General features: G+C 38.8%; 20 protein-coding genes, 3 long non-coding RNA genes and 1 pseudogene across 38 annotated transcripts; 10 read left to right on the top strand and 14 right to left on the bottom strand.

Annotated features, from left to right (window-relative positions):
- Positions 1 to 2,194: 2,194 nt before the first annotated feature.
- Positions 2,195 to 2,603, bottom strand: LOC126614022 (uncharacterized). The gene is made up of 2 exons (XR_007620251.1): positions 2,563 to 2,603; positions 2,195 to 2,250 (listed from the first exon to the last, which is right to left on the bottom strand). It is a non-coding gene; the product is annotated as an uncharacterized LOC126614022 (long non-coding RNA).
- A 359-nt stretch (positions 2,604 to 2,962) lies between these two features.
- Positions 2,963 to 20,940, bottom strand: LOC126614015 (uncharacterized). Of its 12 annotated transcripts, XM_050281644.1 has the most exons (10): positions 20,733 to 20,940; positions 20,568 to 20,618; positions 20,320 to 20,341; positions 19,893 to 20,007; positions 19,496 to 19,528; positions 19,217 to 19,342; positions 18,869 to 18,975; positions 18,703 to 18,774; positions 18,267 to 18,480; positions 2,963 to 3,285 (listed from the first exon to the last, which is right to left on the bottom strand). In XM_050281644.1, the coding sequence occupies exons 1-10, from the start codon at positions 20,784 to 20,786 to the stop codon at positions 3,156 to 3,158; spliced, it is 924 nt and encodes a 307-aa protein (XP_050137601.1). In that variant the 5' UTR covers positions 20,787 to 20,940; the 3' UTR covers positions 2,963 to 3,155. The 12 variants fall into 12 exon arrangements, with proteins under 12 accessions (XP_050137601.1, XP_050137600.1, XP_050137605.1 ...); XM_050281643.1 differs by lacking the exons at positions 18,267 to 18,480; positions 18,703 to 18,774; positions 18,869 to 18,975; ... (1 more) ...; positions 19,496 to 19,528; positions 19,893 to 20,007 and adding exons at positions 3,722 to 3,793; positions 3,888 to 3,994; positions 4,237 to 4,362; positions 4,516 to 4,548; positions 4,909 to 5,023 and having other exon boundaries at positions 2,963 to 3,499; XM_050281648.1 differs by lacking the exons at positions 18,267 to 18,480; positions 18,703 to 18,774; positions 18,869 to 18,975; positions 19,217 to 19,342; positions 19,496 to 19,528 and adding exons at positions 3,722 to 3,793; positions 3,888 to 3,994; positions 4,237 to 4,362; positions 4,516 to 4,548 and having other exon boundaries at positions 2,963 to 3,499.
- On the top strand, positions 7,002 to 24,521 carry LOC126614012 (class V chitinase-like). Of its 2 annotated transcripts, none has more exons than XM_050281641.1 (2): positions 7,002 to 8,139; positions 24,344 to 24,521. In XM_050281641.1, the coding sequence occupies exons 1-2, from the start codon at positions 7,053 to 7,055 to the stop codon at positions 24,361 to 24,363; spliced, it is 1,107 nt and encodes a 368-aa protein (XP_050137598.1). In that variant the 5' UTR covers positions 7,002 to 7,052; the 3' UTR covers positions 24,364 to 24,521. The 2 variants fall into 2 exon arrangements, with proteins under 2 accessions (XP_050137598.1, XP_050137597.1); XM_050281640.1 differs by lacking the exon at positions 24,344 to 24,521 and adding an exon at positions 9,187 to 9,370 and having other exon boundaries at positions 7,003 to 8,139.
- LOC126614014 (class V chitinase-like) lies at positions 10,952 to 14,370 on the top strand. Its single transcript, XM_050281642.1, has 7 exons — positions 10,952 to 12,248; positions 12,374 to 12,505; positions 12,583 to 12,722; positions 12,995 to 13,205; positions 13,360 to 13,597; positions 13,675 to 13,825; positions 13,903 to 14,370. The coding sequence occupies exon 1, from the start codon at positions 11,108 to 11,110 to the stop codon at positions 12,104 to 12,106; it is 999 nt and encodes a 332-aa protein (XP_050137599.1). The 5' UTR covers positions 10,952 to 11,107; the 3' UTR covers positions 12,107 to 12,248; positions 12,374 to 12,505; positions 12,583 to 12,722; positions 12,995 to 13,205; positions 13,360 to 13,597; positions 13,675 to 13,825; positions 13,903 to 14,370.
- LOC126614011 (class V chitinase-like) lies at positions 22,882 to 24,521 on the top strand. The gene is made up of 2 exons (XM_050281639.1): positions 22,882 to 24,013; positions 24,344 to 24,521. The coding sequence occupies exons 1-2, from the start codon at positions 22,927 to 22,929 to the stop codon at positions 24,361 to 24,363; spliced, it is 1,107 nt and encodes a 368-aa protein (XP_050137596.1). The 5' UTR covers positions 22,882 to 22,926; the 3' UTR covers positions 24,364 to 24,521.
- A 1,788-nt stretch (positions 24,522 to 26,309) lies between these two features.
- LOC126614008 (G-type lectin S-receptor-like serine/threonine-protein kinase At1g11410) lies at positions 26,310 to 29,546 on the top strand. Its single transcript, XM_050281635.1, has 7 exons — positions 26,310 to 27,558; positions 27,684 to 27,815; positions 27,893 to 28,032; positions 28,171 to 28,381; positions 28,536 to 28,773; positions 28,851 to 29,001; positions 29,079 to 29,546. Exons 1-7 carry the CDS (start codon positions 26,406 to 26,408, stop codon positions 29,385 to 29,387), a joined length of 2,334 nt encoding a protein of 777 aa, XP_050137592.1. The 5' UTR covers positions 26,310 to 26,405; the 3' UTR covers positions 29,388 to 29,546.
- A 1,232-nt stretch (positions 29,547 to 30,778) lies between these two features.
- On the bottom strand, positions 30,779 to 37,092 carry LOC126587446 (class V chitinase-like; annotated as a pseudogene).
- LOC126614009 (cysteine-rich receptor-like protein kinase 4) lies at positions 37,078 to 40,426 on the bottom strand. Of its 2 annotated transcripts, none has more exons than XM_050281637.1 (7): positions 39,236 to 40,426; positions 38,978 to 39,109; positions 38,720 to 38,859; positions 38,364 to 38,553; positions 37,970 to 38,207; positions 37,742 to 37,892; positions 37,078 to 37,665 (listed from the first exon to the last, which is right to left on the bottom strand). In XM_050281637.1, exons 1-7 carry the CDS (start codon positions 40,383 to 40,385, stop codon positions 37,357 to 37,359), a joined length of 2,310 nt encoding a protein of 769 aa, XP_050137594.1. In that variant the 5' UTR covers positions 40,386 to 40,426; the 3' UTR covers positions 37,078 to 37,356. The 2 variants fall into 2 exon arrangements, with proteins under 2 accessions (XP_050137594.1, XP_050137593.1); XM_050281636.1 differs by having other exon boundaries at positions 38,364 to 38,574; positions 39,236 to 40,425.
- On the bottom strand, positions 40,407 to 46,303 carry LOC126587454 (uncharacterized). Its single transcript, XM_050252531.1, has 5 exons — positions 46,108 to 46,303; positions 45,896 to 46,014; positions 40,872 to 40,941; positions 40,537 to 40,731; positions 40,407 to 40,423 (listed from the first exon to the last, which is right to left on the bottom strand). Exons 1-5 carry the CDS (start codon positions 46,154 to 46,156, stop codon positions 40,407 to 40,409), a joined length of 450 nt encoding a protein of 149 aa, XP_050108488.1. The 5' UTR covers positions 46,157 to 46,303.
- Positions 46,304 to 46,988: 685 nt separating this feature from the next.
- LOC126614024 (60S ribosomal protein L39-1) lies at positions 46,989 to 47,705 on the top strand. The gene is made up of 3 exons (XM_050281663.1): positions 46,989 to 47,129; positions 47,215 to 47,318; positions 47,434 to 47,705. Exons 1-3 carry the CDS (start codon positions 47,127 to 47,129, stop codon positions 47,480 to 47,482), a joined length of 156 nt encoding a protein of 51 aa, XP_050137620.1. The 5' UTR covers positions 46,989 to 47,126; the 3' UTR covers positions 47,483 to 47,705.
- A 2,044-nt stretch (positions 47,706 to 49,749) lies between these two features.
- LOC126614023 (ATPase 8, plasma membrane-type) lies at positions 49,750 to 54,705 on the top strand. 2 transcript variants are annotated; one of them, XR_007620252.1, is made up of 13 exons: positions 49,750 to 50,025; positions 50,174 to 50,392; positions 50,519 to 50,971; positions 51,139 to 51,465; positions 51,622 to 51,741; positions 51,833 to 51,955; positions 52,078 to 52,182; positions 52,288 to 52,597; positions 52,690 to 53,204; positions 53,304 to 53,477; positions 53,631 to 53,813; positions 53,920 to 54,160; positions 54,303 to 54,705. XR_007620252.1 is itself a non-coding variant. In XM_050281662.1 (13 exons), exons 1-13 carry the CDS (start codon positions 49,978 to 49,980, stop codon positions 54,397 to 54,399), a joined length of 2,844 nt encoding a protein of 947 aa, XP_050137619.1. In that variant the 5' UTR covers positions 49,750 to 49,977; the 3' UTR covers positions 54,400 to 54,705. The 2 variants fall into 2 exon arrangements, 1 of the variants encoding a protein (XP_050137619.1); XM_050281662.1 differs by having other exon boundaries at positions 53,920 to 54,089.
- A 6,252-nt stretch (positions 54,706 to 60,957) lies between these two features.
- LOC126614025 (uncharacterized) lies at positions 60,958 to 63,657 on the top strand. The gene is made up of 5 exons (XM_050281664.1): positions 60,958 to 61,238; positions 61,396 to 62,104; positions 62,459 to 62,859; positions 62,995 to 63,093; positions 63,196 to 63,657. The coding sequence occupies exons 1-5, from the start codon at positions 61,108 to 61,110 to the stop codon at positions 63,407 to 63,409; spliced, it is 1,554 nt and encodes a 517-aa protein (XP_050137621.1). The 5' UTR covers positions 60,958 to 61,107; the 3' UTR covers positions 63,410 to 63,657.
- LOC126614026 (uncharacterized) lies at positions 63,627 to 66,190 on the bottom strand. The gene is made up of 6 exons (XM_050281665.1): positions 65,654 to 66,190; positions 65,056 to 65,107; positions 64,814 to 64,960; positions 64,596 to 64,707; positions 64,215 to 64,341; positions 63,627 to 64,114 (listed from the first exon to the last, which is right to left on the bottom strand). The coding sequence occupies exons 1-6, from the start codon at positions 66,031 to 66,033 to the stop codon at positions 63,658 to 63,660; spliced, it is 1,275 nt and encodes a 424-aa protein (XP_050137622.1). The 5' UTR covers positions 66,034 to 66,190; the 3' UTR covers positions 63,627 to 63,657.
- A 297-nt stretch (positions 66,191 to 66,487) lies between these two features.
- Positions 66,488 to 71,398, bottom strand: LOC126614029 (DNA replication licensing factor MCM5-like). The gene is made up of 18 exons (XM_050281667.1): positions 71,002 to 71,398; positions 70,754 to 70,897; positions 70,376 to 70,555; positions 70,174 to 70,272; positions 69,949 to 70,085; positions 69,746 to 69,851; positions 69,324 to 69,455; positions 69,174 to 69,251; positions 68,886 to 68,990; positions 68,651 to 68,742; positions 68,438 to 68,570; positions 68,250 to 68,345; positions 67,975 to 68,069; positions 67,789 to 67,879; positions 67,586 to 67,695; positions 67,342 to 67,471; positions 67,091 to 67,192; positions 66,488 to 66,815 (listed from the first exon to the last, which is right to left on the bottom strand). The coding sequence occupies exons 1-18, from the start codon at positions 71,287 to 71,289 to the stop codon at positions 66,732 to 66,734; spliced, it is 2,202 nt and encodes a 733-aa protein (XP_050137624.1). The 5' UTR covers positions 71,290 to 71,398; the 3' UTR covers positions 66,488 to 66,731.
- A 315-nt stretch (positions 71,399 to 71,713) lies between these two features.
- LOC126614028 (leucine-rich repeat receptor-like protein kinase TDR) lies at positions 71,714 to 75,443 on the bottom strand. Its single transcript, XM_050281666.1, has 2 exons — positions 72,669 to 75,443; positions 71,714 to 72,431 (listed from the first exon to the last, which is right to left on the bottom strand). Exons 1-2 carry the CDS (start codon positions 75,355 to 75,357, stop codon positions 72,097 to 72,099), a joined length of 3,024 nt encoding a protein of 1,007 aa, XP_050137623.1. The 5' UTR covers positions 75,358 to 75,443; the 3' UTR covers positions 71,714 to 72,096.
- A 5,763-nt stretch (positions 75,444 to 81,206) lies between these two features.
- LOC126587463 (uncharacterized) lies at positions 81,207 to 81,536 on the bottom strand. Its single transcript, XM_050252540.1, has one exon. It carries the CDS (start codon positions 81,534 to 81,536, stop codon positions 81,207 to 81,209), a length of 330 nt encoding a protein of 109 aa, XP_050108497.1.
- Positions 81,537 to 81,974: 438 nt separating this feature from the next.
- LOC126614030 (uncharacterized) lies at positions 81,975 to 84,331 on the bottom strand. Its single transcript, XM_050281668.1, has 3 exons — positions 84,173 to 84,331; positions 83,739 to 83,942; positions 81,975 to 82,561 (listed from the first exon to the last, which is right to left on the bottom strand). The coding sequence occupies exons 2-3, from the start codon at positions 83,919 to 83,921 to the stop codon at positions 82,295 to 82,297; spliced, it is 450 nt and encodes a 149-aa protein (XP_050137625.1). The 5' UTR covers positions 83,922 to 83,942; positions 84,173 to 84,331; the 3' UTR covers positions 81,975 to 82,294.
- A 2,582-nt stretch (positions 84,332 to 86,913) lies between these two features.
- On the top strand, positions 86,914 to 88,028 carry LOC126614032 (uncharacterized). Its single transcript, XM_050281671.1, has one exon. It carries the CDS (start codon positions 87,025 to 87,027, stop codon positions 87,646 to 87,648), a length of 624 nt encoding a protein of 207 aa, XP_050137628.1. The 5' UTR covers positions 86,914 to 87,024; the 3' UTR covers positions 87,649 to 88,028.
- Positions 88,029 to 88,849: 821 nt separating this feature from the next.
- On the bottom strand, positions 88,850 to 91,574 carry LOC126614031 (sugar transport protein 7-like). Its single transcript, XM_050281670.1, has 4 exons — positions 91,188 to 91,574; positions 90,245 to 90,564; positions 89,533 to 90,159; positions 88,850 to 89,442 (listed from the first exon to the last, which is right to left on the bottom strand). The coding sequence occupies exons 1-4, from the start codon at positions 91,330 to 91,332 to the stop codon at positions 88,978 to 88,980; spliced, it is 1,557 nt and encodes a 518-aa protein (XP_050137627.1). The 5' UTR covers positions 91,333 to 91,574; the 3' UTR covers positions 88,850 to 88,977.
- Positions 90,573 to 91,389, top strand: LOC126614034 (uncharacterized). The gene is made up of 2 exons (XR_007620254.1): positions 90,573 to 90,831; positions 91,121 to 91,389. It is a non-coding gene; the product is annotated as an uncharacterized LOC126614034 (long non-coding RNA).
- A 3-nt stretch (positions 91,575 to 91,577) lies between the features above and the next one.
- On the top strand, positions 91,578 to 92,369 carry LOC126614033 (uncharacterized). The gene is made up of 2 exons (XR_007620253.1): positions 91,578 to 91,738; positions 91,852 to 92,369. It is a non-coding gene; the product is annotated as an uncharacterized LOC126614033 (long non-coding RNA).
- A 1,637-nt stretch (positions 92,370 to 94,006) lies between these two features.
- On the bottom strand, positions 94,007 to 98,845 carry LOC126614036 (adenylate kinase 5, chloroplastic). Of its 2 annotated transcripts, XM_050281673.1 has the most exons (19): positions 98,569 to 98,844; positions 98,362 to 98,463; positions 97,957 to 98,085; positions 97,738 to 97,872; positions 97,217 to 97,363; positions 96,999 to 97,073; positions 96,800 to 96,893; positions 96,487 to 96,524; positions 96,247 to 96,375; positions 96,111 to 96,146; positions 95,964 to 96,044; positions 95,743 to 95,881; positions 95,501 to 95,580; positions 95,310 to 95,375; positions 95,153 to 95,182; positions 94,969 to 95,078; positions 94,559 to 94,696; positions 94,428 to 94,457; positions 94,007 to 94,340 (listed from the first exon to the last, which is right to left on the bottom strand). In XM_050281673.1, the coding sequence occupies exons 1-19, from the start codon at positions 98,755 to 98,757 to the stop codon at positions 94,316 to 94,318; spliced, it is 1,773 nt and encodes a 590-aa protein (XP_050137630.1). In that variant the 5' UTR covers positions 98,758 to 98,844; the 3' UTR covers positions 94,007 to 94,315. The 2 variants fall into 2 exon arrangements, with proteins under 2 accessions (XP_050137630.1, XP_050137631.1); XM_050281674.1 differs by lacking the exon at positions 94,428 to 94,457 and having other exon boundaries at positions 98,569 to 98,845.
- Positions 98,846 to 99,529: 684 nt separating this feature from the next.
- LOC126614037 (transmembrane 9 superfamily member 11-like) lies at positions 99,530 to 102,171 on the bottom strand. The gene is made up of 2 exons (XM_050281675.1): positions 102,013 to 102,171; positions 99,530 to 101,792 (listed from the first exon to the last, which is right to left on the bottom strand). Exon 2 carries the CDS (start codon positions 101,769 to 101,771, stop codon positions 99,798 to 99,800), a length of 1,974 nt encoding a protein of 657 aa, XP_050137632.1. The 5' UTR covers positions 101,772 to 101,792; positions 102,013 to 102,171; the 3' UTR covers positions 99,530 to 99,797.
- A 1,927-nt stretch (positions 102,172 to 104,098) lies between these two features.
- On the bottom strand, positions 104,099 to 108,327 carry LOC126614038 (uncharacterized). The gene is made up of 8 exons (XM_050281676.1): positions 108,010 to 108,327; positions 107,688 to 107,818; positions 106,152 to 107,106; positions 105,632 to 105,723; positions 105,441 to 105,515; positions 105,235 to 105,296; positions 105,093 to 105,162; positions 104,099 to 104,911 (listed from the first exon to the last, which is right to left on the bottom strand). The coding sequence occupies exons 1-8, from the start codon at positions 108,197 to 108,199 to the stop codon at positions 104,192 to 104,194; spliced, it is 2,295 nt and encodes a 764-aa protein (XP_050137633.1). The 5' UTR covers positions 108,200 to 108,327; the 3' UTR covers positions 104,099 to 104,191.
- Positions 108,328 to 113,456: the final 5,129 nt, after the last annotated feature.

Below are 113,456 nucleotides of genomic sequence, written 5' to 3' on the forward strand. Positions count from 1 at the left end.
TTAAGAAAAATAAAGGGTGGTTAGATTAATAATTGAGGCACTAACTTTTGCTGGCTTTAAACTGATAAAAATGGTTGAGTTCACCACTTTCAAGATATTAAATAATTGTCATTAGCAATGGTTTAATGTTTGATAGATTTGATCACTATCAAATAGGATTAAAAGATATTCAAATGTTCTCCAATGGATATGTCAAATATGATGCGACAACCGACTCATTTGACTCTTTGCTTTCTAACTGTTTTTTTTTATTTTTTACAGCAAACAAAGAAGTCAAATATTTTTAATTTAATTTTTTAATTCATGTGTCCCATTAACAACCAATAGAATAAAAACTAAAATTAATTTTGATTATTTTTTAATAGTTAATGTAACTCTGAGTCCAATAAAATAATAAAATACATATTTGACACATTTATTGGAAAAGAAGAGGATTTAACACTTGTATTCACTTTGTCACATTAGCCATCAAATATAGTTTTGACATATTATTTTTGACATCTTCTTTGGAGGTGCTCTAAGCAGATTTTGTCAACGATTTTATAATGATAGTACGAGAATTAATATTAAACTATGAAATGTCAAACTTTCTACAAAGAATCTCACTTTAAAAGAGTCTTCTTAGCATTTCTTTTATAACTTAGTGATACTTCAGTTGCAAAAGAAGATTGGTAATTACTAATTACTCATACATGACCATGAAGCTACTAATTATCGTAGGGAGTAGTGCAGTAAAACGAAGTTTAGTAATTACTAATTACTAATTATTGCAGGAAATAGTTCAATAATTCAGAAAAAAAAAAGCAGTGGAAAGCAATCGGTTGAATATGAAGCTATATATAATAAAAAATATCATCTTAAACGGTCTTAAAACATGCGGCATCGCGGTCATTTTTATTAGTTAATACTTAATATCATATAACCAAAAGAGGAAGGGAGCAATAAAAAAAAAGGGCAAAAAAGTGGATGGACTAATGGACGGACGAGATTCAGTCAAAGACCATGGGAGGATCTTGGAAGAAAGGGAGAAGAGCGGCAGAGACGTCAGAGTCAGACCTCCCTCATTCTTTTGGATTTGAATCTGATCCGGATTTAAATTGTAGAATCCTAGAAATTTTTACATGTGAGTCATTCATTGCGTATTGTGTGGTTAAAAATTATTTGATTTTTTTATTTAAAATTAAACACAAATAGCACATAATAAAAATTAATCGTATAATATACAATGAACAATTAGAAAGTAGGAATCCCTAAGATTAAGAGGTTTGCCTGCCAATGACTTTCCTCCTTGAGTCAGTGCTTTGACCAAAATTACGTACTTACTTAACCCCCAATTTTGATAACTCCAAAAAAAAAAAAAAGATAAAATAAACAAAGGGCCCTTTTTGATAAAATTTATTGAGAAATGTTTAGTTCTTCGAGTTTCACTTTAATTCACTTAATGGTGAATTTACATAATTTCGTGTTTATGATCGAAATTGTTCATACTATAAATCATTTTGAAATTTTTACAAAAAAATTAAAATTAAGAGTGTTTCGCCAATTAATTGTAGTAAATAAATAAATAGTTCATAATTAATTTATTATATCATTCGATGACAAAATGGTTTCATATTTAACTGATTTTTTGTAAAAATGATCTTTAGATAATTATTTATGATATAAACAATTCTGATTATAAGTATGAAATTTCATGAACCAGCTACATAAAGAAGCCAAGTTAATTCCAAACTTATTAGTTCACAGATCCAAATCATCTAGTTTTCATTAAGGAATTATGATAAAAAGCTAAACAAAGTGATGTTTGCATAATTATATAAAAAAAAAGTAGCATATGTCACATCTGTCATTTTATTATGCAAAAAAAATAGAGTGAGGATCTTTATGAGGATTTCATGAATTCTCAAATCAAATCCGTTCATGGTAAATCATACGATCATAAATCATTGTAATTTTTTTATTTAAAATTAAATATAAACGGTACTTGACAAAAACTGTTCTAATCACATCACATGCTATTCAACAAAAAAGATAAGGATGTCATCAACAATGAAATTAATTGAGTAGGCTTTAGGACTAGAGTAGGGGACCTTTGTGCTTTAAGATGGGGACCAAATCAATGAACATGAAAGCTCAATAGAATAAAGATGATGATATTCATCATGTGTTTGATGAAATATGTATGTTGTCACGCAATGGTATGGACTCCTTCGTACAAATTTGGGCTGCAATCATAACTATGGAGAGATTCTTCGTTGTCCCGGAAATACAAACACATAAGTTATATGTCAATATACAAGTAGAGGGACATTTAAAAAAATAAATTTTACTTGTATAATAACATAAGGCGTACTGCTATATACTCTAAACACATTAAAAATCTACCATGATCATAATCTCATTCAATTAAACCTCTATGATTAGTGTACTATATTAATGCACAAATCGTGTTTCTGGCACATTAAAATTTTGTTATGATTTGGAGTACCAATAGGTGACTAGATCGACATTTCATAAGTCATTAAGGAGAGGGTAGGTATTTAGATAATTTTGTGCACTAACCAAGGAAAAGAATAGAGTCAAATAGGCCATAGACTTCCTTGGAATCTGTGGGGGAAACAAAAGGAAAGAAAAAGAAGAGAGATGCTGGGGTAACTCGCACTGAGTCTATCCACCGTCACCTCATGTTTTTGTAATTTTGTGAGTATATCTGTCTTTGTCATCTCATGTTTTTGTATAATTTTTGTGTCAACATTATAATATTGTGTTCAAAATATGAGACGGAGTGTCCACGAAAAATTCTACTTTGAGGGAGTCTCCTTAACATTCTCGAAAAGAAAGGTTGACATAATTGCAAAGTGAGAAAACTTGTGAAATGCAAACGTGAATTAAGTCTATTGGCCAGTCCAGAGTAGTCGAAACCTTCTTTATACACTGAGTTTAAACATCGTCTAAAAGATCATTACTCAAGCAAATAGATTATTTGGTTAAATAAGAGTTTACTCATACAAACATGATTTGTTTTGGAAACCCTAATAGCATATACATTCAGCAGGTTAAACAACTATGTTCCTTTTGCATAGGAGTCGATATCTCATAACACAATCGTGGATACATACAATATGGCTCAAACTAACATCTAATTTCGGAGAATTCTAATCGCCACTTTTGAACAAAATGTGCTCCTCTTCCAATGTGATCCTATCGCCGGCAACTGAAACCCAACTTTCAACGATTTTATCAACTGTTCCGTCCAAGATCTCCACTAAAGTGAAGGCGCGCATGGTGCCGCAGGACTCCGGTGTTCCTTGCTCAACGTTCAGTCTCTTTACTCTAGGAAAAATAGCCCCGTTGAGGTATATAGTGTTGTCGGCTCCAACCACAATCATTTTCCGAAGACCATTTCCATGCGCTAGCTCTTTATGCATGTGACCAAACACCACCAGTGGAGCACAGATTGTTGCAGTCTCTTTTAAGAGGGACAGGGCTTGTGCAAGATCTGTACCGAAAAAACAAAGTGTTTATGTTAGTACATCTTAGGTTAGATCAACCTGCTTCCTTTCCACGACCAGCCTCTTAAATTCATCAGGACACAAGCAACACGCAGCAACCCAAAAGGCTGTGTAGGAGAGTGACATTGATTCAACGGGTAACACTAAGTTTAAAAGGATAACAAAAGGCCATCTCAGTGCTTCAGTGAAGAGGTTCAAATGGTTATTACCTGGGTCACCATAATCTCCACCTTCAAACACCCAATCTTTTCCACAAATGTCATCCACGTTAGACCCAAGACCTGCACAAGGAGTGAACTCAGAAATCTGCGTTCAAATGAAGTGAAGTTTGGCTCAAAATGCCTGATTATTATTTGCTTCAGCAGATTGACAAACCTGTGGGTCCATTATGTGCAAGAAATATGATCAAATGGTCCTCAGGAGCACCCGAAGTTGCTTCGCATATTCTTTTAGCACTTCCTTCCATGTCTTGGACCCCAAACCTAAGAGGCAGTTGTTTCAGCACATTCAGTCAGTATTTAAGCTACCATTGTGGAAAACACTTTCTCCGAAGAATTTGCATGATAAATGTGATTCATGCATAGTTTTATAAAAAGCGGTTGCACATTCTTGGATGCTACTTTGTATCGGGGCCAACTATTTTTTATTTTTGAATAAGAAAGCAAACAAATTGATAAAATTCTAGTTTCGTGTTTCATCAAGAGCTGCTAGAAACATTACACACCTTGCAGACAGAAGCTTTTGTCGAAAAAACTCATTTCCCCCACAAGAAAAAGGTCGCCCACCAACAACGCTCAGCTTCATAGCAGGATAGTCCAAACGCCGATAACCCACATGCTCCTCACCGAGACTGAATATTACAAGTATTTTATGTAAGAATGACATCTAGAACAGCAAAGATATCATATTTCAATGGAACGTTAAGTAATAATTGGTACACCAAAACGCGACAGATGTGGCAATTTCAGCATCTTTGACAATCAATAAGATAAGACAAACTCACCATTCTAGCTGAAGTTGAACGCCGTCTTTTTTCCTGATATTAGAAACTATTAAATTAACCAGATTACCTTGGATTAAGAGTCAGAATTACATCAACACACTTGATGCAAGGGCGTGTATGCATGTGCACAATTTGGGTGTGTGTTGGGGTGTGGGGGGGGGGGGGGGACACAGCCAGTTGAATTACATTCTAAACTAACCACATTGATAGTTACATATTGAACTGGATACTATGCAGCGTTTCTAACGAAGACTTCATTTTAATCATATGGAAATACATAAGAAAAATACAAATAGAAGCAAAACAACTTACCTTCCAGAAAACTGTGTTGTATGCCAGGCATCATGGTTTCCTAAAATAATTTCTTTAGCAATATCGAGAAAAACAACTTACTTTCGAGAAAACTGTGTTGTATGCCAGGCGTCATGGTTTCCTAAAATAATTGCCTTAGTAATATCGAGATCTGCAACGCTCTTAACGAGTTCAACGTTCTCTTCACCAAAATCACCTGAACGTTCTCTTCGGAAATTCACAGAGAGGGAGAGAGAGGGACTTACGACGTCGCCGACAACGGCTATACGAGCTGAGCTCCGAGCTATGGAGGAAGCCATGGAAGAGCGCGCGGTGATGTGGTCGGAGCGAGGGTAGGGGGAGGCGAACCGGAGATGAAACACGGGGTGGGTGACCTACTCTGTTGTCACTCTATCTCGCTCGCGCGCGCTGCTCTACTGGTTGGTGAAGAGTCGGCAGGATCCTCTCTCGGAGGGATTTTTCAGTGCGATCGTAATAAATGATGTGATATATGTGTTAAAAAATTAATAACTTAAAAAATTAATATTTTCATCATTTACATAAAGCACATGGTGTATCACTGTGTTTCCGTCACAAATTTTTTTTTTCTCCGGTTCTTTTTAGTGAGAATGTTGACGATCTGAATCCGATCTGTTTATCATACATCGTACTTTTTATTTAATAATATTTATATTTAATTTTAAATAAAAATATTTAAAATAATTTTTTATTGCACGCATCAGGTGTGGCTTTTCCCACCGTTTGATTTAATTATGGGTCCTACCGATTTGGAGCATGTATTGCCCGTCCTCCCATGGAAAATTTTTCTAGTGCGTCGGTATCATGGTCAGAAACGTTATCAGAACAATACCGAAACCAAGTCCACTTTCATTCGACGAGCCATCAATGATCCTCAAAATGTCATAATCCAAAATTGATTGAATTTTTTTAATTAATTATATTATTACATTTGGTGTATCTGACATCTCCTCCCCTTGTTATAATGCCTCTTTTTTTTACTCAGATTTTCTTCAAATTTGACCTTTGATCTTACAAGTTTTATTTTTTTATTCAAAACCGACAAGGTTGATTACTTATGATGTTTTGGTTTAATAATTTATTGTTGTATATAAATATTTTTCCAATCAACGATGCAGTATTGAACCAAAATGCAAAAATATCGATAAATTTGTTTCATGTGAATTTCTCTCCAATTTGAGACGAGAAATCTAAGCTCTAAATGAAAATTGTACATCTTTTTATTTTTCACATTTGGTTGGTTTCTTAATCACCATCAATTTGATCAATATAATACATTCAAGAATAATCTATTATGTCAATTAAAAAGTTCCAAGAATATTGAAAATGAAGGTTTATCAATTCGATAATGCTAAGGAGACCATATTTTCACATCTAAAATCTCTCGCTAATAAAGGTAAAGTCCATAAAACAAGTAAATTTTACCTTTATTAGAGAGATGATTTAGATGTGGTTTATAAAACAAGTAGGTAAAGTCCTAAAATATTAATGTGTTATAATATTAAAGTCTAATAGTAAGTATAAGGGTAAGCACTCTACCACTAGGATTATAAAGTCTTATACTAAATAGGACCATGTATTCAGTTTCTGGACCTCCCTAACGAGAAGGGATGCCACTTGCTCATCTAAAGTCCAACTTAGCTATGCTAGTTTTGCAACTTCTGAAATAGCTGACTTTCGTTCATTCCCCTTGTGTTTACACAGCTTTCAAATAATTCATGAATCAAGGAAATCAAGATTAGGAGAGGGAATAAATAGTTGTGAGATCAACTAGCCTCTTCTCCCAATACATCTTATCTCGAATTTTCGAGTATTGGGTAACAGATTCTTATATGAAACCAACTTTTTTACTCCACATGGATTTGTAAACGCATGAATCATGTGAAGAGAAATAATTTTAGTACTCATGTGTTAGTAATACGAAGAAAATACAGAACTTACATGCCATAAATTAGATAACAAGATGTCAACTATCTAAAGATATCTATCCGTAGACATTAATTTTGATATGGTCCACTATATGCCAATAGACCGCGCACAGCACAAGTGTCTCTAAGAGTCTATGCAAAGTCCCAATCCTAACACAATATCTTAAACGCAAATTCGGTCGTCATATCTACATGCAGGAAAAAGTCATTGGATCAAAACGCTATAAATATATAGACATACGAGACGAACAAGCAAGCAAGAACTAATAACTTGCTGCAATGTCTTCCAAGCTAACACTTCCGTTTATCTTTTCCGCTCTCATCTTCCTCATCCACCTCAACTTCTCTTCCGGCCAAACCGTCGTTAAAGCCGCTTACTGGTTTCCCGACAGTGGCTTCCCGGCCGCCAGCATAAACTCCAGCCTTTTCACTCATCTCTTTTGTGCATTTGCCGATCTCAATGCCACCACCTACCAAGTCACAGTTTCGTCCTCCAACTCCGCCCCGTTCTCAAGCTTTACACAAACAGTCCAGCAAAAAAACCCTTCTGTAAAAACCCTGTTGTCCATCGGTGGCGGAAATTCCAACCCCGCCACCTTTGCCGCAATGGCTAGCCAGGCTACCCGGCGTAAAGCGTTCATTAACTCCTCCATCACGTTAGCGCGGAGTTACAACTTCCATGGCCTTGACCTTGACTGGGAATACCCATCCTCCACCACGGAGATGACTAACTTCGGTACCCTTCTCACGGAGTGGCGAACTGCCGTGGCAAATGAGTCAAAAACCACGGGCAAGACCGCTTTACTTTTAGCCGCTGCTGTTTTGCGCTCTGCGGATTACTACAGCATAAACTACCCCTTCCAGTCCATATCAAACAGTTTGGACTGGACCAACGTAATGGCTTACGACTTCTACGGCCCCGGTTGGTTCCCAAACAACACTGCGCCACCCGCGGTGTTGTCTGCGAGTTCCGTTAACGGGGTTGCCGGAATCACGTCGTGGATTAAGGCAGGATTGGCTCCCAAAAAGATAGTGCTAGGTCTTCCATTTTACGGATATGCGTGGCGTTTGTTGGACGCGAATAACCACGGCATTTTTGCCCCTGCTAATGGATCCGGTATAGGAACGTATGGTGACCAAGGTTACAGCCAAATAAAGGATTTCATAAGCCAGAACGCAGCTCGGACGGTGTACAACGCCACCTTTGTTACGAACTATTGCTACTCCGGGAAGACGTGGATTGGTTACGACGATACGCAGAGTATCTCCGCCAAGGTTTCGTATGCCAAGACGACGAAAGGACTTCTTGGCTACTTTGCATGGCATGTCGGCGCTGACAGCAGTAATTGGGCTCTTTCTCAAGCAGGTATTTTGTTGAATCATGTTGCAAAAAATTTACATTATATTGGATATTGAACGATTTCATTGTTAGTTGCATCCATCGAAACTTTTATCTAAAATGATACACTAATTGGATCATACAAGTGATTAAATTTGAGAAAATTTTGACGTTTATTAGTAGTGGACCGTTAAGACTGTTTCTCTGATAATAACCAATATTTTTTGGATTAATTTCTATTGCATATATGAAATATTAGTTCTTCTAAATTAAAGAATACAATATGTAGTTGTTTAGTTTTGTTTAGGATTCAATTACTGTTGATTATTCAACTCTATAATTTCATTTGGAGTAATTAGGTTTTCATCCTTATTTTTACTACTCTATTGATTAAAACCTTATTACTTTTCAATTTTTGATCAAGGTCCTTTGTATTAATAATATCATTAATTATGTCAATAATAAAATATTTTTTATTTCTAAATTTATTCATTTAATATTAAAAATGTTACAATTAGTATATTTATATTTATGGCTAAATTTTTTATCATATATTTTTATTTTTAGTTTGTACCCATTTTTAATTTGCAACCCTTTTTTAATTTGTACCAATTTTCCTTTCAGTTTTAATTTGTACCCATATATTAATTTCTTTTTGTGCCCATATTTTTTAAAGTTTTATTTGTATTGTACCCATATTTATTTATTTATTTGTACCCATTTTTATTTTTGCTAAATGTACCCATTTTGAAGAATGTACCCATGTTTTGATACAATAATTTTTTGGTTATTTTTATGAATGTACCCATGTTTACACACACACACACACAATAGTATATTTATATTTTAATATTTTTAATCCCACAAATTATGGTTTTTTATTTAAAATCTCATTACTATAAACAACTATAAATTTTAATTTTTAATTTAAAAAATATAGTAACGTACATAGAAATAAATTATCAATTAATTTCAGGGACTTGGATCAAAAATTGAAAACCAATAAGGTTTTAGTCAAAGATTGTTCATAACTAGGGACCGCATCCAAAGTCTCCCATTTCATTTTTCATGCAGCTGCAAGTACATGGGGATGAACATAAAGATTACATCTTAAAGTTGGTAAATTATCCAAAACAAGCCCACAATATGTAGTATAGTAGTTAACTACTTCCAATAAGGCTAAGAGCATCTCCAATAGAAATGTGAAATGTTAATTTGTGCCAGATAATAAGAAATAATATTTTCAATTTTTGTTTAATATTCAATTATTGATATGTAGCCTTCCTATTTCAAAAATGTATGCTACTAGCATATATCGTTTTACCACAGTGACGGAAAACAGTTATGCTTATGCACCATGAGTGAAAGTTTAATTCCCACCGATTCTTCTCCCCCTAACAACTAACTATTTAACCCACTAACACTGTCATTCTACTAAAAAAATATATGCCACTAAAACGTTTGAAGCAATCTTCATAATATTCAGACATGTCTAAAAGGGCATTGAGGCAAATATACGAGGTCAATTGGTAAACTTATCAACTATAGACAGATGGTCGTGGGGCGAATATATTAATAAGCGGTGATTTTCACACATTTTATTTTATTTTCTACACACATGTTCAATTTTTTAATATTTGTTTGCTAAAGGAAAATAAAGCACGAGGGCCTTAGCTAATGCGGTCTTCAGGACGCTGGGTCAAAGAAACTTTCTTTGTCGACACTCCTCATCTTGCTTGACTAACTCTGTTGCGCACCGAATGCTAACGATAAGGTCAGCAGAACTGTATTTGTTTGGCATATGTAGACCAAAAAATTGAAAATTTCGGCATCTGGCAACCGAACGCAACTAAAGTCATTTGGTTTACCATGTCCAAACGCCATCCACGATCACATCTCAAATTTTTGTTCAAACTCGAAATTTTCGCGTTATTTCAACCGCAAATGTTATGTACGTAATCAATCGAAGAAGGAACAGAGACAAAGAAATTAATCTCACTTTACGGCTTAAAATTTATTGAATTTGCGACTCGATAATATCTCAAATTTGTAACTTGATTAACCGCCCTATAGGTAATAGGGCTGTTAATCTAGTGAGTCAAGGAAAGTATCCTTAGCCATCGCTTTCATGGCATACAAACTTTCCTCGATAATTTGATTTTTCTTTCTTTTATACATTGCACAAAATGTTAGGTGGCAAAACATTTCAATGCAACGTGTTTAACTTAAATTGTTATTCCTTGTGATAGTAGAGTTGTCCACATATTTTCTGCAACGTCGCTGACGCATACGAAGGTCTTCATATTTACTATATGCAGCGGACGGGCTGTTCAATTTAAGGCAAAGGTACAAGCTTTCAGCCACCTTACGTATACGACACTCTGTAAATTATGTAGGAGAAAAACTTATGTAAGGACAATTAAATCACGCTTACTACTCTTATAAAAACACTACCTAATATATTTTGGTGATCTTATATATCCAAAGGTGATGTCCTATGCCAATAATATAAATTTGTGCTCATACAATTTGCTCGCTCTCCTTTAAAAAAGGAACGAGACTTGGCTGCTGAAAGATTCAGCATCTTTTGCTGCCAACCAATCACGGCTGGACACGTGTCCAAATTATGAATTTTTTAATTCAACTTGAACACGTGTCCAACCGTGATTGGTTGGCAGCAGAAGATGCTGTTGAATCTTTCAGCAGCCAAGTCTTTTCCTTAAAAAAGCTTCCCTACTCAATATTTTCTCGTTACGAATGTCTCAGGTAATTAAGCGTCTGTCCCACCAGCCAAAGAATTTTATTGAAGCTGTCCTTGAATCCTAAACGGTATGTGTCCACGTACTCTAGAAATATCGCCAATAGTACGTGCATTGTTGCAAGCATTGAATTATTTAGAATCGTTAACGTCACTTGAGGTGTTTTGACATTTCCATGGAATCCAGAAATATCTCCTATCTGATCCCTTTCAGAAATATATGATACGAGGTTATGTATGAGAACTGAATTAGCTATTTCCATGGAATTCAGAAGTATCTCCTATCTGATTATCCCCTTCATCTTCCTTGTTTCTTGTTCCTCTGCACAAAGTTGGATAAGAGCCGGTTACTGGTACGCCGGCAGCGAGTCTCCTATACCGGAGATAAATTCTGCCTTGTTCACTCATCTTATCTGTGGTTTTGCTGATGTGAATTCCTCCACCTACCAGCTCTCCATCCCTTCTGCTCATGTCCAATATTTTTCGAGCTTCACAGATATTGTCAAGCGAAAGAACCCGTCCACCATCACACTCCTATCCATCTGGAATGGACTGGCTGAAAGAAGACGAGCGAAGTTGGGCGGCGAGAACGCTAACTTTTCAGTCATGTCCTCAATGCTCGAAAAGCCTTCTAATAGAAAGTCTTTCATTGAGTCCTCCATCAAAATGGCAAGGCGTTATGGATTTCAGGGTATAGACTTAAACTGGCTGTGGCCTAACGAAGCCTCCGATATGATCAACATTGGTAAGCTGTTGGACGAGTGGCGAGCTGCTGTGACTTACGAGTCGAGAAACTCAAGTCAGCCACGGTTAATGCTGACAATGGCCGTTCGTTACTTGCCTGCTTTTGAATCGTTGATTTATCCAACCGAATCTATGAAGAGGAATTTGGACTGGGCGCATGTTGTGGCGTATGACTATCATCTGTCTTCGAAGGAGAATGTTACCGGTGGTCATGCTGCTTTATACGACCCTTTAAGCCATGTTAACACCGATTATGGCATAAGGCAATGGTTTAACTACTCGTTTCCTGCTAGCAAACTCGTTTTGGGTTTGCCTTACCACGGCTATGCATGGACACTTGTGAACCCCCAAGACAATAATGGCATCGGTGCACCTGCATCTGGCATTGCTGTGACACCAGATGGATCCATGAGCTATAGGTACATCAAGTGGCACACACGAAGCTACGGAGCTCCCATACTGTATAATGCTACTTATGTTGTAAATTACTGAATCATAGGATCGAGTTGGGTTGGGTTCGATGATGTGGAAGCTATCAGAGCTAAGATTGCATATGCCAAGGAGAAGAAGTTACTCGGTACCAATGTGTTTCAAGTCAACAATGACGATGAAAATTGGGCACTTTCTCGGGCAGGTACACAATACTTATCCCACGATACAGGTTAATTATCGATGCTATGTTTTGACAGAAGGCTATTTTCAGACATCAAATTGTTATCTAATGACTAACATAGATCCAACTGTTCTAATGATTCACAGCTCAAGAGGAAGGAAATGGTCATGAAAACAAGCGGCGATTATTGCTTATAATCTTGCTTCCAATTACTTCGATCGTAATTCTTATAGCCATTGTGGTGTGTTACTTGCAGAGAAAACCATTGGAGACAAGAGGTTGTTTTCCTCAATACTGAGGTTTTGTTTAGCAACTAGATGATGTATTCACTTTTTCTTTTCCCTTCCGTTTTCAGGGACAATGATTCTAGGCAATTCAAGAGCATCAGATCCTTCAAATCTGCAAGTGTTCAGCTTTTCCAAGATCAAAGCGGCAACAAATAAATTTTCAAGCGAAAACAAGCTTGGAGAGGGTGGGTTTGGTCCCGTTTACAAGGTAACATTTTGTATATTATCTACATTTGTTGTACGAACCCTGAAAGAGAGTGTTGCAATTTTTGGAATTCATCTCTCCCAGACCCTGCGTAAAGCGGGAGCCTTGTGCACTGGGTACGACCTTTATCTCTCCCAGACCCTGCGTAAAACGGGAGCCTTGTGCATTGGGTACTACCTTTTAACACAAATCCCTTGTAGCAACCTAATCTTTGTATCGGGTAAGATCTCGATTTTCATCAACCACGTTAACTCTATTTTCTTTTAAATTTCTAGGGTAAACTGCAGACAGGACAAGAAATAGCGGTGAAAAGACTTTCAAAAACATCAACTCAAGGACTTGAGGAATTTGGAAATGAGGTTACACTTACTGCAACACTACAACACGTGAATCTAGCTCGGGTTCTTGGATTCTGCAGTGAGAAGGAAGAAAAAATGCTGATCTACGAGTACATGCCAAACAAAAGCTTGGACTTCTACCTTTTCGGTCTGCAATTTTTCATGCTTTCTGCTATAAAAGAGAATGCATGCTAGAATAACACAAACTCTGCAATTTTTAAAGTTGTGAGATCTGTGATTGTAATTTTTATTTCTCTTGCTCCTTTGCATACCTCATCGGTCCTGAATTTGTTATCTCGCAGATCCTACCAGACAGTATCTCCTAGACTGGAGAAAGCGTGTGCACATCATCGAAGGCGTTACTCAAGGACTCCTATATCTTCAAGAATACTCAAACTTCACAATCATTCACCGAGATCTAAAGGCTAGCAATATTTTGCTTGACAATGAGATGAATGCTAAAATTTCAGATTTTGGAATGGCCAAACTTTTCGGAAAAGATGAACTTGAAGGAAACACAAGCCGGATTGTTGGAACATAGTAAGTAAACTGCCTCTCATCAGCTATTCTTATTCACGCATGATCATATCCTTTAGTACTTATTGAATGCAATGCAGCGGCTATGTTCCTCCTGAATACGTAAAAAAGGGCATATACTCTATGAAGTACGATGTCTACAGCTTTGGAGTTCTACTTTTGCAAATGATTAGCGGACGGAAGAGTACATGTTACTATGGTCCGAACGAAAGTCAGCACCTCTTGGAATATGTAAGCTCCATGGCTTTCTTTGACTACTGTAAATAACTACAATTTTGTCCTGAACTTCAGCATTAAAATTACTTCAGGCATACACATCGTGGAAAGAGGATAAAGGACCGGAATTTATTGATCCATCACTTGACGATTCTTCTACTTCTTTTAAACTGTTGAGGTGCTTGCAAGTAGCTCTACTATGTGTCCAGGAAAATCCCGACGATAGGCCTACAATGTTGGAAGTCTATTCCATGCTCAAAACTGACACTCAAGCCGTTCCTATTCCTACAAAGACAGCTTTCTCTGGAAAAAGTGATAGAGATAAGGAAACCGTATCTACATCACAGAAAGGAAGCTGTTCAGTCAATGACGCTCAGATTTCCGAACTGCAACCTCGATGAAAATGCAGGCTCGAATGAGAGGTGGTGTATTCTTAGGCTCAAGAATGTGGTCAGTTCTTGTTCTTCTTTCTAGCTAATTTCTGGACAAGTTTCTAGCAAATATTTTTTTCCTTCTCTATATACAACAAGCTGAAAGTAATACGCGCTGTTTAATCTAAATTCTGTGTGGATTCTGAAACTAGGCAGAAAAAAGGGTTCCAGGTAAAGTTTCTCTTGCCATTGCTTTCATGGCAGATAAATTTTTCTCAGTATAATTCGATAGTTCTTTCATACATTTCACAAAAAGTTTGGTGGCGAAAGTTTTCATTGCTACATGTTTAACTTAAGTTGTTGGCCCTGCAATTTCGTCATCGTTGACAACATAGAAAGGTCCATGTTCTTGCTATATGCAGCAAATGTAGACCAACTCCAGGCTGTCCAACTTAAGGCGAAGGTAGGTCAATCTATGGTCACCAGGCAATATAACTCTTACTTAAAGCGACCCTTCCAAAACACAATTACGTATACAACAACAACAACAACAAAGTCTTAATTTACTAAGTGCTTTTAACTGTTTTTTTTTTTTTTACAGCAAACAAAGAAGTCAAATATTTTTAATTTAATTTTTTAATTCATGTGTCCCATTAACAACCAATAGAATAAAAACTAAAATTAATTTTGATTATTTTTTAATAGTTAATGTAACTCTGAGTCCAATAAAATAATAAAATACATATTTAACACATTTATTGGAAAAGAAGAGGATTTAACACTTGTATTCACTTTGTCACATTAGCCATCAAATATAGTTTTGACATATTATTTTTGACATCTTCTTTGGAGGTGCTCTAAGCAGACTTTGTCAACGATTTTATAATGATGGTACGAGAATTAACATTAAACTATGAAATGTCAAACTTTCTACAAAGAATCTCACTTTAAAAGAGTCTTCTTATCATTTCTTTTATAACTTAGTGATACTTCAGTTGCAAAAGAAGATTGGTAATTACTAATTACTCATACATGACCATGAAGCTACTAATTATCGTAGGGAGTAGTGCAGTAAAACGAAGTTTAGTAATTACTAATTACTAATTATTGCAGGAAATAGTTCAATAATTCAGAAAAAAAAAGCAGTGGAAAGCAATCGGTTGAATATGAAGCTATATATAATAAAAAAATATGGAAAACTAATGAAAAGGGTTTGAAAACTTTGAGTTTTAATGATAAGGACAAAATAAAGGGTAAAGTGAATAGTACCAGGATTGACTTTTTAGTGTAAAAATATGGTTTTTCGTTAAAGTGAACAGTACCAGGTGCTTTTCGTTAAAGTTCCCTAAAAAATATCATCTTAAACGGTCTTAAAACATGCGGCATCGCGGTCTTTTTTATTAGTTAATATCATATAACCAAAAGAGGAAGGGAGCAATAAAAAAAAGGGCAAAAAAGTGGATGGACTAATGGACGGACGAGATTCAGTCAAAGACCATGGGAGGATCTTGGAAGAAAGGGAGAAGAGCGGCAGAGACGTCAGAGTCAGACCTCCCTCGTTCTTTTGGATTTGAATCTGATCCGGATTTAAATTGTAGAATCCTAGAAATTTTTACATCTGAGTCATTCATCGCGTATTATGTGGTTAAAAATTATTTGATTTTTTTATTTAAAATTAAACACAAATAACACATAATAAAAATTAATCGTATAATATATAATGAACAATTAGAATGTAGGAATCCCTACGATTAAGAGGTTTGCCTGCCAATGACTTTCCTCCTTGAGTCAGTGCTTTGACCAAAATTACGTACTTACTTAACCCCCAATTTTGATAACTCCAAAAAAATAAAAAGATAAAATAAACAAAGGGCCCTTTTTGATAAAATTTATTGAGAAAGGTTTAGTTCTTCGAGTTTCACTTTAATTCACTTAATGGTGGATTTACATAATTTCGTGTTTATGATCGAAATTGTTCATACTATAAATCATTTTGAAATTTTTACAAAAAAATTAAAATTAAGAGTGTTTCGCCAATTAATTGTAGTAAATAAATAAATAGTTCATAATTAATTTATTATATCATTCGATGACAAAATGGTTTCATATTTAACTGATTTTTTGTAAAAATGATCTTTAGATAATTATTTATGATATAAACAATTCTGATTATAAGTATGAAATTTCATGAAACAGCTACATAAAGAAGCCAAGTTAATTCCAAACTTATTAGTTCACATATCCAAATCATCTAGTTTTCATTAAGGAATTATGATAAAAAGCTAAACAAAGTGATGTTTGCATAATTATATAAAAAAAAAGTAGCATATGTCACATCTGTCATTTTATTATGCAAAAAAAAAATAGAGTGAGGATCTTTATGAGGATTTCATGAATTCTCAAATCAAATCCGTTCATGGTAAATCATACAGTCATAAATCATTGTAATTTTTTTATTTAAAATTAAATATAAACGGTACTTGACAAAAACTGTTCTAATCACATCACATGCTATTCAACGAAAAAGATAAGGATGTCATCAACAATGAAATTAATTGAGTAGGCTTTAGGACTAGAGTAGGGGACCTTTGTGCTTTAAGATGGGGACCAAATCAATGAACATGAAAGCTCAATAGAATAAAGATGATGATATTCATCATGTGTTTGATGAAATATGTATGTTGTCACGCGATGGTATGGACTCCTTCGTACAAATTTGGGCTGCAATCATAACTATGGAGAGATTCTTCGTTGTCCCGGAAATACAAACACATAAGTTATATGTCAATATACAAGTAGAGGGACATTTAAAAAAATAAATTTTACTTGTATAATAACATAAAGTGTACTGCTATATGCTCTAAACACATTAAAAATCTACCATGATCATAATCTCATTCAATTAAACCTCTATGATTAGTGTACTATATTAATGCACAAATCGTGTTTCTGGCACATTAAAATTTTGTTATGATTTGGACCAATAGGTGACTAGATCGACATTTCATAAGTCATTAAGGAGAGGGTAGGTATTTAGATAATTGGGAACTTTAACGAAAAGTACCCGGTACTGTTCACTTTAACGAAAAACCACATTTTTACACTGAAAAGTCAATCCTGGTACTATTCACTTTACCCTTTATTTTGTCCTTATCATTAAAACTCAAAGTTTTCAAGCCCTTTTCATTAGTTTTTTTTTAGATAATTTTGTGCACTAACCAAGGAAAAGAAGGGAACTTTAACGAAACGCACCTGGTACTGTTCACTTTAACGAAAAACCACATTTTTACACTAAAAAGTCAATCCTGATACTATTCACTTTACCCTTTTTTTTGTCCTTATCATTAAAACTCAAAGTTTTCAAGCCCTTTTCATTAGTTTTCCTGAAAAAGAATAGAGTCAAATAGGCCATAGACTTCCTTGGAATCTGTGGGGGAAACAAAAGGAAAGAAAAAGAAGAGAGATGCTGGGGTAACTCGCATTGAGTCTATCCACCGTCACCTCATGTTTTTGTAATTTTGTGAGTATATCTATCTTTGTCATCTCATGTTTTTATATAATTTTTGTGTCAACATTATAATATTGTGTTCAAAATATGAGACGGAGAGTCCACTGAAAATTCTACTTTGAGAGTCTCCTTAGCATTTTCGAAAAGAAAGGTTGACATAATTGCAAAAGTGAGAAAACTTGTGAAATGCAAACGTGAATTAAGTCTGTTGGCCAAAACAGAGTAGTCGAAACCTTCTTTATACACCGAGTTTAAATATCGTCGAAAAGATCATTACTCAAGCAAATAGATTATTTGGTTAAATAAGAGTTTACTCATACAAACATGATTAGCATGTACATTCAACAGGTTAAACAACCATGTTCCTTTTGCATAGGAGTCGATATCTCATAACACAATCGTGGATACATACAATATGGCTCAACTAACATCCAATTTTGGAGAATTCTAATCGCCACTTTTGAACAAAATATGCTCCTCTTCCAATGTGATCCTATCGCCGGCAACTGAAACCCAACTTTCAACGATTTTATCAACCGTTCCGTCCAAGATCTCCACTAAAGTGAAGGCGCGCAAGGTGCCACAGGACTCCGGCGTTCCTTGCTCAACGTTCAGTCTCTTAACTCTAGGGAAAATAGCCCCGTTGAGGTATATAGTGTTGTCGGCTCCAACCACAATCATTTTCCGAAGGCCATTTCCATGCGCTAGCTCTTTATGCATGTGACCAAACACCACCAGTGGAGCACAGATTGTTGCAGTCTCTTTTAAGAGGGACAGGGCTTGTGCAAGATCTGTACCGAAAGAACAAAGTGTTTATGTTAGTACATCTTAAGTTAGATCAACTTGCTTCCTTTCCACGACCAGCCTCTTAGATTCATCAGGACACAAGCAACACGCAGCAACCCAAAAGGCTGAGTAGGAGAGTGACATTGATTCAACGGGTAACACTAAGTTTAAAAGGATAACAAAAGGCCATCTCAGTGCTTCAGTGAAGAGGTTCAAATGGTTATTACCTGGGTCACCATAATCTCCACCTTCAAACACCCAATCTTTTCCACAAATGTCATCCACGTTAGACCCAAGACCTGCACGAGGAGTGAACTCAGAAATCTGCGTCCAAATGAAGTGAAGTTTGGCTCAAAATGCCTGATTATTATTTGTTTCAGCAGATTGATAAACCTGTGGGTCCATTATGTGCAAGAAATATGATCAAATGGTCCTCAGGAGCACCCGAAGTTGCCTCGCATATTCTCTTAGCACTTCCTTCCATGTCTTGGACCCCAAACCTAAGAGGCAGTTGTTTCAGCACATTCAGTCAGTATTTAAGCTACCATTGTGGAAAACACTTTCTCCGAAGAATTTGCATGATAAATGTGATTCATGCATAGTTTTAAAAAAAGCGGTTACACATTCTTGGTTGCTACTTTGTATCGGGGCCAACTATTTTTTATTTTTGAATAAGAAAGCAAACAAATTGATAAATTCTAGTTTCGTGTTTCATCAAGAGCTGCTAGAAACATTACACACCTTGCAGACAGAAGCTTTTGTCGAAAAAACTCATTTCCCCCACAAGAAAAAGGTCGCCCACCAACAACACTCAGCTTCATAGCAGGATAGTCCAAACGCCGATAACCCACATGCTCCTCACCGAGACTGAATATTACAAGTATTTTATGTAAGAATGACATCTAGAACAGCAAAGATATCATATTTCAATGGAACGTTAAGTAATAATTGGTACACCAAAACGCGACAGATGTGGCAATTTCAGCATCTTTGACAATCAATAAGATAAGACAAACTCACCATTCTAGCTGAAGTTGAACGCCGTCTTTTTTCCTGATATTAGAAACTATTAAATTAACCAGATTACCTTGGATTAAGAGTCAGAATTACATCAACACACTTGATGCAAGGGCGTGTATGCATGTGCACAATTTGGGGTGTATGTTGGGGTGGGGGGGGGGCGGGGGGGGGACACAGCCAGTTGAATTACATTCTAAACTAACCACATTGATAGTTACATATTGAACTGGATACTATGCAGCGTTTCTAACGAAGCCTTCATTTTAATCATATGGAAATACATAAGAAAAATACAAATAGAAGCAAAACAACTTACCTTCCAGAAAACTGTGTTGTATGCCAGGCATCATGGTTTCCTAAAATAATTTCTTTAGCAATATCGAGAAAAACAACTTACTTTCGAGAAAACTGTGTTGTATGCCAGGCGTCATGGTTTCCTAAAATAATTGCCTTAGTAATATCGAGATCTGCAACGCTCTTAACGAGTTCAACGTTCTCTTCACCGAAATCACCTGAACAAAATGGAGGAGAAGGAAAGGCCAAAAATACACAAAAGGAAGGTAAACTATCGATTTAAAAAAACAAATAAAACTCAACGGCCTCGTTAGTGCAGAGCCACAACATAAATTCAGATCACACATGGCTCTAAGTCTCTAAATTTTCTTGAGCTATATTCTGAGAACAAACTTATCTTAAAATTTACAGCAATTAGGGACATGCCATGAATTTATCAAACGTCCAAAGTTACTAGTTACTTAGATCAGCAGTCGGGAAGCACCGAAAAACATACGGTACATGAAATAGTCAGGGAGAATGGAACCTGCCTGTAAAAAGAACCAAATCCGGCTGCATGTCAATATAAAGTTACGAACTTTATTAGATTTCTTTGCAGGACATACACAAAAGTTGGAAGATTTAAAAAGAAAAAGCATTTGGACAAAAGGGTTTTTGATAATTAACTCAAATATTACTACATAATCCCAAATAATCAAAGATTTCCCAAATAATCAAAGATTTTAACTTGTTCTTTTAAGTTAAAAGAAGATAGAGAAGAGGGGGGAAATGTAAATACCTGCAGCAGTTGAAGTGCTTTCCTATCTTCTTCTAGATTCCACTGATCATGCTTCACAAACCCAAATAAAAAAATTTGATATTTAGAGGATAAAAGTACGAAATTTAATTTAATCAACCGGTCACGGTTTCGGAAATTCACAGAGAGGGAGAGAGAGGGACTTACGACATCGCCGACAACGGCTATACGAGCTGAGCTCCGAGCTATGGAGGAAGCCATGGAAGAGCGCGCGGTGATGTGGTCGGAGCGAGGGTAGGGGGAGGCGAACGGGAGATGAAACACGGGGTGGGTGACCTACTCTGTTGTCACTCTATCTCGCTCGCGCGCGCTGCTCTACTGGTTGGTGAAGAGTCAGCAGGATTCTCGGGGGAGATATTTCAGGGCGTATAAGCGAAGTTTAACGAAAAGCTAATGTACTGTTTATTTCAACGAAAAATCACATTTTTACCTCAATCTTGGTACTATTTATTTTATCATTTATTTTGTCTTTATCATTAAAACTCAAAGTTTTCAAACCCTTTTCATTAATTTTTCTTATATAGGAAAAATGATGTGACATGTATGTTAAAAAATTAATAATTTAAAAAATAAATTTTTTCATCATTTACATAAAACACATGGTGTATCGCTGTGTTTTCATCATAATAAAAAATTTCTCTCTCCGGATCTTTTTAGTGAGAATGTTGACGATCTACGAATTAAATTTGTTTATCATACATCGTACGATCATTTTTTATTTAGTATTATTTGTGTTTAATTTTAAATAAATATATTTAAAATATTTTTTTATCGCACGCATCAGGTGTGGCTTTTCCCACCGTTGGATTTAATTGTGGGTCCTACCGATTTGGAGCATGTATTGCCCGTCCTCCCATTGAAAAAAATTTCTAGTGTGTCGGTATCATGATCAGATAACGTTATCAGAACAATACCGAAACCAAGTCCACTTTCATTCGACAAGCCATCAATGATCCTCAAAATGTCATAATCCAAAATTGATTGAAATTTTTTAGTTAATTATATTATTACATTTGGTGTATCGAATAATCTGACATATCCTCCTCTTGTTATAGTGCCTCTGTTTTTTACTCAGATTTTCTTCAAATTTGACCTTTGATCTTACAAGTTTGATTTTTATATTCAAAACCGACAAGGTTGATTACTTATGATGTTTTGGTTTAATAATTTATTGTTGTATATAAATATTTTTCCACTCAATGACGCAGTATTGAACCAAAACGCAAAAATATCGATAAATTTGTTTCATGTGAATTTCTCTCCAATTTGAGACGATAAATCTAAGCTCTAAATGAAAATTGTACATCTTTTTATTTTTCACATTTGGTTGGTTTCTTAATCACCATCAATTTGATCAATATAATACATTCAAGAATAATCTATTATGTCAATTAAAAAGTTCTAAGAATATTGAAAATGAAGGTTTATCAATTCGATAATGCTAAGGAGACCATATTTTCACATCTAAAATCTCTCGCTAATAAAAGTAAAGTCCATAAAACAAGTAGGTTTTACCTCTATTCGAGAGATGATTTAGATGTGGTTTATAAAACAAGTAGGTAAAGTCCTAAAATATTAATGTGTTATAATATTAAAGTCTAATAGTAAGTATAAGGATAAGCACTCTACCACTAGGATTATAAAGTCTTATACTAAATAGGACCATGTATTCAGTTTCTGGACCTCCCTAACGAGAAGGGATGCCACTTGCTCATCTAAAGTCCAACTTAGCTATGCTAGTTTTGCAACTTCTGAAATAGCCGACTTTCGTTCATTCCCCTTGTGTTTACACAGCTTTCAAATAATTCATGAATCAAGGAAATCAAGATTAGGAGAGGGAATAAATAGTTGTGAGATCAACTAGCCTCTTCTCCCAATACATCTTATCTCGAATTTTCGAGTATTGGGTTACAGATTCTTATATGAAACCAACTTTTTTACTCCACATGGATTTGTAAACGCATGAATCATGTGAAGAGAAATAATTTTAGTACTCATGTGTTAGTAATACAAAGAAAATACAGAACTTACATGCCATAAATTAGATAACAAGATGTCAACTATCTAAAGATATCTATCCATAAATTAGATAACAAGATGCCAACTATCTAAAGATATCTATCCGTAGACATTAATTTTGATATGGTCCACTATATGCCAATAGACCGCGCACAGCACAAGTGTCTCTAAGAGTCTATGCAAAGTCCCAATCCTAACACAATATCTTAAACGCAAATTCGGTCGTCATATCTACATGCAGGAAAAAGTCATTGGATCAAAACGCTATAAATATATAGACATACGAGACGAACAAGCAAGCAAGAACTAATAACTTGCTGCAATGTCTTCCAAGCTAACACTTCCGTTTATCTTTTCCGCTCTCATCTTCCTCATCCACCTCAACTTCTCATCCGGCCAAACCGTCGTTAAAGCCGCTTACTGGTTTCCCGACAGTGGCTTCCCGGCCGCCAGCATAAACTCCAGCCTTTTCACTCATCTCTTTTGTGCATTTGCCGATCTCAATGCCACCACCTACCAAGTCACAGTTTCGTCCTCCAACTCCGCCCCGTTCTCAAGCTTTACACAAACAGTCCAGCAAAAAAACCCTTCTGTAAAAACCCTGTTGTCCATCGGTGGCGGAAATTCCAACCCCGCCACCTTTGCCGCAATGGCTAGCCAGGCTACCCGGCGTAAAGCGTTCATTAACTCCTCCATCACGTTAGCGCGGAGTTACAACTTCCATGGCCTTGACCTTGACTGGGAATACCCATCCTCCACCACGGAGATGACTAACTTCGGTACCCTTCTCACGGAGTGGCGAACTGCCGTGGCAAATGAGTCAAAAACCACGGGCAAGACCGCTTTACTTTTAGCCGCTGCTGTTTTCCGCTCTGCGGATTACTACAGCATAAACTACCCCTTCCAGTCCATATCAAACAGTTTGGACTGGATCAACGTAATGGCTTACGACTTCTACGGCCCCGGTTGGTTCCCAAACAACACTGCGCCACCCGCGGCGTTGTCTGCGAGTTCCGTTAACGGGGATGCCGGAATCACGTCGTGGATTAAGGCAGGATTGGCTCCCAAAAAGATAGTGCTAGGTCTTCCATTTTACGGATATGCGTGGCGTTTGTTGGACGCGAATAACCACGGCATTTTTGCCCCTGCTAATGGATCCGGTATAGGAACGTATGGTGACCAAGGTTACAGCCAAATAAAGGATTTCATAAGCCAAAACGCAGCTCAGACGGTGTACAACGCCACCGTTGTTACGAACTATTGCTACTCCGGGAAGACGTGGATTGGTTACGACGATACGCAGAGTATCTCCGCCAAGGTTTCGTATGCCAAGACGACGAAAGGACTTCTTGGCTACTTTGCATGGCATGTCGGCGCTGACAGCAGTAATTGGGCTCTTTCTCAAGCAGGTATTTTGTTGAATCATGTTGCAAAAATTTTACATTATATTGGATATTGAACGATTTCATTGCTAGTTGCATCCATCGAAACTTTTATCTAAAATGATACACTAATTGGATCATACAAGTGATTAAATTTGAGAAAATTTTGACGTTTATTAGTAGTGGACCGTTAAGACTGTTTCTCTGATAATAACCCATATTTTTTGGATTAATTTCTATTGCATATATGAAATATTAGTTCTTCCAAATTAAAGAATACAATATGTAGTTGTTTTGTTTTGTTTAGGATTCAATTACTGTTGATTATTCAACTCTATAATTTCATTTTTCACGCAGCTGCAAGTACATGGGGATGAACATAAAGATTACAGCTTAAAGTTGGTAAATTATCCAAAACAAGCCCACAATATGTAGTATAGTAGTTAACTACTTCCAATAAGGCCAAGAGCATCTCCAATAAAAATATCAAATGTTAATTTGCTGCCAGATAATAATATTTTCAATTTTTGTTTAATATTCAATTATTGATATGTAGCCTTCCTATTTCAAAAATGTATGCTACTAGCATATATCGTTTTACTGCAATGACAGAAAACAGTTATGCTTATGCACCATGAGTGAAAGTTTAATTCCCACCGATTCTTCTCCCCCTAACAACTAACTATTTAACTCACTAATACTGTCATTCTACTAAAAAAATATATGCCACTAAAACGTTTGAAGCAATCTTCATAATATTCAGACATGTCTAAAAGGGCATTGAGGCAAATATACGAGGTCAATCGGTAAACTTATCAACTATAGACAGATGGTCGTGGGGCGAATATATTAATGAGCGGTAATTTTCACACATTTTTTTTATCTCCTACACACATGTTCAATTTTTTAATATTTGTTTGCTAAAGGAAAATAAAGCACGAGGGCCTTAGCTAATGCGGTCTTCAGGACGCTGGGTCAAAGAAACTTTCTTTGTCGACACTCCTCATTTTGCTTGACTAACTCTGTTGCGCACCGAATGCTAACGATAAGGTCAGCAGAACTGTATTTGTTAGGCAGACGTAGACCAAAAACTTTGAAAATTCCGGCATCTGGCAACCGAACGCAACTAAAGTCATTTGGTTTGTCCAAACGCCATCCACGATCACATCTCAAATTTTTGTTCAAACTCGAAATTTTCGCGTTATTGCAACCGCAAATGTTACGTACGTAATCAATCAAAGAAAAAACAAAGACAAAGAAATTATTCTCATTTCAAGGCTAAAAAATTATTGAATTTAAGACTCGATAATATCTCAAATTTGTAGCTTGATTAACCGCCCTATAAGTTATAGGGCTGTTAATCTATGGAGTCGGGGAAAGTTTCCCTTAGAAATCGCTTTCATGGCAGACAAACTTTCCTCGATAATTTGATTTTTCTTTCTTTTATACATTTTACATAGGGATGTGATATTCACACACCTCATTTTACTTCTCACACACCTTTTTAATTTTCGACCGTCGGATCGGATGATTTGAAGAAGATCAACGGATATATCATATAAATTATCAAATGGTGTGTGAGAAGTAAAATGAGGTGTGTGGATAGCACATCCTTTTACAAAATGTTAGGTGGCAAAACATTTCAATGCAACGTGTTTAACTTAAATTGTTAATTCTTGTGATAGTAGGGTTGTCCACATATTTTCTGCAACGTCGTCGACGCATACGAAGGTCTTCATATTTACTATATGCAGCGGACGGGCTGCTCAATTTAAGGCAAAGGTACAAGCTTTCAGCCACCTTACGTATACGACACTCCATAGATTATGTAGGAGAAAAACTTGTGTAAGGATAATTAAACCACGTATACTTTTTTACTGCTCACAACCTAATAAATTTTGGTGATCTTATATATCCAAAGGTGACGTTCTATGCTAATAATATAAATTTGTGCTCATACAATTTGCTCGCTCTTCCTTTAAAAAAGAACGAGACTTGGCTGCTGAAGATTCAGCAGCACCTCCTGCTGCCAACCAATCACGGCTGGACACATGTCCAAATTGTGAATTTTTTAATCCAACTTGAACACGTGTCCAGCCGTGATTGGTTGGCAGCAAAAAGTGCTGCTGAATCTTTCAGCAGCCAAGTCTTTTCCTTTAAAAAGCTGCCCTACTCGATATTTTCTCGTTACGAATGTCTCAGGTAATTAAGCGTCTGTCCCACCAGCCAAAGAATTTTATTGAAGCTGTCCCTGAATCCTAAACGGTATGTGTCCACGTACTCTAGAACAATCGCCAACAGTACGTGCATTGTTGCAAGCATTGAATTAATTAGAAACGTAAACGTCACTTGAGGTGTTTTGACATTTCCATGGAATCCAGAAATATCTCCTATCTGATCCCTTTCAGAAACATATGATATGAGGTTATGTATGAGAACTGAATTAGCTATTTCCATGGAATTCAGAAGTATCTCCTATCTGATTATCCCCTTCATCTTCCTTGTTTCTTGTTCCTCTGCACAAACTTGGATAAGAGCCGGTTACTGGTACGCCGGCAGCGAGTCTCCTATACCGGAGATAAATTCTGCCTTGTTCACTCATCTTATCTGTGGTTTTGCTGATGTGAATTCCTCCACCTACCAGCTCTCCATCCCTTCTGCTCATGTCCAATACTTTTCGAGCTTCACAGATATTGTCAAGCGAAAGAACCCGTCCACCATCACACTCCTATCCATCTGGAATGGACTGGCTGAAAGAAGACGAGCGAAGTTGGGCGGCGAGAACGCTAACTTTTCAGTCATGTCCTCAATGCTCGAAAAGCCTTCTAATAGAAAGTCTTTCATTGAGTCTTCCATCAAAATGGCAAGGCGTTATGGATTTCAGGGTATAGACTTAAACTGGCTGTGGCCTAACGAAGCCTCCGATATGATCAACATTGGTAAGCTGTTGGACGAGTGGCGAGCTGCTGTGACTTATGAGTCGAGAAACTCAAGTCAGTCACGGTTAATGTTGATAATGGCCGTTCGTTACTTGCCTGCTTTTGAATCGTTGATTTATCCAATCGAATCTATGAAGAGGAATTTGGACTGGGCGCATGTTGTGGCGTATGACTATCATCTGTCTTCGAAGGAGAATGTTACCGGTGGTCATGCTGCTTTATACGACCCTTTAAGCCATGTTAACACCGATTATGGCATAAGGCAATGGTTTAACTACTCGTTTCCTGCTAGCAAACTCGTTTTGGGTTTGGCTTACCACGGCTATGCATGGACACTTGCGAACCCCGAAGACAATAATGGCATCGGGGCACCTGCATCTGGCATTGCTGTGACACAAGATGGATCCGTGAACTATAAGTACATCAAGTGGTACACACGAAGCTACCGAGCTCCCATAGTGTATAATGCTACTTACGTCGTTAATTACTGTGTCATAGGATCGAGTTGGGTTGGTTTCGATGATGTGGAAGCTATCAGAGCTAAGATTGCATATGCCAAGGAGAAGAAGTTACTCGGTACCAATGTGTTTCAAGTCAACAATGACGATGAAAATTGGGCACTTTCTCGGGCAGGTACACAATACTTATCCCACGATACAGGTTAATTATCGATGCTATGTTTTGACAGAAGTCTATTTTCAGACATCAAATTGTTATCTAATGACTAACATAGATCCAACTGTTTTAATGATTCACAGCTCAAGAGGAAGGAAATGGTCATGAAAACAAGCGGCGATTATTGCTTATAATCTTGCTTCCAATTACTTCGATCGTAATTCTTATAGCCATTGTGGTGTGCTACTTGCAGAGAGAACCATTGAAGACAAGAGGTTGTTTTCCTCAATATTGAGGGTTTGTTTAGCAACTAGATGATGTATTCACTTTTTCTTTTCCCTTCCGGTTTCAGGGACAATGATTCTAGGCAATTCAAGAGCATCAGATCCTCCAAATCTGCAAGCATTCAGCTTTTCCAAGATCAAAGCAGCAACAAATAAATTTTCAAGCGAAAACAAGCTTGGAGAGGGTGGGTTTGGTCCCGTTTACAAGGTAACATTTTGTATATTATCTACATATGTTGTACGAACCCTGAAAGGGAGTGTTGCAATTTTTGGAATTCATCTTTGTATCGGGTAAGATCTCGATTTTCATCAACCACGTTAACTCTATTTTCTTTTAAATTTCTAGGGTAAACTGCAGACAGGACAAAAAATAGCGGTGAAAAGACTTTCAAAAACATCAACTCAAGGACTTGAGGAATTTGGAAATGAGGTTACACTTACTGCAACACTACAACACGTGAATCTAGCTCGGGTTCTTGGATTCTGCAGTGAGAAGGAAGAAAAAATGCTGATCTACGAGTACATGCCAAACAAAAGCTTGGACTTCTACCTTTTCGGTCTGCAATTTTTCATGCTCTCTGCTATAAAAGAGAATGCATGCTAGAATAACACAAACTCTGCAATTTTTAAAGTTGTGAGATCTGTGATTGTAATTTTTGTTTCTCTTGCTCCTTTGCGTACCTCATCGGTCCTGAATTTGTTATCTCGCAGATCCTACCAGACAGTATCTCCTAGACTGGAGAAAGCGTGTGCACATCATCGAAGGCGTTACTCAAGGACTCCTATATCTTCAAGAATACTCAAACTTCACAATCATTCACCGAGATCTAAAGGCTAGCAATATTTTGCTTGACAATGAGATGAATGCTAAAATTTCAGATTTTGGAATGGCCAAACTTTTCGGAAAAGATGAACTTGAAGGAAACACAAGCCGGATTGTTGGAACATAGTAAGTAAACTGCCTCTCATCAGCTATTCTTATTCACGCATGATCATATCCTTTAGTACTTATTGAATGCAATGCAGCGGCTATGTTCCTCCTGAATACGTAAAAAAGGGCATATACTCTATGAAGTACGATGTCTACAGCTTTGGAGTTCTACTTTTGCAAATGATTAGCGGACGGAAGAGTACATGTTACTATGGTCCGAACGAAAGTCAGCACCTCTTGGAATATGTAAGCTCCATGGCTTTCTTTGACTACTGTAAATAACTACAATTTTGTCCTGAACTTCAGCATTAAAATTACTTCAGGCATACACATCGTGGAAAGAGGATAAAGGACCGGAATTTATTGATCCATCACTTGACGATTCTTCTACTTCTTTTAAACTGTTGAGGTGCTTGCAAGTAGCTCTACTATGTGTCCAGGAAAATCCCGACGATAGGCCTACAATGTTGGAAGTCTATTCCATGCTCAAAACTGACACTCAAGCCGTTCCTATTCCTACAAAGACAGCTTTCTCTGGAAAAAGTGATAGAGATAAGGAAACCGTATCTACATCACAGAAAGGAAGCTGTTCAGTCAATGACGCTCAGATTTCCGAACTGCAACCTCGATGAAAATGCAGGCTCGAATGAGAGGTGGTGTATTCTTAGGCTCAAGAATGTGGTCAGTTCTTGTTCTTCTTTCTAGCTAATTTCTGGACAAGTTTCTAGCAAATATTTTTTTCCTTCTCTATATACAACAAGCTGAAAGTAATACGCGCTGTTTAATCTAAATTCTGTGTGGATTCTGAAACTAGGCAGAAAAAAGGGTTCCAGGTAAAGTTTCTCTTGCCATTGCTTTCATGGCAGATAAATTTTTCTCAGTATAATTCGATAGTTCTTTCATACATTTCACAAAAAGTTTGGTGGCGAAAGTTTTCATTGCTACATGTTTAACTTAAGTTGTTGGCCCTGCAATTTCGTCATCGTTGACAACATAGAAAGGTCCATGTTCTTGCTATATGCAGCAAATGTAGACCAACTCCAGGCTGTCCAACTTAAGGCGAAGGTAGGTCAATCTATGGTCACCAGGCAATATAACTCTTACTTAGAGCGACCCTTCCAAAACACAATTACGTATACAACAACAACAACAAAGTCTTAATTTACTAAGTGTTTTTAGCTGTATGAATCCTAGAACATTATTGCGCTTGGTTTTGCGCCATGTCTTCCGTTAACTCCAACTACTCCATGTTTTTTCTCAAAGTCTCTTTCCAAGTCTTCCTAGGTCTTCCTCCACCCTTTTTCTCCGAGCCCAAACCACAATTAAGTATACAGAAAGTAATCATGTGGTTGAGATGAATGCTAAGATTTCCGATTTTCGAATGGCCAAACTTTTCAGAAAAGATGAACTCAAAGCGAACATAAGGCGGATTGTTGACACATAGTAAGTGATAAACTGCCTCTCATCGGTTATTCACACATGACCATATCCTTATCCTTGTTATATGCAATGCAGTAGCTAGGTACCTCCTGAATACGTACGAAAAAGCATATACACTATGAAGTACAATGTCTACAGCTTCAGAGTTCAGCTTTTGCAAATGATTAGCCGACGAAGAATACATGTTACTATATTCTGAATGAAAGTCTGCACCTATTGGAATATGTAAGTTCCATAAAATTTCCACGATTCAAATTTCTATCACGAACTATTGCTTAGACGTGAACTATATGTAGAAATCACTGAAATTGTTCAGGCAGATTACACAAGTTTTAATCCCAGTTCCCACAGCATGAAAAGTATATATAGAATATGTACCAAATCTTACGTTGTAAAAGGGATCAAACCTACCCTCTCCTTATCTTCACTTGAGAAGTTATTTGTAGCCGCTTTGAGACTGGAAAAGCGGCGTACTTACAGATTTGGAGCATCACTGTCAACAGCTGATGTACTAGTAGACATTTGCCTAGAACAATCATCCCTGAAACCAGGAGTAAAAAATTCAAATGCAAATCTGTTATCTGTTGGTGTCGACCGCTACAAGAGAATCTCTCTTCATTTAATTGCTATTAGAAAATAACCATCACAGTTGAGTATATAACCTTTTGTCTTCAATAATTCTCTCTGCGAGTAACACACCATGAAAGCGATGAGAATTACAATCACGATTGATGAAACTGGAAGCAAATTACAAACAATAACCGGGGTTTATTTTCGTGACTATTTCCTTCCTCCTGAGCTGTCAATCATGAATGAAGTTGGAAGTAAAACAATTTGATGCCTTCAAATAGCTTGCTGTCACAATTGAACTTTAGTGTGGGATAAGTAATGCCTACGTGCCCAAGAAAGCGCCCAATTTTGATTGTCATTGCTGACTTGATGAAACACATTGGCACCGAGTAGCTTCTTCTCCTTGGCATATGCAATCTTAGCTCTAATAACTTCCACATCGTCGAAACCAACCTAACTCGATCCTATCATACAGTACACAAGTAGCATTATGCATCATGGGAGATAGCTTCGAGTGTACCCCTGGATGTACTTATAGCTCATGGATCCGTCGTTTGTCACAGCAATGCCAGATGCAGGGTCTTGAGGTTTTTCGCAAGTATCCATGCATAGCCGTGGTAAGGCAAACCCAAAACAAATTTGCTAGCAGGAAACGAGTAGTTTAACCATTGCCTTATACCATATTCGGTGTTAAGATAGCTCAAAGTGTCGTATAAAGCAGCATGAGCACCGGTAACATTTTCTTCGAAGGCAGATGATAGTCATATGCCTTAACATGCCCCCAGTCCAAATTCCTCTTCATAGATTCGTTTGGATAGATCAACGATTAAAATAGGAAAATACCTAACAGCCATTGTCAATTTTAATCGTGACATGCCAGTGTTTCTTGCCTCAGAAGTCACAGCAGCTTGCCACTCGTCCAATAGCTTTTCCATATTGATCATATCCAAGGCTGTGTTAAGCCTATTGAGAGACCTAAACCAGTCACAATTTAGTTACAACAGTAAATAGTTAGTTGTGGTATTTGTGTAATTAGTTGTAGAAGATAAGGTCACTTATGTAAAGAGTCTTTGTGACTATATATATCTCTGTGTACTGTCAATTAAGATATAAATGAGAAATATCTTCTTCAACATTTTCTACATGGTTTCATCGCCAAAAGCCTTCCGGCATTCGATCCTCCATTTCTTCCGCTCTACTTCTCTGATTTCTGTTCAAATTGATCAGATTTCTTCGTTGATTTGATATTCTGATCACTGTTCTTGATCTGTCATGGTGTTTTTTGTCTACAATTTCTTTCAATTTTGAGTCGGTGATACATCTGAGTTTTCTTACAATTTCGTTGATTTGGGGATTTTTTGATCGATTTCTCTCTTTCTCGATCGATTTCTTGATCGATTTCGTGATCGATCTTGTGTTTTCTGTCTTTGATTCTTCCTTCTCTCTCGCATCTTGCGCTTGTATATCATGGCCTCCCCCTCTGACTTTTCGTCTCCGTCGCCAAACCCTAATTTCTCTACAAATCCTCAGAACTCGTATATGTCTCTTACGATCCAAAATATTGGTAGCATGGTGCCAATCAAGCTCAAACGCACTAATTACCTTCCATGGCATGCGTTATTTGCTCCGATCTTGCGCCGATACAAACTTCTTGGCCTCGTCGACGGTACTGAGCCATGTCCGGCTCCCCTTCTCCCTGATCGCTCCCTGAATCCAGCATTTGAGCAGTGGTTTGAAAAAGATCAAAACCTCTTGATTTGGCTCAACTCGACTTTATCCGAAGATCTCATTCCCTTCACGGTAGGGGTGTCCACATCTCGAGAACTTTGGCAGAAGCTTGAACAACGCTTTGGTGGTGTCTCTGAAGCTCACATTCACCAGCTTCGTTCTCGTCTTCAATCGATTCAAAAAGGCTCTCAATCGATCTCGGAATATCTACAGCACATCAAGGAAATTTCGGATTCTCTCAATGCTGCTGGCGCCACTGTATCTGATCGTGATCTCATTGCTGCAACGCTTCACGGTCTTCCTGATGAATTCGAGTCCTTTATTGACTCCATCATGCTGCGATTGTCTTCTACTTCTCTTGATGAATTGCATGGTCTGTTGCTGACCAAAGAGCTTTCCATGGCTCGTCGAAAGCACACTCTGTCCATCACTGCTACGGAGCCCTTTCAAGCATTCTCTGTTCAGTCTCAAGCACCTTTGCTCCCAACGCCTTCTTCACAGGCATTTGCTGCATATAGTCAGCCTCTTCAATCTTCTTCTCGGTACAATTCTAATAGAGGCCGAAACAATCGCAATTTTTTCAGAGGCAATCGAAATGTCAGTAATTCACGTGGCAACTCCACTGGTACTTATCGTACAAGTCAGCCTCGTGCCTTTCATCAAGGCTCCCGATCTCACAACCAAGGTTCTTCATCAAATCACAAGACCACCTGTCAAATATGTGGTTCCACCAGCCACGAAGCAATTGATTGCTTTGACAGGATGAACCCTGAGATCTTTGGACGAGTGCCACCAGCCAAACTTGCAGCTCTTTGTGCTCACTACTCATCCAAACCATCCCCATCTTGGCTATTGGATTCTGGAGCCACCTCACATATCACTAATGACATTGCAAATCTCTCTGTTGCCTCTCCTTACACTGGTGAAGACAAGGTCTATATAGGAGATGGTAAAGGTCTGCCTATTCACAATATTGGTATCTCTTCTTTAGATACATCTCATACTTCCTTTAAGTTGTGTAATGTCTTACATGTACCTGCTATGAAACACAACTTATTATCTGCCTATCAATTTTTAAAAGATAATAATTGTGCCTTGACTCTTGACCCTGATGGATCCACTGTAAAGGATCGAGTTTCGGGGAAGACACTTTTACGGGGACGAGTTGAAGATGGCTTCTATCCTCTTCAAGGCTCTAGTCATCCCACCTCCTCATCACCCTCGGCTTTAATAAGTGTCAAAGCTCCTGTACAGATTTGGCACCGAAGATTAGGTCATCCATCTTCTTCTATTTTTCGCAAGGTTCTTTCAGGAAATAAGCTTGTCGTGCAAGGCAAACCTGCTGGTGATCTTTTCTGCTCAGATTGTGCTTTAGCTAAAAGTCACAAGCTTCCTTTTGGTTCTGCCAGTTCTACAAGTACTCACAGTCTTCAACTACTACACTGTGATATTTGGGGTCCTGCCTCCATCCCTTCTCCTAGTGGCTTTAAGTACTACTTGTTGCTTGTAGATGATTACAGTAGATATAGTTGGTTATTTCCATTAAAGGCAAAATCTGATGCCTATTCTACTTTTGTTGTATTCAAACAATATGTAGAAAATCTACTTGGAAATCAAATCAAAGTTGTGCAGTCCGATTCAGGGGGTGAATTCATTGGTGCTAAGTTTGAGTCTTTTCTTCACGCTCATGGTATTCTTCATCGATTAACATGTCCTCACACTCCTGAACAAAATGGCTGTGCTGAAAGAAAACACCGCCATATTGTGGAAACTGCCCGTACATTACTTGTTGCTTCTAATGTTCCACATCTTTATTGGGTGGAAGCTTTTTCCACGGCTGTGTATCTTATTAACAGGTTGCCAATCTCTGGCCTTTCTACATCTCCTTGGGAATTACTCTTCTTCAAGCCACCAGATTACTCCAGACTCAAAGTCTTTGGCTGTCGATGTTTCCCGTGGCTCAAACCTTACACTCATTCCAAGCTGGACGCTAAGAGCAAAAGCTGTGTGTTTCTCAGGTACAGTTTACAGCACAAAGGATATAGATGCCTTGATCCAGTCACTAATCGTCTCTATATTTCCAGACATGTGCAGTTTGATGAAGCAACATATCCTTTTCAGTCTTCTCCTACCATCCCTGTTCTGTCTTCAGACTCTGTTACCGCTCCCATAGATCTGCAGTTTTCCGTTCCTCAGCATACTGGTGTTCCTCCTGGACACGTTGGCCATACTCAAGAGTCAATTCCTCCTACTGCTGCTCCAAGTACAGATTCTCTGACTAATGCATCCGTATCTTCCCCTGCAACAACTATGTCACTGCCCCCTTCCAATACTCACCCTATGATCACTCGCTCCAAAGCTGGTATCTTCAAGCCCAAAGTATATGCAGCTACCAAACATCCTCTTCCATCTGATATTGATTTTATTCCAACTACATATCTGCAAGCCTCTAAACATTCTCATTGGAGATCTGCCATGCAAGATGAGTTTAATGCATTACAATCAATAGGCACCTGGACCCTTGTTCCTCCATCTTCCTCCTACAATGTGGTTGGCTGCAAGTGGGTGTTCCGAATCAAGAAGAAACCTGATGGTACTGTTGAGCGCTTTAAAGCTCGTTTAGTTGCAAAGGGGTATCATCAGCAGGAAGGTATCGATTTTCAAGAGACCTTCAGTCATGTGGCTAAACCAGTCACAATTAGAATCCTTTTGTCCCTTGTTGTGCAGTTCAATTGGTTTCTAAATCAGTTAGACATCAGTAATGCCTTTCTTCATGGTGATTTGAAGGAAGATGTGTACATGCAGCAGCCTCCCGGTTTCTCTGATCCTATTATGCCACATCATGTCTGCAAATTAAGGAAATCCCTTTATGGTCTCAAACAAGCCCCTCGAGCTTGGTTTGACAAACTGTTTCAAGCTCTTCTTCAGCTTGGTTTTCAGCAATCTTCCTCCGATGCTTCCTTATTTGTTCTCCCTGATCCTACTCCTGTCATGGTGCTTGTGTATGTCGATGATATCTTAGTCACTGGACCTGACTCTTCCTTATGCAGTCTCTTCATTCAAAATCTCAGTGATATTTTTCCAGTCAAGGATTTGGGTCCACTGCACTACTTCCTGGGTTTAGAGATTCAACGATCTTCCACAGGTCTCTTCCTCCATCAAACAAAGTATTTACTTGATCTTCTCCGGAAAACTAATATGGCTGGTGCGAAGCCTTGCTGCACTCCCCTTGGCTCTAACAAATTGGATCACAGTGGTCCTCTTTTCTCTAATCCAACTGAGTATCGATCCATTGTTGGTGGTTTACAGTATTTGACATGGACACGTCCCGATATTTCGTTTGCTGTGAATCAAATCTGTCAGTTCATGCATGCTCCTCGAGACCAACACATGCAAGCTGCCAAACGAATTCTTCGTTATCTCAAGGGTACTGTATCTGAAGGTCTATGGTTCAGAAAGGGTGCCACTAATCTCACAGCCTTCTCCGATGCAGACTGGGCTGGCTGTCTATTTGATCGTCGTTCTACTAGTGGTTACAATGTCTTTCTCGGATCCAATCTTATCAGTTGGAGTGCCAAGAAACAGGCTACTGTGGCACGGTCATCCACAGAGGCGGAATACAGATCTCTAGCCCACACTGCAGCTGAACTGACTTGGATTTGTAAAAATTTTCGTGACCTTGGTTTTCCTCTCTCTCAGGCTCCCACTCTCTGGTGTGATAACATTTCAGCCATCTCTCTTGCTTCTAATCCGGTCTTTCATGCCCGAACTAAACACGTGGAGATTAACTATCATTATATTCGCGAGTTGGTCTTAGCTAATCTCATCAAGGTTCACTTTGTTTGTAGTCAGGATCAGCTCGCTGACATACACACCAAGTCTCTGTCCAAAGGTCGATTTGCTGCTCTAAAATCCAAGCTTCCTCTTGGTTCTTCAATTGATCCCAAGCTTAGCTTGAGGGGGTGTATTGAGAGACCTAAACCAGTCACAATTTAGTTACAACAGTAAATAGTTAGTTGTGGTATTTGTGTAATTAGTTGTAAAAGATAAGGTCACTTATGTAAAGAGTCTTTATGACTATATATATCTCTGTGTACTGTCAATTAAGATATAAATGAGAAATATCTTCTTCAACATTTTCTACAAAGCCAAGGCCAGAGCAAGTCTATACCTTGAGAGTAACATCTTGCTAATTCGATGGAAGACTCAATGAAAGACTTTCCATTCGAAGGACTTTCGAGCATTTTAGACAGGGTTGAAAAGTGAGCTCTCTGACCCAAAATTAGCTGAGAAGCTGCTGCTTCTTTGTTCCATATGGATAGGAGTGTTTTGATTGATGGGTTTTTGCTCTTGACAATATCGGTGAAGCTCAAGAAGTATTGCTCATGAGTAGAAAGGGATGGAGAGCCGGTAGGTGGACGAATTCACATTCACAAAAGCACAAATAAGATGTGTGAACAAGGCAGAGTTTATCTCCGGTATATGAGACTTTCTGCCGGCGTACCAGTGACCAGCTCGAATCCAAGTTTGTGCAGAGCACAAAAAATTACAAGAAATAAGGAAGATGACCTTTTGAGAAATGTATGAAAGAACAATATCGAATCATATTGAGAAAAGTTTATATGCCATGAAAGCAATGGCTAGAGAAACTTTACCTGGAACACTTTTTTCGACCTCGTCCAGAATCCATAGAGAGTTATAAAACAGCACGTATTAATTTCAGCTTGTTTTATATAGAGAAGGAAAAAAAAAGTTGTTACAAACTTGTCTACTACCACATTCTTCAGCCTAAGAACACAACTACCCCTAAATAAATAAATAAAGTAATATCTCGCATAAACACCTCTCTTCGAGCCTGCATTATCATCGGGGTTTCAGTTCAGAAATCTCAGCGTCATTGACTGAACAGCTTCCTTTCTGTGATGTAGACACGCTTTCCATATTTCTATCACTTTTTCCGGAGAAAGCTGTCGTTGTAGGAATTGGAATGGCTTCAGTGTCAGTTTTGAGTAGGGAATAGACTTCCAACATCGTAGGCCTATCGTCGGGATTTTCCTGGACACATAGTAGAGCTACTTGCAAGCACCTCAACAGTTTAAAAGAAGTAGAAGAATCGTCAAGTGAATGATCAATAAATTCCAGCCCTTTATCCTCTTTCCATGATGCATATGCCTGAAATAATTTTAATGCTGAAGTTCAGATCAAAATTGTAGTTGTTACAGTAGTCAAAGAAAGCTATGGAACTTACATATTCCAAGAGGTGCAAACTTTCGTTCGGACCATAGTAACATGTATTCTTCCTTCCGCTAATCAGTTGCAAAAGTAGAACGCCAAAGCTATAGACATCGTACTTCATAGAGTATATGCCCTTTTTTACATATTCAGGAGGAACATAGCCGCTGCATTGCATTCAATAAGTACTAAAGGATATGATAATGCGTGAATAAGAATAACCGATGAGAGGCAGTTTACTTACTATGTTCCAACAATCCGGCTTGTGTTTCCTTCAAGTTCATCTTTTCCGAAAAGTTTGGCCATTCCAAAATCTGAAATTTTAGCATTCATCTCATTGTCAAGCAAAATGTTGCTAGCTTTTAGATCTCGGTGAATGATAGTAACGTTTGAGTATTCTTGAAGATATAGGAGTCCCTGAGTAACCCCTTCAATGACGTGCACACGCTTTCTCCAGTCTAGGAGTTGCTTTCTGGTAGGATCTGCGAGATAACGAACTCAGGACCAATGAGGTATGCAAAGGAGCAAGAGAAAAAAAATTACGAACACAGATTTCACAACTTTAAATTAGATTGCAAAGTTTGTGTAATTCTAGCATGCATTCTCAACTTTAGCAGAAAGCATGAAAAATTGCTGACCGAAAAGGTGGAAGTCCAAGCTTCTGTTTGGCATGTACTCGTAGATCAGCATTTTTTCTTCCTTCTCACTGCAGAATCCAAGAACCCGAACTAAATTTACATGTTGTAGGTTCGCGGTAAGTGTAACCTCATTTCCAAATTCCTCAAGTCCTTGAGTTGACGTTTTCGAAAGTCTTTTCACAGCTATTTCCTGTCCTGTCCGCAGTTTACCCTAGAATTTTTTAAGAAAATATAGCTAACATGGTTGATGAAAAGAAACAGAGATCTATAACCGATCCAAAGATGAATTTAAAAGGTTGCAACACTCACTGTTCACCAGAGTTTGTACAACATGTAGATAATATACATAATCTTACCTTGTATACGGGACCAAACCCGCCCTCTCCAAGCTTATTTTCGCTTGAAAATTTATTCGTTGCCGCTTTGATCTCAGAAAAGCTGAACACTTGCGGATTTGAAGGATCTGATGCTCTTGAATTGCCTAGAATTATTCTCCCTGAAACCAGAAGGGAAAAGAAAAAGTGAAAACACAAATTCTGTTGACGTTATGGTACTAAAAGATAAATTCTCGTCATCTAGTTGTTAAACAAACCCTCAATATTGAGAAAAACAACCTCTTGTCATCAAGAGTTTTCTCTGCAAGTAACACACCACAAAGGCTGTAAGAATTACGATCGAAGTAACTGGAAGCAAAATTATAAGCAATAATCGCCGCTTGTTTTCATGACCATTTCCTTCCTCTTTTGCTGTGAATCGTTAAAACAGTTGGATCTATATTAGTCATTAGATAACAATTTGATGTCTGAAAAAAGCCTTCTGTCAAAAACATAGCATCGGGAAGTAACCTGTATCGGGGGATAAGTATTGCGTACCTGCCCGAGAAAGCGCCCAATTGTCATCGTCATTGGTGACTAGAAACACATTGGTACCGAGTAGTTTCTTCTCCTTGGCATATGCAATCTTAGCTCTGATAGCTTCCACATCATCGAAACCAACCCAACTCGATCCTATGATGCAGTAATTTACAACATAAGTAGCATTATACACTATGGGAGCTTGGTAGCTTCGTGTGTACCCCTTGATGTACTTATAGCTCATGGATCCATCTTTTGTCACAGCTGTGCCAGATGCAGGTGCCCCAATTCCATTATTTTCTTCGGGTTTCACAAGTGTCCATGCATATCCGTGGTAAGGCAAACCCAAAACCAGTTTGCCAGCCGGAAATGAGTAGTTGAACCATTGCCTTATACCGTAGTCAGTGTTAACATGGCTAAAAGGATTGTATAAAGCCGCATGAGCACCGGTAACATTCTCCTTCGAAGGCAGATGATAGTCATACGCCACAACATGTGCCCAGTCCAAATTCCTCTTCATAGAATCAATAGGGTAACTCAATGATTCAAAAGCAGGCAAGTAACGAACGGCCATTGTCAGCAATAGCTGTGACTGACTTGAATTTCTCGACGCATAAGTCACAGCAGCTCGCCACTCGTCCAACAGCTTACCCATGTTATTCATATCGGAGGCTTCGCTAGGCCACAGCCAGAATAAGTCTATACCCCGAAATCCATAACGCCTTGCCATTTTGATGGAGGACTCAATGAAAGACCTTCTATTAGAAGGGTTTTCGAGCATTGAGGACAAGACAGAAAAGTTAGCGTTCTCGCCCAAAATCGCTCGCCCTGTTTCAGCCTGTCCATTCCAGATGGATAGGACTGTGATGGTGGACGGGTTCTTTCGCTTGACAATATCGGTGAAGCTCGAAAAGTATTGGACATGAGCAGAAGGGATGGAGAGCTGGTAGGTGGAGGCATTCACATCAGCAAAACCACAGATAAGATGAGTGAACAAGGCAGAATTTATCTCCGGTATAGGAGACTCGCTGCCGGCGTACCAGTAACCGGCTCTTATCCAACTTTGTGCAGAGGAACAAGAAACAAAGAAGATGAGGGGGATGATCAGATAGGGGAGATTTCTGAATTCCATGGAAATAGCTAATTCAGTTCTCACACATATCCTCATATCATATGTTTCTGAAAGGGATCAGATAGGAGATATTTCTTTACCAAAAAGAAAACATTAATGTCAATCTCAATGGTGAAATTTGTCTCCATATAATAAAAATATTGAGTTCCCAAATCCAACTTCGATACCATGTAGTATGAAATATTACCATGTTGAAAAGTCTTTGCATTTATTATAACGAAAACTAATGAAAAGAGCTTGAAAATTTTAAGTTTTAACAATAAGGACAATATAAAAGATAAAGTGAATTGACACGCCCCAACCCTGATATTCCCCGAATACCAGAATAGACACGTGTTGGCCGACACCCGAGGGTGACGAAAATCATTAATTGATACAAAAGCTAAGAATAAGAAGTAAATAAGGGTTATGAATTTAAATACAATGAATTAACAATTTAGGAACGTGTTCAGAACATACAACTAAATCTAATCACTAAAAAGAATTAAGATAAAATTGAATGAATAAAAGAGTGGGTCCTACATCGAGAGGATTCAAAGATGCTGCTGCGGAAGTGTCTTGACGCCGAGATTAGGTGTCTTGATCCTAAGTCCTGAATGAGGACGCAAAACAAAGGTGAGTGGACCAAGTTCATATATACAATAATAATAAAACAGTTATCAAGATAATAACCTCCACAGTTTATATATAATGAAAACTACTAGCATAAAAAGTGATAGGTTTTCTGAAACTCCAGCATGCCATAAAACATCTCAAAAGGTATAACGCGGAAAAACATCATATAAATCATCGCGTAAATCATCTCGTAGATCGTCTCGTAAGCGCGGTGTGCTGCTTGTAAGATCACCGAATAAATATAACTCCCGACCCAATGCCTGCTCCGTGGTCTCTGCGTCCGTAGCCAGAGATTACCAACTCCCGGCCCAATGCCTCCTCATGTCCCTCAGCCCGTAGCTAGGGATTATTTCTCCTGGCCTAAATGCCAACACCAAATCCTCGCCCCAGGTGGCATAGTGTCTACTAGGTACACACAAATAGTTACGTCTCTCATAAATAACCACTTCATAGTATAAATGTCGTCCATCGTCTATACTATAAAGAAGGGTTTCAAAAACATGTTCTAGCATCCTATCGTCATATATCAGATAGTCTACCAGTTCATGGTTTTTATAGAAAATACTATATATTAAAATATAGCTCAATATAAGCCAACAATTTATTCCTCATCAAAAACACGAGACGAAAATCAATATATTTAATAAACATGCTTATCATAAATCAAATCATAAACTCGTAGGCATGCTAATCATTTATGCAATTAAACTATAAAATCATGTAATTTTAGAAGGGGTCCACAACAGTACTTAGTCGCTGAAAGCTGCACCACCAGCGAAGACAGAACGTCACAATAATTGTCCCTAAGTACAAAAATGTACAGTTAATTAAACTACCCACTATAGAATTTCAAGAAATGGAAATGGGTCTTGGGTTTGGATCCGGATTAGGGTTTAGGTTTAAATAAGGTTAGGATCTATTGGGTTTTTAGAATCCTGCGTTTGTTGCGCTGGACTGTCTCGGACTGGACTAGCTGCAGGGACTAAGCTGGACTGGCTTAGACTAGACTAAGCTGGACTAATTTAGTGAAGCGTTTGGTGCAGTGTCGGACTAAGAAGCAGGATAATAAAAACAGTACTGTTCACCAGATTTGTGTTTGCTTAGACTAGAACTACAAATTTTTGCCATTGTGTAATAGAGTAATGCTACAAATCTCATGATATGGGTTAATTGGAGCATATTTTTGCCATGTATATTATGAATCTTAAAAAAAGAGGAAAATTGTTTTGTTTCTATTACCTGCTAATAGAATTGGGACATACTATAGTTGGGACATACTATTTATAAATAGTTGAGTTTAATTTGCAAATGTAGCTTGATTTAAACTCTATCACCCAAAATAAGAAAAAGAATAGTGCCCAATACATGCAACTTCAACAAATACAAGTACATAAGAAGATACTTGTGACAAGTCAATATTTGCCATTGATTAACTCTTAAAACATCATTCACTAAACTTTCATCAATCCTAGCCTCTGTGGATATATTTACTATAGACAAGTTACATAATATACCAATGCTAAGGCAGAATAAAGAAATTAAAACAAGTCAACCATCTTGGTGCATAGCCTACAGCTGCTGTCTTATGTATTTGGTTGCATCTTCCAAGCACAATTTATTTGCATGGGGATCTCTATTATTCATTTGACCAACCTGCAGGCACTAAAATATTTGGAAGACTAAATTAGCTTCAAGAATTAATTCAACACTCGGGTCAACTACGTATTTCCAGCAGATTATGTTAAATAAATCACAACTACAATAAACATTCATGCCATGAGTTGAATGAACAATTGAACAAGAAGCAAACATTTAGAAACTAATGAAGATGAAATCATGATCTGTCATGCACAGATTACACACACACACACACACACACACCCAGATTACACACATTATATACACACACACACAGTGACACACACACACACAAAGTACACACGCACGCACGCACAGAGTCCACACACACACACACACAGATTACACACACACAGAGACTGTACACACACACACAGATGCACAGATCACACACACACACACAGAGAGATTACATTTCTCCTTCACAAGGGCCTTAGATTGCTCCCAGAATCTAGAAAATGGCACATTCCCACCATTTTGTTTATTAATAATGCTGCTCTCATATTTGCTAAGGTAACTCTCCATATACCATGGTGATGAAAAGGATCAACTAGAACAAAATGACTGCGCAAAATTTCATTCCATATGTGTAGCGATAAGAACACTATAGCTTCCCCAAACCATGTGCCAACATGCAAAACATTCCCATTCAACCAATTATGCATGCAATTAATATCGGTAGCAGGAACCTGATTGCCCTTCCCCAAATAGATATGATCTGATTCAAGCATATGAAAATGTGAAACCAAACAAAGAACAAGTATAAATAATGGAGGTAGAACCTGAACAGGAGGCAATGAGGTAGTAGGATCTAGAAAATACATCTCCATTAAACGAATATGAGTCGTATGAACCATAAACAAGGCTGTCATCAGGTCGATGTTGTATTTAGCATTGAAGTGGCACCAGGATACATACTCATCACCATCAAAATGCTTGCCAAAATCAGTTAGTATACCAATGTTGTCAATATAGAAGGCAAGAACCACATGGATTTGATTTGCATAAGCAAGATAGGAAGCTACCAATAGACTCATGTACTTAGAAATATTATCTATAACTTGCAAAAGCCTCTGTGACTCCGATAGAAATGCCATGTTCAGCACACCATGGTAATGCATGCCATCCAGTAAAAATCGAGCAGTAGGTTGTGTTACCCAAGTTACCAACATGTTCTCAAATGTCTCCATTTGGAATGGGTTCGAATTTATAGTGAAAAGACCATCCAATGGCTCTGTACCCACTGCTAGAGAAAAAAGCATGGAAAGAAACTTCTGAAAATAACAAGAATATTTTTCCTTGACAAGTTTTGAAGCGACGAAAATAGGTAACCCAAAACTTGTCAATGACACTGGCAGCACATATGCATTAGCATTATCGAAGAACTCAACAAGGAATATTTCATAACTGAAGGTAAACCCTTGTTTGCCGGACAGTACAAATACCTCAAATTCATCATGGTCTAACCTCATCCACTTGGAACAGAACAAGAAAACTAACGCAAAAGCTGCATAGCTTAATTTGCAAAATGCATGCCCCGGATCCCATACAAGCTGAAGTTCAAGTAGAATAGTTAAAAGGGGAGAGAAAGCTAGATGTAGACTAATAGTCAAGGTATCCAAATTGCGCAGCTTTGGTTGAGATGCAAAATTGCAACAAAGTAGTGGCTCAAATATAGTCAAGTACTTGGCACAAGCACTGCTAGCACGGCAAGGAATAAGCCATTGCAGGCGATAAAAACTACGACAACAAAGAAGCACAGTTTATAGCCATGCAGCGAATTCTTGATGAAAGGAAAGCCGAAATGTCGTCTACAAAGGCGAATGATATTAATAAAAAACGTGCTACGCAAAAGCCCCAAAAATCAGTTGGAAAAGTATCTCAACCTGCAAATCCTAGAAAGCAAAAGCAAAGCCTTCTGTTACAAAGAAGGCTTCGCCTAGAACATCACCCATGCCTGCTACACACAAGTCGTGGCCATCAACACCAACACTGAGAGCCACAGGGGCATCGCCAGCTAGAACTCCTGTTGGGGTTACCAGCACTACCCCGATCCGTCAAAAACCCAAGCCAAACAACTAGAAGGTATATATAAGCATAACAACTAGAAGGATTATACGAGGAATCAATCAAAACCCATTAATAATTTCGAACCCAAAACAACAAAATCAATCAGAACCCAATAATGATTTCACAATCTACAAAACAAAATCATAGAAATAGGTCGTCGGATTTGGAATTTACCGGATGAAGATGAGGAGGACGAGCGAGAAGGACCAGCGAGGAGGACCGGAGAGGAGGACGACCAAGAATGAGGAGCGAGCGAGCAACACTCTCGAAGACGGGCTTAGCAATCCCGTGAGAATTGGGGGTTCTCGCCAAGAACGTTTAGCGAAGGGGTTAGTCGGAGCGAGTACCGGCTAATCCCATTAAACTTAATCCCCGCGCCAAACAAACACTGGACTATAGTCTAGTCCAGTCCAATGAAACTTAGTGAGCCCAAATAAACACACCCCTAAGGTTTTTGGGTTCAAAGGGTTTTGGGTGAAAAATGGTGGTTTGGGCTTAAGCCCAAACCCACACACATACACACTACACAATACACACACATGCACATATGCACGGACACACATACACATATGCACTGCACCACACATGCACATATGCACTGCACCATACATACATACACTACACATACGCACACATATGCACGGCATGCACACTCACCATACACGCACGGACCTACACGCACAAGCACACACACTGCACATGCACACCCCCAGATAACACACACACACACTCACGTGCATACATATACACATACGCACATACACAATCATACATACACACATACGCAGCACCACACGGCCCGCAGGCCTAGAACCCAAGGCCGGGCATTAAGCCCTTAGGCCTAAGGAGGAAACTGGGCTTTAAGCCCTTAAATAAAAGGAAAGAGGCCCTAAGGCCCGGGGGACCCTTAAAACCCAAAGTAAAAAATAAAAGAAAACGGGCTGGGCTATAGGGTTTAGTACACGGGCCCAAGGCCCCTTAGGTATTTAGGTTTTAAAAAGAAAAGTAACTAAAAATAAAAAGGGAACGGGTTGGGTTTTTGGTGTCCTGGGCTGGTCCATGCACGGGCCTAAGGCCCGGGGTTGATGGGTGGCCTGAAAGGCCTGCGAAATACCGGAGGGGAAAGCCGGAGTTGCTACAGCACTGGCGGACGGTTTTCTAGCAAACTAGGGTTCCAAACAAACACTAAAATGAAGAGGGAAAAGAGTAGAGTATTTAGGTACCCTCGTTTCGCCGTGGAACTGTCGTGAGCGAACGGAAAGAGCCCTCGAAGTGCTCGGGTCCGCCGGAAGTTGGTGTGCGGAAGTTGGTGTGCTTGCTTGTGACGTCTTCGATTCCAAACCTTGGTACGAAAAGGGTTAGAACTCACCCATTTCTACCTAAGTTCGACTAACACAGCAAAAAAAAGAAGGAAGAAGGGAGATCCGTGACTTACCAGTCAAGGAGCTTGCCGGAAAGCTTTCGGGTTCACGACCTGTTGCCATAGCAGAGAGAAAGAGACAGTTCAACGATGATGATGATGACGATCTCGAGCCAAGAATGTAGTTGTAGGCGATGCTTGTGTGATCACTGTGCAGGAGAGGAAGAGACAGAGAGAGATGAGGTTGCAGAGGGAGAAAACGAAGAAGACGGAGGAGGTTACGGGGGAAGCAGATAAGAGAGAGAGACCGGGGGAAAAACAAAAATCATAAGGTGGGCCCCACGTGGCTCACCATTGAAGAACTAAAGCTATTTTTAAAATATAAAAGGGGTTGGGATGTTTAATAGTACCATGATTGATTTTTAGTGTAAAAATATGGTTTTTCGTTAAAATGAATAGTGCCATGAGCTTTTCCTTAAAGTTCTTTTTATTATATTGGGTTAGGTGCCTTAGTTTTTGTTTGGACATTACAGGTCGCATGCTGAAAAAGATAAAAGGGATATTGCTTGTGTCCTTCTATGGGGGTTTAACGAATCTTTATTGTCCGAATATTATAATCAGAATCGTTCATTCATTATCATCATCTAAAGATCATATATGAAAAATCATTAATTTTATAAATCTTTTAGCCATTTGTCTACATAAAACAAATGAACGGTTCATCATGATGATGCTACTTATTACCAAAACGGTTGATTGGTTTAACACGTATAGATGACCAAACGATCTCCAAATTGAATTATTATTATTTTTTTACATGTATTATCTGTAGTATATGATAAAGAGAATGAACAATTTTAATTATAATGTTTAAACGGATAGTGTAAGCCATTTCAAGAAATGGGCCTACAAAACTCCCACGCTTTCTCAAATACGGTCCAATAGTCCATAAACCCATAATCTTAAACAGGCCCAAATGTCCAGTAAAACCCATCACTGTAAAACTATAAATTGCAAAACTCAGGAATTAGGGTTTCCCACTGCTAGAATTTTGTCTGCAAGTCGCTCCTCCGTTCAGAGCTCCAGCAGCGAAGATGGTAAGCTCTCTCTCTGACTGCATCTTCTGCTCCTCGACTTCTTTCTTCTTGTTCTGATGTTTGATATTGGCCGTTGGATTTGCAGCCGTCGCACAAGTCCTTCATGATCAAGAAGAAGCTGGCGAAGAAGATGAGGCAGAACCGACCCATTCCTCACTGGATCCGCATGAGGACCGACAACACCATCAGGTTCGGATCTTAGAGACCCCATTTGATTTCTTTTTTAATTTTTTACACTCGATTTATCTTTTTAGCTCTTGGAAATTTCTCCCGCCTGCTCTAATACGGCGTGGTGCTGCTTCAGGTACAACGCTAAGCGCAGGCACTGGCGCCGCACCAAGCTTGGATTTTGAGGTGGATCACCCGCTACTCTATATCTATGTGTTGGTCAAGATTTTAATTCTGAGAAACAGTTGGAAGCTTTTTATGTTTAATCAAATTGGGAACTTCCATGTAGTCCCGTGGTGGAGATTTACCTTATGAAAATGTTATTTGGTTTGTAGTTTAAGTGTATTTCCAGTAATGTTGGACCAATTTTTGAATTTAGATGAGTTAATTTGAATCATGACTTCTCAATGCTCTGTTTATGCTGTTTTCGATATTTGTTGGTGATGGCATGCCGGTCTTTCTTAATTTAATTCGATTGCGGATTGCCTGTACCATCTGATTAGTGAAATACTTGTTTGGATGACTGATTTGGCATGTTGTATTTGCCTCGTAATTCTTTATGAGGTGATGGGTATGGGTAGTTCATCGTTGCTTACTGTGATTGATATAGAATTTTGAACATGGTAGCAATGATTCCGTCCAGCCCTTGTAATCCATAAAGTTTTGGTTACGCAGATTAGTGCTTTGCTAAGATGTTCTGGTCAGAATATTTCAGTGTTTTGTTGGTTTTTGGATGCATTGCATAGATAGGCATGTTGATGATGAGCCATGGAATTGCGGGAACACTATGTTCTTTCTGTTTAGGTAGCTCGTTGTTCACTCTACGTAATGAAATTTAACATATAGTTAGCGGAATTATCTTGTCAGTTTACTGAACAAGTTGAGGTGAGAAAGGAATTGCCCTTTGGAGGGATTTTTCTAGTTTCTTGTGTGGATGTCAAATTGCTTTCCAAGGTGAAATTCGGCGTTATTTTCCCGGGCTGATTGAGCAGCTCCTGTTTTAGAGGAAAGTTGCACGAAGGATTACTTGGTTTTCATGCTAGGTTCTCAACTTCTCGTGTTTGCTACTCTATGGTGCTACCGTTCATCTGATTTTCTATGTTGGTTCATGTTACAACTCTTGCTTTAACTGTCGATTTATGATTGCTTCAAGGGTGTCGTGATTTCCTAGCATGTACTGGGACAGGAAGTTTGTGTTGCTGTTGGCCTTTTATTTCCTTTGGCACATACGCTGTTTCGAGCATGCGTATATGCACATGCTAAATTTTATGTTTGCTCTGCTCATGCGTGTCGCGGATCCCAGCACTATCACTGTGATTCTAAATTTAATTACCGTACACCTATGCTTCAATGTGTACCATATGTGCATGACGAGAATGATTTATATGGAACAGGTTCACTAGTATGTATTGTCTTTTATACAATAATGCATTGCTATGTGCATGTTTTTCTCCACATGGCAATGTATATTATTGGATTGGGATGCCATGCAGCGGTGGACTCGTTCTATGTAAGTTCTAGTTGTGTAAACAGAAAAAACCAAAAATCAAAAGTTAGCGCGCATTATGTAATTGGTTTAGCTAATTTCTTACAAATATGTTTGCATTGATTTAAGTTAATCTGGTTACGGTTTAGTAATATTCTTTTTCACTTGTAAATAAGAAGTTTTACGTTTGATTCTCGTCAAGAAGAATTTGAACCATATTATTGTGGCTGAGCTATTGCGAGGCTTAGTCCACTTCTGCACTCCACAATGAACAGACTTCCATTTTAGTCCTGATTGCAAAAGAAAATAAATATTTTTTTTAATTTAAACTCAGTAATTATCTTCCATGCTCAACTTGAAACTTTTATCACACAAACTTTATATTTTAATTTCAATTAGGAAACTGAAAACGAAATTCACATTAACAAATAAACCCACTGGTTCAACAAGTCACCCGACCGGCGAACTTCGTCCACCATGTCAGCAACTGGCTCCGATTCCGGCCGTCATCCGTTGCCAGTCGCTGTGTACACTCTCTCCCCGTCAACCTTGAAGGACTTGTCAGCAAGACCAAGTCCATTCGGTCCCCTTTTTTTTTGGGATCAAATCTTTGAATGATTTTATTTCTACTAGTTTTTTTCCTTCTCCCACCCACCTCCTCCCTCCTTCCCCCGAATTTGTTGTCTCTCTCCTTATCTCTCAGTTTCTCTCTCTAGAAAGATCAGTTTTGCTATGTTGTTCCAAGTAGGAGTACCCCGCAACTTGCGATGCATGAGTAGTTGTAAATATATCTAAAAGGAGCCAAATATGGCCGTGCAGTTTGGAAAGCCACAAAAATGTCTAACAAACTTATCCGAGGAAACCGAAACGGCGAAACGAAACTCCAAAACAAGAGCAGCAATAGACGGGCAGCCCTGCGTTGCCCCCCTCCTACATCTCCTATAAATTTCGAGGCGGCTGAGGGGCACAACTTAGGCCATCAGGGGAAAAAAGGGACAGAGTTAGGCTGCTGACAAATCCTATTCGTACTTTCTTTTACTTTCGGTTTCTCTCTTCCTCGTGTCTCTTCCGACGAGGAGGCCCAGAGGTTGAGAGCACTGCTTGTGGCGCATTTCGTGGTGGGGAAGCAGAGAAACAGCGGAGCTCTTTCCGGCCTGAGAGCCTAAGAAGGCGGTGTTGTGCCGTCGGTCAATCATGGCCAACATCTCCTTAGAAGACGTCAAGAACGAGAACGTCGACCTCGTACGTATTTGAGTTTGCATGATTTTACGTGGTGTCTTCTTTTTTTTTTTTTTTTTTTTTTTTTTTTTTTTTTTTTTTTGTTTTTTGAAGTTTCATGCAATGGTATGGTAGTGGAAATGTGTTTGATTTGTTTGTGTGTTTTTCGTAGGAGCGAATCCCCGTTGAGGAAGTGTTCGAGCAGCTGAAATGCACGAAAAGTGGATTGACGGCCGAGGAAGGCCAGAAGCGGCTGGAGATCTTCGGCCCGAACAAGCTTGAGGAGAAGAAGGAGTGCAAGGTCCTTAAGTTCCTGGGATTTATGTGGAATCCTCTATCATGGGTCATGGAGTGCGCTGCTATCATGGCCCTGGTTTTGGCCAATGGAGGGGTAATATTATCGTTAATCAATTTAATCAAACGAAGATAAATGATTTCGGCACTTCCTTTTTCTTCCCATGCACAACTTTTTTCTGGTCGTCGGATTAAATAAAGAAGAATGTTATGAACAATGCAGGGCAAGCCAACTGACTGGCCAGACTTCGTCGGTATTATGGTGTTGTTGCTCATCAACTCAACCATCAGTTTCATCGAGGAAAACAACGCCGGCAATGCTGCGGCAGCTCTGATGGCTAGTCTTGCCCCCAAGACTAAGGTCTTGAGGGATGGAAAGTGGGGGGAGCAAGAGGCAGAAATCCTGGTGCCAGGAGATGTGATCAGCATCAAGTTGGGAGATATCGTCCCAGCTGATGCGCGTCTCTTGGAAGGTGATCCTCTCAAGATTGACCAGGCTGCTCTCACCGGTGAGTCCCTTCCTGTTACCAGGAACCCAGGAGATGAGGTATTCTCTGGCTCTACCTGCAAGCAGGGTGAGATCGAAGCTGTTGTCATTGCCACCGGTGTCCATACCTTCTTCGGAAAGGCTGCTCACCTTGTGGATAGCACCAACCAAGTGGGTCACTTCCAAAAGGTAAGCGCATTGACGCGTTTCTCTTCGTTGTCAGTCATCGAATTTTATATAAAGTATTGTGTGGTATCTCAATCCAATCATATAACAGTGACAATGACATCTCGGTTCCATGGAAGTTTTTCTCTTTCAGTTCGGGGTGTGTTACTAATTTTGTATTGTCTTGGAAGGTGTTGACATCCATCGGAAACTTCTGCATATGCTCCATTGCTGTGGGAATGGTAATTGAGATCCTGGTGATGTATCCAATTCAGCACAGGGCATACAGAGATGGTATTGACAACCTGCTGGTGCTTCTGATCGGAGGTATCCCCATTGCAATGCCCACGGTCTTGTCCGTGACCATGGCTATTGGGTCTCACCGCCTTTCACAGCAAGGCGCCATCACCAAGAGGATGACAGCCATTGAAGAGATGGCTGGGATGGACGTCCTTTGCAGTGATAAGACCGGTACCCTCACCCTCAACAAGCTTACCGTCGATAAGAGTCTAATTGAGGTTAGTGTAATAACCCGAATACGTGCCATATTTCAGTATAATATTGACCTTAAATTCGAAGGCGTGACAGTCAGTAACCAAGATAATAGATATGATTATTTGCCTATGATTCTCGTTATGCTATCAGTACTTATTTTGGGTGTGAATATAATTCAGGTGTTCCCGAAGAACGTGGATAAGGACGGCGTGGTGTTGCTCTCTGCTAGGGCCTCCAGGGTCGAAAACCAGGACGCCATTGATGCCTCGATTGTTAATATGTTGGCCGACCCCAAGGAGGTACACAATTCAATCCATTTTTACTTCTCCTGCAGCAGCATGCCTGATTGAAGCAGCTCATCCTTATTTTGATTTGTTGATGTTTTTGTAGGCAAGAGCAGGAATCACTGAGGTGCATTTCCTGCCCTTCAATCCCGTCGACAAGCGCACAGCAATCACCTACATCGATGCCAATGGCGACTGGCACAGATGCAGCAAGGGTGCACCTGAGCAAGTAAGCCCTTGTACCAATAATATAGAGCACATTTTATTGACCTATGCCATCAGAACTCTGTACGTGAAGATTTCGAAGGAAGAAAAAAATATTGTTAACTAACCATTTTACTTGTCTACCAGATCATTGACCTTTGCGATCTCAAGGGAGAAACAAGGAAGAAGGCCCATGCTGTCATTGACAACTACGCAGAACGCGGTCTCCGCTCATTGGGAGTTGCTCGACAGGTGAATAACGGCGACGAAATGACTCAATGGTGTTTGTTGTGTTTTTAACCCCAGAAAGATGAATTTCCTGACATAAATTCGATTCCATTCTCTATGATTTTACAGACAGTACCTGAGAAGACCAAGGAGAGCGCCGGCAGTCCATGGGAGTTTGTCGGTTTACTGCCTCTCTTTGATCCTCCCAGGCACGACAGTGCTGAGACTATCCGCCGTGCTCTTGAGCTCGGTGTCAACGTTAAGATGATCACTGGTGACCAACTTGCCATTGGGAAAGAGACCGGTCGCAGGCTCGGCATGGGAACTAACATGTATCCGTCATCCACCCTTCTAGGACAGAGCAAGGACGAGTCCATTGCCTCCATGCCTGTTGATGAGCTCATCGAAAAGGCTGATGGATTCGCCGGAGTCTTTCCTGGTAACTAAAACACTATTTTTTCGAGTGCCAATAGCAGCTCCCGTTAGTGGTTTTAAACTTAAAACTAATGCACATATATTTATGGCGTACAGAGCACAAGTATGAGATTGTAAAGAAGCTACAGGAGAGGAAGCACATCTGCGGGATGACTGGAGATGGTGTGAATGATGCCCCGGCGCTCAAGAGGGCGGACATTGGTATTGCCGTGGCAGATGCAACTGACGCAGCCAGGAGCGCGTCGGACATTGTCCTGACAGAGCCAGGGCTGAGTGTGATTGTGAGTGCCGTCTTGACAAGCAGAGCCATCTTCCAGAGGATGAAGAACTATACAATCTACGCTGTTTCCATCACAATCCGTATTGTGGTGGGATTCATGCTCGTTGCTCTCATCTGGAAGTTCGACTTCTCGCCTTTCATGGTATTGGTTATCGCTGTCCTGAACGATGGGACTATCATGACCATCTCCAAGGACAGAGTGAAGCCGTCTCCTCTCCCTGACTCATGGAAGCTCAAGGAAATCTTCGCCACTGGCGTTGTCCTTGGAACCTACATGGCTGTCATGACCGTGGTCTTCTTCTGGCTTGCAAATAGCACCAACTTCTTCGGAGTATGTAAACAAACTCTTAGAGATCAAAAATCAAATGCCAACACTCAATTGATGATTTAAGTCTAATACAAATGCTAAAAAAATCTGTACTTTTTGCAGAAACATTTTGGAGTGCACAATATTTCAGACAACCCGAAACAGCTTAACTCGGCTATCTACCTACAAGTGAGCATCATCAGCCAAGCACTAATCTTCGTGACTCGATCAAGGAGCTGGTCCTTCCTCGAACGCCCTGGTCTCATGCTTATGGTCGCCTTTCTTGCAGCTCAGTTGGTTAGTATATGATTTTACCCTTTGAAACTCCATTTCCGTCTCACTTTATGTGCCACTTAGATTCTAAAAAATAAGTACTTCCGATACAGTTGGTAGTCTTTTTCGCTTTTCACCATAACTTACCTTGCTAATTTGGGGTACCTTTTTCTTCAGGTGGCCACGCTCATCGCTGTGTACTGCAGTTGGGGCTTTGCCAGAATCGAAGGCGTTGGATGGGGATGGGCCGGTGTCATCTGGATCTACAGCATCGTCACCTACTTCCCCCTCGATATCTTCAAGTTCATTATCCGCTACGCATTGACCGGCAAGGCCTGGGATACCATTGTCCAGAACAAGGTTTGTTTTTCATCTCTAGCTCTACCATAAAAACGTTACTCCTTTTACTCTTTTGACTCGTTTCCCGACCTAATGTTGCTTGCTTATGTTTTGTTTACGCACAAAGACTGCCTTCACATCAAACAATGACTACGGAAAGGGGGCAAGAGAAGCGCAATGGGCGTCAGCTCAGCGTTCGCTCAACGGTCTCCAGCCTCCGGAAGCATTGTTCCACGGCAACCACGGGGAGCAGGCGGAGCTAGCTGAGCAGGCCAAGAGGCGCGCGGAAGTCGCTAGGTAAAATGATGCTTCCTTGTACAAAAACAAAAAAAGGGCACTCAAAAAACAGCAGGATGCTTCCTATGTTGGTTCGTTCGAGGCCTATCCTTGGTTCATATGTTTTGAACAAATCGATACACGTATATACGCGAATAAAATAATATATTTTTTTAATTTTTTAAAGTATATTATTTGAATTTTTGCATCTGATGTTTTATATTATGCATGCAGACTGAGGGAACTGCACACGTTAAAGGGGCACGTCGAATCAGTGGTTAAGCTGAAGGGGCTAGACATTGACACCATCCAACAACACTACACTGTTTAGAACACTTTCTAAAAAGGGAAAGGTGGACGCAAGGAGTGCTCAGAAGAAGCTGCAACTAAATATATATATTTACAAATATATAGTATTTATATATATTCTATGTAATGAAAGTAGAGAAGGTAAATGCTGTGAAAGCCAGCTGAGTGGATTTGCCCTTATATTAGATATTGGAAAAAACTAAACCTCTTTGGGATGGAATGAAGATTAATTATTGGGGTTTTTTTATTTTTTTTATTTTTTAAGAATGAGGGGTTGTATTGCCTAGGAATCAATAATGCAAGAAGAATTTAGTAGTTCACAGTGAAATTATTCCAAGATTAATTATCATGCATGATTAACGAAATCTCAACCGAGTTCAAATTTTCTGTATTTATTTTGTATTTGGCCTCTATCATTAATTGACACGTCATTAACTTTATGATCATAAATTTAGCACGTGTCAATCAATGATAGAGGTCACAAACAAAATAAGTACAAAATATTTGATTCCATCACAAGTGTATTATAAATCTCTTTACTATAAATCCGTACTTAGATGCTCGAGGACAGACACAATATTCTAATTGACTAACCTAACAAGTTAAATTTTTTCATGTTTTATTGAATTTGAAAGGAAATGAGAAGCAAGCGTTAACCTTGTTAAAATGACACGAGATTATGCCCAACAATTATAAAATCAAAATAGCCGTCGTGTGCATATATGATATATATTATACAAACTTTGGATTTGTTTACTAACTAGTTATTTGTTGAGTTCAAATCCTCTTCCATTGATTTAAGAAAGAAAATAGCCTTCATCTTGGAAAAACAAAAACTTGTGAACTGTGTTTCGACCACTTTATTTATATGACAACTCTCACAAAAACGTAAAAACATATTTATTTTGATTCCACTAGACTCTACACCATATTACTTGTTGTAAGAACTGTCCTCGTCATGCTATTCTTATTATATTTGTACTACATTTTTAATAGATACAGAACTCCCATGTGTTAGCAAGCCTATATATATATATATGGATGGAAGGGAAATAGTTCATATTAACATGTTGCTGCAATCTAATTTCTGACAAAATAAAATTCTTCATAGAAACACATTTCTTCACCATTTTATCAATCGATTTGTTTCCCTTTCACTTTCCAAGGTTACAAGCAATACTGGGCAGAGTTGTCAACATAGAGCCAAGTAAAACTAAAATAGGGAGATTTTATTGATCTTGTGAAGTCGGTGCTACTTGACTCCACATTTTCGTAGGAAGTGATCCACAAAGCTAGAAAAACAAAAGGGACACTTTGGATGCGGTCCCTAGCTATCAATATTATTTGATTGAAACCTTGTTAGTTTTTAGTTTTTTATTGAGGTCCCTGATATTAATGTAATAATGTAAGTTACTATATTTTTTTAATTAAAAATTAAAAATTGAAATTTGTAATTGTTTGTATTAATGAGATTTTAAATACAACCCATAATTTATGGGATTAAAAATAATAAAATATAAATTATTCTCTGTATTATATTGTGTGTGTGTGTACATATATGTATGGGTACATTAACCAAAATTAACAAAAAAAGTTATTGTACCAAAACATGGATACATTCTCAAATCAACGAAAAAGAATGTACCCATATAAGTTTAAACATGGATTAAAAAATTTGAATGGATTTTATATTAAAAAAGGGTACATTTTACATATAACAAATTGATATATTTGAGAATGGGTACATTTAAGATTAAAAAAATTGAAAAGTTATATGAATGGGTACATTTAAGATTAAAAAATTGAGAATCTTTTTATATATAAAAAAAACTAATAGGTACAAACTTAATTTAATTTAATTTTTTATTATTTTGGAAATGTTTGAATTGAAAATTAATTAGAAGTTTAATAGAGGTGTGAGTATTAAACCCTAAATTAATTACTAATTTTTATATTAAAAAAATTATATAATAAACACGTAAATTCATTATCACATTAATGCTAGGGACTTGAATCAAAATTTGAGAACTAATAAGGTGTTAGTCAATGAACAGTAAAAACTAGGGACCGGATACTAATTTTTCCAAAACAAAATAACAAAAACAAACATTTAATATTTATTGATATTAATTAGGGTGAAAACCTTTCCTAAAAAGTAAAATACCTGCCAAAACGAAAAGCAAGACAATAATGTTATTTGTACAAAATTGATACACTTGCTAAGACATTATCTAATACAGTTTAACTCGATCATTGCATGTGCATGTGGTCTTATGCAGATATGTAGCTAGTAGATTACAACTATGTTTCCCCCATCGAACGTTTTGTTTATGAGGTTTTCTCCTTGCTTGCTATAGCCTTATGGATAGTAGTGGTGACAAAGTAGTACTACAAGGCCTGAGGCCACATAGATGAGAGAGGCCGTACATTTGAACCAGACAGGAAATGGGACTGACACGGAAATGAAGAAGGCAGTGATTCCGAAGAAGATCCCGAAATAATGGAAGAGATGAACTATTATCCGTGGAGAGTTGGAGTGTTGGATAAATTTGCTAACCATGATACAAGTAAAAGCAAGTAGGATTGCGAGACCGAGAAAGCAAAAGGTTAGAGGGAGCTGGTTGGAGTGAAGTTGGATGGGAATGAGAGCCATTCCAATGGCTGTCGACAAGCAATACGCCACGATAATCTTCTCCCAGTCAAAGTTGTGCTGTCTAGTCCTAGAGCTGGCAGCGGTGGCTGGCAGCAACGGTGGTGGTGGTAGTGGTGATGGTGGTTGATCAGTCGCTGGTACTATTGTTTCTGGGTCAAGATCATTGTCCAACGTGATGAAGATCTTGTTGAGTAGTTGCTGCAAAAATGCCTGAAGGCACTGATAAGCACTAGCAATATAGTAGTTCATACTTGTACCTGATAAGTATAACTCTACACAGCTGTGGATCGAGGGAAACTGATGGTTAAATTCTTAGTTCCATGAGAGAATTCATGGTGGATTTTATACACCTTGGGCAGAGCTTTACGCGTACAAGTAGAAAAAGGTCGTTGAGGATAGAAAAGGATCGTTAGAGAGAGTGAGAGAAAAGCCAGGGCGAGTCATCATGGAAAGTTGGGTGAGTTGAGAGAAAAGCCAGGGCGAGTCAACATGGAAAGTTGGGCGAGTTGAGAGAAAAGCCAGAGCGAGTTCACAGGTGGAGTTAGCCAGCGAGTACTTAGAGAGAGAGGATAGAAAAATGGTACTTAGAGAGAGCCTAAAGATCAAATTCATTTGCTTCGGACTGTCAGGAGCCTAAACAAATTCATTCGCTTCGGACAGTCAAAGTAGGGATGGGCAACGGTTATGGCGAGTAGGTAATAGCAGTTATTTACTCATAATCATTTATGTTCATGCTCACATAACAGTTTATCCGTTAGATAATTGCATAAACGGTTATACTCATACCCATAACCGTTTATAAATGGTTAACTATACACATAACCGTGTACCCATTTAATTATAACCATTAACCCATTTAACCATAATCATTTACTCGTTTATCATTTTTTTACCCATTTATCCCTTTTTCACCCGTCTACATGTTTTTTTTAACAACTTGAAATTTAAAAAAGAAAATTTTGTCATAATTTTCATTTGTTAAAAATTAAACACTGTTATAGGTATATTTTAGCTTGTATTTCCCTATTTTAATCATTTAAGTCCTCATACAATTCCAATAATTGAAATAATAGTTTACGAACGATATTTTTCTGCTACACTCAAGCAAGTCTTTAATTATAATCCATATGATTACAAATTAAAGCTTCTAAAAACAAAAAGTAATCATCATCTTGAATACTAGATGATTCAAAGCTCCAAAATATTCTAAAACTAGACACTTTCGAACATTAATGCTTTAGCACGTTCAATCACAAAGTCTCATCGACTCGTTGTCACCAAAGAGGCATACAAAAGAAAGAAATGTATAAATCGAATTAGTATCCTATTTAGAAACACCGATACTAATTAGCATGAATCCAACAGAGATAACACAAAAAATTTACATTGTACATTCAGTTATCAGAAGGAAAAAAAAGGAAAAAAAGCAAACAAAAGTGATCCTTATTCCTTAGTCCTCCACCTCTCTAATATATATATGTGAGCGTGTGTGTGCGCGTGCGTGTGTGTCCTTGTCATGCTATTCTTATTATATTTGTACTACATTTTTAATAGAGACAAAACTCCTATGTGTTAGCAAGCTTTTAATATATATATATATATATATATATATATATATATATATGTGGATGGAAGGGAAATAGGTCATATTAACATGTTGCTGCAATCTAATTTCTGACAAAACAAAATTCTTCATAGAAACACATTTCTTCACCATTTTATCAATCGATTTGTTTCCCTTTCACTTTCCAAGACACTATTTATTATTATTTTTTAGGTTACAAGCAATACTGGGCAGAGTTGTCAACATAGAGCCAAGTAAAACTAAAATAGGGGGATTTTATTGATCTTGTGAAGTCGGTGCTACTTGACTCCACATTTTCGTAGGAAGTGATCCACAAAGCTAGAAAAACAAAATAACAAAAACAAACATTTAATATTTATTGATATTAATTAGGGTGAAAACCTTTCCTAAAAAGTAAAATACCTGCCAAAACGAAAAGCAAGACAATAATGTTATTTGTATAAAATTGATACACTTGCTAAGACATTATCTAATACAGTTTAACTCGTAGTCTTATGCAGATATGTAGCTAGTAGATTACAACTATGTTTCCCCCATCGCACGTTTTGTTTATGAGGTTTTCTCCTTGCTTGCTCTAGCCTTATGGATAGTAGTGGTGACAAAGTAGTACTACAAGGCCTGAGGCCACATAGATGAGAGAGGCCGTACATTTGAACCAGACAGGAAATGGGATTGACACGGAAATGAAGAAGGCGGTGATTCCGAAGAAGATCCCGAAATAATGGAAGAGATGAACTATTATCCGTGGAGAGTTGGAGTGTTGGATAAATTTGCTAACCATGATACAAGTAAAAGCAAGTAGGATTGCGAGACCGAGAAAGCAAAAGGTTAGAGGGAGCTGGTTGGAGTGAAGTTGGATGGGAATGAGAGCCATTCCAATGGCTGTCGACAAGCAATACGCCACGATAATCTTCGCCCAATCAAAGTTGTGCTTTCTAGTCCTAGAGCTGGCAGCGGCGGCTAGCAGCAGCGGTGGTGGTGGTAGTGGTGATGGTGGTTGATCAGTCGCTGGTACTACTGTTTCTAGGTCAAGATTATTATCCAACGTGCTGATGAAGATCTTGTTGAGTAGTTGCTGCAAAAATGCCTGAAGGCACTGATAAGCACTAGCAATGTAGTACTTCATACTTGTACCTAATAAGTATAGCCCTACACAGCTGTGGATCGAGGGAAACTGATGGTTAAATTCGTAGTTCCATGAGAGAATTCATGGTAGATTTTATACACCTGGGGCAGAGCTTTACGAGTACAAGTAGAAAAAGTATAAGATGTTGGCAAAAGTAGAAGAGAGAGAGAGTGAGATGGATTGAGTGAGATGGATTGACGAAAGTATAAGATGGATTGGCGAAAGTATAAGATGTTGGCAAAAGTAGAAGAGAGAGAGAGTGAGATGGATTGAGTGAGATGGATTGACGAAAGTATAAGATAAGGGACTTGGATTCTCTGCCCTCCCATTTCGGTGCCTCCTCATGCCCTCCTGTTTTGTGTGGTCACGGTTAATCCATGCTAACATTTTATATTGTTTTTTATAAAAATAATAAGACAAAAAAAATAGTAATATAAAATATTGACGTGACTTAACCGTGACCACACAAACAGGAGGGCACGGGAAGGGCACCGAATTGGGAGGGCAGAGAATCCAAGTCCTAAGATAAGATGTTGGCAAAAGTAGAAGAGAGAGAGAGTGAGATGGATTGAGTGAGATGGATTGGCGAAAGTATAAGATATTGGCAAAAGTAGAAGAGAGAGAGTGAGATGGATTGGCGAAAGTAGAAGATGGATTGGCCAAAGTTGGAGAGAGAGAGAGAGAGAGAGAGATGGACTGGGTGTACCAATGGAATTTGGATTCGGTTCGGACAGTCACGATCGAGCCTAAAGATTTGAGAATTTGAGCCATTGATTTGTGTAAAGTGAATCAATAGAGTAAGTTAATGCAGTTTGTCAAATTTATTTTGGATGATCCGAATTTGAGCACTTGTTTTGGGAAGCCCAAAAAAAAATATCTTTCTATACAAATATAATATAAAAAATAGAAAGTTTTAATGAAAAGCCCATGATACCGTTCACTTTAACGAAAAACTATATTTTTACACTAAAAAGTCAAACCTGGTACTATTTACTTTATCCTTTATTTTGTCCTTATCATTAAAACTCAAAATTTTCAAACTTTTTTCATTAGTTTTTCTTAAAAAATATGGTAGCATTGCTCTCTGGTTAGTGGCTCTAATAGATATTTTTCTCATAATTTAAACCTTCGGGTCTCTTAGATAAAAACCCAGACAGATGGTAGAAGCTGATGCGACCACATGTCGATTGGCCTAATCCCGTTCCCGCCAGTTTCCTTTCCCGCCACTTTGCACCAATCCGCGAATGACATGTATAACCCCCCGCCCACCGGCCCACCGCATTCACTGGCAAACCCCCTCTCTCTTCTCCTTCCCTTTCCTCTCTGAGACTCTCTCTCCCTCTCTGCTTCTAAGCATTCCCTTCTAATGGCGACTGAGAAACTCACAGAGTACGAGCGTAAGAGGCTCGAGAACATCCGCCGGAACGATGAAATGATGTCTTCCCTCAAGCTCCAATCCATCAAAGCCCAAGTCTCTGTCTCCACCAAACGCCCAAGGTTCTTTCTCTCTCTCTCTCTCTCTCTCTCTCTCTCTCTCTCTATATATATATATATATATATATATATATATGTGTGTGTGTGTGTGAGTGTGCATCTATGGTAAAATCACGATTTTCTCGAAACCCCCATTTCTAATATCTGGTTATAATTATAGGGTCGAGACCAAATCGTACAATGTTAGTCCGAAGAAACAACCCAAAACCCAGACCCCAATTGTCATGAGGCGATCTTTACGCACGCGCGGGTTACCGCCCGATGCGAAGGGCCTAAGCGACGAGGTTCTCGAATCCATGGCCGAAACCCCGAATTCTTCGAGCCCATTGAAGGGGTTGCCTCGCTATTTGGGTCCTCTTAGCATGAAAGATGCCTACAGCGGAGTGTCAGATCGAGCTTTAATAGAAACAATTCTGGATATTTCGAAGAAGCCCCAATTGGATGCTTCAGTGAAAGGTGAAATTAAGGGCGAAAATGGCAGATTTGAGGGTGGCAAAGGTGAGAGCTTTTCGATTAACGAAGAAAATGAAGTTGAAATTGGTGAGAAGACAGAACCTCTGAGTGAGGGAATTGGTGGGTTTACTTGTGGTTTGGTTAAGAAGGAAGAAAATGAAGTGTGGAGTAGTTTAAAGGTAGAGTCTTTGACTCTAAAACCGGAGAATGTAGCGAGGGTTGTGCCCGGCAGGATTATGAATGTGAAGTTTTTTCCTTGTACTAGTTCGAATATGATTGCGGTTGGAAATAAGTATGGGAATGTTGGATTTTGGCATATTGATTCTAAGGAAGATGAAGAAAGCGGAATATATTTGTATCATCCACATAGTGGTCCTATTTCGGGGATTTTGATTCAGCAACATTGCATGTCAAAGGTAATTTCTATCCAAATGGTTCTTGTATGATAACAGTGTTGAGAGAGAGAGAGAGAGAGAGAGAGAGAGAGAGAGAGAGAGAGAGAGAGACGTTTATGTTTCCGATTCAAAAATGTAGGTTTAAGTTCTGTTAAATTCTGAGTTATGTTTCACACACTGTCACTAATATACTTTGTCCTGCTCAACTTCTGAGTAGTAATATAAGAAATTGAGTTTGGTAGCAATAAGGCAGAAATTCATCTTCCCGAAAGTTGGCACTGTTTTTCCGCATGCTTTTATGTGAGCAATCACTGGAATGAGTTCGAGTAACTCTTGTGATGTATGGTAACATATGGTTGTTGAGTTAAATTGCAGATCTTTACCAGTTGTTATCATGGCTATATCCGGTTGATGGATGCCGAGAAAGAGGTGTTTGATCTAGTACAATCCTGTGAAAAGCCTATATACTCTATGTCTCAACAATCGAAGGATCCGAACTGCTTATATTTTGCTGAGGGCAATGGAGGTTTAAGTGTCTGGGATCAGAGAACTGGAAGCTTCTCAAACCAGTGGTCTTTGCATGAATACCGAATCAATAGCATTGACTTTAGCTCAGCAAACCCTAACCTCATGGCCACTAGTTCCTCAGACGGAACTGCCTGCATTTGGGATTTGAGAAGTATTCATGCAGATAAAACTTTACGAACAGTTAGCCACAATAGGGCTGTGCATTCTGCTTACTTCTCGCCTTCTGGAGGGTTTCTTGCAACGACAAGGTATCCATCTTGCGCCTTTTTTCTTCCCACTGCATTGTTGTTCTATAATAGTAACGTTCTTAAGAGGTGATTAATGAATGAATTTGCATTGATCTCGCCTGCTGCGGTGTGACTAATTTCTCTGTCTTCGTGTAGTATTGACGATACAGTTGGTATATCGAGTGGAGCTAATTTCCAGGACACATCAATGATATACCATAACAATAATACCAGCAGATGGATTTCTAAGTTCAGGTATGGTTTTTACCAGTTTGTGAAATTTTGGAATGTTTATGACTTTCCTTTGCTAGAACGGGATCGCTTTCGCTTTGCTTCTGACTTTGAAACTGGAAACAGGGGAATATGGGGGTGGGACGACGCCTACGTCTTCATAGGCAACGTGAAAAGAGGAGTAGATGTGATCTCCCCAGCTGCAAGAAGAACAGTGCTCACTTTAGAGAGCCCGCACATGACTGCGATTCCATGTCGATTTGATGCTCACCCTTACAACGTTGGGATGCTAGCAGGATCCACAGCCGGAGGCCAAGTTTATGTATGGACATTGGGCTAGGAAATTCAGCTTCTCTGCTTGCACGTAGTGAAAACATGACAACTTTTGTACCTTGGAACTTTAATTGAGTGATGACGTGTAGCGCGAGCTATTTTGTACTTTCAACAGGTTACGTGGAGGTGGATTTGAACTTCTCTGGTCAACTGGCCTAATCCACGTATATTGTGACACGAGCATGTCCATGAACACATCGAACGAGGCACCTCGGTTCAAAGAATTTGAAAAATGAACGAGAAATTATGCATTAATTATTGTTTTAATTTCTTCCAAGAGGTTAATTCATGCGGGATTAATTCTTCATTACATGAAAGCACAGCCTGTGCCATCAACTTCCCAAGCCAACCATGGTACAACAATCCCCGTGAACCAAGCCCTCCAAATAACCAGTAGTTGGAGCTGCGGTTTTCGCCTATGATGTCATCGACACAGCCCAAAAGGGGGAGCGAGCCGTGAGGAGTGAGCGGCGGCATTGCCCTCAGGCCAGCCCTGGCTCCGGCAAACTTCCAATCTTTTAGGACAGGATAAACGGCTCGTGCCTTTGGCAGAAGCTCTTTAAGGGCTTCCCCAGATTCTTCTGCGGAAACATCTGGTGATGAATTTCTTGATTTCCATTCCCATGTCGAGCCCATGTATAAACTCCGAGGGCCTTGGACAGCAAGCCAAGCATCTGACAATATCGAGGGGCCGAGGCTTGGATACTCCTTGCTTAAACACAGAAATTCATCAAATGAGTTCCGTTTTCATACGTATAGCACAAAAATTTGGGCCATTCAGATACCAATATAAGGCGGAGAAGAAATTTTACCCTATATCATCAGGAAGCTGAAGATGTGCAACAACACCTCTGCATGTCCTCAACGGAAGCCTCCCGCAGAGCTCAGGAAGCATGTCTGCTTTGGCACCTAGGCATACTATTACTGCCTGGTACTCTCCTAAAATCAAACGTAATCAGACACTAACTAGATATGAAAATGATAAGTGCAATGAAATTACGGAACCCTTAAAAATTAAACTTCTGAAATGACGGAAGCTGCGTGTAACTGAATTTCACAGATTACTTTGCAAGGCTAACGGTAAGAAATACGGAGCACGAAACCAAATACATACAAACAACTTATTGGAGAGAGCCAAAGAAGTCCACGACATGAGCCTTAACAAAGCTTGAAACAATGGCGTTGGTCATTACCTTCCAGGTCTACGAGTTTGTGGACAGAACTCTTGTGCAAATGCAATTCTTTGACTCCGGAGCCAGAAGCACGAAGTTCCTTCACCAAATTTTGACATGCTAAGAACAGTGCCTGGAAAAATAACCATGACAACAAGAAATCAACAAAAACAAAAGGAAAAGCGTATCTACTAAAGAGATACGGGGGAAAGAGGGGTCAGCGGCTAAATTATCTGAACCTGTAAGTAGCGTTGAGGATGAATATTAACAGCTTCAGGCATATAAAAGGAGGCGTCAAGAGGTGGAGATATGCCAGGTACAAGATTTTGGGCAGCATCGTTGTCAAGGGTTTCTATTCGGCAACTAGCAAGGCAACTCTGGGCATTCTACTGACATAAATTGAGAAACACTAACATTACATTGAGGTTGAAAACTAAGTATCTGAAGCTGTTGTGATAGTAGAATGATGAGGGAGAATTACGTCTTTCAACAATACCAAGTTCTTCAAGCTCAGGGCTGGTCTCAAGATGCCCCTGAAGACAAGAAATCCAAAATCTCATGCCTATTAGCTAAGTTTTATACAAAAACACGAGCAAAATCGGAGATAAAAACTCTCAACAATCCGGTTGTCACTAGTCATTTACTAACCGATTATTAGAGCGAAATTTCTTGTTTCCGTTCTCTTGTTAGCAAGGTGGTTTTCTACAGTATTGAGCTTGAATTGTTTTCCTAGTGCGAAAAATCCGAAAATCAAACACTTTAAGATGTTACACACACTCAACTGGGCACAAAAAAAAAAGATTTCAACCTTAAGATAAAGAGTAAAAGAAACCTTTTCACAAAACGGTATTCTAAAGTACTCTAATCTACGGTATAGAATTCACACACTAGAAGAGAACACCATGACCAATTGACCTAATCCACGTCATCAAAACCCTTTCAAGATACACTAAAATGCGCACAAATGCTGCAATGCACGAATGATGTAGTAATCTAGAACACAAATATTTCAACTTTAATCGAATCGAAATTAAAATGAAGAAATTAAAAAATACTAAAATAATAAAAAAAAAGCGAACCTTCTTCTAACAATTGGCGTTGGGCCGTCAGAAGTTTGAGCAGCGGAAGCCACGGCGGCTTCAGCAGCGCTCAAAAGGTTCAAGGACTCACTCCAGCAGTCGGCAGCACGCCATAGAAGTTTGGCTTTAGGGGAATAAGGGTGAAGAAGCCCACCCGAAACCCCGGACGCGCCGCCGCCGATTCCAGCTTCATCGTATATGTCGACGCGGATGTTGGAGTCTTTCGGACTCTGCTTTAGCAAGTGCCACGCCACGGAGAGGCCGGCGAAGCCAGCCCCGAGCACTGCGTACCTCACACAACTCGGACTCAGATTCGGAGGAGGACGGTGGCGCTGAGTCAGAGAACTCGGTGACCCAACAGAACAAGAAGAAGAAGCCATCCTCCCCGTGCCGCCACCTATCCCCTCTTCTCTTCTTTTGTTTTCCTTTATTCAAAACAAGTCCATTTAAGTTTTCGCAAAATTTCACTTTCGTCCTCTTGTTTGTAGGTTAGGACTAGCATATTATTCTGGGACAAAGATTCTCTACCCTCATTTTTCCATCCTCATTCATCTTCTACTCTCACATTCTTTATTTTATCTTTTTCTTTTTATAAAAAATTAATATAAGATGTTGACGTGACTTAACCGTGACAGTTTATATAAAAGAAAAGGGAAGAAAAAAAAAAGAGGAAAGAGAATCATACTCCATTATTATGAGATGCCATAGTGACATCCCAAACCCGGACCAAAAACAAAACATCCCGTGTTTTAAGTTTCCCCGCACGTGTTCAAATTCGGACATCGCCATCTTAGCATTTCCGTTTCATACAAGTCTACACAGTTTTGTAAGGAGTTCGTATCCAAAGACGTCCATCAACTTTCATTAATTTCTCGTACGAAATTGTCACGTTCAAGGTACATGGAAGGGTAAACTTGGAGAAAACATGGTTTCACAATATCACTCTTTAAGTGCTCATTCCATTTCACATGGAAAAAAATTGGACGAAATACAAACTAATGCACAGCTGAGGCTCATTTGTCACTAAGATTACAGAAACAATAGATAACTGCCCTGTAAATGTGTAGGTAACAACTGTTTATGCTTTGCGTAAAATTACGCGTCTTTCTCTCTTGTATTCGACTTCATCCCTCTGGTGCATAATTATCAGAGCTCTTCTCACCTGCAAATTAGTAGTGATATCAATGAAAGCACCAAAAACCGAAAAGATGTTGGCGGAAGCAATCGCCAACTAGTTTCTAATGGTCCTCTAAGTTGAAATAGTCCTTTTTCAGATGTTTCATTTGTCCCAAAATCACACTATTGTATGTGATATTATCAATATTTGGAAGACGATTCAAACTGAGAGGCATCAAATCCAAATAATCGGACTTTTCCAGATTAGTTGCTCATGTGCGGAGGCAACTATGATGGATATTTAATCAAATTCGTACTTACGGTAGATTCATTCATCCCCATTCTTGTGAGCTCATCGATCAGCTTTCTCTCTGATATGTGGTTCCCAATGCCTACTCTTCTCCTTATCTGAGTTTCAGCTTGCTGTTGAAGGGAGAAAAATTAAGCGCGCGTTGGAAAAGAAAAGAGTATGAGAAAGATAAGAGAGAATGAAAATGATGTTTTATCTCTGATCTAGTCGCTTCTTTTGTTTTCTTGTAGGAAAAGATGACAATGAAGTGGTTTCTACTAACCTTAACTTCATTAGCCATCTCACCGGTAAGATTGACCTGCTGTTGTATTCCAGACTTTGCTGCGTCCATTGTGGCCGCATTGAATAGTCTTATTGCTTCACGAACATGCTCCTCAGTAGCTTCGTGGCGCCTGAATTTGACATTGTGGTTTTCAATACTAAAGTTCTAGTCCCCGTTCATGCTAATAAACATTACAACTGGAAGTCCTAACTCCTAAGCATCAATCAATATCACTAATACTTACAGTTGCATTTTTGCAAGGGCCTCACTCAACCTCACTATAGCTTCAAGCTGCCTTACGGTGATTGGCACTGCTGCAGCCTCCCCTGTTTCATTCGCTAGCTGTCTCATGTCCTATAACAAAATTCATGAAGATGATGTCAATTGGAGAATTTTTGGGTCGGCATCTGCTCAATCCTCACTATAATAAGTTAACAGCAAGAATACCTGTCTGATTTTCACGTAATTACTCTGCAGCTCTCTCGATGCAGTTTCTGATAAGCGCGGGTGACATTCAGTTCGACAATATTGTATGTACCTACAATGTCGCAAAGAAAAAGAATTCAACATCTCATTGATATTCCAATGGCAGCATTTTATAACGAATGTATGAACTTGGGTTTCAAAGTATACCTCTTCAGCCAATTCTCTTCTTTAGAAACTACTCTACCGTCACCCAGTGCTGCACCAGCAGAAGCATGAACCTTTATGATATGACTTGCTATAGTCTGTCATTGAAAAGCCGAGTCAAGCTACCGATGAAAAAGTAAGTACAATCAAAGTGGACCAGCAGTGACACTCAAAGATATAGTACATGTTAGGTGTTGAAATGCCACCTAAAAGAAAACAAGAATTGTACTCCCAAAGTACTTGAGCAAAACACTTCGAATTAGCAATATTAAAAATACCTTATCCTGACTGTACATTCTGATATCTTTAACAATGAAGATCAAGTCAAATCTCGAAAGAATTGTCGTCTGCAGATCAATGTTATCCTGAGCAGTCTGAAAGAAAGCAATTGTGTCAGTTAGTATTCAAAGAAGTCACAAGTTGCATCTAAGACTCTTAAATTAGATCAACTAGAATGGCAGTGTACCTTCAGATCGTCATAACGTCCAGATGGAGGGTTAGCAGCTGCAAGCACAGAGGTTCTAGAATTAAGAACGGTTGTTATTCCTGCTTTGGCAATGGATATGGTTTGCTGCTCCATGGCTTCATGAATAGCAACCCTAAGCCACAACAATGCAGTCTATTAGAACTCTATGAAAAACTAAGTTAAGCACATCAAGATCTATCCAGCTTGCATTACCTATCCTCTGATCTCATTTTGTCAAACTCATCAATACAGACAACACCTCCATCTGCCAAAACCATGGCTCCTCCTTCAAGATAAAACTCACGCTGCGTTGCACCAAGAAATTGAAATTAGAGACATTTTCCAAAGGAAAGGGACAACTACCTCACTAATATTTTGTGAAAGGCATTACAAAACTAGAGACAACAAGTATCGTTAAATTAAAATCAAAAGAAGATCAGGAACTTACAGAACTGCTATCCCTGATCACAGAAGCTGTAAGACCAGCAGCTGATGACCCTTTTCCTGAAGTATACACGGCCACGGGAGCTGTCTTCTCGACAAACTTGAGAAACTTTACAGATGATTAGAAATCAAATCAGCATGTGCCATGTGTAGCAATGGAAGAAGAGCATAAACTGTCTTATTCTCACATGGCTAGGAAAATAGGTCTGAAACTAAGCAGAGATTTTTCTGCGAAAAATTGTATACCGCCACTTAGATTGTGAGCCCATAAAACAAATATACGAGAACCAACCTGTGATTTAGCAGTAGATGGATCCCCCAAAAGTAAGACATTAATATCACCTCTTAGCTTCACACCATCAGGCAAATGCTGCTCACAGAAGAATGGTTTGTTACCATCAATAAACCACACAAGTACTAAAGACAAAAATTCAGGATATACCTTTCTAGATCCACCGAACAGAAGACAGGCCACAGCCTTCTTTACATCTGCATGACCAAATATAGAGGGAGCAATTTTCAGGCATATATTTTTATATGCATCTTCCGAAGCAAACTTCTTGAACTCTTCTATCTGCAAACATATGAAAAATGGTTGAAAAGTCATACTACTAGTTCTATAACAAAGCTTACTTCGATTAAAATATGACCAAAAAATAAAATAAAAAGATGAATTTATGATCATATACAGCTAAGGCTTGTGTTAGAGTAAACAATTATCCACCACACCAAAATTTACCGACTATCTAGCGCTTAAATACTCCATGAGGCGTATACTTACTAACGAGAACCGCACATGTGGAACACACTAGCAATGTAGAAAAGATGTTAAAGATACTCCCAAATATTGAGTTCAACCAATACCTCATCTTGCGTAAAAGCAGCAGGACCCCGAGTGTTGGCATCAGTTGCTTCTTCTATTCCTACCACTCTGATGTAAGGTTGCCTAACAGCAACTGCTCCTTTATGGCTACAGAGAACCGAATAGAGTAAACATCAAAGTTCAGTAGTGAAGAGCAGTATACAAAGACATTAAAATATTCATCTAAAGTTATAACAATCCTCACGATGTGGCAGAATTGGAAGCTTGATAGATGCTATAAATGCCCATGATGGTTAATCTTGTGCCAGGCACAATTGTCTGAACAAGATGACGATCCACGGATAGAAGCATATTTCTTGGAAGCTCTCCGGTAGGTACATCCTTCATAAACCAAGGGAAAAACAACTAATTATATCCAGATTCCATAATTCAACTTAAAATTCTTTTCCTTATAAATTAAGATCATCACCTCTGGATTCTCTTGCAATTTCAAGGTTTGCTGATCAACATACTTGCTCTTATCAGGAACCACAACCCACGGATCAAGAGGACAAGGTTCTTCTCCAGGCTAAACATTTCCAATCCCTTGCATTAGATTTCAAACTAGAAAAGAAAGATAATGCAAGAAAATGCCGAAAGAAAGGAACATAAGAACAAGGACTATAACAAACCTGAGGAATATGGTTGCAAGAGCGAGGGACGATTGCGCCACCAAGGCCTGGCCGGCAAGGTACCCTCTGCACATTTTTACAGTTCTTACACATTACAATCACATAAGTTGCCTTCGCCTTGACCCTCGAAGCAGCTATAGTGATCCCGGAAACCTTGATGAGTTTCGATATACATTGTGCCTACAATAATTTAAAAACTAAATTATGTAGCATAACCTAACCATAAAATCCTAATACACCATTCCCCAAATTCTCATTGCTCAAATAATTAACTTTTTATGTTCAGCTGAAATAAAAGTTTTATCATTTTCCCAAACTTTCTCATCAACCAAACAGAAAATACAAACACCAAGCAAAAAATTCAAAGAAAAAACCAACCCCAAGCTGGCGCATCGACGCCGGGTCTTCTTTGGAGGTCAGCAAGATCTGAACATCCTCAGGCACCCGTTCCTCCAATTTCCCTTCATTTCCGGGCACTTTCGTCTTTAAATTCGCCAAAACCTGACCGGCGGCGTTTTCAAACTACAAAACCCTCACAATTAAAACAATCAAAATTAATTAACAACTCAAAACAATGATTAATTGAAAACGAAGGGGGATAATTAGCAGATCGGTGAAGTGGTAACCAGAGGCAAGTAATCGGAGGGGGCAGAGCGGAGCTTTGCGACGAGGTCGGCGTCGAAGGAGTCGAGGTCTTCGATGTCGACGAGAAGGTACTTAGCGTTGTGGAGGAGGCTCTCCCTGTACGAAAACACATTTTTCTGTGTCTCGAAGCTACGGATGAATTCCTTGAATTTCTGGAGAACCGAGTGGCGGGTGGCGGCTGCGGCGTTGCTTCCGGCGTCTCCGCCGTCGCCGCCAAGCGACTGCGCTTGGTCGCTGTAGTAGATCGCTCCTTCGTCCCACCCTGACATGTCTCTACTCTCTCTCTCTCTCTCTCTCTACAATTACAGTGTTAACTCCCTCCTCCCACTTTCTCTTTCTAAAATGCTCCCACGCTGTAGGTCAAATTGTAGGGCACCGCGCGGAAGAGGAGCGCGCCATTTTGGCGGGAATGATTTGGCGGGAAAGAGGAAGATGGTTGATCTGGCAGTAGCACGTGACTTCATGGTTAATAATGGACCTGTGAATTGGGCCGGCACAGAGACCGGCCCACTTCTGAGGTGTAAAGGCTTACCGGGCCGTTGACTGTGAATAGAGACTCTTTTTTCCTTTTTTTTATTGTTTTTTATTTTTATTTTTTGTTATTAAAGAAAATTGAGGGTTTGGACCTATTACAATAATTAAGGAATGAAGAGTTTCGAACCCAGGATGCATGAATAGAAACCCAACACTCTATTTTCTTCTTTTTATCGCTATATTTGTACTTTCATTAAGAAATTTCGTAAAATACACATATTTTAGTCGTACAGTGATATATCGCTCACACATACACACATATTGTATGGAGTAAAACTACCAAAAGTCACTATGACGGTATCTCAGGCCAATAACGTTAAACTGCATAGTAGTGAGTACGTGATTAACCTAGACAACCCACGCAATGGTACACAAACTTACATTACATGGCACTATTATACAGCTAAAGCATTTATTACGCTTACAATACAAACAAACTACAAAACAAATGGAATGACTACAAACAGCTCACTCTTACCAGTTAAGTACTTCATCTTGCGTATACGTCCTTGGTTTCTTGTGGCAATCTGCATCTAAATTCATCACCCTGCAGTTTCAAAAGTTGGGTTATTTTTCATCTGGAGTTTCGACTCGGATAAAAGCTTCAATGCATTTTCCATGGATGGTCGATCGGATGGCCTACTCCTGGTGCAAAGCATAGCAACCTCAATTGTTAGTTTTATCTCCTCTTGCATTGAAATGTCGGAACCAGCTTCGTTCTCGTTGTAGATTTCCCGCAGAACAACTTCCCTCGACTTGCTCTGTATGCTTGCGCCAAAATTTGTCAACCTGCCGTTGCTTAGAATCTCCAGCATGATCTCCCCAAAGCTGTATACGTCCCTGCACAGCTCCTCTTTTGTGCCACTGATGTTATCACCTGTCCAACAAAAGAAGAGCACTTGGGGAAATGGTCGATGCTAATACACGAACGATATCAAATTGATTTCTAATCATATCGTTGAGTTTTACTGGAATTCCGTAATTTTCCCAAAATTTCAGGAGTGGTGGTGTAAGGGCTTAAATTATATGTTTGGCGTGGCGGATAAAAACTTTTTAAAACAACCACCACATAATCATCTCTACTACATGAAAGAACATATCTTATTATGCATACCTGCATCCCAGGTGGAAGTTGCTGCTGTAAACGAACTTTTGTTCAACTCGAGCAGGTGCTTGAACCCAAATTCTGTCAAATGAGGTTCCATATTTTCGTCAAACACTATATTACTTGATCTCAGATCTCCGTGTGCTATTGCAGGAGAACATTCGTGGTGAAGGAAGTGTAATCCCTTTGCAATGCCGATGATAATTTTGTACTTGGCTGCCCATTCGCTTTTCACACTTATCATTTCAGCCAAGTTTCCATTGGGCAAGTAATCGTATAAGAGATAAGCCAGATGGTTGTTGTAGCAAACTCCAAGCAATCGAATTAAACTCTTATGCCTTGCATTTCCTATTTGTGTTACAAATTCCAGCATAACTCTCATTCTCTTTGCTCCCCATTCAATCTTCTTTACCGAAACTGCGATTCCCATTGGCAGAACTGCTTGCCGCACTGAAGCTGACGAAGGTGGCAATGCATCCATGGATTCTGTCGAACTGAAGCTCTTCAATAAATCATTTTTTGTGAACTGAGGAAGTCCAGCAAACGAGATCATCTTCCACTGGCCTTTGCTGCCTTTATGGTAGTAAAATATCCCCATAACTGATAGAGTAACGAACATAACTACTCCGATGCAGAGTAGTGCGATCCACAGAAGCTTCCCGGCGACTCTGCTTCCAAATATAGACACCGAGCCAGGACATGATCTGAGAGGCTCTCCACACAGCTTTGGATTCCCATCAAACGCACTTCGTTCCATCATTCTAAATACCTTTTCAGATGGAATACTCCCGGAAACATCATTGTAAGACACATTTAGAAGTACTAAACTCGAAGAAGAACCAAAAGTTTTAGGTATTGGTCCATTGAAGCTGTTATGTGACAGGTCAAGAACAAGAAGAGCAGGAAGAGTTGCAAGCTCCTCGGGTATACGACCGGATATATTATTGCTACCTAAATCAATCCTCTCAAGAACCCGGCAGCTAGAAATACTTTTCGGGACAGTTCCTTCCAAGCTGTTCTTGCTCAATTCAACAACAGATATTGATTTGCAGTTTTTGAACGAAGGAACATTGCCAATCAAGCCACACGAGGAAGCCGAAAAATTGTTAAGATTTGGCAATTCCCACATTTCTGCAGGAACTGTGCCTCCTAATTCTGGATTTCTAGAGACATTGAAGTACTCAAGCTTTTGAGCTTTTGAAATATCCATTGGAATCCCACCACTAAAATTGTTCCCAGATAAATCAACATATGTGATGTCAGTCAGAGTGCTGAATTTCAATGGAATCTCACCTGAAAACTTGTTATCTTCGAGTCGAAGACGAACCAGAGACGAACAGTTTGACAGAGAAGTGGAGAGATCGCCGGAGAAATTGTTCGAAAACAGCATCAGCTTAAGGAGCTGACCATTGGCACAGATATCCGGCGGAACGCTGCCGTTGAAGTTGTTTGTGGAGACGTCCACCCATCCGAGCTTCGAGTTCCTCCCCAAGCTCCGGGGAAGGTTGCCGGAGAAGAAATTGTTCCACAAAAGCAGCGTCTCCAAAGACGGAAGCTTTGCAATTCCGTCGGGAACTTCGCCGCTCATCTCGTTGTAGAAAAGACTGAGGAGTCTAAGGTTTTTCAGCTCCGAAAAGGTTTCTGGGATCCACCCAGAAATCAGATTGTCGGAAAGATCCAAGCTTTGGAGAGCTCTGATGTTGCTGAGCTCAGGCGGAATTGACCCAGAAAGCTGGTTTCTGAAAAGGAAGAGGGATTCGAGATTGTCGAGATCGCCGAGGGATTTTGGGACAGCGCCGGAGAGATTTGCATAGGCAATGTCGAGATACTGGAGCTGCGTCATGTTCCCCAATTGCCACGGAATGCTTCCGTGGTAAAAATTGTAGCCAATCTCCATGTGGGTCACTGTTTTGAGCTTCCCCAGTTCCGGCGGAATGCTTCCGGTGATCATATTCCCGGCGAGATGAATAAACTCGAGCCGGCGGAAAGCCCCGTATTCAGACGGGATCGGTCCCCGGAAGTAGCTTCCTGCTAAATTGAGGATTTTGAGGTTCTGAAGGTCTGATATTTCGGCGGGGAGCGACCCGGAAAAGCTGTTGCTGAATGCGTCGAGTACAATGAGGTTTTGGAGGGCGGAGACGCCGGTAGGGAAGTGGCCGGAGAAGTTGTTTCTGCTGATGTCTAATGTTGTGAGGTTGGTGAGGTTGAAGATTCCGGCGGGGAGGTGACCGGAGAACGAGTTGTGACTGAGATTGAGTGATACAAGGTCGGCGAAGACGGCGAATTGATCGCCGGAAATTTCACCGGCGAGACTCTTTACTGAGAGGTCTAAGCCAGTAATGGCGGAGTTGTTGGTGTTGCATTTGACGCCGGACCAAGAACATGCGTGGATTTTGCCAGGTGGGTTTTCTGTAGAAGGGAGTATCCAATTTTTCAAGCTGCCATTGGCATCTGTGAGCTCGGATTTTAAGCTGAGAAGGGTGTCTGAGTAGATATCCGCGGCGGAAACCGCCGCGAAGAGGAGGAGAAGAGGCAGGAGAAGGATTAAGTAGAAGGAGGAGTGGAAAATCTCCATTGGAACTTGCGGTTGGGATGACTGAGAGAACAGACAATTTTGGATGCCCGATTGGAAGAAAAATGTGTCAGATATTATGGAAATCCGTTTCCTTTTGTGTGAGAGTCGGAGTGAGAAATGCATGGGAACTAGCAAAAGAGGGAAAGGAGGAACAGTTTATTTTTCTTTCTTTTTGTTTTTTTTTTTTTGTTTTTTGTTTTTTTGTAAAAACTTCTTTTTCTTTCTTTGGTGCAACATATCGACCTAAAGTAGGCGGACTTGTTTGAACATGTAAATAAAAAATCTGCAAATATTTCGGAAATTTTCGATTAGAAAATATGTTTATTAGACAGATGCGCCTGATAAGAGGAATAGAAATATTTAGAAGTACACTTTAAAAAAATACATTGAGTATTTAAAGATAACAAAAAATTTAACGCAAAACTAAGTATAATGACATTCAAAGATTCTATAAAAAAAAAATTTGTTCAAAGAAATATCGCAACTTGTAGCATTTTCTAAGAATTTTTAGCATTGACTTGAGAGCATCGCTACTTGTATCAGTTTCTAAGACTTTTTTGTTCAAAGAAGTATGTTTAATAGTATTTTAAGCTAATTACGTACTACGATCTAAAAAATTATAATATATGTGTTTCTAAATGTAATTGACCAGAAATATTAGAGGTATTCATCAATTTCTCCCCTGAACTTGTGACTATTGGCCAATTTCCCCCCTCAACTTTAATTTTGGCCAATTTCCCCCCTCAACTCTCATAATTAGTCAATTTCCCCCCTCAACTTTAATTTGGCCAATTTCTCCCCGCAACTCTCATAATTAGTCAATTTGCACCCTACTGTTAATTTTTTAATTTGATCATAATTAAACAAGTGTGTGTAAGAAACTAAATAAGATGTATGTTAATCATTTTCCTATGTCTTTATCCTATTACAAATAGATTAAAATTTAGAATTTTACAATTTATCATAGATAGTATTATTAGTCATAATAAATCAGTATGGAGTAATTTTATTTGATTTTTTACTATACAAAATTGATAACGAAAAGGATTGATGTGTACATTTTTGTATGTGAATACAATTTTCTTTATAAAAATGAAAGCTAAGTTCAAGTAAATTGCAGAGAATCGAGCTTTAGTGCAAAAATGGCTAGTCAATTCATAATTTTCGACTCCTTATTAAGAATAACCCATTTTATTGAAATAGGTCTGATCCATGAGTTTAGGATTATTATTTCTTCTTCTACATGCTTTAAACCCGGTTCATAACTTTTTCTTATAATCAACCCATATCACATCCTAATTGTATTATGTTTTTGTACATTTTACCTTATATTATGCATGTGAGTTTATGTTAATTTTAGTACTTTGTTAGAAGTTATTAGAAAGATTGAAAGAAAAAAAAAGAATAGATGGAAAATTAAAAAAAATTAACAGTATGGTGCAAATTGACTAATTATGAGAGTTGATGAGGGAATTGGCCAAATTATAGTTGAGGGGGGAAATTGACTAATTATGAGAGTTGATGGGGGAAATTGGCCAAAATTAAAGTTGAGGGGGGAAATTGGCCAATGGTCACAAGTTCAGGGGGGGAATTGATGAATATTAGAAAATATGTTTATTAGACAGATGCGCCTGATAAGAGGAATAGAAATATTTAGAAGTATACTTTAAAAAAATACATTGAGTATTTAAAGATAACAAAAAATTTAACGCAAAACTAAGTATAATGACATTCAAAGATTCTATATAAAAAAAAAAATTTGTTCAAAGAAATATCGCAACTTGTAGCATTTTCTAAGAATTTTTAGCATTGACTTGAGAGCATCGCTACTTGTATCATTTTCTAAGACTTTTTTGTTCAAAGAAGTATGTTTAACAGTATTTTAAGCTAATTAAGTACTACGATCTAAAAAATTATAATATATGTGTTTCTAAATGTAATTGACCTGAAATATTATTGCAAAAACATTCCTGCGTAAGTCCAAAGAAGGAACATGATTAGTTGAAATGGGAATATAATTTGGATTGCTTTTGGGAGCAATAGGGACCCTTGAGGGTGTTTGTTGATTTGACTGGTGCTGGTCATTTAGGAAAAAAATAGATGCTTTGTGAATTTTTTTAATTTTTTTTAACAAAAAATAATCAAAAGTTCACAAAGCATATCTTTTATCTTTTTTTATTAGAAAGAATCCAATCAAAAGATAGGGTAGAGCAAGTAAAAAGTGAGACGAATAATAGGTTAAGTCAGTTGGTTAGAGTAGTGTGTAAAATTATACGCTTAAGCTTGATCTCTAGTTTCTTAAAATGAAAAATTGTAGTGTGAAAATTCTCTCTTTCTCTGTTTTTTACTAACAACTAAAGTTCTCTTAGAGTCAATCCAACGGTTGACAAAAAAGCAACCGCTAAATTGAATTTAAAAATTCTAAGTAGCGGAATATTCAATTCTCCACAATATTGTAGCCTAGCTTAGGGAGCTATATGAAGCTTCAAGGTATTAACGTAAAATGAGAAAATGAGAATATAAAAATTGATTCGTTGTTCTTTCATAACACTACTTAGGGAGCTATATAAAAACTTACAAATAGCGTCTCAATCCAATAATACAAAATAATATGTTATAAAACTTACACATATTATTATTTTATTAAAACGAGACGTCACAGTAACCATAATTGTGTTCCATATAGTCCTTCTCGAGCAGCCGATGCAGACCGTGCAGTGCAGGAAAGATGAAAGAGTAAAAGACAAGTTGCCGATAAAAGTAACCTTTTTCTTAATTTGTGATGAGCCACAGCTTTTAGTGTCCCTCGAGGACGTTAAAAAGGGTAATTACAATTTGACAGTCCCCGTGCTTGAACCTTGACCTTAACAGTAACTCAGTGGGTGAATTACCGAGAATGCAAGCTTCTGAACGTGTGATACATGTTTTTGGAAAGAAACTTATATTGGAGACGTTATTTAGACGGTGTTTTAAATAAGTTTACAATACTTCGATTTTGACGTTCAAGTTGCATGTAAATTCTACTCATACATGTCATGCGAGTGTCTTGCTTGATTCAAAGGAAACAGTGTCAAGCTGTTCAAGTTTGGGGTTTGGCATCACCACTCACGAGAGGGACCCTCCCATGCAGTGGTTCTCACAGGGTTAGAGTGACTATAAAAACCCTCAGGAATTTCGTGACTTTCTTCTATTATTGCAGTGCTTAAAAAGCAAAAAAACTAGGGTGCTTCGGACATGGGAGATTTAGGATTTGAATTTTGAGAGTGTCTTAGTATTAAAGTATAAGTTTTTTAGATAAACACAGAGTACGAAGCGTGCAAAAATATTTAAAAAAAATCAATTTTTCTACTGAGATATTCGTCGAACATTTAGTGAGTTTCTTATCTTAAGCCAAACTATGTTGCACACATGCCAACAGATACCGACACATGTTGAAATAATATGATGAGTGATATCGAGAGAATTTGTCAAATGATGTCGCCACAAATTGTTGAGATATGTCTGGCAAACATTACATCAAACACTTGGTATGAACAAAATAAACTTGTACCAAACATTCAGAAAGTTCTCAAAACTTGTACCAATGTACATCCACCCATGATTCCAAGGTAAGAGTTTGTGATATTTCGGCCATTTTAACTATTTAATCTTGATTTTTATTACAAATATCTAACTGTTAAAAATGCTGGAGTATCACATGCACCAAATCTATGGTACCATAGAAAATCCCCTTGAAAAAGTCGACACACTTAGACATAACAAGATTGTTATATTCTGAGTAGTTTGTTCACAAGAAGCAAGAAAAGCTTGGGTACAATCGAATATACATCTCTCTTCTCTTCGTCTTGTTTACGTATAAAGATATAACTTTAGTTACATGTAAGAATCTCTGTTCCCGACTCAACATCGAGTCGGGAATATGTTGATAAGAGAAATTAGTAAATTACTAGAGAAGTTTCCCAACGACAGGTTTGAAATTGAAAGGGACAGACACTTCAACGGGCATTTGATTTGAAATGGATTTGCCCGTGTGCAGCTGAGAACAACACAGCTTTTTAGGAAAAGAATTCACCTGACTTGGATTCCCATTAGAGTCTCAAAACAGTAGGAGGGGCTTATGCTTTGATTTGATACCTTTGCCTCTATCATCTAATCATATAACAAGTACAATTATTTATACTTTAATTTACATTATCTTGTAAATTCTTTTCACCACATTCTATGGGGGCCAACTTGTTATTAAGTTCGGAGGACTTTCGTGGTTCAGGTACATAATTATCGTGAGTATTTCTTATGATATAGGCAATTAAAGTAAGTAAAATTGTACTATAACGACCGACGTGGCATATTGTCTACTCAATTACCTCGTAGAAAAAGTTTGTCACTCCAATGAATTAGGCAAATACGGAAAGGGATCCTCTCCGGATCCCTTCCACCTAATCTACCAAGTTTGGGGATTTAGACCATTGAAATTTGATTCAACGGTTAAATTTATTATAACTTTTAAAGTAAGCCTTTGTTTGTAACCGTTTGATCAAATTTCAATTATCCGGATTTCAAAACTTGATGTATTAGGAGGAAAAGATCCGGAGGAGATCTCTTTCTTTGAGAGTAGACAAAATTAATTGCCTATACTGTTAGAGCTGTTTTTGCCTACGTGGCTTATCAAAATGGGTTTGCCTCCTCAATTGTCTACATTGAAGATGCTATGATGTTGTGTTAATGATACAAAGAAATATGTAAGTTTTTATCCACGTAGTATTGTATTAATAACATAAAACGCTAAAATAACGGTGTATCTGTGCCATGAAAATTATTACACTGATTTAGATTAGTGGAGGGTCAAAAGACATGCAATTGGGGGAACATATAGTCAAAATATTAGTGGTGCGGAAACTAATAAGCAAAAATAGGATTAACAATTTGCAAAAAAAAAGACGTTAATCATGCATAAAGTATGCATAATGTGTTCAATAAAGCAAGAATAGGATTAATAAAGTGATTAAAGAAAGGCACCCCCTTTTCTCCTTGTTACTGTAACAGCTAAATCTATGGCAAAATAACAGTATAACATTTTTCAATGATTAAGATACATTTTGTTAACGAAAATACTTCGGTCTTGACTAGTCTGAGTATACCCTATATCCTTACCCAAGAATATGGGCCAAATCTTCGTTGTTTTTATAAGGCTACGATATGGAGTTCTAACGGGTGAGAACCGAAGTATTGCAAAAACAAATGTTTGTATGCGTCAAGAAACTCAAATAAAGAGAAAGAAGAGAAAAAAAAGATGAAGTATAAATATAAATTGAAATCCATGTCTAATTTAAACGTTCTAGCATAACAAGAGGCGGATGTACATTCAGACCAAGGTGGTCCCATGATCTCAGAAAATGTACATGTGAAGGTCTTCCAAGACTCTCCAAATAGGTGGTATGGGTCCCTTTTGTGCCCACTAAGTGTTTGATGTAATATTTGCTAACATATCTCAACATATTGCGCCAACAACATTCGACAGATTCTCTTGATATCATGCCTTTCCTAAATGCCAAACGACATTCCGCGTGTAAAATATGGACGCTACCGTTTTATTGTTTTTCAATGCATGGGATGTTTCCTTCCTCCTGTGGTTAATGCAAGGCATGTTTGCTATATAGAAAGTGGAACCATTTGGAAATTAAGGGACAAGAATCAAGCAATTCATGTGCAATAGTAGACCTGACATTTTTCATCCGACCCGTTAAAATTAGTATTCGGGTAGATGATAAATGGGTCGGGTGGTTAACGGGTCAACCCGTTAATCACCCGTTAAATAACGGATCATTTTAGGTGAACTCGCGAAACCCGTTAAGACCTGAGAACTTTTGTGTAATTTCAAGAGTCCTAATAGAAAACCCTCAGGTCCCTCACGACTCACTCTCTCTTGCACCGTTGCACGGCTTGCTCTCTGAGACTAAGAGATCGCCCAATCATTATGGTTTAACATAAACCCAAGACGCCGCCGGCACGACGTCACCGACCGTCTGCCTCAGCCAGTCCCAGGCGAGGTCCTCCACCCGTTGCTTGAAGTAGCACCGCCACATCGCCATGAAAACGTGGAGCAACGTGCACCCCTTGGCGAAGAAGCTTTGGAACTTGCGATCTTTCACGAAGGAGACCATGAGCAGCAGGAAGCCGATCGCGAAGAGAAGGAGGCCGGAGAAGGAGTCGCCGATCCGAATCAGGAGCAGGTCGTATGGGGTGGACCCCAGCAGCTTCTGGGCGGTCTCGATCCTGTGCCCGAAGGTGTAGACTTCCGTCATGTAGAACATCGTGAGTGCCCCATAGGATATGGCAATTAGGGAGTGGAGGAGGCTGACGACGAAGAAGGCAAATGTAAAAAAATTTTGGATGAAATGTTATAAAATATAAAAATATAAAAAAATAAAAAAGTTAACGGGTGAAACAGGTAACCCGTTAGCTTAACGGGTTAGGTTCAGATGACCCGTTAACTTAACAGGTTGGGTCCGAATGATCCGTTAAATTAATGGTTTAGGTTGAACCCGACCCAAACCCATTAAACCCAACCCGTTTACAGGTCTATGCAATAGGCAGCCGTCTCCATCCAAACACAAGGTTAGAATCGTAGAAGGAAGCTCCAAAGCATGGTTACTTGTAGTTCAAGTAACCGAACTAGAAGCACTCGCAGAATGCCCTAGTTCCTCCTGCGACAACTCAACATCAACCTAACACATACGTCATTACGAGAAACAAAGAAATTTAAACTACTACATTGATCCTTTTAACGCTCAGAAGATATTCAAGATGTTTTCGGTCTAGAGAAATAATCCTAACATCGGCTGATTAAGTTCATCTTCAATGGTTTTGTACACTGGCCAAGAGAAAAACGGAATTTGAGTGCACCGTCCGTATCAAAACTAAAAGCTCGCTACATCTAATTCATCGATAAGCTAATTCACCCAACATAGTTCATAACACTTACTGATGCCGTACCTTATGACAAACGTAAATCAAGGAACTTCAACAAAATGGTAAGGATCATGCCTGAAACAGTATTCCACTACCCTTCCACGTCATATTTCACATCATATTCCTCGTCATCGTCGTCATCATCCTCAGTCTCGGACTCATCCATATTATATATGCTGATCCGCTGAAGCTTATTGAATTCACTTTTTGAATCCTCTTCACTTAGAAATTCCTGTCCGTACTTTGTTTCTCGGTGTTTAACCAACAGCCAGCGCAGCAACCGATCTTCCTTGTTCAAGTAGTGCAGCTCCTTGTTGATGTTGGGTGTAGTCATCATTGTCATTTGCATTAGTTGGCCCTATACCATATGGAAACTTTGAGTTATAAATAAAATCATAATAACTCGTCAACAGTTAGAAATACCAACGAGACAACATATGGAAATAGAAAATGACCAAAAGAGTACAAATTTATTTCGGCATCTGATGAGATTGGTCAAGAGCTCTCAAAGGTTTTAGAATATTCCAAGAAGTGCTGAATCTGGTGAAATCTACATTTCCACCAAGGAAGCAGAAACCCTGGAAACCCAATAACCGACAAGGGAGATCACCCTCACCCTTCAGGATAAAAGGCACCCTCTCAACAAGGCACCCTCTCAACAAGGCACCAGCATCTGCAAATGCTCCAAATCTCCTTCAAGGATGGCATATTGGTGGAAGACATTTTAAAAATCAACTTAGGGATTCCACTCTCCTAATGGAGATGTTCAAGAGTGCTAAGACGGTGAAAACTGTCGCTCTTCGGGATGACAAAACGTCTAAAGAACTATCAAACAGTAAAGCTACGGTTGCACTCTAAAACTGTGATAGAATGCCAACCTTTTTTGTTTTTTTGTTGTCATTTTTCCTAAGTTTAGGGATTGGCAATGTCTGACAGAAAACCATCCGTCTTGCTATAAAGATCGCAAAGAACTTCAAATTCAGATATTGTTACAATCTTACAAGCAGAGTCCATCGTCCCCTGCTGAGGGCGTAACAGAATCTACAACCTAAGATAGTTCAAATTAAGCATCCTGAGAATTCTGAGGCAAGCTATCAACTTTATGCCATCCCCTAGAGGTTCCATCCTTACATTTCAAATCCTCTAATTCAAGTTCTTAACACAAACAGAGAAAGCAGCACTTTATAGCCCAATTCAAATACTAGTTCATACCTACGAAAAAATCATCCCTGCTTCGGCCAGTAATTGTCATTTCTCGAACCTCCATATTAAAAGAAGCTTAAAGAAATTTCACATACACTTTTCATTACGTACAACAAAGAGAATGGGAAACTGCAGCGGCATCACATTGGCCCTCAACTTATCGAAAATGTAGCATTAACAAGCTCAACTAAAAACCACCCGCAAGCGCAACGAATTACACAACACGCTCTCATTGCAAAAATAAGACAATTCAAACGCAACGACGAAGAAGACTACAATCCGTAATAATTCAAATGCACTATAAGATTGCAGAAAGATAAAAAGAAACCCACCTGATAATACCTTCCATCAAGCTTCTTAATACCATAACCGAGCTGAACAGTGCCGAACGACTTCATGTCAGTAATAACTCCATTTCTTCTGCAAACGTGTTTGCTCACTCGAGCAACCAAGTCCATCAGAGACTCCTTCCTCGCATGGGGCTTCAGCAGCAGCATACAATCGTACAGCGGCATTTCTTCCGGCTTTTCTTTCACCTGTAAACACCAAAAGCAATGAAATTTCATCTTTTTTCATCAATCGAAACCTATCCAGATGCAGTGAGAAAAAATAGAAGTAGGTTATCAAGAATTTACAGGAAGAAAAAGCATGAAATTAATAAATAAATAAATGAACCCATGATTCAAAATCCAGAACTGGAACGATTGCAACCAAGATTTGAAGTCGAAGGATATATTAGAAAGGATTTGAGGGAGCTGCCCAGTACCTTGGAGTGTATTTTAGAGGAGTGCGAAGATCAGAGCCCAGACGGAGGAGAGACGGCGATGGAGGCTGAAGAGAAGTGGAGAAGAACATTGTTTTTGAGCTTTAAATCTCGGCCGTCTATCAGTTTAGAAATGAACGACACGTATTCCGCTTATAAGGGCTCCCATCATATACTGCACAGATCTCGAAATAGAACATAAGGTCATCTCCAACCGATCTGGCCAAAGATCAATAGGGCTAAAAATAGATCCGAATGACATGAAAACTATTTCCAACTGAGGATTAAGCCAAAGGGTTTGTAGTCCCCATCAGGCTAAAGCCCCCAAATCAGGCCAGAGGGCTGGCCACTTCTAGCGCCAGGATGTCAAACTTGACATTTTGCCAACCCTCTAGCGCCAGCTTGACATTTTGCTAGCCTTTCAACGCCAGAATGTCAATCTTGACATTTTACCAGCCCTCCAGCTCAGCCCATTTGAATGCCAACGGCTAACTAACGTTATGCTGCTGTCAGGTTACCCTTGGAATTTGAAAAAAAAAATTTGGACGAATTTTCAAAAAAAATTAATTTTTTTCCTATAAATACCTAAGTCTTTACTACACTATTTCTCACGTACTTTTCACCATTTTATAGTATCATACCTCATTTTATTTCAATTCTTCATATTCTATTATCTTACCTCTTCTAATAATCTTTCCTTTAATTTTTTTCAAAAATTTTCAAATGGCTACATCTGCAATGAAATGAAGGGCTTAGACCCAAAAAGAAGATAAAGCTCTTTACAGGGCTTATAGATAGGTTTCGGATGTTATTAGTTTTGGATAGCATACTATAGATCCAAGTTTTTACACCTCGTAGTGAGTGTTTTTAAAATAATTGAAAGCATTTTTGGAAAAAAAATGTTATTGCATTTCACAAGTACTTTAAGTATTTTTTTCATAATTCAATTACATATTCTTATGAATTGGCTCTAAAAACATTATTATTAAAACGTTAATAGTTTTTCTTTTGGGTAAATATTAGTTTACTACCCTCGTGTTTTGTGGTTTTCAATATTTAGTACATCAAGTTTTTTTCGTCCCAGAGTCATATCTAAAGTGTAAATTTTGGGACAGTCTCATACATCCATTAGTCAAACTGTTAAGTATTCCGTTAATTGATGACGTGGCGCCCACGTGGACAATGACTAACGTTACGTGTCAATAAGGGTCCCACGTGGATATTAAAAAAAATTACAAAATTACAACCAAAAAAGAAAAAGAAAAAAATAACGTTGTTCTTCCTCAACCTCGACCGTCCCTCCCTTCTCGACCTCCACCCATATGTGCAAATCCAACCCTCTCCCTCCCTCAACCCCCAACCCACTTAATTAAAAAAAAAAAAAAAAAAGTTTATGGGCACCCTACCTCAACCCCCGGCCCTCTCCCTCCCTTATCTCTTCTGCACACCCTCGCTGCCAATTTGACTCAGGGCAACTCAACCAGCTCTCCCCTTAATCACCTCCAGATGCAGGGGAGTGAACCCATCGCGATCTAACACCAAACCCATATCTAGGTTGACTCACACTAGATTTTCACCATTTCCACTGACCCTTTTGCCGCCGTCAGGTGAAAAGGCGAAGAACCGCGAGAGTCCAGCTCGACAGCGAGTTTGGGGTCCCGACTCAATAACTCTTTGGCAAAGTAGAGTGGCCCATAAGCTGTGAAGTGGAGATGGTGTGCAGAGAGGGTGTGGATATGAGGGTTAGAGAGAGAAAGTGGAGAGGGTGTGCGGAAAGGGTGTGTAGAGGAGGAGAGAGTGGAGGGTTAGAGAAGGGATGGAAAAGAAGATGTTTGTAGGAGAAGAACTTTTTTTTTGTAATTATTTTTAAATTTTTAAAATTTTAATATCCACGTGGGACCCTTATTGACACATGACGGCCATTCATTATCCACGTGGGCACTACATCATCAGTTAACGGAAGATTTAACGGTTTGACTAACAGATGTATGAGATTGTCCCAAAATTTACACTTTAGGTATAACTTTGTAACGAAAAAAACTTAATGTACTAAATATTGAAAACCATGAAACATAAGGGTAGTAAATTGATATTTACCCTTTTTTTTTTTTCTTTCTTAAATCACTTCTAATCGAGCTTTTACTTCACGCTATGTAGGTATACCCAACTATTGTCAACCCAAAGTGGACCCAATCAAATTAAATTTCCTTTGGTTACACATCCAGTCCAATTCATTGATGGGTCAATAATCTGCCTAGCCCAGACACGTGGTTGGTACACACAGACCCAGAGCCCACTCACCGGAGCCCGGATCCACTGTTTCCCTTGTTCCGTAGGCCGTAGCTTCTACGAAACCGCGATTCCAGTCAAAACCGGCCCAAACGGAAAACTCCGTTACCCCGGTCAACACGTGTCGACAAGATCAACCACTCCACCCGTTCACTTTTTAACGCGTGGCTCTCCGGTCCCCTTCACGGCAACTAAAGCATCGAACCACACATCATTGCCCTTCTCTTACTCCAAAATTACAAACGCCAGCGCAGACCTTGCTTGGTCGCCTTCGTAAATTCGTGAAACACCAGTGCAATACAGTAAATTCAACCCCCGCTATAACTGCAAAACCACGTCGGTCAAAATCTTAACCCGCCCACGCGCCTCAGATGGTTCCAAACCTCACGCGACGTCACGTGACGTACCGGAACCTCTCTATAAATACACGCTCCCCCATGCTTTGCAAAATATAGCATTTCTTCTCCGATAACAAAATTTTCAGAAAATCAAGAAATTAAATAAATTTTTTTTTTTTTTCGCAATTTTCAATTTTCTCCTTGTCTTTCTTCTTCTGAGGGAAAAAAATGGTGACGGCGATTCTCCGATCGCAGGATTGCCTTCGAGGTCGGTTCCGCCACGAAGCTCTAACCCTAACCCTCTCCCCCCGCTCCGGATCACGACGGAGCCCCAATTTCTCTAATCCTAACCCTAATTCCGCCCCCAACCATGGCCCCGCTGCCAATGTTCATCAATCTCGCCGCCGGAAAAGGAGTCCGATAGCGGTTCAGTCCAATCAGCACGACCGACCTCGCGATCGGTGCGCTGATCGCTCCGTTGTCGCGAAGGCGCCGGTTAAAAGCCTTGTGACGGGACAGGTCAAGATCCTGAGGCGCGGTGAGGTTTTGAACCCGGAGAAGGGCAACCGAGGGCTACGAGTTGTTGCCAGCGACGATTGCAAGCCGAAGGCGAACAAGGAAAACGATCCGGATCTGGTTTTGGGATCCACGGACCGTTTGGGACCCGACCCGGAGACCGTGCAGAAGCAGATTAAAGCTGCTGAGTTCAAGGTCATGGACGCGATTTATGCCGGATCGAGCGCTTTCTACGCGTCTCCGCCTCCGAGCTCGGTGCCGCTGCCTGCTTTTTTGGGAAGGAACGGCACCGCAACGAGCGATCTCCGCCGGCTGCTGCGGCTCGATTTGGTGTGAGCGATGGTGATTTAGCAAGGCTGCCTGCTTGAATCGTTTGATCGAAAGTTAAATGAATCCGAGATCCGGAAAATCTCGTTGAAGGTTCTTCTGTTAGTTGGTAATGATTGTTCGCTTTGCTTCCTTTATTTTTTCAAGAGGAAAGTTGATTGAGTGCGAGCAAATGATGATAAGATTAGGGCAAATATCTTGCTAGGGTTTGTGCAAATCAAAGGAAGAAGATTAATAGGAAAGTTTGTGTGCTTGGTGCCTTGTATAGTTTACTTAGTGTGCAAGAAATGTTTACAAGGTTGGATGAAAAGAGAAGTATAGAGAGAGAGATATTGTATGATGTAGTAGTAATCATCAAGGAATAAAATGTTGTGCTTAATCCTTGCCAATCATTCTGGTGTTCTTTATGTGGATTTGTACGAGTTTTTCTTGTTAGAAATGGTGTCGAAATATGCGAGTAGCCGGTTGTTTGACTGTATTTGTAGGTTTACCGGCTACTCGCAGCCGGTTGTCTGCCTGTATTGGGCAGAAATACAGCGGTTGTCTGCCTGTATTGGGCAGAAATACAGATCAACCGGCGAACCGGCGAACAGGATATGAGTAGCCGGTTCTCCCATGTATCGGGTAGAATGATCGGCTACTCACACCGGTTCTCCCATGTATTGGGTAGAATGTTCGGCTACTCACATCCTGATATTTGGGTAGCGATTCTCTGCCGTAGACCCGACTACTTGCAACCCGCAATATGTGAGGAGCTGGTTGCCTGCGTCACAACCGGCCTGCAACAACTGCCCGCCAGTATTCGGCCGATTTTCCGCTACTCAAATCCCGCAACTGACATGTGAGTAGACGGTTTCCACTGTAGGCAGATCGATACTCATCCCAATACAGATTGTTCGGCCACTTAAATCCCGTAACGGATGTGAGTAGCTGGTTGTCCGCCTTGGGCAGATCGACCAGCTGGTTGTCCGTCTTGGGCAGATCGACTGGCTACTCACATCTCGCGACTTCCTCGCAATGGAGAAAACCCCGTTGGGAGTAATGTAGGTGCCCGGAAATTTCATATATAGGGACATTGATTCAAGGGAAATAGGCTAGTTGGCTGCTTCCACTCAATATATTTTAGGATGGTTTAAAAGTGCTTTTAAAATGATTAAAACTGCATTTAGGGATAAAAGTTGGATTGATTTACTTGTATTTTTACTGAGGATTAATTCAAAAATATTTTCATTAAAAACGCTTCTAATCATTTTAAAAGTACTTTTCAAAACAAGCCCTTTAAAACTGAATTGCAACGATCATCTGCTTTATTTACACCTCATTATGCTCTAAAATATCTCAAATTGTTGAATTGTTTGGCCTGACATTAACGGAGTCGTCAGCTTCAGGATATTCTTCCGGCATTATCCTCTTCCAGAACCAGTGCCTTCTCCACATCAGTATCATCTCTTCGATCGGAATCCCCTTGGTTTCGGGAAGAAACAGGTAAACAAACACGCTCATGATAGTAATCCATCCCGCGAAGAAGAGGAAGATCCCGAATTTGAGCGCGCACAGGAGGGAGAGAAACGACTGGGCGATGATGAAAGTGAACAGAAGGTTCACAGACACTGTAATGCTCTGTCCAGCTGATCGGGTTTCTAGAGGGAAGATCTCGCTCGGCACTGTCCACCCGAGAGGACCCCATGAATACCCGAAAGCTATCACGAAGAGGCAAATCACGGCCACCACCAGTACTGAGAATCCTTTCGACAGTTCTTGATTGTCCCCGAACTTGAACCCCAAGACTACCGCGACTACGACCTGTTTCGCGTTGAAGAAGAGAGTACTAAGCGTTTAAGCGTCTTTAGAACTTTCAATTAGTTTTTCTAATTGAATTGTAATGAAGTTTACCTGGCATACAATCATTTGTATTCCACCAGTAATGAGCAGAACTCTTCGTCCCAGTTTGTCAACTGCTGCGATGGATATCAGCGTAGACGTGACAAGAACTGCTCCGGTTAAAGCAGAGGAGTACAGAGCAGCATTTCCCCCGAACCCCATACTTTGAAACAACACGGGAGCGTAGAACAGAATCGAATTTATCCCCGTGAGGATCTGGAACGTCGGCATGAAGATTGCCATAACGAGCTGAGGCCTGTTCCTTCGCTCGAGGATGTTTCTGAACGGGTGCTTTATTGCATTGGCAAACTCGCTTGCATCCATCATGTCCTGAAACTCTGCGCTGACATTTTTGGTTCCTCTAATTCTCTCCAAAACTTTTCTTCCTTCTTCTTTACATCCTCGTTCGATCAAGCTATTTGGTGTCTCGGGTAGAAATATTCCTCCGACTGTCATTACCGCAGCTGGTACTAGAGCCAGCCCTAGCGAGAGCCTCCACCCCCATGGCTCGAGTTTTTGAGTCCCGTAGTTTATCATGTTGGCTGTGAAGATCCCAAGCGTAGTTGCTAACTGAAACATCATGTTTAAGGCTCCTCGAAGATGCGTTGGCGCTAATTCTGAAAGATATAGCGGAATAGCCTTCAAGACAAACAAGCAAGCAGAAGAAATCAGTTTTATACGAACATTTTGTTGACAGAAGTCATTGGTTGTGTGAATTAGGTACCTGATTTCCAAATCCGATACCAACGCCAAGCATGATCCGACCTAAGAGAAGCATGGCCAAATTCTCAGCTGAAGCGTTTAGAGTTGCTCCAACGAGGAAACTGACTCCGCCACAGATTATACTTCCTCGGCGTCCATAATTTCTTGTGACCGGAGAAGCCACAAAAGATGCAACTAAACCGGCGAGGTACAGCGAAGAGGTAAACGCTGCAAGACCCTGGTTATCATACTTGCAGTAGTTGTTTTCCCGGGCATGCGTCTTGTTTTTGTACACTGTCTTGAAGAATTTCTTAAGAAATCCGTCCATCGACGTAACCCCGCCTAATGACAGTTAAAACCAAACATTTAGAAGAGATTCTTCAGTAAGATTTCTGCTTCCATATTTCTCACACATACAAGCACGATCATACATGTTACCGATTTTATGGCCGTCCGAAAACTTCCCTACAACGGTGATGACACTGTGGCGGTATTCCAGACGACATGTGATCGTACCTCAAATCAATCACACAGTTATGTGGGAAAGTTAAAAACACGTGGCAATATGTGATTGACTTGAGATACCGTCACAATATCATCCTGACATTTGTAAGTTACAATAAGAATGTGTTCTCCCTTTACTTTTTTTTTTAGAAAAGAAACTTAAGTGCAACTAGTTGTATATCCCTTTTTTGTACATATCTCTCTCCTCGACTCTTTTTCTCACCCGTGAGGAGAGAGATAAGCACAAGGAGATATACACCCTGTTGCACCCATATTTTTTGTCCATTTTCAGCTACCCAAAATTTATGATACCATGTAAGAAAGCTGAACTTTTCACCACTAACTTTGCTTACATGTCATCATTCCCTAATTCTTTCCTTGTACGGCTCGGTAGATTACCTCATGAAACCCTGAAAAAGGCAAAGACCAAAGAGCTAGCCAACAAAAACGTGAAAGGTTACCTGAAATTCCGATATCATAACCGAAAAGCGAGCCGCCGACGGCGGCAATAATGCAGGCAACGATGACATAAGGGGTGAGCCTTCCTTGGTACTGCTGTGCCCTCTCCTTGGCCACGCCGGTCGGCGCTAACGACCCTCCCGCCATTTCCAAGCAGAGAGGAGCTAGCTCCTGCCACGACACAGAAGAAAGACACAGAGAGAGAGAACAAAAAAAAAGAAAAAAACTCTCAACTTTCTGGGAAAGGAGGAGGATCTAACCTTAAATTTGTTCTCACTTTGTTTCTTTGCAATGTGAAGTTGGTGACATATCTAACCTTAAATTTATCTTTGAAACCACGATATTATACATTAGTTTAATCTAAATTATAAAAAGGAGATTTAATCCATATTATGGATCCTCCTTGTACTGCTGTGCTCTCTCTCTGTTTAGATTATTTTTTCTTGAGCGGTCTAAATTTTCGAATATGTCAATTTCAGACACAGAAATCCAACGAGGATTTTGACTGATAAATTCATATCAACCAAGCTGAAACTTGATCAGATAGAGACAGGTCTCCCTTCACGTTTATGATGAGTCAATAATGTCCGTGCTTTCTTTTGTTGATTTGCAATTTTCCACTTGAACTGACTTTGTTGCATGTTTTTGGTTTCATATTTGGTGCAGGTTCTCAAATATTGTCTTCTTTGTTTGGAATTTGGTTGTACTAAAGTATGATGCTTTGGATTCTCAAATATTGTCTTCTTTGTTTGGAATTTGGTTGTACTAAAGTATGATGCTTTGGATTACACGTAACGCATGAAAAAGGAAAAGATAAGAAAGATGACAGAGGGCATTTTTTTGGATGGTGGAGCGCGATCACGTCGTATAGCCAGTTCATATGTTACATAATAGGTATATTTAGTGATACACTAATACTGTAGCAGTGTGCTTTCTTTATTTTTTAAGGGTTCTAATGCGGTTCTATGATTTTTTACGATGGATTGGATGAATTGTTTATAACGACTTCCTCAAATGCGATTTATGTGTATACATAGTTATAGAGAAAGAAATTAGGTTGTAGATACTTAACTTCTTTTGAGGCAGATAATTATGCTTATAATTGGTGATCTACGATTCCAGATTTTGTATCTTTTACTCATGCTCGTGACAATTCGTTTTATTCTGATTACCGTTTTCGTTGATCGTTGATCGTTTCTATCTTTGCGGTCTTGGCATGGTCCCCCGCCTTTATCTTTTTCGTTTACTTTCATTTGTTATCAATAAAATTGTTGGAGGAGGGACGGGAAGGGAGTTTCTGGATGTAATGGTCCTCATCTCTTTAAAAGAGAGTAAGTGTCTTGCACGCTACTATTACCGAAGAACTAACCTTTCTCTATTTAACCTTTCTCTATTTAAAACAAAATTCTATATCTTCTTATATAAATCCACGTCCTATAACTAATTCACATGTTATAACATTTGAACTGATTAAATTAGATAGTCGTATTTCAGGACCATACATATTAAATCCACGTTCCGATAGACACTTCACATATTATACCACTGACATCAATTAGACTAAATGATCCTATCAATACAATACAACAATTTCTCGTCCTGCTGACGGTTGCAGGCTTGAATGATTGTAGTTGGTGAGTACGAGCATTGAATGATTATTGTGGGAGTGACATAGTATTATACTTTATTTGCTTTATGGGGTCAATTCAATATCCACTGTAAGGGCAACGTGTGTATGATTGACACTTAAAGAGAAAGAGTGATTAAGGTGCCAACAGGGTCCTTTTGGTAATGATCATGAGAATTCATGAATCGTGATTAATTTTTATCAAGTACTATTTGTGTTTAATTTTAAATAAAAATTTTAAAATAATTTTTGATCGCATAATATATGATGAACGAACACGATTCACATATCTCTGAGATTTTTACAAAGAAGATCCAACGAGGATCCCCATTCATTAAGGTGGAAGCTGAAATGTGGTAGTGGGTAGAAAACGTAGGGACGCCGGAGTTAGTCTTGTTTGTGTTTGATTGATTCTTGTGGAATATCCCAGTCATTCTGGTCCTAGTATTGCAGGGCAATCATAAGTGGTAGGGAAAAAAAAAGAAGCAAAAAGATGAATGAAAAGATTAGGCAATCTTTAAAAGTAACTGCGAAGCTTTTCTTCATGGAGGAGGATTGTCTGCCCTCCAAGTTACCGTGCCCTCCCATGCCCTCCTGATTGTGTGGTCACGGTTAAACCACGTTAATATTTTATATTATTATTTATTTTTGTTTTATTATCTTTATAAAAAAATAATATAAAATATTAACGTGACTTAACCGTGACCACACAAAACAAGAGGGCATGGAAGGGCACCGAAACTTGGAGGGCAGACAATCCTCCTCCTTTCTTCATTCCTCGTATTTTGAAAACTGGTTACGGACTTACGAAACATGCATATAATTAATATATTTGTTATTTAACAATTAGATACGTTTATATATAAAGAAAACTAATGAAAAGGGTTTGAAAACTTTGAGTTTTAACGATAAGGACAAAATAAAAGGTAAAGTGAATAGTATCAGGATTGACTTTTTAGTGTAAAAATGTGGTTTTTCGTTAAAATGAACAGTACCGGAAGTTTTAGTGTAAAAAAAACGATTAGATTTCTAATTATTTAATATCCTTACACTGGGTCTTATCCAGTGGTCCATGCCATATATGATACGTTGGGCTATGTGAGCCACAAATTGATCACTTGGTGAGTTGTATGGCTTCTGCAAATTTAGGTTCTTTATTTATTTTTTCTTTTTTGTTAGTTTGTAAAAGGAAAATCCTTTAAGTTCGATTCTCATTAATGATAAGTTCGGTATAAAATTATAAATAACTAGTTTTGTGGCTAGTGGTCGTATGAATATATCATGCATATACATATACATATATATACACGCAATGAATGCATCAAGCACAAATACAAAAAAAAAAACATGTTACAAGTGACTCAAACGTAACTCAATTGGTTAACAACATTCACTCTTTACCGCAGTATGCTTAGTTCGCGGCTCTTATGTGAGAACTTGCTGATGAGACATATTTTACATGTTTTTTCTTCAGTCCCCGATCACCTTCCTAAAGATTCCACCTCAAAATATACCACTCAAGAATCCCCTACAAGGCAAAGAAAACAGTTAAAACAGCATAGCAGAACATTGTACCTACAAACTTCCGCAACTATTTGAACGTTTAATTTCTTACCAAAATCCTACGGCTTTCTTGCTTTCATTTCTGCAAAAGTTTGATCGAAATGAAAACGTTCGGTCAGGGAAATGCTGGTCTTTCAAATTAAACGAAAATAACGAACATATAATCTTCAACGAGAGAGTTACCTAGGCTTTCCTTCAAATGCATCGTTCACTTCATCAATACTTGGCTTTTCGGGGAATGTAGACAATATTACGTACTTCTCTTTCCCGTAAGGATCTTCCACCCTCTTGTACAGTTCGTAGCGATACGGGTAAGAAAACCTAAAACACGAGGTGACAAGTGATGAGAACACTTAAACATGTCAATCAACATAAGATCGTAACGTTTCAGGCATGGCACATTGCAGGAGACAAATAACATAATTGACCCATTTTCTTGCGTTGCAAGCTAGTACATTTGCAGATTCTTTGGATGCAAGTTTTTTTTAACTTTCCGATGTGAGACAATTCTTCACGACCTCAAACACATGTATTTATGAGTGTGCGAGAGTAGTAAATGGAAGTAGTGGAGCAGAAAGTTGCGCTAAGCTTACCGGAGAGCACCCATAATTGGATACTGGGTTCCTGCATAATAGAGAAGCCGAAAGAAATAGCAATTTTCGAATGATGAAGCATACTCCAATCTCTTGTCGCGTCCCATGGTCTATAGAACGAGACATAGTCAAGAAACTGATCGGTTTCTATGAATTTAATTCAGGTCACGAGTTCTTCACTTACTTGCATGATTCCACTCGAAGCGGGTAAATCCTGAAATTTAAAAACTTCATCAGTATGTCCACTTAAAAGGAAAAAATTTCTTAGTGTTACTTAACACTTGCGGCTATAAGCAATCCCGAGTGCAAATCATTTCATCAAATGTAGTATAGAAACTAACCTTGAGCCTAGGATTGATAAGAATTACTGGTCGGTTCCCTGCAGCATCAGTCATGGCTCTTAGATCCTGTAAATTTAAGCAAAGGGCTCTTAATAACAACAGAAAGGTAGAAAGAAAGCCATGTCAAGTACAATTTTGCTCTCTACGAATATAGTCGTGGAGTATTCGACCCTGGAGATATATATACTTACATCAATAATACAATTCCCAACAGCATTCTGAGGAGCTACTAAGATAAACAGGTCATCTTGCTCTTCTACCTCTTTGCCACCTGCACTTGATATGTAGAAATGTTGCGTTGATGTATACATTTTTCGTAAATTTATAAAGGAAGATCATGAATCTAATGTCTCAAGGCAAGTCGGATAATGTAATATACTGAAGTGAAATGAACATCAACTGTTTAGTAGACGGATGCGTAACATTTCTGTACCTATAGAACCAATGTTGATGAACGTCCCCATAGCTTCGTATTCACCCCAGTCCATGAACTCCAAGATTTTTCGAGTACCAGCAAGCTGTAAGGGCATTCCAGCAAGAGCGCCTTCCCCCATCGAGCCTTGAACGCAAACCTGACAAGGAAAAATTTGAATGAATGCAAGCAAAGCTTAAATCATCATTGGTCACTAATATAAACCACCAGGATCAAATTACCTTGACATGTTTCCCATCATCTGCAAATGAAAGAGCAATAGTTCGAACAAGTTCCGTTAAGGTTCCTATTCGATAAACATCCTGTTGATCATAAGATATAGTCAACTCCAAACAGATTTGAGAAAACTAAGGTATATGCCCCCTTACCATTTCTGGGTTCAGCTCCGGAATATTGATCTCTACCTGCCAATTTGGAAATAAGATGTGTACTTTAACATGCCTTTCGAGACCAATGGTTTTATATATGATCATAGATGCACTGTAGAAATGACCGGTAAGAAACCTTTAGTCGAGTTCTTCCATTGTTTATTGCTCTTTTGGTGGCCTGCAGCACATCCTCATAGAAATATTTCCTAATTTCTCGAGAATGTGGAACGTTATTCAATTTAGTAGGAATTCCCCTCCAGTTATCCTGTAAAATTGTGAAAGAAGAATTAAACGGAACCATAGCATATTACTCATCTGGATTAACGATGGCTGATTCGATAGCTAAACAGTCATGCTGAATTAACTAAACATATACCTCAACTGAAGACGGATTTGAGCCACTCCAACTTTTTCCTAGTGCAGAGAGAGAGAGATGGAATTTGACAAAACCACAAAAGTTTAGTTAATTCGTGGAGAACGGAAAATTTCGAATTTCAGTATGATTTTACTAGGTCACTGCTCTCTTCAAACTTTAGATGCGTATAAAAATCATCATGCAACATTGAAATTTGAAAGTCATTTAGGTAAAAGTAACATGACCGAAAACAGATTAAGACTCGGTTCCAAGTATTAATGATTTAAGTCAGCGAAACTCATACAAATGTGCTTCAGATTCTGAAGAGAGTTACCTAATTTGATCTTCATTTCTTTATCTTTCTGCACTTGCGATAGTATAGAGTCTATTACTTCGAAAACAACATCCTTCGAATGGTTTCCATCGATCTGTGTTTCAAACGATATAGTGTAAAGCATAAAGTTGTTTACACAGATTCATATACAACAATGGTAAAAGGAAAAATGATATACAAGATGTCAATTAACAAACACCTTTTTCATGATATTCGAGTATGTGGCTGAGATTGAATCTGCATTTTTCTTGTATATTTCAAGACGCGACTTCACCTAGACGGCAAACAGAATAAGCTCAAAAGATTTTGAGGTACCAATTGAGTTTAACTGCTCCAAAGTTTTGCCACATAACATATGAAATCGCTTACAAGTTACCGGAAATTAGAGATTAGAAATTCAAGATGTTCAAATCATACTTTTTCCTCGGTGTCATCAGGACGAGTAATAAGTCTTGCTTTAATCTCCTCATTCTCCGGAGGGAAACTTTTTATATGGTAGATCTTCCCTGTAACTGGGTCTAGCCTTCTTCCAACACATCTGTCGATTAGAGTTTCATCAGGAACCTGAGTATTACGGAATAAAAACTATGTAAAGATCAATTCTATTTGTACAAAGTTCATACAGAAGGAAGTAAGGTGACAAATCGAAATAACTTCTATATATTACACATACAAAACTACCTGTTTTGGAAAATTAATAATTTTCTAATCAAATGTCGCTCACAAAACTACGATTTATGAGTTTGAATCAAATGAAACAGCTAACATACATCATAGGAAATTAAGCAAACTTGGAAGCTTTAGTCAGCTTCCTTAAAACGATGACTTAAATGCTTCTCGAAAGAAAGAATTGAACGTGAAACTAGGTTACTTGGGGAGAAAGTTTTGATGGCAATCGGTTAAGCAGATAACACTCGTTATATATGAGACTCACATACATCTAACACAATGTACACATCTGGTATAATCTTCAATTTTTGCAAACTTTGCGCTTGGTTAAAACTCCGCGGATATCCATCAAGAAGCCACCCTTTTTCCTTTGCATCATCGCGTGATAACCGTGCTGTCACCATCTACAAAAGCAAGTGATTATGAATCTATGATACGATTACAAATAATGTGAGATTTTCAGTCATGATGAGTTCATGGAATAATACCGCTGTCACGACTTCATCGGGGACCAGACAACCGGCATTCATGAACTCTTTGGCCTTGTTTCCAATTTCCGTCCCGGATGACACTTCAGCTCTGAGAAGGTCCCCCGTTGATATGTGTACCAATCCAAACTGAAGAATGCAAGGCCTTGTATATTATAGCTTGTTTGGGACTACTTCTGTAACTGCTAAAAGAGGCTAAAAGTACATTTTGACAACAAAAGCGCTTCTGCCTATGTTTAGCAAAAAAACTTAAAAGCGTTTAGGGGTCATAGAAGCGCCTTCTGGGAAAGCACTTGGATTTTTACTAAAGATTTCAATGTGTTAATGATAAAAGCACTTCTAGCATAAACAACTAAACAAGTGTTTTTTAAAGAAGCAACCCCGAACGGATCCTAAAATGGTTACCTTGTTGACAATCAATTCACATTGAGTGCCTTTGCCGGACGCCGGTGCACCGGATATCATCACCTTCAGAGGCTCTTTCAGAGAACCGTTGAGCTTCAGTCCCTGCCAAAAAACGGAGCACAAAATACACAACAAACATTGTTGATTAAGAAGAGAAAATTGACATAAACATAAACACAACGTCGATGTGTTTTTTTATTTCTCTACGTTGGATTTGTAGGTGATCCTCAAGTGGGCATTGCTGTAGAGACGCAGAGAGCAGATACGGTTCGAAGACGTTTCGAGGGAGAGAGAGGAAGAAGAAGAAGAGGAAAGAGAGGGAGAGGGAGGGAAGGGGAAGAGAGAGGAAGAGTAGACATTGGAGGAGTGAAGAGGAGAGAGAGAGTGGAGCAACATTCTTTCTTCTTCTCTCTCTGTGTGAATGAGAGAGGGAGAGGGAGGGAGGAGGCTAAGAACTATAAGCGGCTGAAGCTAACCGAAAAACTGACACCACTAGTTCTGGTTTTCTCTGTTGAAAAAGGCTCTACTCTTTAAAGTGGGATTGACATTTTTGTCCTCCCCTATTCAAGGTTTTTTAATGTAACGAGAATACTACTACGTACACCAAGCATTATAATACAAATGGTTGCAATTTTGTTTTTTAAGTATCCAATCATTTGTATTATAATATTTTGTGTATCATGCCGTATTCTCGGCACACTGAAAAACATTACTATTCAAGATCTATTAAATTTATTTAATATTGGATGAATTAGAAAAGTTGGATGCTAATGATGACAACGTTAATTTATTTCCATCAGGAAAATAAATTCTCAGGAAGAGTTCAGATGAATAAAAATGTTTCTAATAACGTTTGACCCAAAAAAAAAAAAAAAACTACTATGTTTTTTATAAGAAAAAAATGCTAACAACATTTGAATCATTTAGTACTACGTTAAGCGAGAGATTTTTAAGTTTCGTAGTTGACAAGTGATCGAATTTCGCGATTAAGAGAAATAGTCCCAAACAAAATCGGGTACCACTGTGTGCCCGGACAAACCCTTCTCAATGCAAAATATTTAACTAGTCTAAATTTGGAGTATGTATGTTTTTAAGGTATAGGATTCGAATTGGATTCTCCCTCTTTGAAAACTACAAGCTCGTTTAAAAGTACTTTTAAATGACTGAATCAGAGAAAATATCTTTAGATTCCAAAAACACTTGCTGCAAATAAACGTCCGTATCGAGCTATAATCGATAGTGTGATGTTCATCTATTAAAGAATTTAGCAAAACTGGACGAAACATTGGTTATTAGAACGAACTAAGTTCCCTAACGCGATAGAAATGAAAAGTAACACAGGATAGAACATCTGTAAAAGTTTGCACTCTGTCTTCCACGAATGATCGCCGGTAACTCTTCTTTACTTGCTGATCTTCTGAGTTGCTAAACGTTCTTCAGTCCAGCTTCACCGAAGAGAACAGGTAGTGCACGAACCAGAACGAAGAGAGGAACCCGACTGTGCCTGTCGCAAGCATGATCGCCACAACCATGAGGAGCGAATACCCCAAGTAAAGAGTCGCAGAGACAGGTCCGCTCAGGCTCTTGAGATCAAATACAAGGTAGTTTACGGAGTACAGGAAAATGTATATGGCAACCGAACCAGAAGCAAAGAATGACTTCCACCACCATTTCCAGTCCTCCACACAAAGATGCATGTAGGTTAGAACCAGAGAAACCTCAGCACAGACCACAACGAGAAGGATCAATACGATGAAGAGAAACCCAAACACATAATAGACACGGCCCATCCAAATGCTGGACATGATAAAGAAGAGCTCAATGAATAGGGTGCCAAAGGGGAGAGTGCCAGCCCCAAGAACCAACAGCCAGGACGGGTATTTCTGCGCAGGGATTTCCCTAGGAATTTGATTGGTTCGAACTGGGTACTCTATGTGAGGTGCCTTGGCCCCAAGGTATCCACCAACAAGAGTAAGGGGAACAGAAATGCAGAACCACAGCAAAAGGAGAATAACAAAGATAGAAAATGGAATGGCTCCTGTGCTGTGACTACCCCACAACAGGAAATTCAAAGTGGTCAGAATCAAAAAGGCAATTCCGGGGAAGAAACAAGCAACCTTCCATGAGACCGAAACCCATCCCTTGTGATCTCCACAGCCAATTGTCCTCCAAAGACGAACAGCAACATAACCAGCTGCACCACCAAGGATCATAAAGAAAAACAGCATACCTGTAATAAGTGTCCCACGAGAAGCAGGCGACATGAACCCCAGAGCAGCAAAAAGTATGGTCACCACTGCCATCCCAAGGATCTGAACACCATCACCAACCATTATACACAACAGGGCAGGGTTGCTTGGAGCACGGAAAACATCCCCTACAACAAGCTTCCAGCCAGACAGCTCCTCATTCATCTGTGCTTGGGCCTCTTTGTCAAGCTCTTCATAACGAGTAAGATCCCGCCGAACAGTTCTCAAGAAGATCACAAGGACAATACCAGCAAGGAAAGTAATCACCATCAGAGAATTGAGAATAGAGAACCAATGGACTTTGGATCCCTCCATCTTCAAATAAGCATCCCACCGTGAGGGCCACTTGATGTCACTCTCCTCGAATTCAACCTCATATGTGAATACGACCGACTGCTTTTCATTAATCGGCATTGCCACAGTGGTGGGATCACACTGTATCTTTGCAGGGTACTTTTCATACATTTTCAACTTCTTCACAGAATCCACATTGTGCATGAAACTGCAAGGTATCACCTCAAACCCAACAATGATATAACCAGGCTCATCCGAATCTGATTTAGCAACTGCTGGGATCACCTCCGACCCATCGCCAGTACCCATCACACGTGCTACGTTGGGCTCTTCATATCTATGAACAAGCACCTTAAACTTTAAATGGTTAAACACATAGTACACATCCTTAACCTTAATTCCCACAGGATACCCAGTCCACCGCAACAAAAATCCCTCCTTCTTGGTATACCGGATCGCAGGCAAATTATCAAGAATCAGATTGACCTGATACATCTCATCAATCCTCTGCTTCAAGAGACTGAACTTATCTGCCGACAATGGACCCGTCTCACACAAGAAGATCTCAGTCTCATTGGTGTGCATCTTAAACCGATATGGAGAGTTCTCAATGCGGTCCCCCATAAGGAACTCACCAAGATTCTCGGCACTGTCCTTAACACCATCTGGGGGCTGACAAAAGGGGAGACTGTAATAGCTATAGGGCAGCTCGGTATCAATGGAAGTCAGAGAATTCACTTTCACCCCTAACTTGCTCCCAACAAGGTACTTGTGAGGGTAACTACCCGGAAGGTAAAACCCATATCCGGATTCAAAAATCAACAAAACGGTAAAAGCACAGATCGTGAATCGATGAGAAACGTCCATTCTTCAATGTTTGAGTCAGATCTGGGGGAACCCAGAAGTGAAAATACGCAACAAAAACAAAAAATCAGCACAATTTCCATATGGGTTTTCAAATTCAACCAAAATTCAATCACAAAAGCCAATCAAAACCATAACTTGCACATCATTAAAGATCTATAAACAACCAAATAAGCAGCAAAAGACATAAAAACTCCATCTTTTTCTTTATACCCAAATGAAATGAGGAAGGATCTGCACTGACCTTTATTGGAGTATCAGACATGGACGACCTGAAGAGCGCGTTCTGAGAAGTGGAGCAGCAGAGCGAGATCTCGAAGCTCCGCAAATGCGAGTGAGAGGAATTTGGGGTGCAAGTTTTATAAGGTTGGATTTTCAAAAGAGTGCCAAACTTTTGGCCTTTTTCTGGACAGATCTCGGCCCTCCATTTACCATTTTAATTAATTAAATTTATGTCATTTTCCAAGAATTGCCATTTTGCCTAATTTTTCCTCAGTGAGACTTTTTTTTTTTTTGGTCACATTTATTTATTTGAGAACGTTGTTGTTAAGTCATTAACACGTCGGTTAAAGAGATTAGAAATCAAATAAAGAAAGAGATCCTGTTGCATATGATTTTTATAAAATTTACGATAAACCGCTCAGTAATGAGACTTACCTATATAGTCTCTCTCTGGCCAAATAATACCATTTTTGAATAATTAACAAAATGTTACGTTATTTAAGTCATGAAGTAAATTTAATATTTTGATGTGACTTTGTCCAATTAGTATAAACTTCAATATCAAAATTACCAAGAATCAAACACAGTCAATGGATTTTTTTTTTGTCAATGGGTTGGTTAATGGATTTGAGCTTGCCCGTTGGTAATTTTCCCCTACTCGAAAAACATAAAACTAGTAGAACATGTAAGATATAATACATAGCATGCAAATGAATCGTTTTCACGTTTTGATATTAGAGGATTTGAATTTAAATGCAAATAACGAGAAAACGTCTCGTTTTGATAAAAGATGATTCAAATTTAGATGCAAAAGAACGAGCCGACTTTAACAACTGGCCCAAGCTAGCATATGAAGTCATTGGCCATATTTTAAACAATTAGGGGGCGTTTGTTTGCCCTCGTTAATTCTCATTGGATTGGACTGGACTAAGGGTTAGTCCAGTCCCGTGTTTGGTACCTGGTGGGAGTAACTTTAATGGCACTAACCTTCACTCGCTCCGACTAACCATGGGATTAGCCGGTCTTAGTGAAACCCCTAAAAAACTATGGGATTGCTAGTCCCGTTCTCAAAATTGTCTGCATGTCGTATGAAAGCTGCAAGTCTCCATGCTTCTGGGCAACTCCATCTGCCCAGATTTGAAACCCAAACCCACTCACAACCTAAATCTCAAAATCCAACCACCAAAATCCGAAGAAAAAAAAAAGAAGAAGAAGCAAAACAATAACATCATCAGTCTCAATAGAAAAATTCTACCTTATTTTCGAAAATTCCCAGAAAATTCCCATAAAGATTCCCTTTTCTCCAGAAAATTCCGGAGAAAAATGGATAGAGAAGGGGAGAGAGTTGGGGACGAAGAGAGATTAAGAGACAGAGAGGGAGGAGAAGGGTACAATTTTGCAGGAAACTTGGTCTTGAAGCCTTTTGCAGGAAAATGATGGGAGGAAAGCAAGAATTGGGGACGGAACCAAAGAGGAACAAAAGTAAAAACTTTCTGGAGAGAGGTAGAAGTGTTTGTTCGAACTTTTAGGGAAAAACAAAGTTGAATTAATAATAAAATATTATTAGATATATATTAAAAATATAATATTATAATTTGTTATTTTATTTAGTTTTTTAGTCCGACACTGCACCAAACGCTTCACTAAGTTAGTCCAGCTTAGTCTAATATAAGACAGTCCAGCTTAGTCCCTAAAGCTAGTCCAGTCCGAGATAGTCTGGTGCAACAAACGCACCCTTATGTCCTCAGATTGTGTCGAATTAGACAAGTTGATGTTATTCTTTCATGTGCATATGATAAGTCCTATTCAACTAATAATAAACAAAAAGGTGGAGAGGCAATTCCAATTTCCAGTGCCATCTAATGGAATCACAAATTTGGTGCACCATATGATTGCTTGCAAGATAATTCAGATGCAAAAGGATGAAGAGTACTTAAGAAGACCATGGCTCTCGAAACCAGCCCCGAACCGGAAAAATACTTCCCTGCCCCGGTTTCAACATCCCTTCGTGTCTCCTCCTTTGGCCAATCACGTGAGGAGAGAGATGGAAAGAAGGCGAACCAGGGACAGTAAAACCGGGGCAGAAAGGTTTTCTCGTAAAGAAGACATTTAAAACTTTGTGGCTTTTGATGGTAACCCTACCACGTTTTATTTTCAATGACAGAAGTTCTACAAGTAAGCAAATATAAATTAAAATTAACTTAACCTGAGGCACCTAATCCCCTCGACTTTGGTAGCCTGACTGCAGCTAGAGGGTTGACAATGCCTTGTGAATCTTTCCCCAATCCAGTGCCTTCAACAAATCCCATCTTCGCCATCATCTTCGAGCCAAATCCTTTGGTATGCCTTTCAAAAGCTCCGACTCTTTGACTCTGAGTTTGAGATCTGCTTCTTATCGGGTTACTCTTTACTGCGTTATTCTTGACTGGGGGTGTTCTACTGACTGGGATCTCAACGGGGCTGGGGAACTCCACACCCAACCCAAGTGATTTAGGCCGTTGGATCACTTCAATGGGCGCAGCCATGCCTTGTCCATCTTTTCCTAATCCACCACCTTCGATATATCCCATTTTAGCCAGCATTTTCGATCCAAAACCCTTAGTGTGTACCTCAAACGAACGATATTCAGTTGACTCAGCAACAGCCTTGCTTTTGCAACTTGCGTCTATCGAGTCAACAGTTACACTCTCAGTTGCTGATTGCATTACACCACTTGACACAAATGATACTGGTGCATTAGCATATGAATCCATTTTTCCACTGCCACGTTTGGCTGAGGTCTTCGGTGTCTTTCTTTGGCTGGATTGTTTAGATTCCGGTGTCTTAAAATCAATCCCTTTTCCAATTTTCCTTGACCTGTTTTTGTCTCTACCAGGCTCAACAACAGAGAAATCAGCATCCTCCATGTCAGCTCCAATCAGCTGAAATATAGAAAACAATCACTGAATTTTGCTGCACATGCATACGTAGAGGATCGAAGTATATAGTGATTATGTTCCAGAGCAGAAACAGAAAGGCAATGAGAAACATAAAGTATGAAAAATGCAGGGCCAGACCTTACAATACACTAATTGTAACTTGTAAGCATGAAATGTGATTAACCTTTTCAAGACGAAGTCTATCAATTGACGATGGCATGCCTGTGTGTTGTGTCTGCATCACTGTCACAAACCTGGGAAAAGAAAAAAACATCAATTCCACGTTTTCTTTATATAACTATAATTAACGAAACAAAATGATTTACCTCTTCTTGCCAGATCCTTGGCAGGAACTCCTTAGGTGATAAATTGCGGCTAATCGCTGCACCTAAAATATTCAAAAACACCAACTATCAAACAAAGGCTAACACTTGACGAAAATGAAGTGCCCACAGAAAGTGTAAACGGTAAAACTAAGAGGATCAAATAAGTTACAAACATCAAATTAAGGAGATAAATCGAAATTCCATACCTGGGAACAATCCCTGGAATGCATAGGCTGAAAAGAAAACATATCTACTCCATCCGAAACAATTTGCTCCATTTTCTAAAATAGAAAAGAATATAGATGTAATACAGTCCAAGTATAATGCATTGCACATTATATCCTCCATGAGTTACTGACCAGCACACAACTTCATTGAAAACAACAAAGGAGTTTACCAAATTTATGCGCTCAAGATCAACACCTCGGCGCAGCATTCTCTCCCTGCGCTTCTCAACCATCCTTTCTTTACGATGTTTCTTTTTTTCTCCTGAATGGAAAGTCAGTTAGAACAATATCTAGCATGAGACAAAGGCATGAATGACAATCAATCGAAAAATATTACAATATCATACAGGAATCCTCTCTCTGATATACAAACAGTCCTCAGACATTTATTAACCCATGATAAGTGGGAAATTTTACCCGCATAGTCATTCTAATTGAGATCTAACTTCGAAACCATGCACTTCAAATCATATTCATCTACAGGATACTAGGAATACTAGAAACTACGAAAAACATGAGAAAGCTCATTTGCTTCTCCAACTGAAAAGGCAAAGCACATAAATGTTAATCCGCTGAAATTCATTATGAACTTGACTCAGCCATTGCCAGATCACATCCCTTTCATGGAACAGACACATGTTAACCAAGCTACACATACGAAGCCAAACTGAGAAAGAAAATATCTTATACCAGGAAAAGTTCTTGAGAATTTACTCCTTTGAGCTTTTGCAGGCCAAGACTGAGGATACTTAGCAACGGGCTTCTTTTTTGTATGCTTTCTTGGATCCTTTAAAAGCATTAGGTCATCTATAGCCAAAGACCGAGCATGTCTTTCATTCACATTATGTTTCTTCTGTGACTGGCCCTTCTTCCTACCATATTCCCTAGATGCATCCTGAAGAGCAATTCCGCCCAACTTCTGCAAAGTTTCATCAAAGCCACTCCTCAGAGAGCTATTCTTATCCGGCTCATCCAAATCCTGTTCTACCAAAAATTTGGAACTTAAAATGTTGTAACTCCCACCAATTCCCACTAAATAATCTTCTGCAACATCATCGTCTATATCTGAATCACTATCAGACATTTCTTCAGAGTCTTCACTTTCAGAGGATCCAAGTCGTTCTCCAGACTCAGAAGAGCCTGAGCTTCCCTCATACAGTGACTCTCCATTTTCTTCTTCTTCACTTTCTTCATCAGAAATATCTTGGGTGTACAATCTCATGCCACCAATTGACAAAAAGCCTGAGTTCTTCTTGGGCGACAACATCTCTGTTGGCATCTCTTCAGCCATCTCTTCGCCAACTTCACAGTCCATCCCGTCATTGGCATCCACATCTTTCTCAGAAGACTCCAAGTCAAAACATGAATATTCTGGCTCTTCCATTTGCTTTGAGGAATCTTCAACGCCACTTGGGGTTTCCTCAAGTTCCTCAGAGAACCCTAGCCCTCTATGAGAGCTTTCACCTAACACAAAACTTGAACCGTAGTGATAAGTAAATGCCACTTCATTGGGACTTGACGGTTGTGTTTGGAACGCGTGAGCTGAAATTTGGGTATCCTCGTAATCAACTAAAACCAAAGGGCACGACTCGTCCATATCTTTTTCTGCATCATTGCCTTCTCGTAATTCTGAATAGAAACCCTCCTGTCCAAACCAAAGCATATCCAAACTACATGAATGTAGAACCAACGCTGCTACTTAATTGTTAACAAAAAAGAATACCCAATGCATCAATTAATTCACATATTATCTCCATAAACATTCTCCAAGTTTTCCAGTAAAGAAAGAAAAAACGGAACCTCAAAGACCCTCCGCCTGTAGCCATTTGACAAGTGCATACATTATGCTTCAAACATTGCTTGCAGCGACTTAAATTAAAAGCATACTAAAAACTTCCCCATGAACTAACTACTGTTCAAACAAAGAATAAAACCTTCCGATGAACTATAATTTACTTAAACGAGAGCATGACGAAATAGTTAACTGCTTAGCTCTAGTAATATTTTCTTCACTACAAGCACAAAATGCTAGTAACTACAATTTCATCACAACTTAGAACCCAATCCATTAAATTAAATAAATTTTCGGAAACTTAATTTAAATCTCATCTTAGACGGCTAAAACTGTATTTAACAAGACAAAATACAAAGGAAAATTAGAAACTTTTTCTCTTTTATTGAAAAAAATTAACTGCAGGAAGAAGCTTTTGAACCAAAAGGACACACCTGAAATTCAACAGAAGGGTATTGGTATCCTATAGCGGTAACATTTGATCTCCGAGAATCACTTTTCGACCCAGAAGCTGCTTTTGCTACTGATTTTGACGTAGATTTGTTGCTCGAATTCGGATTTTTCCCTGAAATTCAAAACTCAAAACTAAATACAGCAAAAGTTTGAATCTTTTCAATCTGGAAACAATATTTGGCTATCTCCGCAGTTATAACTTAAATCAAAACATCCGTTCCGAATCCCAGTTCCCATTATTTTCCCGGAAACCAAACAAAAAATTAGCAAAGTATGATCCTTCGACAGGGATATACGAACAACCTCGCTGATCGGTTTGAGGGGATGACCAATCGGATAAAATGCCGCCTTCCACGAACAGACCTCCTCGAAATTTGGACTTTGAGGAGGAGGACGACGACGCTCTTCTGCTGCCGCTGCACCTGTTTATGTTGCTGCTGTCATTGATGTTGGGTCTTCTTCTTCCTCTGCCTCTTCCTCTTCCTCCAGCCATGGCTGCCCTGTGAGCTTTTGCGCTGTCGCCGCCACAGAGAGACGGAAGGTCTGAATTCTGATATCGGAGTATTAGATCCGCAGCCCAACGGAAGCGTGCGCGGTTCTATGTGGACCGTTGAGGAGGATGCAGTAGGAATATGCTTTAGAATAAAATGATGGACACGATGCAAAAGGCCCAAGCCCAAACCAAACGTTATACGAGCCCAAAGCTCAAAACATACACTCAATACCTATTCTTTATAAGTTTGGTATAAATTGTCTTAACGAGTATTCTTGTTGGTTCGAACTAAAATTATATTGTTGCAATATACTCTTGGAGGAGTTCCCATTTTTATAAGATTATTGAAAGCCCTATGAGGCTATTTGTATAGATGGTCTACTTATATTTACCATGGAGTGTAATAAACTACTTCTAATTTTGTTGGTACCATATTATATTGGGCCTCATTACTTGGGCCTCGGTACATTAAGCCCACGATATATGTAAAAGGAGGAGCCCCTTATTCTATAAAAGGGGACTCCTCCCCCTCACAAAAAGGAGGTCTCATCCTCACATACAGAAGCCACAAAGCTCACAAACAGAGAAACTCTCTTAAACTCTCTCTTTCTCTGGGGGGGACTCCCTCTCACACTTGTAATCCATACATTCATACAGAGAAATACAATCAACATCAGTGTGGACGTAGCCCAAACATTGGGGTGAACCACGATACATCTTTGTGTTCTTTGTGTTCTTGTGCGTTTGTGTGATTCACGGTCGGATTTACGTTGGTTCAAGACCTCCGGTTTTGTGCATCAACAAATTTATTTTGAATCCTATATTTTATTTTGTATTTCTTTGTTCTTTGAAGGAGTACAAACAGCTATTGTCAATTCTCAATAAACTTTTGCGCTTCCAAGTGTCAAGTTTTGCTCAAGTTCAATTTCCTCACATTACTTCAAAATTGACAATGATGATCAATCAAATCAAGGCTTACTATCATCAGGGGGAGTCGCTTATCTAGCAGAGTTATTTCTTATGGGGAGTTTTTGACAATATGCTATAATGGACATATAAGCTCGTTGTGCTTTTTTCCCTTCAACCAGGTTTTTATCCCACTGAGTTTTTTTTTTGGCAAGGTTTTAGCAAGGCAACGTTATGTGCGTCCAACACCTTACTAGTGTTTCCAAAATTGTGCTCGATTTTCTTCTTTACTTTGGTTTTGTCCCATTGGGTTTTTCAAGCAAGGTTTTATTGAGGTAACTATCATAATAGACATAACTTCATTAACACATGGACATCCAATGGGGAGTGTTGTAAATATTTATGTCTATGTGGTTGTCCGTATTCGTAACCAATTGTGTAGTATTAGTTAATGCTTATCGATCATTGATGTAAATTAGAGGTACTTGGGCTTTTCCTTCAAGTTACTCTTACCTATACAAAGGCGTCTAATGATAATGAAAGTACACACTTTGATTTTCTTCTCCCAATCTCTCTCTCTCCCTCTCTCTCTCTCTCTCTCTCTCTCTCTCTCGTCTCTCTCTATTCTTCCACTTTCGCTTTTATATCATATTTGATTTCTAACACAATCAAATCAAATTTGGTACTTGGTGAGATCGAAATAGATAAAGATTATTGAAGGTTTGTTTGAATCTTTTTCTTGGCTGGCTTTGGTTGCCATTTAATGGTGAAAATTTTTATTTAATATTTACAAGCAAAGGCAGTTGGAAGAAATAGAAAAGAACCTCCCATGATTTAAATAGACGTGACCACAGGTGGGCATATTATTAGCTTAGATTTTGCCAACTTTATTAACTGGAAAGTTTGTTTTTCCTCTTCTCGTGACTGGTTGTGCAACTGGAATCTGCATGTTGACTATCGGGGTTTAGGGTAGGGGAAGTTCTTACATGCATTTTTCTGAACGGCGTATAGAAGACGACGTTTAGTAGTGTAAGTATTGTGTTATTAGTTTAGAACGTTATGATGTTTTTTACATATAAATTTTCTCTTTCGGTAGTGTAACTATAACTGCGTAACGTATTACTTATAAATACACAGTATATTTATTCCACAAATTCTATATTTAAAATATAAACTATTTAGGGTTATAGGATTTGATTGTTTTCGGTGACGAGCTTGGATACGGATTATGCAATGCAAGATTTTGGTGAAGTGAGTTTTTTAGTAGTTTGCGCGACTTTTTGTTTGTTTTAGTTTGATGTTTTATTTTGAAACTGTAGTTTTTACCATCATGTTGGTATTTGGATATGTACATGTCTTTAATATATATTCTTTAATGAATATCGTTAATTTGATAAACTATGAACTCCTTAGCTACTAAAATTATGAAACGTAAATTAGTAACATCACATAATAATATTACGATACATGAGTTGGTAACACGACGTAACCCTAGTATATATTACGACTACGTGAATCTCCAAGTCCAAGCATAGCATGCTCAATTACTCTCTCTCTGCCCTTTTCTTTCTCCCCCTTCAGTAAATTGCATTTACTCTTTTACTACTACGATCGATAGTGATGCTTTGGCATCACCTTCCCAAGACTCACATGGGTTGCTTACAGTCTCACATGATAGTGCAGTGCAGAAGTATCCGTCCAGTTGTTGCTGCATGCTACTTTGGTTCCCAGACTCGATCACAGATTCCCAAAATGCTACTTCCCTTCTGACAACATAAAATCTCAACAGTTTGATTATTATTTCTTTAAAGTTTTTTTTAGCTAAAATGGTTCTTGATGTTGACATATATAATTTTCTCATTTTGATTTCTGATATTGAAAATCGATAGAAGTGATCATTGAGTATGCAATCGATAAAAGTAGTCTCTAAGTTTGTCACATTCAGGAATCACTTCTATCGATTTTCATTGTTAGACCATCTCCAACCCTGACCTAAAACCTAAAAATATTTAGCCCAGAAAATTTAGGTTTTAGCCCAGAAACAGCTTTTCTACTCCAACCCTTTTGGCCTAAAATTTGAGCCCCAGATTATCAAAAAATGAATTAAGGCTTTTTTTTTTAAATTAACTTTTTTAAAAAAAAAAAATTATGTAGACTATCCTAAATTAATTTTATGAATATTTTAACCTAAAAATATTTAAATTCCGATAAATTTTGAAAAATCACTAAATCAATACATGAAAATCATGATAAACCACATAAACTTAAAAAAAAAAGACAATTAATAAACCACATAAATTTTAAGATTATTCTAGCCATTGGATTTAAATTTGGACCGTTAGATCTTTTTTTTTACCGTTAGATTTGATTATATTCGATTTAAACCGTTGGATTCAATAAATATATAAATATAAAACAAAAAAAAATTGAATGTGGACCGTTGGATTAACCAACGGTCCAATTACCACCACCACCCGATGAAGAAAAGTAGTCGTTGGCTACAGGACAAGACCCACTTTTCACTCTCATCCGTGGGTCCCAGCAGCTTTTGTGGGCTAAATTTGTGACCTATATTTGCCTTCATTTTAAGTTTTAGGTTTTAGGTTTGGTTTAGGTTTTGGGTTGGAGTGGATTTGGGGGGGAAAAAAAGGGGAAAATTTAGGTTATAGGTCAGGGTTGGAGATGGTCTTAAGGGATTAAAATGAGAAATTATGCTACCAAAAAGCCGTTCTTTAATTAAGCTAATATAAATAAGGAAAACTAATGAAAAGGGCTTGAAAACTTTGAGTTTTAATGATAAGGACAAAATAAAGGGTAAAGTGAATAATACCAGGATTGACTTTTTAATGTAAAAATGTGGTTTTTCGTTAAAGTTACTATATAAATATTCATTTGCATCTTTGATTAATCAAAGCTAGCTCTGAATCCCAAGCAACAGTACAATACTTTGGTGGTGTTGGTGTTGAAACCGAAGGACTCAAAACGCATATGCATGTGCTTTAATTTTCTACAAGCATCCTTTTTTCTTTGTTTTGTTCAACAATTTTCTACATGCATCCTAGATTCTTTTTTTATTTTTTTGTATCAATACATTCGTTATAAATGTTTAAAGAGATCCGTAAGGTGGTGTTTTAATCATTTATATAACATGAAAATTAATATGACTGATATTTTTAAATGTACTCTCTCATATTCGTAATGCATGTTGCTTACTCATATTATAATATGGGATACTTTGGATGCGGTCCCTAATCCTTAACATTCTTTGATTAAAACCTTAATGGTATTCAAAGTTTGATCAAAGTCCCTTGACTTTGTACACCTCATTATATTACAATTAATATTAATATTTTTATAGTTTTGACATTAATTGTTTTATATTTTATGAGATTTATAATCCTATAAATTTAAAATCTCTCATTATAATACTATTATAAACGGTTACAATAAAAAAATTCAAACATTTTGATTGAATAAATGGATAAAAACTACGTAAAAATAAGAAATAATAAATGGAAAAAGAATGTATCCATAGTGTTAAAAAAATTGGTACATTTTACAAAAAAATTGGTACATTTCACATATAACAAAGTGGTACATTAATAAAGAAAAATGGGTACATTATAAATAAATTAGGGTACATATAAAAGATTAAAAAATTATGAGTACAAATGAATTTTTAAAAAATATAGGCACTAAAAGAAATTAATACATGGGTACAAAATAAAATTAAAAACAAAATACTACAAATTTAAAAAAATGTTGCAAATTAAAAGTGGGTACAAACTAAATATATAAATATATGATACAAAGTTTAGGCATAAAACATAAGTATACCATATGTAATTTTTCTATCATTGATTAAATATATAATGTCACGTGACGGTATACACATGAGTACAAACACAAATAAAACTTTAAAAAATATGGGCACAAAAAAAAACTAATATATGGGTACAAATTAAAAATAGGTACAAACTAACAATAAAAATATATGATAAAAAATTTAACCATAAATATAAATATACTAATTTTAACATTTTTATTTAAAAATAAAAATATTTTACTATTCAAATAATTAATGATGTTATTAATACCCAAAGACCTTGATCAAAAATTGAAAATGAATAGGATTTTAATCAATGAAGTAGTAAAAAGAAGGATGTAAACCTAATTTCTCCTAATAAATTTTATCACTCGTAAAGTAACCCTAATGTGTCAAATTGAAGCCACAAAAATTCTCATCGACACAAGTAAATCAGTAGCCCCACGAAAGTTGATCTTTCGTTTTGAGAAGTAATCTTGCTAGCTAGTTAGCTACTTAATCCCACAAATTACCAAAAAAATAGTT

The sequence above is a fragment of the Malus sylvestris genome, chromosome 2, assembly GCF_916048215.2.
Source record: "Malus sylvestris chromosome 2, drMalSylv7.2, whole genome shotgun sequence".
In the NCBI taxonomy this organism is placed as follows: Eukaryota; Viridiplantae; Streptophyta; class Magnoliopsida; order Rosales; family Rosaceae; genus Malus; species Malus sylvestris.

Excerpts from the sequence above, each read along its gene's own strand:
- LOC126614025 (XM_050281664.1), top strand. The coding sequence starts at position 61,108 with ATGGCGACTGAGAAACTCACAGAGTACGAGCGTAAGAGGCTCGAGAAC. Across the intron at positions 62,105-62,458 it reads AGCAACATTGCATGTCAAAG|ATCTTTACCAGTTGTTATCA; the intron begins GTAATTTCTATC and ends GTTAAATTGCAG. Across the intron at positions 62,860-62,994 it reads GGGTTTCTTGCAACGACAAG|TATTGACGATACAGTTGGTA; the intron begins GTATCCATCTTG and ends GTCTTCGTGTAG.
- LOC126614030 (XM_050281668.1), bottom strand. The coding sequence starts at position 83,921 with ATGCCGCTGTACGATTGTATGCTGCTGCTGAAGCCCCATGCGAGGAAG. Across the intron at positions 82,562-83,738 it reads TTGATGGAAGGTATTATCAG|GGCCAACTAATGCAAATGAC; the intron begins GTGGGTTTCTTT and ends CATATGGTATAG.
- LOC126614036 (XM_050281673.1), bottom strand. The coding sequence starts at position 98,757 with ATGTTGCTCCACTCTCTCTCTCCTCTTCACTCCTCCAATGTCTACTCT. Across the intron at positions 98,464-98,568 it reads GGATCACCTACAAATCCAAC|GGACTGAAGCTCAACGGTTC; the intron begins GTAGAGAAATAA and ends GTTTTTTGGCAG. Across the intron at positions 98,086-98,361 it reads GTGAATTGATTGTCAACAAG|TTTGGATTGGTACACATATC; the intron begins GTAACCATTTTA and ends TGCATTCTTCAG.
- LOC126614029 (XM_050281667.1), bottom strand. The coding sequence starts at position 71,289 with ATGTCAGGGTGGGACGAAGGAGCGATCTACTACAGCGACCAAGCGCAG. Across the intron at positions 69,852-69,948 it reads GCTTCCAATTCTGCCACATC|CCATAAAGGAGCAGTTGCTG; the intron begins GTGAGGATTGTT and ends GGTTCTCTGTAG. Across the intron at positions 66,816-67,090 it reads TGGGGATGAATGAATCTACC|GTGAGAAGAGCTCTGATAAT; the intron begins GTAAGTACGAAT and ends ACTAATTTGCAG.
- LOC126614023 (XM_050281662.1), top strand. The coding sequence starts at position 49,978 with ATGGCCAACATCTCCTTAGAAGACGTCAAGAACGAGAACGTCGACCTC. Across the intron at positions 50,393-50,518 it reads TGGTTTTGGCCAATGGAGGG|GGCAAGCCAACTGACTGGCC; the intron begins GTAATATTATCG and ends TGAACAATGCAG. Across the intron at positions 54,090-54,302 it reads AGGCGCGCGGAAGTCGCTAG|ACTGAGGGAACTGCACACGT; the intron begins GTAAAATGATGC and ends TTATGCATGCAG.
- LOC126614037 (XM_050281675.1), bottom strand. The coding sequence starts at position 101,771 with ATGGACGTTTCTCATCGATTCACGATCTGTGCTTTTACCGTTTTGTTG.
- LOC126614038 (XM_050281676.1), bottom strand. The coding sequence starts at position 108,199 with ATGGCTGGAGGAAGAGGAAGAGGCAGAGGAAGAAGAAGACCCAACATC. Across the intron at positions 107,819-108,009 it reads CCCTCAAACCGATCAGCGAG|GGAAAAATCCGAATTCGAGC; the intron begins GTTGTTCGTATA and ends TTTGAATTTCAG. Across the intron at positions 105,297-105,440 it reads ATTCCAGGGATTGTTCCCAG|GTGCAGCGATTAGCCGCAAT; the intron begins GTATGGAATTTC and ends TGAATATTTTAG.
- LOC126614008 (XM_050281635.1), top strand. The coding sequence starts at position 26,406 with ATGAGGTTATGTATGAGAACTGAATTAGCTATTTCCATGGAATTCAGA. Across the intron at positions 28,774-28,850 it reads AGCCGGATTGTTGGAACATA|CGGCTATGTTCCTCCTGAAT; the intron begins GTAAGTAAACTG and ends AATGCAATGCAG. Across the intron at positions 29,002-29,078 it reads GTCAGCACCTCTTGGAATAT|GCATACACATCGTGGAAAGA; the intron begins GTAAGCTCCATG and ends AAATTACTTCAG.
- LOC126587463 (XM_050252540.1), bottom strand. The coding sequence starts at position 81,536 with ATGACGGAAGTCTACACCTTCGGGCACAGGATCGAGACCGCCCAGAAG.
- LOC126614012 (XM_050281641.1), top strand. The coding sequence starts at position 7,053 with ATGTCTTCCAAGCTAACACTTCCGTTTATCTTTTCCGCTCTCATCTTC. Across the intron at positions 8,140-24,343 it reads TTGGGCTCTTTCTCAAGCAG|CTGCAAGTACATGGGGATGA; the intron begins GTATTTTGTTGA and ends TTTTTCACGCAG.
- LOC126614009 (XM_050281636.1), bottom strand. The coding sequence starts at position 40,385 with ATGAGGATATGTGTGAGAACTGAATTAGCTATTTCCATGGAATTCAGA. Across the intron at positions 38,208-38,363 it reads CTTGGACTTCCACCTTTTCG|ATCCTACCAGAAAGCAACTC; the intron begins GTCAGCAATTTT and ends GTTATCTCGCAG. Across the intron at positions 37,893-37,969 it reads AGCCGGATTGTTGGAACATA|CGGCTATGTTCCTCCTGAAT; the intron begins GTAAGTAAACTG and ends AATGCAATGCAG.
- LOC126614015 (XM_050281643.1), bottom strand. The coding sequence starts at position 20,786 with ATGGCTTCCTCCATAGCTCGGAGCTCAGCTCGTATAGCCGTTGTCGGC. Across the intron at positions 20,342-20,567 it reads AAGCACTTCAACTGCTGCAG|CCGGATTTGGTTCTTTTTAC; the intron begins GTATTTACATTT and ends ATTGACATGCAG. Across the intron at positions 4,549-4,908 it reads ACAACACAGTTTTCTCGAAA|GAAAAAAGACGGCGTTCAAC; the intron begins GTAAGTTGTTTT and ends TTCTAATATCAG.
- LOC126614028 (XM_050281666.1), bottom strand. The coding sequence starts at position 75,357 with ATGCATTTCTCACTCCGACTCTCACACAAAAGGAAACGGATTTCCATA. Across the intron at positions 72,432-72,668 it reads AACTTCCACCTGGGATGCAG|GTGATAACATCAGTGGCACA; the intron begins GTATGCATAATA and ends TTTGTTGGACAG.
- LOC126614024 (XM_050281663.1), top strand. Across the intron at positions 47,319-47,433 it reads AGGACCGACAACACCATCAG|GTACAACGCTAAGCGCAGGC; the intron begins GTTCGGATCTTA and ends GTGCTGCTTCAG.
- LOC126614026 (XM_050281665.1), bottom strand. The coding sequence starts at position 66,033 with ATGGCTTCTTCTTCTTGTTCTGTTGGGTCACCGAGTTCTCTGACTCAG. Across the intron at positions 64,342-64,595 it reads CAAACTCGTAGACCTGGAAG|GAGAGTACCAGGCAGTAATA; the intron begins GTAATGACCAAC and ends GTTTGATTTTAG. Across the intron at positions 64,115-64,214 it reads CAGCTTCCTGATGATATAGG|CAAGGAGTATCCAAGCCTCG; the intron begins GTAAAATTTCTT and ends TCTGTGTTTAAG.
- LOC126614031 (XM_050281670.1), bottom strand. The coding sequence starts at position 91,332 with ATGGCGGGAGGGTCGTTAGCGCCGACCGGCGTGGCCAAGGAGAGGGCA. Across the intron at positions 90,565-91,187 it reads TTATGATATCGGAATTTCAG|GCGGGGTTACGTCGATGGAC; the intron begins GTAACCTTTCAC and ends AACTGTCATTAG. Across the intron at positions 89,443-89,532 it reads TACAAATGATTGTATGCCAG|GTCGTAGTCGCGGTAGTCTT; the intron begins GTAAACTTCATT and ends AACGCGAAACAG.
- LOC126614014 (XM_050281642.1), top strand. The coding sequence starts at position 11,108 with ATGAGAACTGAATTAGCTATTTCCATGGAATTCAGAAGTATCTCCTAT.
- LOC126614011 (XM_050281639.1), top strand. The coding sequence starts at position 22,927 with ATGTCTTCCAAGCTAACACTTCCGTTTATCTTTTCCGCTCTCATCTTC. Across the intron at positions 24,014-24,343 it reads TTGGGCTCTTTCTCAAGCAG|CTGCAAGTACATGGGGATGA; the intron begins GTATTTTGTTGA and ends TTTTTCACGCAG.
- LOC126587454 (XM_050252531.1), bottom strand. The coding sequence starts at position 46,156 with ATGGCAACAGGTCGTGAACCCGAAAGCTTTCCGGCAAGCTCCTTGACT. Across the intron at positions 46,015-46,107 it reads TCCGGCAAGCTCCTTGACTG|GTTTGGAATCGAAGACGTCA; the intron begins GTAAGTCACGGA and ends TTTCGTACCAAG. Across the intron at positions 40,942-45,895 it reads AGTTCCACGGCGAAACGAGG|GACTTAGGATCAAGACACCT; the intron begins GTACCTAAATAC and ends GTCCTCATTCAG.
- LOC126614032 (XM_050281671.1), top strand. The coding sequence starts at position 87,025 with ATGGTGACGGCGATTCTCCGATCGCAGGATTGCCTTCGAGGTCGGTTC.